This window comes from Paramormyrops kingsleyae, chromosome 15, assembly GCF_048594095.1.
Source record: "Paramormyrops kingsleyae isolate MSU_618 chromosome 15, PKINGS_0.4, whole genome shotgun sequence".
Taxonomy (NCBI): Eukaryota; Metazoa; Chordata; class Actinopteri; order Osteoglossiformes; family Mormyridae; genus Paramormyrops; species Paramormyrops kingsleyae.
In genome coordinates, this window is record NC_132811.1 from 19,379,404 (window position 1) to 19,517,144 (window position 137,741).

At 46.4% G+C, this 137,741-nt stretch overlaps 5 protein-coding genes and 1 non-coding gene across 16 annotated transcripts in view; 2 read left to right on the forward strand and 4 right to left on the reverse strand.

Moving 5' to 3' along the window:
• Positions 1 to 4,616: 4,616 nt before the first annotated feature.
• On the reverse strand, positions 4,617 to 7,087 carry LOC111834927 (transcription factor 24). 4 transcript variants are annotated; one of them, XM_023794778.2, is made up of 4 exons: positions 6,886 to 7,030; positions 6,496 to 6,522; positions 5,913 to 6,363; positions 4,617 to 5,374 (listed from the first exon to the last, which is right to left on the reverse strand). In XM_023794778.2, exons 3-4 carry the CDS (start codon positions 6,330 to 6,332, stop codon positions 5,264 to 5,266), a joined length of 531 nt encoding a protein of 176 aa, XP_023650546.1. In that variant the 5' UTR covers positions 6,333 to 6,363; positions 6,496 to 6,522; positions 6,886 to 7,030; the 3' UTR covers positions 4,617 to 5,263. The 4 variants fall into 4 exon arrangements, with proteins under 4 accessions (XP_023650546.1, XP_023650548.1, XP_023650547.1 ...); XM_023794780.2 differs by lacking the exons at positions 6,496 to 6,522; positions 6,886 to 7,030 and adding an exon at positions 7,065 to 7,087; XM_023794779.2 differs by lacking the exon at positions 6,496 to 6,522 and having other exon boundaries at positions 6,886 to 7,035.
• Positions 7,088 to 27,517: 20,430 nt separating this feature from the next.
• cspp1a (centrosome and spindle pole associated protein 1a) lies at positions 27,518 to 43,982 on the forward strand. Of its 5 annotated transcripts, none has more exons than XM_023794439.2 (34): positions 27,518 to 27,757; positions 28,029 to 28,051; positions 28,398 to 28,494; positions 29,076 to 29,186; positions 31,138 to 31,231; positions 31,317 to 31,444; positions 31,715 to 31,738; positions 32,065 to 32,142; positions 32,425 to 32,502; positions 32,770 to 33,083; positions 33,174 to 33,230; positions 33,387 to 33,485; positions 33,806 to 33,897; positions 34,464 to 34,560; positions 34,839 to 34,896; positions 35,225 to 35,556; positions 35,715 to 35,833; positions 36,079 to 36,169; positions 36,384 to 36,501; positions 37,442 to 37,589; positions 37,940 to 38,083; positions 38,178 to 38,284; positions 38,837 to 38,986; positions 39,222 to 39,365; positions 39,469 to 39,582; positions 39,734 to 39,800; positions 40,078 to 40,207; positions 42,358 to 42,476; positions 42,558 to 42,686; positions 42,767 to 42,807; positions 42,903 to 42,966; positions 43,117 to 43,271; positions 43,449 to 43,590; positions 43,682 to 43,982. In XM_023794439.2, the coding sequence occupies exons 4-34, from the start codon at positions 29,088 to 29,090 to the stop codon at positions 43,870 to 43,872; spliced, it is 3,723 nt and encodes a 1,240-aa protein (XP_023650207.2). In that variant the 5' UTR covers positions 27,518 to 27,757; positions 28,029 to 28,051; positions 28,398 to 28,494; positions 29,076 to 29,087; the 3' UTR covers positions 43,873 to 43,982. The 5 variants fall into 5 exon arrangements, with proteins under 5 accessions (XP_023650207.2, XP_023650210.2, XP_023650208.2 ...); XM_023794442.2 differs by having other exon boundaries at positions 43,452 to 43,590; XM_023794440.2 differs by having other exon boundaries at positions 28,398 to 28,485.
• A 1,103-nt stretch (positions 43,983 to 45,085) lies between these two features.
• Positions 45,086 to 88,732, reverse strand: arfgef1 (ADP-ribosylation factor guanine nucleotide-exchange factor 1 (brefeldin A-inhibited)). 2 transcript variants are annotated; one of them, XM_023794616.2, is made up of 40 exons: positions 88,382 to 88,732; positions 70,693 to 70,723; positions 69,672 to 69,828; positions 69,113 to 69,259; positions 68,718 to 68,897; positions 68,565 to 68,618; positions 64,293 to 64,500; positions 63,002 to 63,118; positions 62,589 to 62,776; positions 62,324 to 62,457; positions 61,466 to 61,700; positions 60,891 to 60,990; positions 60,645 to 60,784; positions 58,559 to 58,667; positions 56,880 to 57,081; positions 56,677 to 56,788; positions 56,358 to 56,563; positions 56,174 to 56,258; positions 55,794 to 55,959; positions 55,426 to 55,577; positions 54,844 to 54,972; positions 54,376 to 54,534; positions 53,899 to 54,043; positions 53,590 to 53,680; positions 53,335 to 53,375; positions 53,026 to 53,195; positions 52,671 to 52,822; positions 51,680 to 51,852; positions 51,288 to 51,448; positions 50,888 to 51,018; positions 50,649 to 50,778; positions 50,404 to 50,539; positions 50,182 to 50,320; positions 50,030 to 50,102; positions 48,789 to 48,948; positions 48,516 to 48,655; positions 47,894 to 48,062; positions 47,657 to 47,795; positions 46,907 to 47,024; positions 45,086 to 46,528 (listed from the first exon to the last, which is right to left on the reverse strand). In XM_023794616.2, exons 1-40 carry the CDS (start codon positions 88,503 to 88,505, stop codon positions 46,364 to 46,366), a joined length of 5,568 nt encoding a protein of 1,855 aa, XP_023650384.1. In that variant the 5' UTR covers positions 88,506 to 88,732; the 3' UTR covers positions 45,086 to 46,363. The 2 variants fall into 2 exon arrangements, with proteins under 2 accessions (XP_023650384.1, XP_023650385.1); XM_023794617.2 differs by lacking the exon at positions 68,565 to 68,618.
• A 6,291-nt stretch (positions 88,733 to 95,023) lies between these two features.
• Positions 95,024 to 123,069, reverse strand: cpa6 (carboxypeptidase A6). Of its 2 annotated transcripts, none has more exons than XM_023794448.2 (11): positions 122,832 to 123,069; positions 111,834 to 111,909; positions 105,496 to 105,620; positions 104,530 to 104,644; positions 103,930 to 104,031; positions 103,585 to 103,689; positions 101,100 to 101,198; positions 100,402 to 100,492; positions 97,065 to 97,267; positions 96,795 to 96,879; positions 95,024 to 96,704 (listed from the first exon to the last, which is right to left on the reverse strand). In XM_023794448.2, the coding sequence occupies exons 1-11, from the start codon at positions 122,945 to 122,947 to the stop codon at positions 96,514 to 96,516; spliced, it is 1,308 nt and encodes a 435-aa protein (XP_023650216.2). In that variant the 5' UTR covers positions 122,948 to 123,069; the 3' UTR covers positions 95,024 to 96,513. The 2 variants fall into 2 exon arrangements, with proteins under 2 accessions (XP_023650216.2, XP_023650217.2); XM_023794449.2 differs by lacking the exon at positions 122,832 to 123,069 and adding an exon at positions 114,127 to 114,232.
• On the reverse strand, positions 116,848 to 116,933 carry trnay-gua (transfer RNA tyrosine (anticodon GUA)). The gene is given in 2 exon segments: positions 116,848 to 116,883; positions 116,897 to 116,933. It is a non-coding gene; the product is annotated as a tRNA-Tyr (tRNA).
• An 11,394-nt stretch (positions 123,070 to 134,463) lies between the features above and the next one.
• Positions 134,464 to 137,741, forward strand: part of prex2 (phosphatidylinositol-3,4,5-trisphosphate-dependent Rac exchange factor 2) — a 66,900-nt gene continuing 63,622 nt past the window's right edge. For both annotated transcript variants that reach the window (XM_072699564.1, XM_072699565.1), the window contains exon 1: positions 134,464 to 134,804. In XM_072699564.1, the coding sequence (XP_072555665.1) occupies positions 134,679 to 134,804 (126 nt within the window). In that variant the 5' untranslated portion in view covers positions 134,464 to 134,678. The remainder of the gene's footprint in view (positions 134,805 to 137,741) is intronic.

Genomic DNA, 137,741 nt, shown 5'->3' on the forward strand with positions numbered 1-137,741 from the left:
GTGTGAGCTCTGGGGCAGGCTCATGCAGACTGGACATGCCAGAAATTGTTAGCTTATATACTCAATTATAGAGTCATAACCCCCCCCCCCCACCCCCCACAATATTTCTCTTGATAGAACTGCTGCCATCGGAATCAGAAAGACCATTATTCCATTATTGGCCAAGTATGTTAAACACAAGAGTACATGGTGGGTGTGACCCGGTATGTCATGCAACACGCAAGACAATGTACAAATATGTAAACGTGACATTTTACAATTTTAACATTAGACTTTCTGCCTACAATCAGAAGCAGAATGGGATGGAATAAAGGGTGTGATTAGATAGATAGATAGATTAGATTAGATAGATAGATAGATAGATAGATAGATAGATAGATAGATAGATAGATAGATAGAGAGTGAGTGAGTGAGTAAAGGGGGTGACGATAGGAAAAGGCTTTTGTGTGGAGTGTGTGTGTGTGTTCTGCCCCCAACCCACCCCCACCCCGTGCTTCCTGGAACAGTAGCACTGGATAAGCATTCAGCCATGGCCGTGACCTTGGCTGTTCTCTGGGATCACAATATTTACAGTGCACCTCTGCAAGCCGGCTGGATCCTGCATAGGAGGGACCATTACTCTTACAGGGGGCCAAATTTATCATTGGCCAATGATATGTTTTGAAGTGGTGAGTGACAGGGGAGGGGCCACTCCCGGGGCCAATCAGCTTTGAGCTGGGGCCAGCTGGCACATATTGAAAAAGGTTCATAACAGTGCAGCATTGTCCCCATCCGGCTATTTGGGTAATGTTAAGCCTTCAGGCCTCTGCAGCCTGGTCAGTACATGTGTCAGTGTGAAAGAATTACTAATGAAAAGCCTTTATTTGTGGATTTTATATTTCTTCTTATACATACCACAATACAACTTAAACACTTATTTTTTCCTGGTTGTACGTTTTTGTTACCCATCACAGGGCACAAGGAAGGGAACAACCCAGGATGGGACACCAACCCATCACAGGGCACACTCACACCTATGGGCTAACTCCAATTAGCTTCAGCATAGTTCTTGACAGTGGGGGAGGGGGGGGGGACAAACCAGAGGAAACCACATGACAACATGGGGAGAACATGCAAACTCCACACAAATGGAACCCAGGCAGAGACTCAAACCCATGTCCCAGAGGTGCAAGGCAACAGTACTAACCCCTGCACATTTTTGTTAATATTATTCTGTGTTATGAAATGTATGGAATCTGCTTTCAGAGAGGGTGGTGACCCACTCCAATCTCTTCCCAGGAAGTCATTCATTGTTAACAATCGCCAGTATTGATTGTCACATTACATAACCACAAAGACAATGGTTGGAATTTACATCCATTTTTGCAGCAGTGGATATTTGGTACAGTCATCTCCTGGCATTGTGGAGATTCCTCTAAAGGGGGCGGTATGCTGCCTGCTTCCTCTCGCAGCAGGAAATGTGCTCACATCCTGTTCAGCCCGCAGCCAGCTCTGGCGGTACTCAGCGCGTGCTTTCGCTCTGCATAGTAGCGCCGTTCAGTAGGAACGTGGCAAGCAGCCAGACCACCTTTCACTGGCCAATATTCGCTGTGCCTCCTCACTGAAGCTTCTGCCCACAAGGTGGCGCATTTCAACCATTTATACCATTAAGAGCCGTTCCTCTTCTACATAAGGCAAACAAAATGAATGGCTTAAGTCGAAAGCTGAGTAAATATTTTTCAAATTCTTTCACTGGAGTGTCAGATGTCATTGAGAAGTCAGTCAGCAGTGTGACTGCGCAGTTTTAAAGAGGAACCTGCAGTGGATTCTTGCATGGCATGGCATTGTCAGAGAAGAGGGGTGAGGATGACTGATACGGCAGGACTTTCAGAGTCCCCAGCAGGACAGCGCTTACACTGCAGTGTGAGATACCAGCCAGAATCAAGCACTTTTATCCAAAGTAACAAGCAATCAGGGTCAGATGGTTCCTGTGGGGGTTAAGGGCCTCGCTCAGGGGCCCAACGGTGACGTCACTCTGCCGATCCTGGGGTTTCAGCCAATCACACACTGCCCCCCAGGTATGTACAAGGCAGAGGTTCAAGTGTGTCTGGTGAAACATACTGCATATATTAATGCATCTATTGGTCAGTGACATAATAAAATCATGATTAGTCAGACACTGGGCAACAACATATAGCACAACACATGTGTAGACAGGATGGTTAGGCACTGTGAGGGCTGCTCCAGTCATTTCACAGCCGTAAGGAAGAAGGGTGTCAAGCACTGAGTTGTCCTGGTTCTGAGGGCTGGTAGTGTTTCCCAGATGAGAGTTTTTGGCAGATACAGTGACCAGGGCTCAGCTGTTTTTCACGCTCGCTTGCATGCCCTCGATATTCCAAGGCTGGAAGACGGCGGCGCCATATAAGTTGTTAATTTCTTTTTCAAGTGCATCAGGTTCTACTAAAAAAAATGAGATGATCTGGGTGCAGATGGCATTTTGACGATGTACTGCAGCAGCACTGCCTACAGTCTGGCTCTCTAGGAAATGCCAATGGCCCCCTTCCCCAGTTAGTGGAGGATGGACCGGATACAGAATTTTGTGCACGATCGCAAGCTGCTCATCAGGCTCCTGTATGGCTTGGCAGGTTCAGACATAGTGTCTCTAATCTGAAGGTTGCTGCTTCAGACCTGATGGTTGGTAGTGGGATTTCACCATTGGGTCCCTGAGCAAAACCCTTAACCCCCAATGGCTTCTCGGACCTGCAGACCCTGCTTTCTCACTTGTGTATTGCTTTGTATAAAAGTGCCCACTGAATGTAATATGTATGTTTTGATGTAGGAAAAAAACACAGGACTCCATCATTACATAAACACAAAATCAACTTTGTTTTGCATTTCTAGCAGAAAATATCCAGCTCAATAAACACAAAGAATAAATTCGGTAGAAAAGGACAAATAGTTAACTCTCTGAAGTCCCTGAGTGACAGTTAGCGTTGACTGGCTAGACTTATGGCTCATTTCTGTGCAGAGTATTGATTGTTTGTCTGCTTTGGTGAGTCGTGCTGAAGGAGAAGCCGATGTGTCCACGGCACGGCTAAGACAGCCGCGATGAGCGATGCGCCGGGGGTCAAAGGGCGTGCGCAGCACAGCTTGGCTACAGGCTCCTGGAAACAGCACTTCAATATTAGCCTTGGTGGTTCAACTCAAGGTCAGGACCTTTATCAAGACTGCCGCAGCTCGGAGAGGGAGAAAGGCCCAAAGTCAGGCTTCCTGCAATGGGGGCCAGGCTCCTGAGCGGTGGCCAGCCCAAGCCAATGGAGGGCTAGAGCGATCCACGGGAACCCAAAGTGCCAAAGAGCCATTCATCAAAGAGCGGACAAGCAGCTGCCAGGATGATTTATGATGACTCTGCCGGCACGTTTCAGCTTATTTTCTGATCAAATTTGTCCTCCTCTTGCGACAGCGAAGGGCGTACAACTTCCTGAATGTCAGAACTGTACTGCCAATTATGGCCACATAAATGTCTCTGAATTCAGATCACATACTTGGGGCAAATGACTCACCAAGATGTACAGATATACTCCAGATGTTTGATGGACTGTCTGTCCTGTTGCAGGTGAAATTGTGGTTTGGGGGGGGGGGGCACTAACGGGCTGTCATTTTGGGATGTTTCAGTCTGGTTAATCTCTATCTATCTATCTATCTATCTATCTGTCTATCTAGCATTTTTAAATTTTCTGCAAGTTTGCAAGTCAGTTAATCAGAACGTTTCTAATGTATACAAATCCCTTCCTTAATTAAAACAGGCGTAATAAATACTGTTTTGCATGAAAATCTTGAGTAATATCCTGGGCTGCTGTAAATTAACCGCTTGGGTGCAGAGTTGCCAACTTCGGTCAGCTGGCCGCCATTTACATACATGTAACAGTTTTATTTCCTTGTAAATAGTCTGTAGGGCTTGCAAAGTACCACAACGCTTTTGATGTAGCTAATTTTAGGTTTATAATGGAATAATATTGATTTGCCGTAAGATTTCTTGCGTGACCGTGAGAGTCTGAAAGCGTGAGTGTCACCGCGGACGCGTGAGTTGGCTGCCACATGAGTTTATGATCTTTGCACGAACTAATAGAAAAATTCTTTGCACCTGTTGATTATAATTTCGGTTGGTGTAAACTGTTCACAGTGTATTCAATTATGTCAATCAGACCCTAAGGGTTAGGGTTAGGGTTAGGGTTAGATATCAGTAATTGCACACATTTCTAAAGGTGTTTGCCGCATATTCAGTGGATATAAGCTTGACTGTGCAAAACATTCAAAGCTGATTTTATACAAGAACGACAATGGCGCAAGGTAAATATCATGCACGGCCTAACTGAAATCTGTGCTTTATTCACGTAATTAAATTTCCAAGAAATTATTTGCTTCTTTTTATTTACAAAACCTCTATGGTAGCATACGACTCTGAATAACAAAAATTCGTGTCTTCACATACAATTAAGTTAAATGTGCACTAATTTCAAACATATAAAGTATTTTTCGTTTGCCAACCCCTACCATTTGAATACACTAGAATACCACTATAGAAAAATACATCAAGAAGAATTTTATTTTCGGTTATGGAGCTTGAGTCTGTTTTCGATTTTTCCTTTCAAATAGCACGCAAGTTTTGCTTCGTTTATTTTTGCGCGCATTGTCTGTGGATGCATTGGCTGTTTATACAGCTATTCGCACGCCGAGAGCCACACAACGAAGAGACCTCTGTCACTGCTGCTGGAACTGACCACTTCGCAAGACAAATGTTAAGTTACACACATGCGTTTAGTGCAAACATTTTAACCGAAAGTGCATCGCTGAAAAATTAAGCGTGACAGCCCGTTTCCAGCTGCAGAGAAATTTCTCAAAGCACTCTTTGGGGAACACCTAGAACGAACAAAACCTAACACGATCAGCTTTACGGCAGAAGACATACATGTACACTTTATTTTTCATGCCAACATACATATTTCTGTTTCACTCCGCCATCATTACTTTAAACTCAAATAACCTATAGTGCGGATTTTCACATGAATTGTGCTGAGTCATAAATTTACAAAGAATTCCTTTAGAAGACATGACACGTATATATTTTATACATAAGTTATTGAAAAATAAGGTAGCTACAAGAAGTAGGCAGAAACGACGGGGTCCGAAGTCGGACTGCAGGCGGCTGTCAAAGGCGCTTTCCGTGTCCGTCTCCACGTCCTGTCCTTCTTTTCACGGACCATCGAAGGGAAATTCGGCAAAGTTATGTCTGAGAGTTAGATGATTTGCTTTGGTTTGAGTTTTCGGTTTGCCCTGAGCTATTCAGAAATTGTCCGGTTGCCCCAACGTAAAGCCTGGATCGCATTGGCCATTTCTAGGGAAAAATACATATACAATTGATAAAATCATGAAAGTAAATGCATTTTCAACTGTGTATTATTTACATATTAGACAACTGTGACTGGACACGACTTGTCTGGACATAAAATTTGTGTACTTCTAAAAAAAATACGACAGATGTTATTTATTAATGGTGTTAATCGTGCTTTTATTTGGAAACTTAGGATCATTGTTGCATAAAATTTATTTTCACATTTTTAGTCCACGCAATATTCCTGCTTAGCATATATGCATCATATTTAATTATGTAATTTTAGAACTAAATTAGGCCTAATTGTATTGGTCATCAATCACAGATTTTCTATGTTTAAATAAGATTTAAATGCATGGTAGGCGCAGTACTCGATCGCCTTCAACATCTATATGAAGATTTTCTCTCACCTTAAATAGTTAAAATAATGCCCATTTGAGAAGCCTTACATGGTTCCTGCTTTTTCATACGAGTCGGACCTGGTACTCCAAGAAGAAGTGGAAGGATTGAGGTTATGACGCCGGTGAAAGCTTACACTTACTTTGACTGGGTGCAGATAGCCCTCGCCCTTTAGGGAGTGTAAGACCTCGCTTTGCCTCGTGCTCTCTCCTTCCTCCATCCCCTCTTCTTGTAAGGTTTTGGTCAGGTGCGCGATGTACGTGGTGGCCAGTATCAGCAGATCGAGTTTGGACAGCTTGGTGTCTGGTGGTACTGACGGCAAAGTCCGCTGCAGCTCCAGGAAGGCGTGCCGCAAGGTCTGCACCCGGCTTCGCTCCCTAGCCGCGTTGGCGGCGGCTGGGCGGCCTCTGCCGGTGAGGCCGACGGTCGGGACCAGCCTGGGCCGCGTCAGCGTCTCGCTGCGACGCCTGTCCGGAGACGGTATTTCAGAGCCGGGACTGCAGCTCGGGCTGGGCGTGGGGCTGTCATCCATTACCGACGCGGGCTTGTTCTCACTCGCCATAGACTTTCAACCATACAGAGTAATTATGACCCTGACAGAGAACAGACATTAAACTTAAACGACAGTCAAAGACTGTATCTGATCATTCAGAATAATTTCGTTATTTGAAATAAACAAACAAACAAATAAATAAAATCAGGGCAATATTAATTCCATTATAAACCTGGTCGTGGTCTTTTAGACGACAGTCCTGCAAACAGAAATACGTGAGATCTTTCTAATTTCATAGTATGCAAAATAACTGGCATGACAACAAAACAGAACATAAAGTGCTCTTCGAATTTCCAGCTTAAAAAATTCGGATTCAAAGCATTATTGTGATCACCATTTTTGGACAGAACTTTTACAAATAATGTATTTAATAGTTTTTTAATCTGAAAATCGGTGTATGGTTGCTATTCAACAACAATTCAAAAAGTCACAAACAGCATGGGTATAGGCTATACTTTGAGGTTTGAGTCCTAATTGTATTTCATGTGGTAAAATATGAAATATAGATCGCCTCGGTGATATCTTGGGTATTTCTTCTAAAAGAGCCAGATAAAGATCTTACCACCACGAAGCCTCTCGGATCTTTCATTGAGCTGCATTTATCCCGTGGATTTAGCTCCCCTCCCTCTCGCTTCGGAGACCACCGGCGATATGCGGACCGGAGTTGCCCAGCTGCGGGTTGTTTTATAAGCCTGCTAACGCGGCGTGGAGGAGAAGGTGCGCGTCCGCGCGCGATCTCACCTGACTGAGGGCGCAAATCTCTGGAGCCCCCAATTTAGCTCGAACACGGAGAGCTGACAGCGCTTTCACTCCAGTGTAATTAATCACAAGTCCTTAAATCTCGCTGGCACAGGGTGAAACACGGGGCTGTTTTCTCTTTCCATGCATTTGTAGCGGACGACAGGAACATACATTTCAGTATTGTTGTATTAATTTGATATAATACCCATAATGGGCGGCAGCTGAACGTTGAATATCAAGTCACGTGCCAAAACCACCAATCAGAATAAAATGGATTCATTCTCATATATTTCTCAAAATATATTGTTTCATTGACATGGACGTAGGCAGTTATTCTCAGGAAACATTTTAATCTATTTAGGCCTAGTATTGAGATGGAGGCCTTTCGTACACATTTGTTTATTTCTACCGAGATGTGTATACATTTGATCCAGAATTATTTTAAATCGAAAGACCTGTAATTTTATCAGGCACCTTATACATCTATTATGTGTGTCAAGCAGTATCCAAGTACACTTAATTTCTTATTAATTTTAATGAGTTTCACAAGTGTAAATTACATATAACTAATTTGTTTGTTTTATGCTAAAAGTAGTATGTTTTTAAATATCATGTGAAAGAGTAAAAACAAACTCTAATGGCTGCAATCAACAGGCATGTATGAGGAAATTCTTGAGGAGCACATAAATTAATCACCCTGACTTACAAATTTCCGCACTGTGATGTCGGCAAACAAATGAATGGAATTATTCATAACGTTTATATTTCAGACATTTCTTAATAAGCATTGTTTTGGTAAGGATGGAGTAACATTGTTCCAAAAGTGTACTAATTGCGCAAAAAAAAAAGAAAACGAAAACTTTAAGCAATTGCCTTTACGTCTTTAGAGGAAATCGCTCGTGCGTGCTTTTAAACAACGCTTTCAAATCAATGTAAGAATATTTAAACTTGAAATGAAACAACGCGTCCGAGTTTACTTATAGCTCTCATCGCGTACCACTGACTTTTGGGTGCAAACGGCCGCACCAAACTCCATCCCAGATAAAATCTATTCATGACTGCGTTCTCGGTGTCCGTGGGAGGCATTAGACGCGTCACAAAACTCACTTTCAGTTACACGTAAATCTTTACTATCGATGCTGTAACTGGCATTATTTATCTATTGAAAGGCATTATGTCAGAATAAAACTATTTAAAAAAATGTTTAGATTTTAAAAAATTGAGATTTTTATAATTCAAATATTTTCTTGTACACTTCTTTAATCTCGTTTCGCATACCTTGCGAACAACGTTAATATCTAGGCCTATATATCTGTTTTAAACTGTACATTTTTAACAACAGAAACACCTATATTTTTGAAAACTTATTCAGTATTATAGCCTAGTATTAGCCTATATTTGATATAAACGTACTAAAATGTTAATTAATTTAATTTAAAAAGGACACAAAATTGCAACTATAAATATCTGATGATTATGTACGTTTTTGGTGACAATGAAATGGAAAACCAAACAGACTCGCGAGGTTAAGGTGGACATTTACTTAACGTAAGTGATGTTATGGAAGCCATCGCACCTTGAGCAGTTCTTTACTTTGCAACCAGGTAACACCGTTCATCATGAGATCTGTTTTGATTTATACCGTTTTCCCGGATTTTAAAACGAGCGTACAGCTGGAATAAATAAAACATAACCGATACCTTGCATATTTCCTGTTAGGTAGGGCTGTGTGAATGCATCTACATGTTATTGTCTAAACAGAGGCTTCGGTGAAATGATTGCCATCAAATAAATAGGCTACTTTTATTCCTCAATTATTACTAAAATTGATTATAACAGAGCTCCGAAAATACGCCATTTCTGACACCAATCCCCTTAGTATCACATATGACCGCATCTGTCGGAAACGTGACAGGGTGAACCCCGATCATACGGGTGTTTTGACTACGTACATATCCTATAGTTAAGTATCTGTCATGTGAGATGGGGAAATGACTGATAGGCTACTGTCCCCACCTTGGACAATATGCGTAATTATCACCGTAAAAAGTTTTGGCCTAATTTCCATGAAGAAACTGCTTCATATTATGGGAAATCAGGTAAGTTCATGTTGTTATATTATGACATTATACACACCGAGGAATTAGAAAATAATCATAAATATATTTTAAAATGTCGATGGAATATATACATTCGACTATTTATAGAGGAAAGCAATTAATTTTAATTAAATTATTATATTTAATGATATATGCCCGCCACATCCGCATAAGCGGTTGGTAGATAGATGACGATACGCGTCTGTTCTAAATAGCATTTATTCAGATATTCTGTTGCAATAATTAGACAGCAGCACAGTGAACAACGAAGTAGGGACGCAGATGGCGGGGGGGAGACACATCCCCCCTAGATATACAGCTACCCTGATCCGTTCCCTCCACTTTTATGGGAAAAACTATAAGAAGTATCATCCCTAAATAGTACTGGATATCTATATGTTTGAACTTATCGAACTGTGTCGAGCTTGTGGTTGCTGCAGGTCGGGGTCCACACGTGCGCGCGCGTTCCTATACTGTCTCCCCTTATCTCTGTTTATATGTAGACATCGTAAACTCAGTAAAGTAGCCTACACGCATTCCTGTCAGCCTACACATAGCTTTAAAATCTCCCGCTTCTACAACAACCTACAGATTTAACAAAGGACAAATAGCTCAAACAGTGATGTCACTTTCTAAAACATTTTATTCAAAAACGTGGTCTGCATACTTACTGCATTTGTTCATCCTGTTTGTATTCCGCCGTTGCGGGTTTTTGGTTGAAAACTGAACCTGGCTAAGTTGTGACGGATGCAGTTTTGTTCTCACTGACCAAAGCTGTATGCAATCCAGAAAACAGCTCTATCACAGCGTTCTTTGAAATACCAAGGAATGTTAGTGGACGTAAATTCTATGGGCTTAATCTATACCAATCCTATGTTGATGCAACTATCAACATAATTTTCCAATATCTCAGGCTAATTTATGTTACTGCAACAAAGCTACCGATTATTTCTAAGTTTGACCTAAAGTGACAAAACAATAAATTTATTAATGTATCGTCACATAAAACGTAACATTAAAGTACATTAGGGATCAGTATTGTTCAGTAGGCCTTTTGTGGGTGATTGGCAACTCCATACCATACAACAATGTATGTCAGCCAGTGACAAACAAAATATTTAGTTTAGTAAACCATTAGCCAAAATCATGCCAAATATCAAGCAAGCAGGATAAGCTTAATAGATGAGACCTTAAGCTCACTGTTTGGTCACCCCCCCCCCCCCCCACACACACACACACACACACACACAGACACACTTCAAAAATATCTCCTGCACCCCTAACCGGTGGTAGATAAAGGAGACTTACACTTTTATGCATGTACAGCTCGACATAATACTGAGGAAATTCAGGTCAACAACACTTTGCAGGGTACAAGGGCCGGTCTCCTGAGACCAAGTCCGCGTCCTTAACCACCATGTCGGCTGCTGCCCTGGGTACACACAGCGATCTGTTATAAGCTCTGAAAAGGGCGCCCTGTATGGAGAGCTGGCAGTGTGACCCGGTGTCTCCGAGTTCCGAGGTTAAGGGCCCGCTTTACACCCATGATTTGTTGGTTATTTAAATAGCAAGGTAAAAAAAAAAAAAAAAAAAAAAAAAACTTGGATGGATGAGTTTATCAAATAACTAACCGTTCATTATGCACAGAAAGGAAGGAAGCCCACTGAAGTGAAATGCGTTCACGTTAAAATCTGCTTCAACCCCCTTTTAAAACTTCATGGATTTTCGTAAGAATGACAGTGTCAAATGGAAAGGCTGGCGTGAATTGCCCGAAATTCCCAAAAATCCCTTCGAGGTGCAAAAACCTTGCCGCTTAAATTTGAAAATCCACAGCACATCAAAAATCACAGCTTTGTTGGTGCCGTTTCAGTGAGCATGCATGTATCTGTGAGATTTCCTATCTTTGGGCTGACAATATCCGTGAGTTGTCCGTATTTATGAGTGTACAAAAGAGTGTTGGTGATAATGTTTGTGCGTCAAACACGTTTCTGAACTTTGACGGTATATGAATGGATAGCATATGTAATAAAATTATGTCATTATCCGCATATTTAAAAGTCTGTATATTCTATAGCTCACAGTCTGCTTTCCCAAAACCTTAATGGTACATCCTATCTAAGTTCTACCTTAAGTTGTCTCTTAACGCTCTAACGTGTTTCCTGAAACATTTTTAGTTAAAGTATATCTTCCATAAGATATTCTTTCGGAAGGTTGGTACGGGCCTCTCTTAGCTGGGCTCTTGTCTCTGTCGTGGGCTCAAATTGCTCATTTAAAATAAGACTAACATCGTTAAGGGTACAGTTGCATAATCATCATCAGTTAACTAAAAAATACCTGATACATATGATAAAATGATTTTGTCTGATACATGACTGCAGTCTTTGTTAGTTTTTGTCCTTGCGCTCTGAATGCGCAGTGAATCGGCCTCAGTAATGTGCAGATTCATAATGAAAGATAAGGAACATGGTGTTGATTATTCATTTATTTACTGGGAAGTGGGGGGGGGGGGGGCGTTCTGTCGATGTTGGGGTGGACGGGTTACCCCAATTCCCGACTCCCCTGGAATGTCCACACCTCTGTTAATGTTACAGTATATCAACACTTTGGTTGATGAGGTTGATAAGAGTCGACACTGCAGGTTCATTTACATGTTAGTCTAATATATTTTCCCTCACAAATCACCCTGGAATAGTCCTTAGTTGTCAATACCTATAAGCACATCATACCTTATCTTATGTTTATACAGTAACACAACTAGACTTTCAGCTATTGTGCCATTGCTCGTCCCAATATCAATGACATGCACACATATTGGTGCAAGCAAGTGTTTTATAAAACAAAATAAAATGGTGATACTACAATCTGGGGTGGCAGGCTCAATTCTCGAGCCATCGATGTCAACCAATCAGGTGTTTTAAGGTCGCACTTAAGAAGCTCTCCCCCTTAAGAGACTGGTCGGGAACATTGGAAAACAAATAACTTTCGGAAGATATATCTTTAGAGTCTTCGTAAGTCACTGTTATCGGGAAACCGGACCCAAAAGAGTACACTGAAATGTAATTTAACCGATATAAGGACCTAGACTTTAGTAATAAGATGGATCTTATGAGTGAGGAAATGTTTCTTTAGGGCTCAGCATCAGTCTTTTGCAAGGAAGGGGGGGGGGATTGCAATACGTCTGTTATGAGCGTCGTTCCTGCTTCTTTACCCTTTTCCTGTTTATTTAAGTAAGCGGGTTTTAAATGGCACTCAACTGGCTCACCAAATGCAACTACCGTGTACAGATGTATATTTACTTAATACTAGTATTGTTATTATTGTTATTATTATTATCATCCCAGTTAATCAATCAGATTATAACATTTTTCACATGGGAATAATCAAGAATGTCATCGCACATTTAAAACGAATTAATTTGCTTAAAGAAACGGCGTTCTGTTCGCTTGCCTTCTCCCTCGGGATTAAATCAGTGACTAATAGATTCAACACCCCGAAAAGCGGGCCTTGAAGGGTATACTGCGACTCTGCCGGACTCGTTGTTTAAACAGAAAACAATTTCTACACTGAACAGTCAAGAACCAAATTCTCCCCCATTTTGTGGGTCATTGAAATAAAGAGAGCGTATTTTGAAATGATATTAGATGATGTGAAAACGTCACGGGCAACCGTAATAGCGCTAATATTTGGCAGCGTGAGAGCACGCAGAGGGCACTGAAAACTGAAATGAATCATGACAGAAGTCACTTAACATTATTCAGTTCATATCCAATCAAAGCAATGTGTGCATTATTATTTCAAATCATATAAATATATGCATGCCACAACTTTACACTTCAGTAAAGTTAGAAAGCTATTATTCAAAGCTCACACCTAATTAACAGATATGAATAATTTCACTTTTTTTATGGATTCTTTAATTAATAAGCATGCCTATCCTGTTATTGGGACTTTCACAGGATCACATTCTGCTAATTACTCTCCCATGAATGTGATGTAGATAGGCCTATGTATCATCGCCATTTGTGATACTCACCCAGCGATTTCAACACAATATTATAAATAATAACATAGCTATATTTAGTCAATTTTAGGAACATAGATCGGAAAATACTATCTTCTAAATATAGGCCTAATTCCATATCAACTATATTGTCTATCCAAAAAGAAATTAAATACCCAGATTTCCATAAAATGATTAAATTAAAACGCCGACTATAACGTATTATTGAAATGGGAAAACATCTAAACAATTTCAGCTTGTTTTAATTAATGCTGTCCCTGGGTATCACGTAACTAACACGCTCCCAAAGAGACTGTCCCGGAGCAATGTGCCCGCAGTGTATGTTTATCCAAAGGCACATTAATCCAGAGTGGAAATATGATTACTCTCTGGATACGCTCTGATTGTTCATCGCCTTCCTGTCTAGGGACGAAGCGCTTCCACTTTTTCGCCAATGTGTAATCAGTTCTGGGGGGACCGGTCCGCGGAGTTGATAAATGACCGTGTCAGGCCCGTCACTCAGGAGCTGGCTCGATTCGGGCTGCCCAGCGCCAAATTAGACCCGGCGCTCCGGCTGAGAGCCGCTCGGGCGCCGCGTCCTCGCCGCGCGAAGGGCGGACGGCAGTGAACCTGCGTTTGACCAGCGCTTCGATCCCCGTCCGTAGCCTCCGCGCCTCGGTTGCGTTCGGCCTCACCGCAGATACTCATTTGTCAGCTGGCTGACTGCCTGTCATAATCTGTTTTAAAAATCCATAATGCTTCCTCTGGATTCTGACCAAATAGCGCAGAGGAAGGGGACGATCCTTAGGGGCGCTGTCTTTGGACAATCGATAATGACCAAGAGGTTGTATAAATTAAGGGACATACCTCCTAAGCATGAAAGGCTTTTGACACACGTACAGCAATTACTCGCAGTGATGCTTGGTGGACTGTCATTTTGACAACATTTCCTGTTCACGCTGCAGCGTTTATTTTGTTGCAAGACAAATGAATTCTGTTGTTGAGATGCCAGTTCTGTTTATATGGACGGAACGGGGGGCGGGCGTGTACCCCTAATATTTAATTTGGCTTCGTTTACCCCTCACCCCAAATAAGTACAGTAGATCTTTGGAAATTAAATTAAGTTGCGTTCCTCCTAATAACAAACTCTAAACCACGCCACTATAGGTACAAGCAAACTTCTAAATGTAGGCCCTACTATCGTTAAAGAGCTATCCTGTTTTAAATGCCAGTGCTTAACGACTGTGTAAAAGTGTAGCAAGGAAACGGGGTTATGTTAACAGCGGTAGAAAGTGGCGCTTTTTGCCGCACCCGAGTGCGCGTTCCCCGTGGGGGAGACGCTGATTAGCGGAATAATTGCCACCCTTTGCGGGGCTCTCAGCTGAACGGGCGCCCTGGCGTTTCCATCAACCACCCCCGCGTCCTTCCTGTGTAAAACCACCGGATTACATGACCTTGAAAAACACTAGTTTTAACAATATCCTCCATGGAGAGAGTATCGCTGAGAACCCGCGGCTAACTCTGAGGCGCAACCAGACACGTAAAATATACACAATGGAGTATACTCATAATGTACTTAATACATAAAATAAAAAAGCCTATACTTATATACACAAGAAATAGTTGACGAATCAGTTAATGCATTCAAATTCAATTAACTTTAAATCGTTTTATTCTTAGGCGGAATATAAAGCTAGTTAAAACCGAAAATATCAGTAGAATTATCAAATATACATAACAGATAATTTAAGCCACTCAGTAAAATATCGAAATTACTCGCACATTACCAGCGAAAAGGTAACATGAAACATTGTTTAGAGGCCGCCATCTTATAATTAATAAGGAATCGAAGGACACAGGCAGCAAAGTCAGCAGAAGCGCGGTCACGGCTGCAGTCCGTCGCCCTGCGCAGAAAACATGCTTGCTTTTGTTTTAAATTTCCTTCCCAAATTAATTTTTTTTTACTAATCTCTACTGTATTCCAGTTATCACACAAATTTGAATTTAAACATGACAGAAAAGCGGAGTTTTATGCAACTATTGGACGAAACAAATTAAAAGTAATATTTTAATAAATACGTTTCACGAGTTTCATGTCGGCAGACCTTCTGGTAAGTAAATTAAACACAGCCGATGACTATTACGTATGGGGATTTTAATGTTTATATATGCTTACTCGGATACATGAATCACAATCAATATAATACTAATGATATAATTTAATACTACTAGTACTACTACTATAATACTAATATAATATAATACTTATATAATACCAGTCATTTATGCAATAAAGTGGTAGTATATCATTTAAATGATATTGTGTAATTCTGCTAGGCCTACTTATTTTCATTAAATCTATTTCTGAATTTCAAAGGAAAATAAACAAAAGTTGTAAATAGTTATTGTTTTTTAAAAAAGTTCTTGTTGTGCTTTTTCTTCTTCGTATTATTATTATTATTATTATTGATAATTTATGTGTTGATCAACGCCAGACAAAAATGGTGGATTGATAGGAAAGTCCGCACTCATGTCACGGCTTAGCCTACTTTTACAAATCTAGAAAAATAAATATTTTCAAAACTGACAACGGTTTGAAAAATGGCCATATTAAAGCTGTTTGCGGTTCAGAAGTATACCGCTCCCTGGGTTTAAATGCCAAGAATTAATTTTCTTTCTCGGGCAGTATTGTCATTTGGGCTGAAGCCGTACCCAAGGGTAACCGAATCCAGAACAAATACAGGAATTCACAAAGGAAACGGCAGACGTATCACGATACTTCGGTGAGGCAGAAATGAAATACTTCACATCAAATACATGCTGCAGTGTTGCTCGTTCAGTTTTTTAAAGATTTAAAACTAACAATGCTGCTGACAATACGTTTGTGAAAATACCTGCCTAATTCTCAAATTAAACTGTGTTTGTGTGTGTGTGTGTGTGTGTGTGTGTGGGGGGGGGGTTCTTCCAGGAAAAACCGACATCAGACTTGGAAAAGAGTCATTCTCGTGACTGTGGTGAAATTTGTCTCGCTAAAAAAAGTTTTGGCAAACAAGTTTTAGTCCACGCCTAAAACTGTAAAACTGGTAAAACTCTCGACTGAGGTTAAATAAATTTTCCAAAAAAAAAGAAATTAATGCTGATTTCACACAATTTTACGATAAAAGGTGTTATCACATATAAAACAGGTTAAATGTATCTTATGTAATATTTAATAATAATTGAAGTAGTCAACGTATGAATCATTTAAGAAACTGGGAGTTACCTTCATCCAAATTTCAAACTTTTTAATCTGTTACAATTTACTTATATACTTTAGCATACAATTGACCAACGTTTCTATAGTAACAACTATTACTTGAATTCTAAGATGGCAATAAACACCTTAATTGATATCTTTAAAAATAAAATCCCGAACAGTACAATCGCTACAATTTAAATCTTTCAAAAATCCTTTAACAGTAAAATCATTAAAAATAAAATGGAACCTTTCACAATAACACCATTAACAATTACATGCCTTCCTCCAGAGCTAAGCAGTCAGGACGCAAGTCTGAAGGAAAACCTTGTCTGGAAAGCAAACTCCCTGTAGGCTCAATGTAAACATGGCTCACAGACACTAAAGGCGCCTATTAAGATGTTACCTCTACCCGTTTTTATCACGGTGGCCTTGCTGTGTAATTTCTGGGACCAGCTCACATTTCTCCCGCGATATTTCACTGCACTGCGCTGCCCCAAGCACTGATATGTCATGTTGCAGAACGATTCTGCTTCTTCCATGCATACATACAGACTGTGTAGCCTACGGGAAATGTAGTAGTGTTTTTTTTTACTGTTTAACGTATTTTCCTTCCGTTTTGTGTATTTAAGACAGACTTTACTATGCTTGCCGAGATTATTTGTAAATGTAAACAGTAATGGAACCAAACATTGTTGAAACGCCGTCATTGGTTTCAGGCGAAGGTCCTCTGGTCACCGTGATAAACAGACATTCATCATTCCGTGGGTCCACACTGTTCTCACTGTTACTTTCTGCTAAGATCATTATTATGATTAAAGAGCTTCTAGGATTCTTTTGTCTTTTCTTTCATTATATACATTCGGTCAACAAAGTACGACCCCGGGGTAATTTTACGTCCTTGCTTTTTAACAGGAGAAATACCCCGTATGTTTTCTGTCATGCATCTATTTTTTTCATATTTATTATGTATTTTTTATATTTTATTTAATGAAGTCTTTGTATGGATAGCCTCTCACAATCCAAAAATACGCTAATAAGTGTAGTGTGTGACAGAATGATCGCGTGCCAAGGACACCCAGGGCATTCTCAGCCTCGTGCTTCCTGCAAACGGCTCGCGACAACCTTGTACTGGATAAAATGAACGAAAATGGAAGGGAATATGGAACAATATAGTCTACCTGAATAGCTTCCAACCACCGGGTCACGGGGGAAATATGGTAATAGCATATGTAACACATATGTGAATTTAACCCTACTGTGTATTGTATAGTGTTTTATTTGGATTTGCAATAAAATAGATTATTCAGTATAGGTTCATTCAGTGCCCAGCTTAAGTGTACAGCGAACCGTAGTTAGAGTGACATGCTTACGGTTTTTTTGAAGTTGTCTCTGGCTGCTAAGCTGGACGTTTCATTATGAATTCGGAGCCTGAAAATGATTTAAAACAGGTAATTATACTAATGTAGTTATGGTAAGTACAGGTATTCCTAATACCCACAGCCAGTGGCGTTGCTAGAGATTTTGGGCCCCATGAAGGCTTATCATATTGGGCCCCCCAGTCCAGACAAATCCAGTTATTTTCCAAATTTTCTAGGCCCCCTGTCACTCATGGGCCCTTGGATTCGTCCTAACTTCCCCCGGCCTTATGACGCCCCTGTCCACTGCAATACGCAGGACAATACCGCTGAACACATCGTCCCCAGCTCTTCCATGCTTTTTCCACGCCACAGTGGGGTAAAATGCAGAGATACTGGGCTTTTTTTGCGTAAAATCTTATATATATTTTTCAGTTATATTTCACATGAAATTCATTCAATTATACATAGGCCCAGTGGCGTGCACAGACATTTTGGGGGGCAAGTGCTCCAGGGGGAAAAAAGGGCACTTTTTGCATATGTGGAAAACCTTTTCTTTTTATAATAAAAAAAACGCACAGGTTAAATGCAATTTGACTTTTATTTCAAAACATTCTCTAAAAATCAAAAATCACACCACAAAAAGATAAAATCTGTATCCAACTCTAAACTATATACATACATATTCTCAAGTGTCCATTAAATGGAGTGTACTGCTCTAAAGAAGCATCCTTCTTGGTGCCATGTCTTTGTAGATGTTGATGACCTCGTTGTAATTGATCTCCACCCCCAACACCGTACCCTTCAAACTACCAATAACAACGTCACTGTTCTGTCACAATCAGGTCACAACACAGTGCGTAAATGTCTGCGAGCATCGCTGAGTCAGTAACAACCAGTTAGGCTAAAGACTGCATCTTTAGACAGTTGGACGGTGTTCTAACTTTCTCACAGGAGACACCTACTAAAGACAGTCAAAGACATTAATTTCAATCTTACCAAAGTAGGACAGTAGTTGACGTTAGTTATGGAAAGGCTAATCCACAAAAACGGAGAAACGTCCATAATTCTATTATTCATAATCATGTCAAGGTTTTAGGTTTTTCTGCAGTTCCATCTCTAAAAAGTGTGATGTCTTCCCGTCACTGACTTCAGTTTGAAAACTTTGTATTTATTCACAGATTTCCGTGAGATCATCCTAAAATTTGTAACGAAAAATGGGCTCAAAAGAGCCCTCTGCCTAACGGCATGTAGCCTATAGCATAACGTGATATTTTCAATAGTGTATGCAAAAAGGTCGGAATTGATGGAGAGTGGGGTTGCCTAAATGGTTTAGGTTACATTTTAAATGTGTCGTTTTTTTGTTTATCCATATGGATGGATGGAGGGGGCAAGCTGGCAAAGTTTGTCATGTGCAGTTTCTGACAGGCTACTTCACAACAAAACAATTGCAGGTTGGTCTTAGAGGGCAAACAGAATAATTTCACTCAATTCATGGGTTACCTGACTGGTTGGGAAGGGAAAGAGCTGCCGTGTTGTCCGCCGTGGCTCCCAGTCGCTATAGTTAGCCTACTATGCCTACTCCAAGTAGTCCTATGTCATGCCGCTGCTACACGCCTCACAACAAATGAACTGCAAGCGTGTTCACGTGACACGGTGACAGTGAAAAAGCGACAGGGTTCGGGTGTCTTTGAAGAAGGGGCACAAATCAAGCCATTATTTTCACACCTTTTTAAATCGCGCAGCTTTAAAAAAAAAAAAAAAATCACGTCTTTCAAAAGGGCACTTTTTTGGACTGAGGGCAAAAGGGCAAGTGCTTCAGCACCACCTCGTCTCTATCTGTGCACGCCAGTGTATAGGCCTGCTATTTAACCTTACCTTCATTGGGACTGTGTGACAATGTATTTTATTTAAAATGCTTACGACACCTGGCAGCCATATAAACACATATGCTCGTGCATTTTTGATCTGCTTCATTTGGTTTAACAATGTACCGGCAAACTTAAAATTATACTGTCCGTTAAAATAATTCTGTTGTTCATTCAGTTAAACTTTTACGATTGACATTCCGTGAGATTGTCATTTACAATCCTTACTAGAGATGAAAGAATATTATACTGGGCCAAACCAAACCAATTATGTTCCAGATTTTTTAGGACCCTTGTGATTCAGGGGCCCTTTGGAATTGTCGTAACTTTCTACCTTTTTACGGCACCCTGTCTACGTTTAACATCTTCGGTCCCTAAACCGTCGCTTTAAACAGTAAGGTATTAAGGGGGCTAAAACGTGCGTTATTTGCGCCCCGATGTTTCAAGCAATACAATTATTTTTGGCTGTAATACACATTTACATCGGTAAATTTGGTGTTCTGTGGGTTTACGATCGACTGGCGGTTAAAATCGAACATTGTCCAGGGGAATATGGCTTCAGCAAGTCGGTGGGAAAATCCGCAAATACAGCCTTGATGAAGGTATTTAGCCATTCGCCAAAATTATTCTGATTCTATATATACACCCAGAGTGCAAATTACCCCCCCATAATTGGGGGGTACTGCCTTCATAACACTTCTATGACCATTACGGTCCGCTACCGCGTCAATACGAATAGCCACCAGGATCAATGTTAAGAGTGCAAGATGCGCTAGGGGTGTTTACTAACATGTATGCAACACACGGTCATGGTCTGGACATGCGACACAATGAGAATCAATACAGAAGATCTCATTATCCTTATCCCTATCCAAAAGAATTTGGCTTTGATAACTCGCAAGAATTATCCTAGAAGAAGTATATTAGTAAAAGTAATAAGCCTATACATTTACAAACAGCCTGGTCTGGTCCAGCAGTCTGGTGTTATTCCTGCCCTCAGCAGAAGCTCCAACAGCCTTCAGAAATACATATTTGCCTATTAGGCTAATATCTGTGTTGATGATACAGTAGATCTTAAAGTACAGCCTAATTTCCAACTCACCTCTTGGTCCTGCGCACTGTCCTCATCCTGCCATCTCCCTGCTGCCTGCTCACTGTCCTCATCCTGCCATCTTCCTGCTGCCTGCTCACTGTCCTCATCCTGCCATCTTCCTGCTGCCTGCACACTGTCCTCATCCTGCCATCTCCCTGCTGCCTGCTCACTGTCCTCATCCTGCCATCTCCCTGCTACCTGCACACTGTCCTCATCCTGCCATCTTCCTGCTGCCTGCACACTGTCCTCATCCTGCCATCTTCCTGCTGCCTGCACACTGTCCTCATCCTGCCATCTCCCTGCTGCCTGCACACTGTCCTCATCCTGCCATCTTCCTGCTGCCTGCACACTGTCCTCATCCTGCCATCTTCCTGCTGCCTGCACACTGTCCTCATCCTGCCATCTTCCTGCTGCCTGCACACTGTCCTCATCCTGCCATCTTCCTGCTGCCTGCACACTGTCCTCATCCTGCCATCTTCCTGCTGCCTGCACACTGTCCTCATCCTGCCATCTCCCTGCTGCCTGCACACTGTCCTCATCCTGCCATCTTCCTGCTGCCTGCACACTGTCCTCATCCTGCCATCTCCCTGCTGCCTGCACACTGTCCTCATCCTGCCATCTCCCTGCTGCCTGCTCACTGTCCTGCACACTGTCCTCATCCTGCCATCTTCCTGCTGCCTGCACACTGTCCTCATCCTGCCATCTTCCTGCTGCCTGCACACTGTCCTCATCCTGCCATCTTCCTGCTGCCTGCACACTGTCCTCATCCTGCCATCTCCCTGCTGCCTGCACACTGTCCTCATCCTGCCATCTCCCTGCTGCCTGCTCACTGTCCTGCACACTGTCCTCATCCTGCCATCTTCCTGCTGCCTGCACACTGTCCTCATCCTGCCATCTTCCTGCTGCCTGCACACTGTCCTCATCCTGCCATCTTCCTGCTGCCTGCTCACTGTCCTCATCCTGCCATCTTCCTGCTGCCTGCACACTGTCCTCATCCTGCCATCTTCCTGCTGCCTGCTCACTGTCCTCATCCTGCCATCTTCCTGCTGCCTGCACACTGTCCTCATCCTGCCATCTTCCTGCTGCCTGCACACTGTCCTCATCCTGCCATCTTCCTGCTGCCTGCTCAGTCCTCATCCTGCCATCTTCCTGCTGCCTGCACACTGTCCTCATCCTGCCATCTCCCTGCTGCCTGCACACTGTCCTCATCCTGCCATCTCCCTGCTGCCTGCTCACTGTCCTCATCCTGCCATCTCCCTGCTGCCTGCACACTGTCCTCATCCTGCCATCTCCCTGCTGCCTGCTCACTGTCCTCATCCTGCCATCTCCCTGCTGCCTGCTCACTGTCCTCATCCTGCCATCTCCCTGCTGCCTGCTCACTGTCCTCATCCTGCCATCTCCCTGCTGCCTGCTCACTGTCCTCATCCTGCCATCTCCCTGCTGCCTGCTCACTGTCCTGCACACTGTCCTCATCCTGCCATCTTCCTGCTGCCTGCACACTGTCCTCATCCTGCCATCTTCCTGCTGCCTGCACACTGTCCTCATCCTGCCATCTTCCTGCTGCCTGCTCACTGTCCTCATCCTGCCATCTTCCTGCTGCCTGCACACTGTCCTCATCCTGCCATCTTCCTGCTGCCTGCTCACTGTCCTCATCCTGCCATCTTCCTGCTGCCTGCACACTGTCCTCATCCTGCCATCTTCCTGCTGCCTGCACACTGTCCTCATCCTGCCATCTTCCTGCTGCCTGCACACTGTCCTCATCCTGCCATCTTCCTGCTGCCTGCACACTGTCCTCATCCTGCCATCTCCCTGCTGCCTGCTCACTGTCCTCATCCTGCCATCTCCCTGCTGCCTGCACACTGTCCTCATCCTGCCATCTCCCTGCTGCCTGCTCACTGTCCTCATCCTGCCATCTCCCTGCTGCCTGCTCACTGTCCTCATCCTGCCATCTCCCTGCTGCCTGCTCACTGTCCTCATCCTGCCATCTCCCTGCTGCCTGCTCACTGTCCTCATCCTGCCATCTTCCTGCTGCCTGCTCACTGTCCTCATCCTGCCATCTCCCTGCTGCCTGCTCACTGTCCTCATCCTGCCATCTTCCTGCTGCCTGCTCACTGTCATCATCCTGCCATCTCCCTGCTGCCTGCACACTGTCCTCATCCTGCCATCTTCCTGCTGCCTGCTCACTGTCATCATCCTGCCATCTCCCTGCTGCCTGCTCACTGTCCTCATCCTGCCATCTTCCTGCTGCCTGCACGCTGTCCTCATCCTGCCATCTTCCTGCTGCCTGCACACTGTCCTCATCCTGCCATCTCCCTGCTGCCTGCTCACTGTCCTCATCCTGCCATCTTCCTGCTGCCTGCACACTGTCCTCATCCTGCCATCTTCCTGCTGCCTGCTCACTGTCCTCATCCTGCCATCTTCCTGCTGCCTGCACACTGTCCTCATCCTGCCATCTCCCTGCTGCCTGCACACTGTCCTCATCCTGCCATCTCCCTGCTGCCTGCTCACTGTCCTCATCCTGCCATCTCCCTGCTGCCTGCTCACTGTCCTCATCCTGCCATCTCCCTGCTGCCTGCACACTGTCCTCATCCTGCCATCTCCCTGCTGCCTGCTCACTGTCCTGATCCTGCCATCTTCTTGCTCCTGTGCCTCTCCTGCCTTCTGCTGACCACCACTTTCCTTCATACACATTGCAAAACTGCACCTATACTTTTAGTGTAATGTTCTGTAGCTCTTCACACTAATATTTCCTACTTACTCTTCTTTTACCACCAAAAAAGTGTCTGATGTCTCCATCTTTCCTTTTCCTCATAGTGTGTCTGTGAATAAAATCTCATCTATATTTAACAAAACAGTATCTGGACTATCAGATGCAGCTTCTAACAATGTCTATAAATATGAAATTGTGGAATGCACAATCAATACCACAAAAATTCAAATAATAGGGCTTATTATTTGCTAGCTAGTTTTTTTATGTTGCCCCTATAGGTTTCACTTATAGTAATGTTTTTTCAGAGCATGTTAGACCTTCTTATGCCTAATAAGAGAGAATTAATTTCAGAAAGGAACAATTTATTCGTGATGAAATGAGAATGAAAACATACGGAGTTCATCTCCTTGGAAAATGACCATGATCGATTTTATCTCACCAAATAAGCCTGGTTTAAATAGAGAACTTAGCTTATCTTTCTAGTTAACGTAACTAACGTTAACTGTACCGGTGTTCTGTCGAGTTGAGCTACTTTGTCGAGGTAAGCTAGCTATGGTTAGGGCTATCAATTAGCACTACGGTAGCTTACCTCAACAAAGTAACTCAACTCGACAGAACACCGGCCTCAGAAGGACAATGGTAAGTAATTCAACTCATAAAGACGACAGCTTGCATTAGTAGATGAAACACTTAAACGAATTAATGAAGGTTGTAAAATAACACATTTTCAACTGGCTAGACTTCTGCTGCCTACTTTTATTTACCAACGCACGACAGACGAACACAACGAACAAGTCAGTCAATGAGAATGAATGGCGCAACCGACTGGCTGCTTCTAGCGCCGAGGTGGTTAGAATGGTACGATCTACATTAGGGGTGTCTGAAATCCTTTTACATAAAATTTTCCTACAAGGTGAGGTTATCTTTTTCTTTAAAAATAAATAAATAATAACGTTAAGACCCCCCCCCCCCAAAACTGCTATTTTTGTCTCTTTGATCGGGGGGTACAGTACCCCCCGTAATTCGAACCATGTACCCGCCGATTTCCCCGGATTTCTGCCATATTCAATATCCACTCCCAATTTACAATTTCTTCCGATAATCTCCGCATCCACACTTTTATGATATAGTGACAACCGATTCCTCGAAGTAGTTTAGAGTTACCCTGTTCAGTTACACACCTAGGTGTGTTAATGTGCAATAAATAAGGTAGGCCTATACAGAACGTTTCATTTTATGCAGTGAGCTTACTAACGATTGCAAGCCGGGAATTTCATGAGTGATATGAACATAAAATGTGAGACTTTGAGCTTGAAATAAAACATCCCTCCTTACAGATGCCTGTACAGTCTTAGGCACTATCACTCTCAGAAAAAAGGGTAAAATGACCTTTTCTTGTCACTGGGGCTGTACCCTGTAATTGTACCTTTAAAGGTACAGAAATGGACTCTGAGGAACATCCCAAAGGTACAAGCAGCATTAATGTGGCATCAATGGTACAGAAATTTCCCTCATAGTCAATTTTCGTATCTTAAAAGCTACATTTACCTTCAGCTAAGGGTACAACTGGCAGACCCTTGAGGGTACAGCCCCAGCGACAAGCAAAGGTACACATTTTTACCCTTTTTCTGAGAGCGTGTAAAGGGCTCCTTCACCCACGGCAGAAGGAAGGTGCTGTCTGAGGCTGCCACCACAAACCCTGGAACTGCTGGTCAGCCATCTGAGTGCTTGACAAGCCATTGGCAGTGCTGGCTGTTTTACCAGCTAGAGGACCAGCTGCATGTACAGAACAAAGGCACCCTGCCTTCATCTGACTGGCAGACAGCACTGTGCAAAACAACGGACAAGTGAAGCAGATAGATGAAGCCTCTCTATCCAAATGCTTCAACCTCTGCTACCGAGTGCTTACGGGTGTGTGTGTGCCTATCTATCTATCTATCTATCTATCTATCTATCTATCTGTCTATCTATCTATCTATCTATCTATCTGTCTATCTGTCTTTCTGTCTGTCTGTCTGTCTATCTATATAAAGATGTCTAGATCCTAAAGATGATTGGGTGAATCTTGCATGTGTTGTATTTAGAAGTAACATTTCCACTCCACAACAAAACATCATCTTCCTTTCTTGAAAACAAATATAATTGAATAAGGAATGGGTTGAAATACCGACCGTTTATACTGGACGGTGATTTATACACAATTAACAAGCCTGACCGTACACTGCAGCAATAACAGAAATGTCTAATCTTGGAATTGGTCGCCATCTGTAGTAGTGCTAGATCTATATTAAAATTATGATGTTTGGGGCATTATAAAAGCATTATGAAGGCCTCCCGTAACAGTCGCTGAGCCCTGAGGGACTTGTAATATTTATAGGACAAGGTCAGACACGCCGCGCAAAATAACGTAAGTAACATTTAGGAAACGCGTCTCGTTAACGGTTTAGATGCAGAAAACTCCTATGTTCTCTGACTCCTCCCGGTCATGCTCCTGAATGGATCCTCTCTCAGGTTTTTAAGCATTTTGTATCCATACAGTACCATGCTTGATTATTGACCTCTAAAGAATCATCCTTGGGGTCAACACGTAAATAACCCGCCATGTAACTCTTCATGTCAACCCAAGAGCCCTTAACCATAAATAGAAGGTGCATAGAGATAGTGACATCTGGTGGCGGATTTCGGAATATCTTTCAAATTCAGAAAATATCATTTACTGACGTTACACAAAGTCCGTCCGCCACTGAGGGGTGTTTCACAGAATTACGACTTCTCAGTTAGCTGGATTAACCATAAGTCCCTATTATACATTATTGTTAAATAAATTAACTGTTCTGGATAAACACAAACAAAAAGACAGAACCACAACAATTATATGATTAAAGAAAATATGGTGTGAATTTTGTGCACTTTGTGCAGTCACTGATGGGCTTTTTAATAACACTTTACACGTGAAAGTAAGAAACTTTGTAGGAAGGTCATTTACCAAGATGGGGTGGGTGGCATTAAAAGCCATGTTAGCTAACTAGCACTGATATATACCGATCAGCCATAACATTAAAACCACTGAGAGGTGAAGTGAATAACACTGATTATTGCATTACAATGGCACCTGTCAAGGGTGGGATTGTATATTAGGCAAGTGTACAGTCAGTTCTTTAAGTTGAGGGTGTTGGCGGGAAAAATGGACACGCGTTAGGATCTGAGCCACTTTGACAAGGGCCAAATTGTGGTGGCTAGATGACTGGGTCAGAGCATCTCCAAAACTGCAGGTCTTGTGGGGTTTTCCCAGTATGCAGTGGTCATCACATAGGCTACCAATAGTGGTCCAAGGAAGGCCAACCTGTGAACCACTGATGGGGTCATGGGTGTCCCAGACTCACTGATGTGTATGGGGAGCGAAGGCTAGCCCGTCAGTTCCGATCACACAGGAGAGCTACTGTAACACAGATTGGTGAAACGATTAATGCTAGCTATGATAGAAAGGTGTCTGAACATACAGTGTATCAAGCCTTACTTGCGTATGGGGCTATGTAGTTGTAGACCGTGCTGACCCCTGTCCACCACTGAAAGCGCTTACAATGGGTATATGAGCGTCAGAACTGGACCATGGAGCAATGGAAGGAGGTCACCTGGTCTGATGAATCATGTTTTCTGTTACATCATGTGGGTGGCCATGTGCGTCATTTACCTGGGGAAGAGATGGCACCAGGGTTCACTGTGGGAAGAAGGCAAGCCAGCAGAGGCAGTGTGATGCTCTGGCAATGTTCTGCTGGGAAATCTTGGGTCCTGACATTCATGTGGATGTTACTTTGACATGTACCACCTACCTAAACATTGTTGCAGACATGTCTTGGTGTCAGATGCCACAGTCCATGCCTCAGGAGCTGATTTGGGGAAGGGGGACCTTCACAATATCAGGCTGGCGGTTTTAATGTCACAGCTGATCCGTGTGTATCTCCGTAAATCCCCGTTAATCGCATACGCCGTTGTAACATCACTCATCCACCAGGTGGCGGCCCGGGGCCTGTGAACTGCAATTATAGCGTCTTTCCCCCACGACTGGGCACCCCGCCTTGTGCGAGCATGATACTTTGTGACGCTTCCTGGCCTGCAGGGGGCTTCGCGGAGCGCCGGGGCTTTGATGTGCTGCAGCTGTTAGTGGTTCAGCGTTACAGACACCTTTATCCATGAAAGCATTTTAAACGGGAAAGGCACGCTGCTTCTGTTCTCCGTAGTCAAGCAGGTTTTGTTCTTTTTTGTCCAGTTTCAGTGTAGTTATTGTTACTCCGACCACAGACTTTAACGCAGTTCGATATTGGGTTTAAAGGTAAGTTAGTGGCTAAGTAGCAGCTTCGGTTACATAAGCGGCGTGTTGTCTTTCATCGGTTTACATCGTTTCTGTCCCGTCTTGCGAATAGATGTTTAACTTCTGCGTTGTGGCTGCTTTTGTCTTTTATGTAGTGTGTAGTGCAGTAAAGCTAACCCGCAACTCTGTGTACAGTGCGGTTGCCTAGTAGCGGGTTTTAAAGAGACAGACCACCATTGCTCTGTAAATTACTAATTTATTTCTCTAACACTTTATTTATTTTCTTTTTCAGGGGAATTCTATTAAACCGACTTGGTAATGTGTATCTGTTTTGTAGTTTGTTATAATTTGCTTAAATGTTGGTTATTGATAGGTTCACTTATTGATTTATAGTTGGTTATAGTTTGGCTAATTTATTATGTTTAAAATGCACAGCTAGATATTGCCTGAGCAAACACCATATTATGTGGGATTTGAACATGTAAAGTCACAAGGTGCTTTTCAAAGGAGCTTTTCATGTTATTGCACTGTTCTCAGCACCCATCTTAGATAACCTAGATAATTTCTGAAGACACTTCTGAGAAAGCAAATTTTCTGTTCTTTAGATTGTGAGAAATGTTGATGGCTGTTTTATTGTATGATTTTCTCATTCTGGGCACAGGTGGTGGCTGTCGGTACAGGATCCTCCAGAGGCTTTTGCTCTACCTGACCTGTTGCCGGTGACCTTTCTTGACCTCACTGTGTATGAGGTGCGGGAGGTAAATCTTCTCTTTCGTGGCTTTGGCTAATTATTTTTTAATAAGTTAGAAATGACTTGAATTTCCAGTTTCCAATTTTAAATGTGTGAGAGGGGATCATACCATTATGCACGTTAAATGATGTGGGTGCAGTTGGCAGTTGGGACAGACTGTGGCACTGAGGCCGTGCACCTCCAGGGCTGTGGGGTCAAATCCCACCTTGGCTGTGTGTGTGTGTGTGTGTGTGTGTGTGTGTGTGTGTGTGTGTTGTGAGGGGTTCCTCCTGCAGTTCAAAGACATGCAGTTACAGTATACTACTTGATGTCTTTTAATTGCCCTCAATGTATAAGAGTGTGTGTTGTGTGCCCTGAGATGGCCTGGCATTCCAGGGTGCGTGCCCCCCCCCCCCCCCCATCTGCCCTGTGCTGGCCCTCCCAGAACCCCCCCACCAGGATGAGTGGTTGGAAGATGGAGGGATTCAGTTGGTTGTTGCTGTTGGAATAATCAAAAAGGGGGTGTCACCCATAGTCGAATGTAATCTGTCTAACAACTGTTTATAGGATCATTGCAAATGTAAATTTTTGCCATGTTTTGGGATGCAGACGTCGAGAAAAATGGCCAACCTCTGTGAGAGCTCTCTTCAAGAACAGAAAGCTAAAGTGGCCAATGAAAGAGCGTGTTTCGGTCAGGATCCACCATATATGGAACTGAGGGTGTGTTCCCCCTTTAATCCCTGTACCATAAATATACAGTCTATTTGCTGATATTACTCACCTGCTTGGAGGTCATTGTGTTTCACTCTTTGAAGTGGGCTTTTCAGTCACTTGTGAACCCTGAACATTTTGATAGGCTGCAATTGAAGTGTAGTTTGTAATATAGTGTGATTAGAAAACTGTAAAGTTTATATACAAAATGTAAATTTTTCCACACACAGAATTATCAACATCCATTTTTTCTAAATTTACCTGAAACTTTGTACACTACATTGTCTTCCCCGGGTTACGACGGTCTTTGGAAATGTTAAATGGTAAATAAATGTTCATCACTTTCAAAATACATTATTCAATAAATTTACATGGGGTACGCAACATTTTATTTATTATAAAATAAGCTTTGTGTTAATGATTTTGCCCAACTGTACGCTAATGTAAGTGTTCTAAGCATTTTTAAGTTAGGTTAGGTGTACTGTATTAAAATACATTTTCGCCTTATGATAGGCTTATCGGAACATAACCCCACCGTAACCTGGGGGAGAGGGTGTGTGTGTGTGTGTGTGTGTACATATGCACATTACAGGGCAGAAGTTTGAGCCCACCCTCAGATTAAAAATAAATAAATAAACGATACACTGCTTTGTCAAATTTATTAAAGGAAAATACTAGAAATACTTAACAAATATAACTGGCTGGCTTTCAGTATTTTATACCTTTTATTAACACATCATTTAGCCACAGAGGCTGAAAATATTGGTTTTGAAGACGACATATCAGGTCTGTCTTCAGTGCATTGACGTTCACTTTGTGTTGGAATTCTGTTTACTAATGTCAGACCTTAATTTACTTTTGGCCTCTCCTGATTGTGTCTTAATAAACTAAATGACAGCCACATGTCTGCCTTGTCTCAGATCAGTTTGTGAGGTTTAATGCACTGTCTGCTCCTCATTTCAATCTTCTGTTGTACTACATCGCAACTGATAAATCAGAATTTTTGATAAATACTTGTTATACTTGTAATGGCTAGAAAGGCACAGCTAACAATTGAACAGGGAGCTCAAATTTTAATTTTGAGTAAAGAAGGGTTCTCTCATCGCCAATTAGCCAGAAAGTTAAATTTCTCTAAGTATGGAGTGACCGACTGTTAACAGAGGAAAAAGGTTGACAGAAAGAAACTGACCAGAAATGGTTTGGGGCAAGAAAAGTGACATCAAAGGCTGAAGATCAACACTCGGTTGTAACATGCAAAAGAAATCGGAAGATGACTGTAGAGGTCTGAGGGCTGCGATTAATGTGAACAGAGGGAAACCGGTGTGTCTTTACTGCATACTGGACTGCATGGTCGAGTTGCTGCCAGAAAACCTTCACTTCATAGTGTTAAGAAAAAGACACTACAGGCTAAACACAGACACTGGAATATTCATCACAGGTAGCAGGTCTTGTGGATGGATGAAAGTCCACCTATAGGACGAGTTGGACCAACAAGTTCAAAGTGAGCGTCTAGCAAATGAGACCGAACTGTTTGCATGTTTGAAAAGGTTTGGGAGGATTTGGATACAAGCTATTTCCTGAAATTGCTGGAAAAGATGCAGTGAATCTGTGCCGCTGTGATAAAGGCAAGGGCTGGTTATTCTGATGAAACTCATTCTTAGACACTCGCATTCATTAAATTGCACTTACAATGCACAGTAAATTGTTACATCACACTTCAAAACCAGTCAATTACACTTGTTTTAAGTTCTTCTAATATTTTCAAAAATTTGAAACAGCAGTGTATCTTTTTTTTTTTTAAACAGAGGGTGGGCCCAAACTTCTGCCCTGTACGGTGTATGATATATATGTATATATGTATGTATTTATATATGTGTGTGTGTATTTTTTTATATATATAGTTTTGTTAATCAGTGTAAAATGTGTTGTGGATGATCCTGAGTGTAATTTCTCCAAATAGGCTTTGAGTGATGATGCGTACAAAGCTTCAGTAAAGGAGAATATTCCCCCCTCCGTGAGGTCCCCCCCTCCGAGTCTGCAAGCTCAGCAAAAAGGTACTGCATCAGGGGGCAGTCTGGGTGCTTGGAGTCTGTCATCATGGGGGACAGAAATGTGTCACTGTGTGTCTTCCTGCCACAGGGACGCCTGGCCCTTCGTTTTCAGGGGACGTCTTTGGGGCCAGTTTGCCTTTGGGGGGGGATTACGAGAGGAAGAAACAGCAGCTGCAGCAGGAGCTGCGGCTGGATTATCGGCGCTACATGGCTCAGGTAACCTCCAGCGAAGGGGCGTCTGAACTGAAAGGGGCCCTTAGCTGAAGTATGTCGTGTTAAATCAGACGAGGGGACATTAAATGATGAAAGACTGAATGTATGACAACTGATGTGGTGACTGAGAATTGTGTGGGAGTCATTTGATGTGACCGAATCAGATTATTGAACAATGAAGTAGTGAAATGAGGCCCCCTGCTGGTGCATTGAAAAATGCTGCTCAGTGACGAAGGAGGTCACAGTGTATCTGTTTCTCTTACCAACCTGCAGGAAACTTCCAGACCGAGGAAGGAGGTAGTGTGTTTATTCTCTATTCCCCTACTAGTTAGTGTTTCCTGCATAATGCTGGGACTGATGATTAAATTAGTCTGGGTTTTATGGATTTTCATGATCAAAGGTCATGTGGACGGTACCCTGGAAGGAGAAGTTTCCTGTCAGTGTCCATAGGGGCATCTGCTGCACCAGAATCATTGGGCTATCGGTCACTGGTCCAGCTGGTGTGCGTACTGTGTTAATGCTCTGGAGCAAGTCTAAATTTAACTGGGTCTGACATCCACATATCTTTTCATTACCTCCACAATTACCATTGAGTTGAAGGACTGTCTCCCTATGCTTTATAGAAAAACAATCAGAGCACGATTGAGCCCAGCCAGCACCTCGGCCTTTCGCTACCCATTGGCGAGAGGAAGTCTGCTAAGGTAGCCATCTGACCACATGGGCATTGACCAAATGGGTTTATAGGGAAAGGCAGGGGGCGCCAACTCTGGCCACCTTCAATGGGCTGGTCATGCCTGCTATCAGAATAGGTCACCTGATGCTTTAAAGGGTGTGCACAGGAATCATCATTAATGCAAGAATAAAAATGTCAGTGCCTGGAACCATTTAACTGAATATTTCATGGATTCTTCATGCACTGTTCAGTTGATGGTGTTTAAGTGTCTGTCAGTACGGTAATGCACTGTTTGTTCTACGTTTCCCAGGAGAAATTAAGAATTGAAAGGAACCATGAGTACAATCAGTTCCTTAGGGGTCTTGGAGAAAAAGTCAGGGCTGTGCAGGTACATTTCCCAGAATGCAACTGCTTGACATGAGATTTGAAGGGCCCTGCATTAGAAATCTGCACTTGAATGTGCAACCTGAAAAGTACAGGTCCTTAAAGTACCCTAATGCTACTTTTAGATGGCAAAAGACATGAATATGAACTGCAAGCACAATAGACATCATGCTAATGCAGTATAATGTAAGAAAATCTTCAGTACAAAAGTACTGTTCAGTTAATTGCTTTTTTTGGCCATTCTGGGTCCAAATGGCTTCCCTTGCTGCAGGTCGGTGATGCTGATCCTCACTCAGCTTCCAGAAACATGCAGATTGTCGGTCTGGGGGCCTCAGAAGTCGACCTGCACCAGCCATCGAGGAGGGATGCCGCCACCTTGACGGAAGCTGAGCGGAGGCCCCGGCCAGGGGGGGGCGGGAGCCGGGGGCCAGACGAGGGGACTCCCCGTGCACCCCGAGAGGAGGACGACTCCGGGATGGACTTCTCGGAGGACGAGTGGGATCATCTGGCCAAGAGACGGCCTCGGTTGGGCCGCCAGCACGGCCGAGTGGAGATGAGGGGGCGGCGGACCCGGGCCCCAGACAGGTCCTGCCCCACGGGTGTCCTGCTGATGTCATACAGTGTGCCCTGTCTCCTGTGCCTCCCTCCAATCCCGCTTCTGGTCTCATTTCACAGAGATGGAACAGAAGACCTGGAGGATTATGCAGAAACACGAGCCTTTGCTCAGACCAGGTGCCCCTCTGACGCCGCCGCAGAGGATGAGGCAGTGGGTGTGTGGGCAGCATGCCCTCAGTGCCCACTCACCCCCAGCTGTTAGATCTGTGGTCCCTCACTTTTACCGATGGTGAGGAAACAGTCGTCAAAAATATTTACTTATTAATTTCCCAGAATTCCTCAGGGGAGGAGAAGGCATCAGCCCCCCGATGCTCCTGATGGGGAGAATACAGAGGACACCCGGAAGATGGCACCTGTGACACCCAAACATGCGTACGTGTCCCGCCTTCAGATAACTAAAAAAAAATAAATCACCAGGTGAAATGAGAAGTTGGCCAATAAGGCCGTTTCTTAAACCAGAAGATTGGGGCTTTATTGACTCAATGTGATGGTCAGTTATTGGACGATGCTGCTTTCTTTGAGAGGTTACTCACAGGGAAGCGACAGCTTGATTAACACTAATGGGCCAGATGCAGTCAGCAATCCTGTCGGTGGGATCGTATCGATCCGGCACGCCTGACTCAGAGGCTGAGGAGTGAGTCTCCTTCTTGGAAACATCGCCGCGGTAACCTGCGGATGCGCTTGTGTGTCAGGCTGCGGGTGCCTGTGGAGGCGAAGGGCACGGAGAGGTCCGGGTCAGCCGGCGGCAGGGACCGGATGCAGTTTGCCACCGGACTGATGATCGGTAAGAGCGCCGGGGTCTCGACGTGCCGTGGCTTCTTCCCTCATGCTGTGTGAGCGCCGCCATTTTTCCGCCGGACATCTTAAACATCTTCTGTCTTGCTTCAAGCATCATCTGTCCTGCAGAAGTGCCGCAGCGACGATGCCTGCTTATAAGGCCTGCCTTCCATCTTCTTTCATTTTCTGTTTCGTTAATCCTTTCATGCCATCGTGTCTTTTAGCCGCCCTGTAATTATAGCAAAACATACTTGCAGCATTTAAAGCTTGGAGCATGTCAAGCTAGTTCAGGCTGGAGATGTGTACAGACTCACTGCTGAGGTCCATCCAGGCCATGTCTCTTTTGCATGGATGGCTTGTGTGTGATAGCATATGCTGGTGGCTTTTAAATGCAAGAATACCGTCGGGCTTAATATCGAAGCTCCACTGTCTGAAGGGGCTGGACCGGGGTCCCGTGGTAAGCATGCGGTTCTTTGACCCCGTTTCTGTCACAAAGTCGAGCCTTGAGCTCTCCGACGCCGGGTGTTATTGGGGTAGGCTCCCGCAGTAAGGCTGTGGCGATCTGCATGGCAGGGGCTGCTGAGGGACAAATGACCATGCAGAAGAAGAAGGAGCGATACAGACAGGAGCTGCTGGAGCAGATCGCGGAGCAGCAGAGGAACAGGAAGAGGTACGCACTCCCGGACTGGAGCCGGGCTTGTGTCGGGCTCATAGGCTCACGTTCTGTCACCATGTGCGGTTTCTGCTAGATTTGGCCTGGAATCGAGAGCGCAGACAGGGGTGGTAAACCTCACAGAGACGGACAGATGGTGTCTTTGGGCCGATGAGCTCTCGGGGTTGTGCGACGGGCGTCTTGAGCAAAGAAGCGTGTTACTGTGAACAGGATCAGGGGTCCCTTTGTGCTGTGAGCTTGATCCTTTTTAAGCCTCATGCTGCTTTCTTTGACAGAGAGAAGGAGCTGGAGCTCAAGGTTGCTGCCACAGGAGCTGTCGACCCAGAAAAGCAGGTGAATCTGCTGTGGGTTTGACTCGCAGAAAAGAGTGCAGAGATGCAGTCCCTGATTCTGATTCTATGCTTCCTGTATCATTAAATCAGTTTTTCTTAACCCAGTCCTCAGGGACTCCCACATTTTGTCCACATTTTTGCTCCCTCCCAGCTCACAGCCAATGAAGAACATCGAATACCTGGTACAGGTGTGTGTTCAGAGTTGAGAGGGAGCAAAAATGTGGACTGTCTGGGGGTCTCCGAGGATTTGGTTGGAAAACGCTATATTAAATCATTAGGCCACGTCAAGTGGCTGACTCTGTATTTTCGGTAAATGTTTTACCCCACAGCCTGACCGCATCAAGCATTTCGGGGCAGTGAGCCATGAGCAGGACAGCACACGTGATGTCCCAAGCAGACCAGGACTGGGAATAAGAAGTAGTAATACTGCTGTGAGGCCCCCCAAGGAGAAGCCCCCTCTGGACACAAAGGAGAAAGCCCCCCCAGCCAGGCCACTCCTAGCCTTCCAGTCTCCCCTGCTGGACTACAGTGCTGCCCTAGAGGCACTGGCGGGCACTAGAGCCACAGCGGGCCTGATGGGCAATGGGCTCATTCCGCTGGCTCAGTCCGAAGACCTCCACAAGAACCTGTCTAGCACTCTGGGAGAAATTGCTGCCTCTCAGTATGTCAACATGTCTTTCTCTGCATATGAATGTACAGAGTGTGAATGGGAATTACAGTATTTTGCTTTCGGGGGGTGCTGTATGGTGAGCAGTGCCCCCATGGGGCTACCAGGCGTTTCTACAATACCACATACACAGTGTTTGTTCTGTTCTTCAGAATCCACAGTGTTCCCCCTCCTGCTCCTCCCACGGTCACTGAGGCGTACAGAACTCCTTTTGACCAGGCCTACTTTTACTATGGAGTACGGAACCCCCTGGACCTGAGTTCGGCCATTGGTGAGCACTGAGCACCTGGCTTTGTGGAGGGGCGGGGGCAGTTTCCGCTGTGCTTCATAACGTGAGTTCTGATAGGCTGGCTTCCAACAGGCTGGCCTCCAATAGGTTGGCCTCTTCCGCCAATCATCTGCTTGACTATATTCTTTTCCAATCAACACCCTTATAACTTTATAGCAGAAACTTGCTGGGGTGAGTCTGACTATGTGGTCCGTCTCTTAACTCGTTGCTGTTTGATCCTCCAATAGGCGGGCCAGCTGGAGGCGGAGCCCGTGCTGGGACCTTCTTTGCACCCGAGCATCCTCAGGGTCAGCTGGGCCATGCGGAATCCGTGCCACAGTAAGACTTTATCAGCACAATAAGAACGGCATAGTGCATCACACACTGACAATGGACATGTGCCTTCTGAATGCACACACTCCCTGTGTTCCTGTGGCGAGAATATTATCAGTCAGTCTGTCACTGCCATCCTGTTGGGTGATTAACTGTTCAGTGACAGTGACATGGAAAGTACACATGGAATTTGTTAACCAAACAAGTGTCTTTGCGACAGAGCCGCTTGGCAGTCCGGGCCGGTGTCGGGTGACAGTGGCATCGCTGCCATGCCAGGGCGGTTGCGCAGGCGGTCGAAGGAAAGTGTGATCAGCTACCAGGACGCGCTCAGGCAGCAGGTAACCCAACCCTAACCCAACATCCCACAGCAGGACAGGCTGTTTGGGATGGCTGTCGCGTAACGGGTGATGGGTGCCCCCTACAGGCTGTCTGTTAACATTAACAACGAATAACGATAAATAATGGCAGCATCACACCACGAGCATGCTTTGCCTCCTGTCTCCTGAATACCACAACTCTCTCCCTGGTCTTGTTGATGTTGACAGAGAAGGTATTCTTGCACCACTCTGCAGACTGACTTGTTGTCAGTGATCAGACCCACAATGGTGGTATCGTCTGTGAACTGGAGCTGTGAATGGCTGGATGTTCATGTTCCAGGCAGAGTTCAGCAAGGGGGCCCAGCACACTGCCATGAGTGTAACTGCAAAGCACTGCATAAATAATTTTTCGGTTTCCAAAATTGGCTTTTGCTTAATGCTGACAAGCTATGTAATCCTTGGAGGACATTAAGGTCAAATGCATCTGCCCCCTATAACAGAACAACTGGTTCCAGTCTGGCCCCCCAGTTGAAATGGTCTAGAACAGCCAATGCCTGCTTTGTTTTCTGGAGAGCATCTTGAGTGAATGAAGAGTCCAGACAGTCCTGTCAACTCTCCTCTGATCACAATCTTAATATCAACCCTAAAGACTGACCTCATGCGTAATAACTATCTGTACCCCACATCCGAGAATCTAGAACAAGGGTCTCCAACTCCGGTCCTGGAGAGCTACTATCCAGTCGGTTTTCAATCATACCCGGCTTCTGATGAGCCACACCTGTTCTCAGGTAAATACCAGGGCCAGGTCAGGCTCATCAGAAGCCGGGTACGATAGAAAACCTACTGGATAGTAGCTCTCCAGAACCGGAGTTTGAGACCCCTGATCTAGAACAATGTTCTGACCGTGTTCTTACTCTGACGCCCGTTAAGCAGCAGACTCCCATGCTGTGACTCTCTGCAGATCCAGGAGAGGGAGGAGCGCCGTAGGCAGGAGGAGGCGGAGAGGGAGCGCTACGAGACCCGGCTGCAAGCTGAGATGAAGGCCTACAACCCCTGGGGGAAGGGAGGGGGCGGAGCACCCCTCAAAGACCATCAGGGGAACCTCCTCAGTACGGGAGCACCGTCCTCCTCGTGACTCCACACTGCCTGCGCAGGAGTAATACTGCCTTAGTGGGGGCTGTTGTGTTTGGGTATTCCTTATCTGCCAGTTCCATGCTCCTATGTGATTAATCTATTCATATTTTACTGATACGGTTAAAACTATAAGATACCGTTGTTTTCATAAATAGGCCTGCTTATTTCAAAGCAATATAATATTTAAATGGATACCAAGATACCATAGTCAATTTTGGTATCAATCCAGTTCTATAGTGGGCTATCCAACCAGCTTGAGGTAGCTCACATTAATGGTACACGTGGTGAAAGCTGGAAGAAGCAGTACTGACTTGTGTGTACCCAGCTGACCTGAAGCAGATGAACCGGTCCAACAAGGAGGCGTATGTGACCCCAGGCGCTCAGGACCAGGGGGCAGCTGGTCAGGCGGACGCCAAGGTGTCGGCTCCTCGAGGGCAGGATGCCGCTCCCTCGGGAAATGGGATGTCAGGTGGGAGGGGTCGGAAAGGCCCACGCTCTGCTCACACTCTGGGAGATGTTTCTCTGAAGGTAACAGCCTGCTGAAGCTCCTTTTCATTCACCAGGCTGCTCCCATGCATCGCCCTTCGCCAGGGGCAACGTCTTTGTGGACCTACCTACTCCGCAGCAACTTCAGGAACAAGAGAGGTACAAGGACATCCTGAGACAGCAGGTTTGTGACATTCTGCTCCCTTAAGAGTGGTATAAGGACAGCCTGCCCCTTTAAGAGAAGTACGAGGACAACCTGAGATGGCAGGCTTGTGACATTCTGCCCTTTTAAGTGCTCAGATTGGGTAACTAAACAGGAAGTGCTTCATGCCACGTAAGACTTGAAAAGCTTGTAAAGCTGGAATTGTGATCTCTGCTTCTGAACCTGGAGAACCAGCCAAACAGATTTTGAACATCACACCAATCACAACTCCTGTGTATGTCCATTTTTACTGGAATGATTTACAAAGATCAGGCAGCCTTTATTTGTATCCATTGGTGACTTTTAAGCATTTAACTCTAATATTCACAGCTTTCCTGCTACTCCTGCATTGACCCTTCTGTTGAAGAAAGCAGTGCAAATATCAGCTGCAGTCCGCTCCTCATGAATACAACTGCATCTCCCAGTGTCTCCTGGAAGCTCCTTTCTGAACAATGTCTGAGGAATGTGAGGGACTGTTGGGTCATGAGGCATCTGCACTGAGCACGTGCGTCCTGTGTGGGGCGGGGTTCACAGATTGAGGAGAAGAGGCGCAGGGAGGCGGAGGAACAAGATCGTCTCCGGCTGGAAGATGAGAAGGAGGAAAGGCGGCTGGCTGAGCAGAGAGCTCGCATCCAGTGGGAGTATGAGGAGGAGCAGGAGAAGAGGAAGCGCAAGGAGCAGGAGGTGTGTGGCTCCGCTTGGTGATGCCTGACTAATCACTGTCACAGTGACTCCTGGCTGATTAAACGCTCCAGGAGTCGTGTTCATGGCCTCCTTGCGTCCCAGGCTACAGGGCTACACTGGGGTTACTGGGAATGATTCACAGGTACAGGGAGGAAGAGGGGGATAGTGTGGCCAGTGTAATGGTCTGCTGGTGAAAAGCATTTCTCTTTAATCCTACCCCCCCCCCCCCCCCCAGCAAATGGCCAAAAATGACGAGCTGGTCAGGCAGGCGGAGCAGCGACGCAGAGAGGCCGAGAGGAAGACGCGTGAGGAGGAGGAGCGGCTGAGTGCCACACTGAAGGAGCAGTATGAGCGGGAGAGGCAGGCGCGGTTGGAGGAGGTGTGGCTCAGACTTTTCACTGCAGGCCTTTGCTTGAGAGCTCTGAGTCTCTCCATCGTGGATCTCGCACGGTCCTGACATCTGCCCTGTTTTTTCCCCACAGAAGGTTCACAGGGAGCCATCGCCACCCATACCAACTCTGCAGAAGAAGCTGACTGGTCAGCGCACAGTGCCCCCGCCCTCCTCAGACACCCCCCACTCCGCGTCTGTACTTTCTGTGAGTGATGCAGTCTGTAGGCTGATACGTCACAATGAGAAGCCGTAGCCGGCATGGGGTCGCGTGATACGGCCACATCTTGATGCTCGGATCACTCGCTGAGGCTTATGGGATGAGGGTCACTCTGGCTGCATGTGCAATTCCTCCCCAGGAGAGCTCTGTCCCTGCCCCGCCCTCGCCACCGGTGCCTGCTCACAGGAACCAGCAGAGGGCAAAAGGTATTGTACCCCCACCTTCACTACCCTGCACACCACTGGTTGCCCTGCGTAACCATAAGTAAGCGGCCGCTTAAGGCCCAGCAGCCACCAGGGGGCACCACATCTTATCATTATCAGAATGGGAAGGGACATGACAACTACGTTATTCAAACTTTAAGGCCCCAAAAAGGCTTGGGCAGAGATGAGAACCCACTGATTACAGTTTTATTAACCCTGCATCCAGTGAGCAGCTCTATTGTGCTGCACAGTACTGAGATCCACCATCTGCCCCTGTCAGAGGAAGACTCCGGTGTCGTCAGGGAACTGTCAGCCCTGCGCAGACAACTGCGCAGCAAGCAGAGGGTGTTGGAGGAGCAGCTGCAGCAGCGTGTGCGGACAGAGGATCTGGAGAGTCCCGGGAGCCTGCGGTACGCTGGGGCACCAGGCAGGGTCATGTAGTGAGGGTCCGGCATGGGTGATGGATGGAGCTTCATGTGAGGCCATCAGCAGCTAATGGTCCTCCTTCGATAGCTCACATGGTAGAGCAGAGGACTGCAGAGGTGAGAAGGGTTTGATGCAAGAAAAGAGCAGTAATTCATTTAAAATTAATAGATAAATGAAATGTATATTGGGGCTGGCAGTCAGTTTAATTTTTGTAATCACGATTAACCACATAAACAGCGATTAATCGCATGTTCAGTCATATTTGTTAAAAATACATTGTGACTGTTCACCTACAGGAAAAAATGTATTGTTGATCAGATACATCATTACGTTATCGAACAATAAGTCAGCATCTTACTACTGTTAAAACAGTTGTTCAAGTACAGGACTTCTCTGGTAGACAATCCTGTAACAGGCTTGACTTTGTATATGCCTTAAATAAATAAATGGCAAAATGTGATGACACAAAATTTACTATGAATCACTACTATAACTGTTTAAAGGAAAGGAAAGAAATAGGTTGGGCAAGATACAGTACAAAGAAAGTGACAAGGGAAATGGCAGGAAAATAGACCTTGATTATATTAGAACTATAGACAGATATTATATTACATTACTAGTGAGAGTGACTTCTGCACGGAACTTACATTTTTAAAAATGAATTAAAGTGCAAGAAGAGACAATGTTTCTATGTATGTATGTTTTGCACATCTACTTATGGATACCTTTTAAGAAGGAAATTTTGAAGGAGTCAAATTCACCATTTAAAAGATATATGTAATGAGCGATAAAAAGCAAAGGACTTTATTTTGTTATTAAAGGATTTGGCATTTTCTTCGTTTTCTCACTTTAAGCAATGTATATCAACTGAATAAAACGAGGGTTACTTATCCAAATCGGGCTTCTGCTCAGAAAGTGACTACAGTAACCTGAAACGCCCAAAAATATGATGGGAGCAGATGAACAATGTGGTACAGAAAACTCAATAAATGCATTTCTGGGGCTGTATGGTATGCTGTGCGAGGTTTTCTTTTTTTTTTTTTTTTAAATTAATCGCACACGTTAAAGTGCTAACTGTGACCACCTGAATTATTTATACACACAATATAAGGACAAAAGTATTGGAACAGCTGGTCATTATACCTACAGGACCCTTTATGGCATCCCATTCTAAATCCATAGGCATCAATATGGAGCTGGTTCCCCCTTTGCAGCTATAACAGCTTCCTCTCTTCTGGGAAGGCTTTCCTCAAGACTTTGGAGTATGTCTGTGGGAGTTTTTGCTCATTCATCCCGAAGAGCATTTGTGAGGTCAGGCACTGATGTTGGACATGAAGGTCTGGCTCACAATCTCCATCTAGTTCATCCCAAAGGTGTTTGATGGGGGTTGAGGTCTGTGTGGGCCAGTCAAGTTCTTCCATACCAAACTCACTTGACCATGGGTGAGTTTCCCGAAACCTTCTTAACACTACGTCGTTCCTAAGTTCTATGTTAAAAGATGGAACTTACGAATAACTTAGCATTAAGAAAGCTTCGGGAAACTCACCCCGTGTCATTATGGACCTTGCTTTGTGCACTGGGGCACAGTCATGCTGGAACGGACAAGGGTCTTCCAAAACTGTTCCTATAAAATAAATATATAAAACATATAATTTTAAATGTAGTTATAATGCAGTTCATTAGATTAGATTAGAGGTATGACAGAGGAAAGACTGAAAAGTGAATCACAATAATCTTTATTTTGAAATCCTGTTGGAACCAGCACTGAGATCCTTAGGTCGCTGGTTCGAATGTGGCTCAGACAAGCATGATTGTTTTTGGGGAAGTGTGTAGCTCAGCAGGTTAGGACACCATACCTGTGATCGGAAGGTTGCTGACAGAGTGATGTCACCATTGAGCCCCTGAGCAAGGCCGTTAACCCTCCAGGGACCATCTGACCCCGAGTTCTCAAAAAATCTATGTTGCTTGGGTAGAAGCATTTGCGAAGTAAAATGGAATGGTTGGTTGGCTCTGGCTACCCTATCTCTATGTGCAATTTCTGAACTCTCCTGCCCCCCCCCCATACCCATCCTGCTGATCAATGGTCATGCTATATCCCAACTACATGCAGTGATCTTTGCTTGTGGCCCTTTAGGTTAAGGGAGCGCCCCCCTGTGGACGTGTTTGACATGGCCCGCATGCGCCAGCAGGCTCCTGTCAAGAGGCCCATGAACCTGCAGAACATCCATGACTTCAACCAGCTTAAGTACAGAGGCGCGTTTCCCAGTGACCAGAGTGGAGGGGTGAGTCTGTGGAGTCAGAGCGGCGTCCCTAACATCGCGTGTGTCGGTACAGACGGTGAGAGTCGGGAGGAGGTGCAGCACAGGTACCCAGACCCCCCCACCGACGAGCAGAGCCTGGAGATACAGCAGCAGGCCTTACTGAGGGGGCAACAGCGCAGGGTGAGGAGGGCAGATGCTGCAGGTAAGCTGGATCCCTGGAGACCCAGCAGGGGGCGCTCTCCCATCACAGCTGCTGTAATCCCCCTCCATGTACCTCCCCAGGTCCCCACGTTCCCCTGACTCAGCGGTCTGCCCCTCCCCCAGTAAGTCTTACTGAACACGCTCTCTGCGGCTCAGCTCTCACCACGCAGCAGTGTTTAAACCCTTTTGTTTTTCATTCTTTGTATCTCCATCTCAGATGATGGGTGTTGTCGCCGATGCCATGCGGAGCTCTCCTTTGCAGTCACACAGCATGTTTCTCAGTGAGTCCTGGGAGGGGGGGTTTCGGGGGCGAACCTGGAGCCATCGACAAGCGAGCATGTGATTGGGTGGTTTGGGACAGGAGGCTAGGATTGGTTGTCCGGTTACCTGCATTCACTGTGCCTCGTCACTCACTGTGCCTCTGACTGTAGAGCCCAATGAGGGCATAATGCCAGTTCCGTACGAATGGGAACAGAACGCCTCCAGCAGGCCAGGAGAGGAGATGCACCTGGTGAGGAGAAGAGGGAGTGACCCCAGGAGGCCCGGACAAGAGGCAAACCGGCAAGACTTTGCTTCTTTCCGGCAGGTGGGGAGTTCGACTGAGCCACAAGGTTGTCAGATCCATACTTGCTGGAAGAAGTGGCCATTTTGATGTCCTCAGTTGTATTCAGCCTTCATCCTCCCTGTTGGGTGGACAAAACAGCCATTGAATGCTACAGAAGTTATTCCCAACATTACCTGTGGTGTGGGCGCTTGTCTCCAGCAGCCACGGACCTCTGGCCGGGCAGCTGGCCATCGGGACACTGGCTCTCCGCGCTCTGGGACCAGCCTCAACATAGAGCAACTCAACGAGCAGAACCGGCAGAGGATGAGGGACCTGGAGGATCTGTACCGCTGGGAGCTTGGTGGGTCTCCTGGCTGTGCTTCAAATCGGGGGGGGGGGGGTGTTGAGCTGTCCACATAGCCACAGCACAGTGACGAGCCAGTCCTTCCCAGGTCTGAACACGCTGGCTGACGAAGGGGCGGACCCAGCCCTGCGTGTCTTGCAGTCCCCACTGGACAGGCGCTTCTCCATGGATACGGTCGCCACGGAGCCCTGGCTGAGACCGGGCACCTCGGACACGGTGAAACGTCGTGCCCAGAGCAGCTTGCCCAGCTGGGAAGGTCCGTCCACCTACCATGGCTGAGGCCATACTGCACTCAGTTTGAGTAACAGACAGACATTTAGTGAGTAAAATGTATTTATTTGTATGTATTGTGTGCTGCCGTAAAAATTAAATGGTATTTTTAAATTCTGTACCTTTTGTCAGTGCTCTAAGGCTAAGGTCTAATTTCGAGCTCGATGGGCCGAATGGCCTCCTCTCATTTGTATAGTTTTTATGTTAATTTAGCACAAAATTCAGTCATTACAAAAAAAAAATCATAAAAATGAGGTTAAAATATCTACAGATAAGTGGGAAAAATGCCATTTTTACACAGATGATCTGGGAAGTGGCGTATTAACAGAAAATCAATGGCAATGTTAATGGCTATTCCTATTTACAACTATCAAAATATGAATTTGAGGCAGCACAGTTTGAACAGGGCCTCTCTCAGAGTTACGGATAGCGATGGAGATTTAAGTGAAGCATCTCCTTTTGCAGGGCCCCTACATGCTGGCTGGTATAAACCTCTTTTCCAGATGTTTTTAAAACAGGATTCCTTTTAGCAGAGATGTGCAGAATAAAGACCTTTCAGGATTTTATGTGAATCGGGCACTTAGAGGTAAACAGTGCGCTCTGATAGCCACACCCCGCCCCCCCCCCCCACGACGAGCCACCTCAGGAATGTGAACCCGAGTGCAGCCGTGCGGCCGGTGATACCTCAGCACCACACTACTTCAAATGGAGTGGAACCATGTGGAATTTCCCCTGTGAGTTGGAGGACCTGCTTGCAGGGCTGGATGCAGATTAGCGTCATACCCAGGATGGAGCAGTTGCAGATTTAGGGCCTTACTCAAGGGCCCAGTGGAGTAGAATCATTCCTGAGTTTCAAAGGCATGATTTTAAGACATTTCCCCCCCCCCCCCCATTTTCATCCAGCAGGTGAATCTGATCGCTTTTTACATCCTGGGGTCCTTTCTCAGTTGATTTAAAAATACTTACTTAGTGCATCTCAGAAATTAACATCCTATAGGCATTAAAAGATGTATTTTAATATAACATTTTACAGGACACAGGACCCTGATTAAATATCCAGTTTTAAGTCCACAGTCCTGCATTAGTCAACTGATTCGAGTTTGAGAGCAGAACACGGTTTAAGTTTGAAACATGGTTCCCATGAACCTAGTTTTGTTTAATCATCAGTAAGATTACATGGATCAGTAAAGGTACAGAGGATGCCAGACCAAAATGAACAAAATCCGGAGTTCAAAAACTTTATTGACCTGTTACCTGATTAGACCGTTGGATGATAACCAGTATTGTACAGAAAGGTTTTCTGCTCCGCATAAAAAACTTTACATCGCTGTACCGTATACATGTTGCCATTGGTCTCCGCTGAGACCAGGAATGCTTGGGACTGATCCGACACGTCACCACAGAGACCGGAGCACACGAACATCCGTAACATCTACACGTCCACCACCCTCAAGCCAGAAACTGGTCAGCTCGTAACATCTCATACACAGACGGTAAAACCAAGACTGAACACGTCGGTAACGGTTTAGATGCAGTTTCCATTAATCTGCAGTGTTTATTTTAGTTCCAGTTTCAAGAGGATCAGTCATTGGCTCCATCCCCATTTAAATAAAAGCCTGTACATATAAAACGGAATAAATTTTACTATTTCTTCATCAGTTAGCATCTTATAAACCGATCGCATGGCCCAGTGGATATCCCAGCTGGCCTAGAGTTAAGTTAAGCATTCTCACAAAGTCCCCAGTGCATCCTGTAAATAAACCAAGTGCAGCAAATTCAGTGGGAGAAAACAGAACAAAAAAAACAAACAAAATTATTGCAGGAACAATGTCTAGTGTTAGAAGATAATATGTACATTACAAAGCTGCATTTCCATAACTAGTTATCTGAAGGGCTGTTGATTACATTACATTAGCCTTCGGCTGTGCAAAAAAAATCAAGTCACAAACATTACTTTCTATTGTATTACTTTGCTCTTTTCTGAATTTTTTTTCTTTGAATCCATATCATTCTTCAGACAGCTGTAATGCCAGGAGGTGAGAAGGATGATTCAGTCTTTCCAAACACCAGGCATCTGAACATTCAGAAAGTTAGAAAGTAAATGTAATAATTATAACCATCAGTACAATCCTGTGGAGTTTCGTTATCCTGTACAAGGCGAGGCCCAAATTCCAGTGATAGACTGTGGTCAGCTGGCCACGCTGGGGGGGGGGGGGGGATCAGCAGCAGATATGTGCAGAACAGACGACCCCCAAATACCTTCCAGTACCATTAGTGGGGTCTGCTGTGGAACTGCTGCCTGAATGGTGGTGGTGGGGGGGGGGGGGTGGTTCACATCAATTCAAAACATCCCTGACATCCTAGAGGACGGGGACATGACAGACCATTATGGACGGGGGATGAGGGACAGGGCGGCGGGGGTCAGACCGGAGCCCCGCCCCTCACACACACCCACTCTCTCCTGTGCCCTGCCCCGTGCGCCGCCTTTAGGGAGGGGCCCTCACAGGCTGCCCACCGCCGGCTCCTGCGTGGACGGCTGCGAGATGTTGAAGACGATGCCGATCCGCAAGTAGAACTTGCGCAGCGCAGCCCGCAGCTCCGGGATCAGGTCAAACTGCATGATCTCGCAGAGCAGCGGGTAGTACCTGGAGGCGTGGGCCCGGAACTGCAGTGGGGAGAGCAACAGCATGTCTGTCCCCGGGCTGAACGTCATGGGGGGGGCACTGCTCCGCAGTGAGCAGCAGTGGGGTTACCGAACCGACGGCTGTCAGCAATGTAACAGTGTTTCCCAACCCGGGCCTTGGGGAGACGGTCCATGGTTTTGTTCCATCCCAGCTCTCTGCCAGACAGTCCACCTTTTTGCTTCCTCCCAGCTTCTCAGGAGCACGGAGGGAGCAAAAGGTTGGACTGTCTGCAGGTCCCCAAGGACTGGATTGGGAAACAATGACATGACATCAAATACCATGAGCTCAAATGCCAGGTCCCAGAGCAGGACAGCAAACATTGTCAGGTGTGGAGCAGACCAAATGGCCAGCATACTCACCCTGTCATCGCTGATCTTCAGCACCTTGGTGAGGAAGAGGAGTAGCAGGTTGGTCCAGGCCTCGCGGTGGCTCTCCGACGTCAGGCTCAGGAAGTAGCCAATAGCCTCACTGCACACGCTGCAAGACAGCAGAGACAGCATCCCTAAGAGTGACGGAGTGCATCCACACTGATGAAGTCAAACTCCTAGTGAAAGCTGAGGACGCCAAACGGCACCTCCTCATGGATATACAGACGCTCCTCTACTTACGAACGAGATACGAACATTTCAAGTTACGAACGGCCATTCAGAACGTAAGTCGTTATTCAACATCATTTTAAGGGTATACGCAAGTACAAAGAACTAGGATGCTGGGAGTATGCATGCTACGCTGCTTCCGCTAGGCGGAATTGGTGCACAGAAAAAAAACATTGATGTTGCGGACAGGAAACTGGAGCCCAATGAACACAATTTGGACTTACAGTCCTCTTCGTATGTCTGAAAGTTCGTAAGTAGAGGAGCATTTGTACTGCAAAAAACACTGAAAAATCGGTACCCCATGTGCCAGAGAATATTACGGGAATCTCATTAAAGAGTCCAAATGACGACTAAAAATAGTGGTCGAAAAACTAAATATTTAACACGGGTTCATAAGAGGGTGTGGGTGCGCGTCACTGACAACAGGGGGACAGTGGGTCAGAGGTTGGGGACAGGGATGCAGGCCCATGAGTGGGGGGCCAGGCCCGGGACCTAGGGGCCCGTTTCCCTTACTTCAGCAGCCTCCTTTGCACCTCCTCCCAAGCGGGCCTCCGGCTCTCGTCTGTATACATGCGGAACAAGATGCGCAGGCTGCAGGCCAGGCTGCTGGTCTCCTGCTTCAGCAGGTTGGGCTTCGACTTCCCCTTGAAGCCTGCAATACAGCGACACACGCGCGGGTACACGTCACAGCCTGTAGAGGGCGACGTCGGTCACACGCGTGACGCTCTGTCACAGGCTGCCGCAACCCACCCGCCTTCCACAGAGCCGTCCGCTGCTCGTGGCTGGAGTTGAAGGCCTTGGCGAAGCGGTGAGACTCCAGCAGGCAGTCCAACAGCTTAAAGAGCTGATCTGAGGTCAGATAGCGGTACACACCCTGGTCCTGCGTGTCCACGTGAACGTCAGTGTCCAGCGAATCTCTCTAAGGAGGAAAAGACATGAGCAATGCAGGTTGGGAGCCATTTTAGGAAAACAGCAAATTGTGAAGCTCACAGGGATTAGAGTGGGCTACATCATAGCATGTTAGCACTGGGCGTGTGGCTCAGTGGGCTAAGCCTCTGCGCCTGTGATCAGAAGGTTGCCAGTTCAATCCTGCCTTCAGCAGAACAGTCACATGTCTACTGGCCCTTGAGCAAGGCCCTCAACCCCCATCTCCATGGGGACCACTGCAGGTGGCTGCCCTTCACTGCCAAGTTTGTGCTCACCTACATATGTATCTGTGTATCATGAAGAGCAAGATGGGGTAGTTGAAAAGAGAATTTCCCCACAGGGAACAATAAGAGCGTCATTAATATTATCGAAAACCCTACATGGCCCGTAACCGGTTCCGATCCAGGAGTGAGTCTGATCCTGTAGGGGTCGTGAGGATCATCACCTGGGCCGCTGCAAAGTTCTCCGCATCCTCCTTCTTGCTGGTGGCAGGGAAGAAGATGATGTTGTCGATGGTCTGGATGAGCTCAAGCTGCACCACGCACTTGATGAGGAGCGAGGAGAACAGCTTCTGCTCCTGGAACTCTGTCAGAGGTGGTGCACAGAACAGAGGGCATGAAGCCGGCAGAGCCTCGCCCAGAGCCCGACCTCGGCGCCCCCCGCCCAGGGCCCGACCTCGGCGCCCCCCGCCCTGCTGCAAGTGCCTCCAGCTACTCACTTGTCGGGGTCCTGGCTCTGGGGCCGTCTTCATAAGGGCCTGAGCCCACACTGAATTGACTTTGCCGCCGGGTGTCCAAGGACATCTTCTCCATGCTACCAATGGACTGTTGGTCCTCAGCACGAGCCTGGATGTCCAGGGACTTCTGGGATATGGAATCCTGAGGGCACAGGATACAGGCCACAGGCTTTAGTCACATTCAACTCAGCTTTTGTTACCATGGAACTGCTTCTACCACTGCAACATGTGACTGGAACTGGCAGAAATAAATGAAGCATAATTAGGATACTTCATGCGGCAGTGCAGTGAGTAGCACTGTCAGGGTTGGGGGTTCGAGTCCCAGCCCTGCTGTCCGTGTGCAGTTTGCTCATTTTCCTTGCGTTGTGTGGGTTTCCTCCCACATTCCAAAGTTTACTAATAAGCCAAATGGCACCTCTCAACTGCGTCCCATCCATGGTGTCCCGTGCTACTAGGGACTCCATCCCAACTGCGTCCCATCCATGGTGTCCCGTGCTACTAGGGACTCCATCCCAACTGCGTCCCATCCATGGTGTCCCGTGCTACTAGGGACTCCATCCCAACTGCGTCCCATCCATGGTGTCCCGTGCTACTAGGAACTCCATCCCAACTGCGTCCCATCCATGGTGTCCCGTGCTACTAGGGACTCCATCCCAACTGCGTCCCATCCATGGTGTCCCGTGCTACTAGGGACTCCATCCCAACTGCGTCCCATCCATGGTGTCCCGTGCTACTAGGGACTCCATCCCAACTGCGTCCTATCCATGGTGTCCCATGCTACTAGGGACTCCATACTTGATAAGTGGTGGGATGATGTATGGAAATATACAAGACAAATGACTAAAAACAGAGCTGAAAATTATTTAAGTTTCTAGATTTCAATTTACAAATCATCCTGGATAAACTTCAGGATGCGGGATGCAGCTACTGAAGACATTTAATAGGCTTCAGAGGTTTACAGGGTAAGTCTGAAAGCTTAAAAACAACAAACAACACTAAGAAGGAGTAACAGGTCCTTAAATCCTCCAAAAATATGAAACTCGTGCTTCACTTTCTAGAAAGACATTTTTTGATGGCTTTCACCTTCTTACTGCTTGATTTAAAACTGCCCATGGAAATTTCTGGGACGGTACGACCTGTGCAGGGGACACTGGCAGAGCATCCTGAGCGTGGAAACGGACTAAATGCAAACAAGCCAGACAGAAATGGGACACTTTACACACCAGCTGCTTCTCGTTCCCTTCCAGCTGTAAGACTGCTTCACCGTCGCCCCCTGCTGGTCTCCAGGTGAGCAGTCTGAAAGCAGACGTGCAGTGAACACAGAGCCCAAGCAGAAAGAACCGAACTCAAACTTATTAAGGAAAAGCCATCTTACGTGCTTGGAATGGTGGTCTTGAAGATATCCAGCATGCAGTTACAGGTTTTGTCCCAGGTCTCAGGTGAGAACTTCTCCCCGTTTAGAATGACCACGTTCTCTAGGCAGTTGGTGCCTGATCGTGCCAGCTGCTCATTATCTAATGAGAGGGAGGGATATCAGGGGATTCTGAACTCTCCTATTGGACAGGAGAGCTGTGCCTCAGGCTTGCTGCCCACTCACCTTGCTGCACACACCAGTACAGCTGAGAAAGGATGTCGTCCAGGAGGACATCATTGAGTGACTCAAAGTACTGAGTGAAGACATCACATATTGCGTAGAGGGCGTGGTTACAGGTGGTGGTCATCCATTCAGCTTTCTGTGATCACACAAAAACATGGGGCCCACAATGGCATCTCTAAACCAAACTTCCTGTCCTAGAAACTCAGACCTCTGTGGTTTTCTTTAACCCCCACAGTCAATTTCACCTCAGTCTGCTGCTCTGGCAGCTTCATGTTGTCAAAGATCCTGAAGACAATCCGGAAGAGGTCCTGCCACCAGTGCTTCTCGAAGGTGTGACCGTAGGTCTTCATGACCTCAAACATCACCGTCAGGCCCCTATGATGCAGCCAGAGAACTTGTACCATTTGCCCGTTCTTACTACTATCCATCCGAATGGGCAGGTTGTCACTATGACACCTGAGCACAGACGTGACGGGGAACTCACCTGGTCCGTACATCCAGCTTGCACCTGTTGATGATGCAGGAGAGCTCAAACAGGATGGGAAACCAGCCCCGCACCCATACACGGTCCTCTGGAGCCACGTTCATGTCATCACTGGTATAGTCTTTGAAGGCCTGTCAGTGGTAAGATGGAAAAGGGCACAGAAAGTGCCGGAAAGACCATAAGCACCGGCAGTGTCGTGGCCCACGGCTGCTCATTGACGAGCCCGTGGCTGAACAGAACCGCCTCACTTTATGGGCCTCATGCTCCCTCATTCTAGGTGTATCTGAGTTGATTGTTGTATTCTGAAGGCTAACTACAGGCTCACTGGATGGCCGCTGTGTCTTTAGCTGTTGTGACAAAGGCAACAATGGCAACCGAAGAAGCACAGAGGGGTGCTGACCTGCGGCCGCTCGGACACGTATTTGGCGCAGTGCCGGATCAGCCGGATGGCCTCCATGCTGGTGTCAGGGAAGGAGGCGTTGCACGCAAATTCCGACAGACACTTCACTGCATCCTGGAAAGAGTCTATGGTGGCTGGGAAGTGCTTCTCAAAGACATTCGCTAGAAGAAACGACACACAGAACAGACAAGTTAGAGCCACTATGATTAATGGAGTGCTGGAGAGTAACAGAGGAGAACCTCAGGTCATTCAGCTAAGGAAACTACATCCAACAACACCCTGTGAACTATCATCCTTCACTGAGCGACGAACACTGCCACAGCTCGATGGTGACGTCTGTCTGGGCTTGAAGCCATCGCCGCTGATACAGACGCCCTGCCGCAGGGACTCACTGACGATGTGGCCGGTGGTCTGGAAGGCCAGCTCCACTATGCTCTCGTCCTGATCGGAGGCAGCCAGGTGGAACACGGAGAAGATGTTCTTCCAGCCGGAGCGGATATTGCCCGCCTGGGAGTTCACCATCTGGGCGATGCACCTCACCACCATGTCCCGGATAGTGGGCGACCTGTGTAAATGACACCGGGCTCCCGTTGGTACGGCTCTGCTTTTGAGTCTGCTTGCCTTCAGCCTCAAAGTGTGACGAGGCCTGGGCCCAGAAGTCATTTCTACTGCTCGGTTGGTGCCGCCTCCTTGTTGAGGTTCACAGGGAAAGGCTGAAGGCTAAAAGCAGGTCCATCCTCCATAATAACTAAGCATGAAGCCCAAGTATGTGGGAGAGGCAAACCCATCTTTTTAAGCGGTTCTGAAATACTGGGCGTCACATGGCACCTATTAATTAACTTCAGTACAACTGCTTTACAGAGACGGGCCTGTGCTTTGGATGGTAACGTCTATAAAATGAGCACGTGGTGAACATGGATGTGACCTGAACCGGCCAAGAATGCTCAGGTTCTCACTCTGCACTGAACACTTCAGCGCTCCTCTGAATGTACCATTTCCAAAACTAATTTAGACAACTCCCTCAGCTGAAAAAGATTTAAAGCCTTGGTAACAGAGTGGAAGAGGGCCCCCCCTTAGGGTGGCTCAAGCATCAGCTCCAATTCCTCCAGGCAGTGTTTCCTCTAGAACCCAGTCCTCTGGAACCCCACAGACAGTACGCATTTTTGCTCCCTCCCAGCTACCAGAGCACCTGTACCAGGTGTTCGGTGTTCATGATTGACTGGGAGCTGAGTGGGAGCAAAAATGAGGACTGGGTTCTGAAACACTGGCCTACTGAGATCTGAGGGATTTGGCAAAAACAGTGCTATCCTTATACTACTGTTCTCATTAGACAAACAAGACTAAACCCTGTACAAATGGCAGTACAATGGGCTTTACTCTGACCTGTTCTTCTTCATGATGTGTTCGAACGGCCTCAGAAAGTCCTTCTGGAATCTGAAGTTGGCCAATTCTCCCTTCTCTAAAAACTTCATCGACAGCTGCCGCAGTGAATCCACAGCGAAGATGGCCACGTCCTCATTGGTACTGCACCCCACCTGAGGAGTAAACACGTAGATTACACCTTACCCTCTCTCCAAACTGCGACCACACCTTTTATCCAAAACAGAAGGGCAACTGGACTTCTTCACTGATGACAAATCAAGTCACACACACCAAGAGAGCCCCTATTCGGGCGTAAAAATCCAGCCTTTGACCCCTGGGTAATCTGCTGGCCTTCCAGTGGGAGACAAACACTCACCTTGTTGAAATGATCTCCTATGACCTCCCATATCCTGGACCACTGCAGTCTAATACGGCCCATGTTGTAGTAGGAGATCTCCACGATCTTCTGAAGGCTAAACATGCGAGGGTGCGTCGGGGACGCCAGCTCATCCATGGACACGGCGCACAGCCATCTGACAAAGTCCACTGCGGAGCAGCATTTCACACATCCCGGGTCAGTCGACGTGTTCTGGCCTTGAACTCAGAGCGCAGCTTTACACTGCACGCAGAATACGGCTCCCAGGGGCAACTTAGCCATGAGACACAGACATGCTAGAGTACTTACCCACTGCATTGCCATCCAAACGGGTGGAACCGGTGAAGATTCTGAAGAGAAAAAAAGCCCCACAGATGGTCAGTGGATGTAGAACCAAAAATGGAGTCAAGATACAGCTTGGTAATAACGATTCAGACAGATCTCTGTGGATAATGACCCACTGCTTCCATACAACAGTGACTGGCTGTAAGAGACCTGCTGAATCCATTCCCAGTATACCAGAGGGGCTTCACAGGTCTCAGGGGATCTTTGGCAGTACCCTACCTGTCCACGGCCACCACCACGCTCTGTGAGCTGGTCTCCCCGATGGACTCTTGAATGCTGGCTATCTGCTTGCGGTCCACAGTGCCACTGACTGCATGGTGAAGAGCAGAAAGTGAGAACATGAGCGTGCTGCCATCATCAGTCAGCCATCCAGCAGCCAATCACAGCCAGCGGAGTTGGTAATTATGGGTTTGAAGTGGTCACTTTAGCAAACACAGGAGTACCCTTGAAACGCTCTTGGTCTGTAAAATTAGGAAAGCAGTTTATGGAGAGTAAAACAGCATGTTTCGTGGTGTCCAACAGACTCACCCAGGCCCAGGTACTCGTCGGACGTCTGCTCCTTGGTGCCGGTGACGATGCCCTCTTTACCCCTGACCGTCCCTGAGATGTAGCGTGCTTTCACACCTGTGCCAATGAGTTGGGCCAGTTCCAGCTGGCTGATGCACTTGAGGATCTGTGAGGGGTGGGGGGGTGCACAGCAGAAGGAATCTCACAGACTGTCACACCCTTCTGCGCACTCTTACCTTTTCAGGGACGTTTCTGTTCTTAAAGATCATCCTATCCTATATCCTAAATTATGTTTCAAACTTCCATTACTATTATCTTGGTATCTAATGGAAACAGATATAAACCGGAGAAGCAGCGAGCTACAGCTACAGGGCACCCTGTGAGCTTCACACACCAGCAAACTCACCTCAGCTACTGGGCACCCTGTGAGCTTCACACACCAGCAAACTCACCTCAGCTATAGGGTGCCCTGTGAGCTTCACACACCAGCAAACTCACCTCATGCCAGGAGTTGCCCAAGTAGTTGCCATCCGTCTGTGCCACGGTGATAAGGGTCTTGATGGTGTCGATGTTCTTCTGCTTCATCTCGGTGATGCCCGAGCTGGCTGTCAGCAGGGTGAACCGTGCCAGGGCCTGGACATAGGCATCACGCTCCAGCTACCAGTCAGTCAGGAAAGTGAGTCAGGGATGGGCTTCCCAAATCGGATGTTTCAAATACACCAATGGCTCAAACATGCCTTCACTATGTTAATTTACCACACAATGAGGGTCAAGGTTACCGAGGTCAATATAAACAGTTAATACAAATTAAAGTTGAAGTCTTTTAGAATGTTAACACACTGACTGCATAACAGTCATGTGCTAATGCAATTTACTACGATGTAACAACCCTTAGATTACATTAAGCTTGGAATAAGTCTTTCTTTTCCGATTTGCCTGGACGATGGATATTCAGGGCCTCCTTACTTGGATGGCAAAGATGCAGGCTATCCGGATAGCACAGCGGATTCCCTCCAGGCACAGGGACGCCACCTCGTTGTCGTCACAGTCCTGCAGCCCCACGCTAAATGCAGCCAGGAACGGCGTCCATGCCAGCTGCAGGGAGAACGAACGCGAGTCGGCTTCTGTTCGGGACTATGTGGGGAAATATACTGTGGCATGTGCTGAGAGCAGGTTCCAATGCAGATATAATTAGGTGCTGTGAGCGGCAGATAAATATGACTCGCGTGATGCAATACGCTTTTAATTTTACATATTAAAACATTCAATTAAAAGACGACAAACAGTATCAGTACTAGTTTTGAAACTTAACCACAAGATCAGATACAGGCTAATGCTCTCCAGGCATGAGGAGGAGTCTGGCCTTGAATACAAACATAAGATGACCCAGAAGCAGGGCCCTGCCTTAAATATGGAAGTGGAGCCTACTTTAAACATGGATCTCGACTGATCTGGGGTACGCAGCCTCCCTTTAAACATGGATCCATGGATCCTGGGGGCGGGGCCTTAACTTTAAACATGGGCCTGATCTGGAGGATGGGGCCTTACCTTAAACATTGGCCTGACATGCTCCAAGTGGGTGGCGCAGGTGAAGGGTGCCTGCACATGGCTCACAGCCTCCATCAGGGCCTTGGCCGTCTTGGCCATCTGCTCCATCTCCAGATTGTAGAGGAGCCGCCTCTGCTTTTCACTAGCCACGCCTACGGGGGAGAAGAGCCAATGACAGGGTAATGCCACACGCAGACGAGCCAATCACAGGGTGACACCACACACAGACACACACACCCCACACCGCACCTGTACACAAACACACGGCCATTCAGATAAGAATAAAACACTACAAAAACACAGTAAATGATAGTGAAAAAGCTTGAGGGTCATTTTAAGAACTGGCTCACTGGAGGCGATGCACTTACTCTGCTTATTAGATTTAATAGTTAACTCCTTCGTCTCCTTCATGGAAATCTTCTTGCCAGCGATTTCATCGTAAATGGCAGAGAGGTATTCCTCAGGTAAATCCTTGCTGTCGTTGATGCCCCTGTTCATCTTGATGTACTGCTCTTTAGTCATCTTATTTTTCACCTGCAAGCCAAAGAGGAAAAACACATCCTGATCTCCCTGTCCAAGTTTTGATCTCCGTCAGAATTTTGGACGCCTGTCTCGAGGCCCGAATGATTTGCACTGCTGCAGCAGTGAACTCAGGGTTAGACTGTTTACAATGTCTGTACCGCAGGTGAACAATCACACCGATACACAGTCCCATTCCAGGAACTCAATGACACTTCCACCGACCCACCTGTGGACTGTGAAGATCTGTCGTCAACATGATGATGGAGTATGCCAGGACGTAGGCCGTGTCCGCGCTGGCGAACAGAGTTTGCCTGACGGGAAAGAGACATAGTTGAGCTCTACAGACATCAACCGAGAAACTAACAAAACGCCAGTTGAGAAACGGCCCTTGGACCGGACAGGACACCCACCCCTGGTTGCACTCCAAATATCTAGCAGCAAATTTCTCCATGAGACGGTCGATCTTCTGTGCTTCCCCAGGGAGGCGAAAGCCCTCCAGGAACATGCGCAGGGCCGAGACGAAATCCTTGCCTTGGAAGTCCATTTGGTCGACGTACGCGTACATCACCTCTTTGTTAAAGCGGTCGTTGTCCCCTAGGAACTCGCCTACCTGAGTCTGAAAGCCAGGAGAGTTTCAAGTCAGAGATCTGACACAAGTTATGTGGAAAACTAGTACATTAAGTAAAAGTAAACAAAAGTTAAGGATTTTCAGTGGTCTGAAGGTCTTACAGAATCCAGCCGTTCCTCCTGATGCAGAAACTGGGCGATGTCCTCTGAAGTGCTTCCCAGCATGCCCTGCTCCTGCAGGTACTGAATGCCCCTCTTTGGTTTCTTGTTGAACCTGTGTGAGGTGGAGAAGAGGAAGGCTCAGCTATCAGAATGTTTATGGCAAATCCCCCCCCCCCCTGCTGGGGGTGAGACGCGGGACTCACAGGTCAATGCCCTGCTCAATGATCTCCTTCTGCTGCTTGAGGACCTCGAACTGCTCGGGGTTGTCCGTGCCAGACATCTGCGTGCTGTAGCTGCCAATCCCCGAGGAGGCCGTCGAGTCTAGGGAGTTGATGCTCCCGTAGCGGTGCATGGTCTCCGAGGGCTTAGTCTCTGTGCTGTCCTGCTCCGATGGCCTCTCCTGGCCTGGCGGTGCAAACCGACGGACAGCAGACAAAGGGGGTAGGCTGTGTCAAACCTCCCGTGCTGGCTCAAGTAGTGCCCCCCCCCTCCACAGTATCTGATCAAAAATGGCACTTAGCACCATAGGGTCACATGGCGCTGGGCCAGTCTACCCCACGGGCCGTTCCATTTTAAAGAAACAAAGGGGGAGGTCAGCAAGTTTGCCCACTACCTGAATAACATGTTAACAGTAGACAGCGTGGTACTTTTACAAGGTGCTGAAGGGACACAGAGGTACAATATCTAGGAAGCCACAAATATAAAACATCAAAAAGCAAAAAAAGAGGCACTGACAGCTCCTGCAACACAGCATCGGCCAAGAGCCATCTCAGACCCATCACCAAGCAAAACTCTATGGTAACTGGCCTCTACCCACAGCATATTACCTGCTTTTCCTGCAGAAGTCAGGCCAGGAAGCAAGTGGACAGTGGAACGGGGAGCAGAATTAAAGGCAGTAGGAGGCTGGCTAACCCCGGAAGAGAGGCTCTAATGGCACAGCCGCTAGTAACACCTGTCAGTACTGAAGGAGGGTTCTGCAGTCAGCAGTGAGAGAGCACAGTCAGTACCGAAGGAGGGTTCTGCAGTCAGCAGTGAGAGAGCACAGTCAGTACCGAAGGAGGGTTCTGCAGTCAGCAGTGAGAGAGCACAGTCAGTACCGAAGGAGGGTTCTGCAGTCAGCAGTGAGAGAGCACAGTCAGTACCGAAGGAGGGTTCTGCAGTCAGCAGTGAGAGAGCACAGTCAGTACTGAAGGAAGGTTCTGCAGTGAGCAGTGAGAGAGCTCAGTCAGTACTGAAGGAAGGTTCTGCAGTCAGCAGTGAGAGAGCACAGTCAGTACTGAAGGAAGGTTCTGCAGTGAGCAGTGAGAGAGCACAGTCAGTACTGCAGGAATGTTCTGCAGTCAGCAGTGAGAGAGCACACTCAGTACTGAAGGAAGGTTCTGCAGTGAGCAGTGAGAGAGCTCAGTCAGTACTGAAGGAGGGTTCTGCAGTCAGCAGTGAGAGAGCACAGTCAGTACTGCAGGAATGTTCTGCAGTCAGCAGTGAGAGAGCACACTCAGTACTGAAGGAAGGTTCTGCAGTGAGCAGTGAAAGAGCTGTCAGTACTGAAGGAGGGTTCTGCAGTCAGCAATGAGAGAGCACAGTCAGTACCAAAGGAGGGTTCTAGTCTAGCTGACTAGCTCCTCTGAAGCTTCATGTAAATTAGCCCAGACATCCTGGAGCTTAGAGTTCTGCCGATGAACATAGAGGTTCGGCGAATGTACTGCGGCCTTTCGGGACAGGAAGGGTTCTTTTCAATGAACAAACATAAAAGGTGCCCAGGCTTTGCTTTAAAAAATTCCATTTGACTCTGACGTGGAGGGAGCATGCAGTGTCTGATCGGGCGGACAGGCTGCCATCCCGGGCTGTACCAGGACACACGAAGGGTGCAGGGGAGCCTTACCGAGGCTGGTCTGGGAGTTGGGGTTGACGTACTGGTCCTTACTCCACTCCACCATGCACTTGAGGATGGACACCAGGCACTCCAGGCCCTTCTTCCGCAGACTGAGCTCCTGCGACACATGGTGGCGCTCTCGTTCACACATACTGACAGCTGGGGGTTCATTACTGTAGACCCTTCCTATGACATTTAATTTGTCTCAAAACTCATACATAAAAAGCACACAAAAGCGCTTGCGGGACCCCATCTACTCGCCCGCGTCTGCACAGCACTCGCTCGCTCGACAGGTTGAGTTTTGAGATTTTGGATGCGGGAACAGTGGCTGATTCCTCCACTTTGTTGACTGGTCACTTTGAATCCTGTGATTGGCTGTTTGCTTTGGAAGATGATCACTGACCAGTGGATGAGAAAACAGCCAGTTTCATGCTCTGTCATGATGTCAGAGCAAGGAAGTCTTACACTAAGTTAACATCTTTGAGAGATCCAATTTTAATATTGCACATTAGAGGTGGTAATCGGAATCAGACGTGTGTGTGTACTTAATTCCAGCGCAGGATTGCTGGAATTTCCCGCTTTGTCTTACTGTATATACAAGTCAGAATGGGTCACTGTACAGCAAATTGCATTGTGAACAATAAGGCATTTTTCTTCCTGCAATATCAATGAACCAGTTTAAATCCTGGGAGCAGAGCTCCCCTGATGCCAGTTATATCTCAGGCTAGTGTTAGAACCAACAATAAGTTGTGTTAATATTGCACTTTCAGGGCACATTCACATGGTAATTCTGTCAAAGTGCACAGCATTAATACATATCATTTTTTGTCTGGAGTATAGAGCATTATGTGCAGAATGTGCAAATGGAATATTTATAGGAATAAGCATGTTGTAACATGCAAAGTATTCATAGGTTCCCAGCGCTTTTCGTTTCCCCTTGTACGGTTCTCTGTCGCAGACCTGATGACTTCTATTACTCTAATAATTGAAATCATAATTGAAATTGAAATCAAGTTGTTTACTGTGTATGCAGTGACAACAAAATGAAATTCTTAGCTTGTTTACATCTGAATGTTGAAGATATACTTAGAGACAGTAACTAGAAGTATAAAAATGCAAAATATACACGCACGTAACAGTACACACATATAGCATATATTATCATACACATATTACATTATTAAAGTATATAATTATTATATGCTATGAATTAATAGGTTGGTAAATGGTTGTCCCTTTGAGTCAATAAATTTATGTTGTGAACATCAGTAATATCTCCTAATGTTTGTGTTTTGTGAAATTGTGAGGTGCCCATTTTGAAAGCCTATTTATTTATTAAAATGTGCACTTAAATGTGATGGGGGAAAAATAGCACTGGTACCCCCCCTTATTCACGTGGGTGTATTTATCAGCCGTTATCAAAAAATCATTAAGTATTACATTCTCAATAATTTATGTATGATTCCGATTACCACCTTAACTTAGTGTAAGACTTTCTTGCTCTGACATCATGACAGAGCATGAAACTGGCTGTTCTCTCATCCACTGGTCAGTGATCATCTTCTTCCAAAGCAAACAGCCAATCACAGGATTCAAAGTGACCAATCAACAAAGTGGAGCAATCAGCTGTTCCCGCATCTGAAGTCTCAAACTCAACCTGTCGAGCGAGCGGGTGCTGTGCAGACGGTGAGCGCATAGAGAGGGTTCAGCGAGCACCAGCACATAGACAGGATGGCTTTTCTGCTCATAGTCCGGGTTTTTGAGACTAATTTATCGCCGAGTAAGCGAGCGCTGTGCAGATGGGAGCACATAATGAGGATGGCTTTTCTGCCCGCGAGAGCATACGCATGAGTGGTTTTTTTATGCGTGAGTTTTGAGGCTAATTTAACGCCATACCTTCCTAACTATACAAACCACGGTGAAAACCAGGACAGGTTAAACCACCTCCAACTATCTATACGGTATATTACCTAAAAGACATGTATTTGAATCCATAGGGAGTTATTCTTATAGCAGTTAACAGACACTGCTGAGTATGACCTCGATGTAGACACTGCATGTCCCTCACACTGGAGATTGCATGCAGAAGTCTCACCTGGACGGGGGTCATCCCCAGCTCGTGTCCGGCCCTGCCCTGCGCAATCTTCGAGAGGTCGTTCACCAGCCTTTCAAATATGTTAGCAGCATTCAAGTCACAGTCGTAGTTCACATAAATGTCGACCACGCTCTGGGCGTCTACCAAAAGAGACAGACAGACAGACACCGACAGAAAACCCAGGCTGAGAGATGGAGAGAGCAGGGCAGTTTGCAGTGAGATCTCGAAGACGCCCGTCTCACATACCAGCACATATTCTGGTCAGGGTCTGAATGACCATCCACTTGTGGTCGAAGGAGCTAGTAGAGGTCTCCAGAATGTAGAGAAAAATCTCCTTGAAAAACACCTACATTAATACAAAGTAAATGAGCAGAAACAGAGAATTACTATCATCACATATACAAGCAATGGGACATCACAAATCCTCAAACCAGACTACAAACAATGACTGCTATTATAAGGTATTATCTTCCGATGAAATGCAGTGTCACATTCACATTTTATTAATTTATGACGCTTTTATCTAAAGCGACTTACAGAAAAGTGGTTTAAATTTTATATGTACTCCCGGGGATTTGAACCCGTGGCCTTTGCATTGTCAGCCCAACACTCTACTTGTTTAGCAACAGAGATTTATGACTTTATAGTGAAATGTGACTGACATTACAAATGTTTAAAATATGCAGATAAATGAGGCCAAAGCTGAGAGTAGCAGTGACCACAGCTGCTAATGCAGAAGGTAAGGATCCATGAGGAAATGTGAAACTACATTTCGGTACCGAAACTAAAAACACAGGTCTAGCCACAAAGAGCAGGACCACCTCAATCTGCATCTTCAGGTGGGTCTTGAAGTTGGACAGCAGCGTAAGGAAGATGGAGAGCGAGAGCTCAAAGACCTCCGGGACGGAAGAGACGCCGTTCTTGGACAACGCCACGCACAGGTACTGCTTGATGGCGTTGATGAACATCTCATTGGTCTTGAAGATGGGGCCTGCATTCTGCAGGATGGACAGGAGCAGCTGAAGGGACAGGACCTTCGAGCGGAGCTCGTGAGACCTGGAGGAGAGGAGGATGCAGAAGGTGTCACCATCATCAGAAAGGAAAAACCACCTGCCACCCACACTATCATGACCTCTGACACTGTCTGATGGAGGAAGTAGTTAGTCAGTGAGTGAGTGAAGGCTGCTATAAGTCAATAAGCAAAATCTAGGAAGACACAGCCCGCAAATTAGCTCATATAAGCTCATGAGCAGTTTGGCCTGCACAGCAAGAGTGTGTGTGTGTGTGTTTGTGTGTGTGTGTGCGTGTCTCTGGTTGAGGGCCGCAAAGTCCAGAAGCAGTGTCTGAAGGAGCTCGGTGAGGCTCCTCCCAACACCGGGCGCCGGGTTCGAACGGGGACAGGCACGAGAGCCTGGCATATAAAAAATCCAAACAGAAAGGTGGCCCATTTCATGACCTCAATGAAGGACACATCACAATATTTAAAAAATGGGCAACCGAAAATACGCAGGAGGACACCTTCTGAGAGACCCGTGCATAGTTAATGTCACGCGGCACATCAGAGCCTTTGACTGAAGCGCGCTGCACATTTTTAGGGTAAGAGGTTAAGCAGCTGCCCGGAGACCGGGTTTGGCGTCGGGACGGCGGTGCCCCAGAGACCCCGAGGGAACGCTGTTTACTTTGGATCAGGCGGACCATCTGAGAGAGGTTTCATGGACAGCTTGCAGAGAGACCGGAAAACCAGGAAGGCGTCCTTCTGCAGGATGTGGGAGAACTTAGCACCAGGGGAGGGGCCGCTGGCAGCGCCAGATTCCTGCGGACCAGACGCGCGGTTCGTTAAGTACGAACCAGAATTAATCCACCAGAATTAATTAATGAAATAATGACTCCCACCCAATGAGAGGGCCAGAACTGTATGGAGAGCGACAGTGCAGAGCAGCGTACCTGAGTGTCAGTGGAGGAGACAGACAGCCTGTCGTCAGCCAGGGATGGCGTGAAGCTGGCTGAGATAGGCGTGCCGGGGATGCCGTTGGCGTGGACGATATCGCCGTCGCTCCCCAGCCCCGTCTCCTCCTCCAGGGAGTTGGGCGTCCCCTCCACGCTCTCCGTGCCGTCTGCATTCTCCCTGGAGTCTGCCAGTGGGGAGATGCCTCCGTTCAACAAAAAGATCTTCCTCATCGCCATCATCATCAGTTTGCCACACCTCACGAGAAATGCAACTCGGAGGACTCAGAGTGCAGCAGGGTGAGACGATAGGAAATCCCAGCTTAGCCTTCCTGTCTCACGGCTCTGCCTTGTTAATTTCACCGCCGCTCACCGGCCTGGCGGGATGGGATATCCGAACCGTGGGGACGTACCTGCGGTGACGGTGCTGACGACCTCCTGCAGGATGCTCTGCACGATCTCCTGGGCTTTCTCCTCATAGCTGGCCGCCTCGTCTTCATCTACGCCATCTGCGTCTCGCTTTGACAGGCCTGCATGTCATGGGACCGGGGTAAAAGGCGTTACTGTCAAGCCGGTCAGCTAGGCGAGTCCGGAGGGTGTGGCCTGTGAATCAGCACTGGCTTGTGGAGGTGCATCCAGCCCACAGAAATCATGAGCTTTCCACTTTCTAGCAGAGCTCTCTGCCATGACATGCCGCGCCCATCTGCATCGCTCCGTAAGGATTACCGGCGCAGGCGGGAGCCGACAGCTACGCGTGAGACGTGCTTCACCACTTGTCAGCACTGATCCCCCAGTGACGGTTAGCACATGCACAACAGACCCTCCTACAGCAGACGGTGACAGTCACTCTGGCCTCCACTGTGGGAGAAAGACCATCTGTGTGCAGGATGCGAGGACAAACAGTGCAAATGAATGGAGGGGGAGGGGCCAGTGAGGGCCCAGGGCGTGGCTCTACCACTTACATTCACTGAGCAGACAATTCTGTCCAAAGCGATGTCAGGCAATGTGGGGCAAAGGGTGTGGCCTGAGATCCATGGGTGGGGCAATACAAGATAGAGGGGTTGTGGCCTGGCGGCTGTGTGTGGGGCAGTGAAAGTTTGGGGGTGTGGCCTGGCAGCAGTGTGAGTTTGGGGATGTGGCCTGGCAGCTGTGTGTGGGGCAGTATGAGTTTGGGGATGTGGCCTGGCGGCTGTGGGGGGCAGTGTGAGTTTGGGGATGTGGCCTGGCGGCTGTGGGGGGCAGTGTGAGTTTGGGGATGTGGCCTGGTGGCTGTGGGGGGCAGTATGAGTTTGGGGATGTGGCCTGGCGGCTGTGGGTGGGGCAGTGTGAATTTTGGGGGTGTGGCCTATCAGCTGTGGGTGGAGCAGTGTGAGTTTGGGGGTGTGGCCTGGCGGCTGTGGGGGGGCAGTGTGAGTTTGGGGATGTGGCCTGGCGGCTGTGGGTGAGGCAGTGTGAATATTGGGGGTGTGGACTATCAGCTGTGGGTGGAGCAGTGTGAGTTTGGGGGTGTGGCCTATCAGCTGTGGGTGGAGCAGTGTGAATATTGGGGGTGTGGCCTATCAGCTGTGGGTGGAGCAGTGTGAGTTTGGGGGTGTGGCCTATCAGCTGTGGGTGGAGCAGTGAGTTTGGGGGTGTGGTCTATGGAGCCATGTAATAAAGCGAGACTGGGAAGCACTCAGATGGAGGTGTAGCAGCCAAACTCACTCTCTGCAGCAGCGGTGGCTTGGTCGGCCTCAGTCTGCTCATTCTCCTCGCCACAAAACTCAGCCCCATTCTCGGCGTCCTCGTGAGCGGGGACCTCGTCTGCCTTGTCGGCAGGCCCGAGGCCGGGCTGCTCCTTATGGCCGATGGGAGACTGCTGCAGGTGCTGCTGCCGGTGGCGCTCCTTCTCCAGGTGCTTGGCCTCCTGGAGCTGAGATGCGGACACACACACAAGACCGACACAGAGTCATGCTGGCCCGCATGCATGTCAGAGCAGACACTGCGCTGGCGGCGGCCTGGGGCACAGGCAGGCCGTCTGGGCGACACGTCAGGCCTATGCTCCCTCCCGGCACGTGACATCAGGCATCAGCGTTAGCACTGAGCTAAACAGTCAATGTCACAACATGCTTCAGGCAGCAGCTTTGCACAGGCTAGGAAGCGGACAGCCCATGCCTCGCTCCCGCTAAGGACACCTCAGGCCCCGCTGGGCCTTCCCATCGACTCGGCTCGGCCTGGTTCAGAGGCGTCCGAGACATCAGCTACAAGAGTTTCAGATTATGCCAAAAGGGTCACGCAGCCATTCAGTGAATGTGTATGCTGTAAGAAATTGGTTTTAAACTTTTAAACACATTTATCCCGAGAAAATGTAAAATAAACAGAGCTTCAGGCTAAGGTACCACCTTAACAAGCATGGGGATGCATTTGATTAAAATTTCAGTTACTAGAAATGTCTCCTCTGTCAACTAATGTTGGAATTTGTAATTATCAGAAGAAAAGATGCCCCCCACCCCCCCCCCCCCACCTCAATCCCCATGGTAATGTACTGGCCACCTGTGGAAAGGTCCACAGAACACTCTGCAGCGACACTGACTGATCATCAGCGGAACTGCAGCTGGAATAGCGCTATACTCCAAGCGTAAGGCACCAGCAAATAAATCTGGCAGGCTGTAGAAGGAAAGGTGGAGCGAGTGTGTCCCAGCCACACCACCCCCTGCTGGCCGGGGTGCTGCGTAGTGAGGAGACACAGAAGAGGAAGGGTAACTAGGAGAAAAGAATTTAGAAACGGAGAAGGAACAGAGATCACAGGGCAAAGCGTCTCCGTCAGCCTCTCCTGGGGATTCCCAGGCTTAAGGTCGGGTCGGGGGTTGGGGGGGTTAAGACCAGTCGAAATGGAAATGGTACGAAGATTTGATACAAAAACATGCATGCAGTGGAGCTGGAGAGCAAAGCTCAGGAAACAAGCCTCAATGTGGCAACCGCCTTAAAGGCTTCTTATGCACATCGCACACGTATGTGTCAGGTACATGTGAGGAAAAGAGCGAGAGAGACAGCGCAGGGCGGAGCGGAGAGAGACGCAGAGCAACACGTAAGCATAATAGGCGTCACACATACATACACACGTCACACACACCGTGCAGAATATGTCACTATGGCAGATACACCAAACAGGCTAAAGCAGGACTAGGGGAAAAGGGCGAGCAAGTAAAAACGGAAAAATAAAGAGGAGAGGGAGCGAGCAGGCAAGGGCCAAAGCATAAGCCACAGTCACTGAGAGGGGAGGGCTCACACACACACACACACACACACACACACACACACACACACACACACACACCACAGTCACTGAGAGGGGAGGGCTCACACACACACACACACACACACACACACACACACCACAGTCACTGAGAGGGGAGGGCTCACACACACACACACACACACACACACACACACACACACACACACACCACAGTCACTGAGAGGGGAGGGCTGACACACACACACACACACACACACACACCACAGTCACTGAGAGGGGAGGGCTCACACACACACACACACACACACACACACACACACACACACACCACAGTCACTGAGAGGGGAGGGCTCACACACACACACACACACACACACACACACACACACACACCACAGTCACTGAGAGGGGAGGGCTCACACACACACACACACACACACACACACACACCACAGTCACTGAGAGGGGAGGGCTCACACACACACACACACACACACACACACACACACACACACACACACACCACAGTCACTGAGAGGGGAGGGCTGACACACACACACACACACACACACACACACCACAGTCACTGAGAGGGGAGGGCTCACACACACACACACACACACACACACACACACACACACACACACACCACAGTCACTGAGAGGGGAGGGCTCACACACACACACACACACACACACACACACCACAGTCACTGAGAGGGGAGGGCTGACACACACACACACACACACACACACACACACACACCACAGTCACTGAGAGGGGAGGGCTGACACACACACACACACACACACACACACACCACAGTCACTGAGAGGGGAGGGCTGACACACACACACACACACACACACACACACACACACACACACCACAGTCACTGAGAGGGGAGGGCTCTCACACACACACACACACACACACACACACACACACACACACACACACACCACAGTCACTGAGAGGGAAGGGCTCACACACACACACACACACACACACACACACCACAGTCACTGAGAGGGGAGGGCTCACACACACACACACACACACACACACACACACCACAGTCACTGAGAGGGGAGGGCTCACATACACACACACACACACACACACACACCACAGTCACTGAGAGGGGAGGGCTCTCACACACACACACACACACACACACACACACCACAGTCACTGAGAGGGAAGGGCTCACATACACACACACACACACACACACACACCACAGTCACTGAGAGGGGAGGGCTCTCACACACACACACACACACACACACCACAGTCACTGAGAGGGGAGGGCTCTCACACACACACACACACACACACACACACACACACACACACACACACACACCACAGTCACTGAGAGGGAAGGGCTCACATACACACACACACACACACACACACACACACACACACACACACACACACACACACACCACAGTCACTGAGAGGGAAGGGCTCTCACATACACACACACACACACACCACAGTCACTGAGAGGGAAGGGCTCACATACACACACACACACACACACACACACACACACACACACCACAGTCACTGAGAGGGGAGGGCTCTCACACACACACACACACACACACACACACACACCACAGTCACTGAGAGGGGAGGGCTCTCACACACACACACACACACACACACACACACACACACACACACCACAGTCACTGAGAGGGGAGGGCTCACATACACACACACACACACACACACACACACACCACAGTCACTGAGAGGGAAGGGCTCACATACACACACACACACACACACACACACACACACACACCACAGTCACTGAGAGGGAAGGGCTCACATACACACACACACACACACACACACACACCACAGTCACTGAGAGGGGAGGGCTCTCACACACACACACACACACACACACACACCACAGTCACTGAGAGGGGAGGGCTCTCACACACACACACACACACACACACACACACCACAGTCACTGAGAGGGGAGGGCTCACATACACACACACACACACACACACACCACAGTCACTGAGAGGGAAGGGCTCACATACACACACACACACACACACACACCACAGTCACTGAGAGGGAAGGGCTCACATACACACACACACACACACACACACACACACCACAGTCACTGAGAGGGAAGGGCTCACATACACATACACACACACACACACACACACACACACCACAGTCACTGAGAGGGGAGGGCTCACATACACACACACACACACACACACACACCACAGTCACTGAGAGGGAAGGGCTCACATACACACACACACACACACACACACACACCACAGTCACTGAGAGGGGAGGGCTCTCACACACACACACACACACACACACACACACCACAGTCACTGAGAGGGAAGGGCTCACATACACACACACACACACACACACACACCACAGTCACTGAGAGGGGAGGGCTCTCACACACACACACACACACCACAGTCACTGAGAGGGGAGGGCTCTCACACACACACACACACACACACACACACACCACAGTCACTGAGAGGGAAGGGCTCACATACACACACACACACACACACACACACCACAGTCACTGAGAGGGGAGGGCTCTCACACACACACACACACACACACACACACACACACACACAGCGATGCTGAAGCCAAGCTGCACATTGAGGATTTCGGGACAAGCAGTTCAGAGCCCAGCCTGCTCACTTTACCTGCCGTTCTCGCTTTCTGGAGGCCAAAGACCAACTTATCTTGTGATTTGTAAGCTATATTTCAGGGAGGGGGGAGAAGTGGCAATTAAAAAAATGCCTGACACTCCGCTGCGTGTCCACGGCCGCCGTGCTGCCGGTGCCACCTGCACTCACCGCCTGGTTCTCCATGCGGGCGAAGATGACGTTCAGCATCTGCGTGAGGGTCGCTTTGGCTGTTGTCTGGTTGATGAGGTTCTTGCTAGCCAGGTAGATGTTGTAGCACGTCCGCACCGCCTGCAGAACCGTGCCCTCGTGGATCTCGATCTGCTGTGAGGTCACGGCGGTGAGCAGGGCCTAGGGGAGAGGACAAGGGGAGTAAATCAGCCCAACTGCTTCCGGAATGTGTTCAACTTGAGACTGGATGTCCGGAAAACAAAATCAAGCTGTTTTCTGTTTTTGCATTACTGTTCAATATTACTGTAACACCCTGTCACGTTTTAAACATTTAAATCTGCTCCCACTTTTACATGACAGCTAGAAAGGTCCAGAAGCCAGAAGTAGAGGCCTACCTTGATGATCTGCAGCTGGACGCCCTCGTCGGTCTGGGGGCCCTGGAAGCAGCCACAGATGGTCTCGATGATGCGGTCGATGAGCTTCTTCCCGGGCGCGGTGCTGTCCGGCGTGCTGCCCGTCAGGTGTCCGTAGGCGATGAGTTTCTGTAAGCAGGCAGCACAACGGGAGGAGATATCTCAGGTTAGTGCCCGGGTCCAGAAGGTAGTTGGTTTGCAACCGGCAGAAGCAAGGCCCTTAACCCCAAAAACTGGCCCAGGCGTTCAGGATACATGCCTGACCCTGTGCTAACCCCAAGCTATTCTGCCACCCGTATGTGTGCTCATGTGTCTAATACGAGAGCACGCCCGGATATGGAGTCTGAATTTCATTGTACTTTATTCCTGTATAATGACAGTAAAGACAATCTACTCTTTTATATACGGGTCAAGCTCTTCATATGAGAGACACGAGACGCGGGTGTGTGGAACGGCTCATCTCTGCACCCTCTGAAAGCCCCGGGCCATCCCAGCATCCGGGCGGGGGGGGGAGCAGAGAGGAGGCGGAAGAGCGGCTGACCTGTAGACAGTCCAGGGAGGTGCTGACGATGCGTGGGCATTTCGACTGGCACGCCAACTCAAACGGCAGGAAGTACTTATCCGCTTCAATGAAGTTGGCCTTGGATTTGACAGGAGGCAAGGTGCTGGAGCCGGCTTTGCTGTCCCCTGGGGGCGGGCTGTGTGGGTAAGCAGACAGACAGACAGACAGATCCTCCAATAAGCACGGAGAGATACACGCTGGCTGGCAGAGCAAGAGGCCACATTCATCTACATGAAGGACAAGTGGGAGGTAATGGGGAAAGTGGGGAGCGGAGTGATGATTTCACACACATACACACACACACACGTACGCACGCACGCACACACACACATACGCACGCACGCACGCACGCACGCACGCACGCACGCACACACACACACGCACACACACACACGCACGCACACACATGCACGCACGCACACACATGCACGCACGCACGCACATACACAGCTGGTCATGGAGTGAGCGAGACCGGGGACTGCCCTCCTCCCCAGCGCTATAATGAAATCAGACGGCTGAGGGATTAGGCTGGTCAGGCAGTACTGCGGTTACTCCAGGGCAGTTGTTACAGTGTGTGGAGGGCAGGGGGGGTTGGCGTAATGTTGGGAGTATCACATCTAAAGGAAATTAAAATAGGGAGAGACGGTAGGGGCTCAGGTTGGGGAGGACGACGCACAGGCACCACAGTACTGGGTGGCTTGGCGCGATGCCTCTCTTTGCTCTGAAACTGGACCTGAATCGATCTCCTCTTTTCTCTCTTTTTCAGATGGGCCATCATCAAATAATACTTGAATATAAGCAGGAGAGTGATGTGAAATATGAAGAATGTGGGGTTTTGGGTAGTTGGTAGGTGGCCTGGAAGGTAGTAGGGGACGGGTGGGGACGAGTTAAAATGGAGACCCCATGAGAGGGGTGATCCTAGAGGAGGTCAGAGGGTCCGCTGGAGACAGCCATGAGCACAGACCATGCCCAGGCCCCGAGACACAGGTACGAGACTCACCTTAGCTTCTCTGTCTCTTCTTTGATTTCCTCTGAAAAACAAAAGAGGACAGAATGTGAAGTAAGTAAGTGCCAGACAAGGAAACAGGAAGAGCCACAGGCGGCAAGGAGATCTCCAGTATCCCCATGCATTTTTAGCCCTCTGTAACACGCAGCTTGGCCTCTAGTGAAGCTCTTGGTAACAGGCTCTCCCATTTCAGGCCTGCACCACCGTGTTTACAAGTCTGGTCAGTCTTGTTTACAATAACGAGAAGATGCTGCTAACTGACATTAACAGCAAAAAGAGCACAGTGTACAGGCAACCTGTTTAAGTCACTCAAATACAAGGCGGAAGCGAGTCCAGCTCAGGTATACAAACACGTGGAGATGCAGAGACAGAGAGGCAGGAGTGGAGGCAGAGAGAGAGGCACAGACAGAGGCAGAGAGAGAACAGCATGGGTGGAGGCAGACAGAGAGATAAGGACACAGAAAATGACAGAGAGAGGCACAGACAGAGGCAGACAGAGAGGGATGGGCAGAAGCAGACAAAGAGGCATGGGCACAGGAAATGAAAGAGGGACACAGACAGAGGCATAGCGAGGCAACTGCAGAAGCAGAGAAATAGAGGCAGACAAATAGAGCTTCTTGCTCTGTGAAAAATCAAGCAGAGAGCGGAAGTGTAAATTAATAAAGCAAAGCCAGCAGGGGGCCATGAAGGAGCAGAAGAGAGTTTAATCAAAAGTGTGAACTGCTGAACAAGGTCACTGGCAAGAAGTCACTCCCATCAGAAACCACCTTAGCGACCAGAGGGGCGACAGCTCAGCATGGCCACGCCCCTGAACTGCACCTCCACCCCCCCCATTAGAGATCACAACCCCCTGAGCTTGAGGTGACCACACCTTTACAGCAAAGACCTGCCCCACTTCTTCGGTAATGAATGACGATGAGTTTGATATGGTTCAAGCACTGGCGACTAACAGAATTTTTTGTAACGCAGACAGGCAGAACTGAGACACCGCGCAGCTGAGCCTGCCTACCGGCTACCAGGCCTGACAGACAGGTACCGGGTGCCATGGCAACACCAGCATTCCATTCCTGCTCCCCTGACTGCTCGGTGTGGTACTTCCGCATGATTGCTGCGCCTTGCGTGGGAGCCAGGGGTCTGCAAAAGCATTTCACAGAGCTGGGCATCAGGGGCTCTTAAATGCCTCATTTAAAACCGACTCCTCTGATAAAGAGCGTGCTGTACACTACCAGGTATATACAATCTTATCCGCGGTCTCTCTCCTTAACCGGGTTTGCAGTTAATCACGATACACACTCTGTACTTCTACTCTAGGTACAGCGCACACACCACACACACCCCAGGAGTGAATCTGAATGGGATCAGGTACCACTGAGTCAGGCTACCTTGGCACGACATGGGCCGGTAAAGTGCACAGGTGAACGCAGTGACAGCTGAGTAAACCCGTCCTTACAGGTGTTGAGGTACTAACTCGAGGCAGCCAGAAACCCTAAGCAGAGCCACAGAGATGCAAGTGAAACCATCCCAAAAGGGTGAAGTGAGGCCTGATTGCTGAAATACTGGCCATCCCAATTTGGGTTGGTACAAGAGCCTTTCCCACTGTACTTAAGTTACTGGTACACCTCCACTTATCGACCATGAACCAAACAATGACTAAACACCAAAAGATGGCAAGACAAAAGGGTGAAAAATCCAGCCACCAAATCCAAGTCACTAAGTCAAAGTCAAGAAAAAGTAGCATGTCAGCTCTGTGATGCTAGGGCCATACGCATCAGCACACAGGAGATGCTTTAGGGGCACATACAAAACTGTAAAGTGTGACATCTTATCTCCACAGAATAAATGTGAAGAAACCGGACGTTAGCTTCACAAGCACGCCCTACACTCAAGCTCTCTGCTCTCCTTCGCCTGCAGAGACCAGCTCAGTAGGGCTTGCGTCAGATCAAACCTCAGATCTGGAGAAGCCTCAACTTCCTAAAGACCATTAGGGCTGATTCCTAAAAATATCATGGCCTGTGCTTGTTTTCGGCCCAAAAATGTGGAGCATGTAGAAAACGCACCGCCGGTGGAGGACAGGAGTGCTTTGAAGAGGAAACCCATAGCAGGAACCAACAGTAGAACAAACAACAAAGCAAGGCAGTTCAAATGCAGAGCAGTATTCACGACTCCTGACAGTGGTGTTTGGTTACTATTATAAATGATAAAACGAAAACTCAGCAACCCAACAGAGAAGTGCAGAGGACACAGCCACCAACGTCAACTCATGAATTAATCAGCTTCCCAAGTTTGACATGACATAAAAGGAGAGAATAGCACAGAACTCAACTCAACAACACCACACAACACAAGGGGATGGGAGAAACAGGACCTTGGAAACAGGCGGTGTCTTGCACAGTGGGTTAGGACACTATGCCTGTGATCGGAAGGTCACCGGATCAAATCCCAGTGTTGGCAGAGTGATGTCACCGTTGGCCCCCTGAGCAAGATCATTAACCCCCAATTGCCCCAGGGACTGACTAAGCCTACTTTCTCAGTTTTACATTGCTGTGGATTTATGTACCTTCTGCTAAATAAATAAAACAGCCAGTACTGGATCCTGGCAGGAAAAGAGGAAATAAGGGGGTAATCATCTTACAAAGTAAATAATTATTACATGACAGTTTTAGCACGCTCCCTGATAAAACTCCTACTGATCCTACAGGCCAAATTCAAGCCAAGAGCGTGGCCATATTTACAGTATAAGTGGCATAGTCAGTCTTCACTGCCATGCACTGCTGCACCACAAGACTGATCAGATCAGCATTTTCTGATGTTATTCTAAATGTTTTCTGACCTGACCAATCACAAATCCCATTGCATAGCATAGAAGAGGGCCTACTGGGTATTCTTAGAGAGACAATGTCACTCAGAAGAAAAAGCGCATCCAAAACCACTGTCTGTGAGTAATATTCTGATATGATTTCAGTGATGTGTAAAACACAAACGGTTAAGATGAGAAGGTACGAGTTAAGCTCTAATGTCTGAGTATGTGCCATGGATGTGACACCCCCTGACTGAACCGCAAAGTATCCAGGTTCCTCACTGGGCCTCCACTGCTAACTGAAGTCTAATAAACATTACCTAGTTACCTGCACTGCCACCATTGCCAGCCTCATAACAGCTAAATGAACACTGGCCTGTGAATTCCCGTGGGTGACTTGCCTATAAACTCACAGCACACCTAAACAAAGGTCTGCCTGAAGCTGAACAGCAGCCTTTTCCCTGCAGCAGGAAGCATCACACATGCATCACAAGACAAGAGAAGATGCACATCACGTGAGTAACCGGTCTTAAATATGAACATACAGGAGCCATTTTAGCACCAGGGTGACCCAAACCCTACAAGGATCCTGATGACATACAGCCAGGTTCAGGCACCCCCCCCCCCAACCCCCCCCGAAATGCCAGTCACATGGAACATGCCATCCTCAATGTCAAAATGCTGCCACCGGTCACACGGGGCCTCCAGGGGGCAGGCTTCACCAAACCAGATGACAATCACCACAGGCTACTATGCATCACCAAGCCAATCAGAGGGTAGCATCTCATATGAGGTTGCTATTTTTCAGTTCAGATGAGGAAAAAAACAATTGAATTACAACAAGGCAAGCTTACCCAGCAACAAATCAATCAGATATTTATAGTGGCACAGAACAGATGTGTTAGACTGTATAAAAAGGCTAAATCCAGACAGCATAATGAAGCAGAGAGCATTCAAGAGGCAGGACACAGAAGCCATCTCCAGATCAGCCAAGGAGGAGCTGCACGAGACACAGCCCCAGCATGGAAATGTGGGCCCTCCTGACGTAATCCCTGCACCTGCCCATCCTGCCATACTTCCTGCCACAGGGGTCTGACACAGCAGCAGTGGCTCAGCGGGTTTGGACACGGTGCCTATGAGTGGAAGGTCATTGGTTCAAATGGTGAATTCACCATAAGGGAGGGACCCTGCTTTCTCAAAATTGTATGGATTTTAATAAAAGCACCCACTAAATAAATTAAATGTTCTGAAAACTACCTTTGAGGGGGGTAGGGTTGACCGCCACCCAAGCCACTTAGTCAGGAGTAGCCCCCCTGGCTCCATGAGCTTTATGCCCAAGATTACTGCCTAACAAACCAGTTTAGCCGGCCACAGGCCAAAAGGAGCTTCCACACTGCGGATCTGTCCAGGACACGGTCTTTATGGACCAACAGAGCTGCCCTGGACCTCCGCAGGTACCAGGTACTAGGCAGCCTAGCAACCAGGCCAATGCTGGCTCCGAGGCTGCAGCCTTCCTGCAGCACTTGGACTCATCCCAAACCCACCGAAAAGTAAGACCTGCTCAATGTGAAATCCATCTGAAGAGCAGATCACATGAGGAATGCGAGAAGGGCCCCCCCAAGGCCGAACCACAGCAGGACAAGGAAGGGCCCACCGCAAATCTGAGATAACATTATGGTCAAACTCAGAGCCTGTCAGGGTTTACATCGAAAGGGAAACATGGCAAGGGTCAACCTGCATCACAACACTACCCCCTTGCTGTGCCACGGCCCCACCGCTGATGTCAGAGTGTGCTTCAGATTGTAAATTCAGGTGGTAAGCTACATGGGAAGTCTGTGGCAGTTGGGAGGTGTGCCAAGCTCAATGACATCGTGTGTGTCACCTGTCAGCTGACCTGTTAGCTGCTCTTTGTGTAACTGGGCCATGATGAACCAGTAAAGAGTAAAATGGTGTGAAATGCTGGGCCTAGATTTTTGGAACATAATATTTCTCAAGTAGGGCATGAGACCTATGTGCGTACAGTTTACTAGGCATATAGTGGGCGTGGTGCAGTTGCAAGGTCCAACACGAGCAGCATAAGCATGGTTTGGCTGAAGAAAGAGGTTTTGGAGAAGCACGGCTTGCAGCTGGTCTGCTGGCAACGAGTTCAGGAGAACTTCACAAGCAGCTGCCCTGTGCACAAAATTTCACACAAACAGTCTCGGCTCTCTCGCACTGGCTGGTCTACGCGGGCCTCATACGACACACCTCGATAGAGAGGAGAATGCTCAAAAAAGCAAGACAGACCCTAGGTGAACGCCATGGAGGAGAGGAATACTCCAGCCAGAGAAGGACACATGTATTCATCCCCAGTTTCATTCAGTTTTTGAATTACTGCATTAAGAAATTAAGGTTTTACTTTGATCTCACTTTCCCTACATAACCAGTCAGGCGGCATCATGTGCATCGGCCCGAGTGGGTGAAGGGCACAAACTCCGCCCCCTAACGCAGAGGAATCCAGCCGGACATGCGAGTCCTGCTTTTTATCCTCCTTTTCATGCAGAAAGTTACAGACGATTAAAGGAGAACTCGTCAGGCAAGAGGGGAACCGTCTATTTGAGTGCAAAGATCACAAACATCAAACACATTCACCTGAATATTTAACATGAACTGGCTGTTGGGACCAGAAAGATTTCGTATTTAATCCCTTTGGACTGATTTGACATTCAGGTCAAATCAGGGAAAAAAAAAATTAAAATAGGGCTGCACAATATCACATCACGATTAGATGGTGGGCAAAATATTTGTCTGGACACTGGCTTTTCGGTACTATACAGACGTTACTTATGTCCACAATTTGGTAAGCAAGTTAGAAGTATAATATTTTAGGCAATGAGATGTGTACTGTGACACCCAAAAGTGAGTAAGCTGTATAAATTTGGCGTACCCTTCTACTAATTAAATTTGCTTAGTGGAGCACGCTGCATGCTACTGTTTTGGCATGTCACGGCAGTGATGAACACTTAAGCGGCGGTGAAGACAGTGACAGCTCAGCAGAAACAATATCTTCTGAGAGAGGAGATATCTTGGACAAACAAGTAAAGATATTGGTGGTGTGGTGGTACTTTTTGCAGATTAAAGTCCAACACATTTATTAAACATAAGGATATGCCGAGTTTATACAGATTCCCAATATTCCTAATTAGGCACAATACTAATCTGCTGGTGATTATTTGGCACGTGCCATATAAGCGCAAGTACACAGTGATGTGATATCGTGGGTACCAAGTCCAAACCCACAGAGCCGCACACCGTCCAATCTACTATGATACAGACGAAGATCATGTCACATTTAAGGAGATGTTCAGCCAGAAATCAAACAAAAGTGTAATACAAAGTTATGTAAAGGTCACTGTCAGATGCCAAGAATGTCAATATAGAAAATGCTGGCCACAATTCAGCACTTGGAGAGTTTGGATCCAACTCCCTTCACACCCAAAGCAAGGAATCCAGTGAAGATTGTAAGGCGCTCACTTAGTGCTGGGCGATAAAACGATCTCGAATTTTTTATCGATAAAAAATGAGGACGATCACGATGATACACACAGACTATAAAACTCGATCAACCAGGTTTTCTCCGTTTTAGAGAATGCGCTGAGACAGACAACTCGATGGCCTATCGAGCAGAGGTTTACTAAACGCCAGCACAACAGCCAATCACCGACGACGTTGTTATTTTTCCCATCCTCCCTTAAAGAAGCAATGGGTGCGTTCGACTTGGGCTTAGGTCTGTCTGCAGCTCACGTGACGTGGAGCGCGATCTGGCTGCGGCTGCAGGGGTGGAGTATAAACTGACTGCAGCCAAGTCGGGCAACTTCTACTCCTCATAGTGTGCGAGACCTGACTGCTATGGCAGCACTGCCAGAAGGGTGTAGATAAATCTATACAAATATCACCTGCAAGCACATTACTTCTTTTACAATAACAAACTCCTGATCCAAACTGTTAGCAGTGAAAAAAATAAACTATTGTGTATAGTGGCTCTGTGTAAAAAGATAGCTGCCAGGAAAAAGATCAAATGCATGTATTTCAAGGATTCAAAGTTTTTATTGTCATGTACAGAGTACAATGCAATTCTTACTTGAATGCCTTCTTCACAGACTGGACGATTAAACAAATAAAGCAGCGCAACATTATAGTAACTAACAATAAATAAACCACTAACTTACGTGTACTGTTAGAGCATTTATGTAATTTATTTAAACTTTATTTTACCAGATAAATGAACTGAAAACCAGTTCTCACTGTTTTACGTGATATTCGGGAGAAATAGCAGATTACGCATCAGAACTTCCTGGGATACAAATGTCATGCGTGTGCCTAAAATCTTCAGCCAATAAGGGCGAAGTTGTGTCGTCACGGAGGCGGTTCCAGTTTGTGCTGCACGGTCTGTCTCAGGTCATCTTGCTCTCGCGAGGATTTTGTACCATGTGACATGGTGACGTGTGGTGACGTTTTGCAGCGCCGCACAAAAAAATCTAACCATGATTTGGCATTTTTTTTAATAAGTGTTTGTTGTTTGGTTTAGATACTTTTCTACCTCAGAATTTTAAAAGGTTTTTAAGAGACCAAGTGGAGGAAGATACTTGTTGCAGTCAGTTCTGTCCTGCTTTATTTTATGTTTGCCCTTTAACATATTTGCAATATTATACAGTTTTGCATATTGCTACATTATTATATGGTTTTGTTCATTTGAGCTATGTTTCTTTGAATACTTGAAAATCAATAACCTTTTATAATTTTAAGGGAATTTTGTAAGTAAACAGTAAAATTTGTTGGAAAATAAGTATTTGTTTACTAATATTGTTTATTTCAATGTATTCATTTTATTTGTCAGAACAGGGTTATTTTTATTATTATTTTGATTATTACATTATTACATGGAACAGCATTGTGAAAGTACAATATTGATAATTATCGATATCGGTCAATACAGGAAAAAATATTGTGATAATTTTTTTTTGCCATAACGCCCAGCTCAACGCTCACTACATTTATTCAGTCAGTGTTATGTGCAAATTAGGAAACACTCAACACCATATCAGAAGGGGAAGTGTAAAGAGTGTTCTGGGTGTGCTACAGTCAACATGATAACCCAACATATTACAGTGACAGCAGCAGAAACTCAGCATCACTGCCTAATTACTTCATTAAATCAGTGCTCCTTTTATTTCTCCTCAGTTACTAAGGACAGATTCTCAATACTTGAACCACTGAATGACATGATTCTATGATGGTGCATATTTTGACGCAAGGCCATTACTGCAGATCTCCATGTCTCCATGGTGCTGCTACTGAGATCACATCCCAATGGTTGGGCTACACGTGGTCTCCCTTGTGATCCTCAATAGAGGCTTTCCCTAAAAAGAGAGAGTACACAGCCCCTCCCCCTCCCCCCATCTCCACAAGGTGACCCACAACCCCACATCAAAACGACAGTGACAAAGCGACGACTCGTGAAGCTTTCTTGTTGATGCTCGCGTGGCAAATCAAAGCTAACTTTCCACTGATAACTGCTGAGTGACAGCACATTGAAAGGAGGAGAGAAGAGAGATAAACCGAGGCCAGAAGAAACGGCAGCAAACAAAGCAACAGACAGCGAGGGCCATTTAAAGACACAGGCGAGCTGTGGGTGGACATGAGCTTCCCCGGATCACAGCACCGTCCCTCATTTCTGAGGAGAGCGACCCAAACAAACAGCAGGGATGCAGAGTGAGCGAAAGCGCAGTGCGGCCACACTGGCTGTAAGAGCGCCCGGAGTGCCCGGCTGCAGCATCAGCACTGCATACGGCGACCAGACGGGCGGCACAAGGACAGCCGGCAGCGAGCCCAGCCGGCAGAGGCCCATCCAAACACCACCTCGCATCTCATTACTGTGCTGAAATGAAGCCATGGTGACCATCTTTCAGTGACGATCCGCAGAGCCGTCCAGCTTCATCACAATATTAAAACCAATATACGGGTCAATTTCGCACAGCCTTGACTTCTCCTAACCAGTATCAGATTTTTTATGTCATCTATTATTTTCTTGGACACACTCTGTTAGGTGACCCTCTGATCATCTACCCTGGGGAAGAAGCTCACTTCTGCTTCTAGGTGACATGTGTGGTTGTTTGGATTCAGCAGGCAGAATGCCCAATCCCCCCCAGGTGTCATTCTATTGAGATTCCATTCTATAACCCTATAGAATGGAGTCTATAGAGCACTGGCTGATGAGTGGTTAAGGCTGAAGAATATTTACTCTCTCTACAGGACTAACATGACCACTTATTTACACTTCATTCTGGATAGCACAAGCACGGGACTTGTCTAAAGGCCCGAACTGAAATAGGAGTGCCTTTAGAGCTTTTTCATTTTGTGAAGGTGGTAGGACTTGCCCAGCCAGGGTCCCGAGGACAGCAAACCATGATAAACCTCCAGGGCTGGTCTGGCTCCTTTACGGCCCGGGGTCCGACTGCATGCAGGGAGTTGCCCGGGCTACGCCATTGCCGAGCCACATTGGGCATTGTGTCACCACATCACCATAACAACCTAAAGTGCTGAACCTTTTACAATCGGACCGTGACAAAACCCCAGTACGGAAGAGAATACCACGGTACCGTAATAGAATCAATAATTCAGGGACGCTAAAGAAACCAGCGCCTTGTTCCGTAAACTAATCTCACTCTACACGGCCCGACCGCTGCGAATCCTCCACGGATAAAGACCTCCTTCCTTGGACGCACATAAAAAGTCAAGATTTACACCATAACAGGACCGTGCACAATCTGCCTGCTCGCCCTGGCTCTGGGCCTGCAAACCGCCGGTGCTGGCTTTGCAGAAGACACCATTTGGCAAGCAGTCAGCATGACTAGCACACACAGAGAGGTCCTACTTCAGACAGGACCATGAAGCGCCATCACAGTCAAAAGCCTCAAACCCCCTAAGGCTTGTGTAACGGGACCGATCCTGGCAGACTGCCCGTTTCCTGCGTAAGGGCTGATGGGACACAGAGAGACACAAGTAAACACCCAAGAGGCAGTCACACATGACACACCCTCGATAAAAAATGGCCTCAAATTAACAGGAAGAACGCCTTCACTGCTATTGTAGAAACAAAAGACAAGAACCATGAAATTCTATCTTTGCACATACACGTCCACAGGTGAGAGTGAAGCCCAGGGCCATTTATCCGGTAACCCTGGAGTGGTTTTTGGGGTTAGGAACCTTGCTCAAGGGCCCAATAGTGATATGATCATTCTGCCGACCACGGGATTCAAACCACTGACCTTTGGGACACGGGCATGGACCCACAGAGCCATACACTGTACTGGTAATACATATTTATGAGAATACAATAAAGGAAGAGTTCCTGAGAACAGACAGGAGCATCAGGAAGTGGATGAACATGCTGCTTCACTTCTAGGGTGGCCTTATCTCTGGTATCAATCCCTTTTTTAAGTTAGACTTTACTTTCCCCATTGGGGGAAATTATTTTCCACAGCACTGTACATCCCACAGGAATCCACATCGCATTTTACACCTGTTATTACACAATGACTACAGAAAATATAGCAGAAATACTACTGTCACACAACAATAGTGCAGGGTACAGCACAGATGGCACGCGACAGCAGGCAAAAGAAATCCTAAGAGAGAAACTAGACTCCTATACCCTGTGTCCACCAACATGGTGCTGGAGCCGGGTTCCACACGTTTTCACCACAAAAAATTGGCCCTGGGCTAGCAAAAATGGCTGCAGTACGGCACCACAGAAAAGCTGGTCTCAGAATATGGAATGATACCTTCAGCGAAAGTGGAGCTGGTTATCGCATCCGAGCCAGATAAATTTGATTGTTAACCAATGCAGTTCTGTCTAATACAACTTACTAGCTTATTAGTGGAATAATGTTAAATATTTTTTTTTATTCGGTGGAAAACGAAAGATCAATTGCTGGTCAGATTTAATAATGAATTATAAAAATTGCAGGTCAAATAAATGAAATGGTTGAGTAGCAAAGACTTCATGAGGCAGACAGCAAAGCTTGATTTTTAGCAGGCAGTTTTATCATGCAATCCTTAAAAGGACAGTGGTAAAAGGGCAACCAAGAATAAACTCACTCACACAAACAGACTGAGGTGAAACACTACCTTTAAGGAGACAAAAGTGGATACAAACCACAGATGTAGAGCACAATGAGTCATACTTAGAAAACTATGAAACTTGTCACTTAAAGGCTTTTTTTGATTCAGCAGCTTATAAAAAATGTACAATCCAAAACAGTACCAAAATGATCAAATATCAAAATTAATCCAAAACAACGGAATTCATGTACCCTTTTACTTTTCTCTCAATTCTGCCTAAGTAACATTTCCGTTCTGTTCTTTTTTGAAACCAGTGGAAACAAGAGCAGGTTCTCAAAAGGCACCAAGCGAGAACTAGCCCAGTACCAGCAACGGCTCTGTGTTGGTGGATACAATGTACTAGTTCCCTCAGTGAGTCATCCTGTTTAGGGCAACTATATGGCTCTGAATACCAGGCTTTTGCTAAAGTAAGCACCTCATGGACCTGTACCCGTACCCAGAGGACAGTACAGTGAAGTAGCGGTTTAGTGAATGTGTGCTGTCCTGTGCTATTGTTAATGCAATGTGTTTGACGGCCTACAGTTAAACTCAGTGAGGTTTAGTGTGGGAGACCCATTATCTTGGTAGCAGTAGAGCAGGATGAGTTGGACAATAGAGTATTGTAAAAGAGTAGGACAAGACAGGGGGCGACAGAGTGCTTTAAGTTTCAATATAATAAACAATCCCAGATGGCTCCTTTTTTGAATTTCCTTTATATGCCAGTTGAAGCTGGGTTTATTGTCCAGTGGAATTCCAAGGTATTTAAAGCTGTCACCCATTTCAACTGCTGGAAACATCAGTGTTACTGACAAATCACTCTCTCTTAAGACAATCCACTTTCAGGAAAAGATCATCAAAAAAATGTCCTGCCACTGTGTCCACGTCAAAGAACGTGCGAGTTCAAAAGTTTAAAAAGCGCTGACCAGCGCACAGTGAGCTGAAAGCCACACTGTAGCCATCTCTTGCATGGGAGTCTCGACAGGCTACAATAGAATAGTGATACTCTATTCATTGCCAGCGGGAAATTGTATTTTCATCTGTCCCATCTAGCTCTCCATGAGACACACAGACACATATAGAGGTGAGAGCGAAGCTTGGGGGTCACAGCGCAAAAAGTCCAAAAAGGCATCAGTCTGATAGCCCTGGGATTTCAACCAGCGATCTACAATAGTGGGCATGGAGTCCTAACTTGCTGAGTCACACACCACCAGCCCCCCGTGCCCTCAGCTGGCCTCACTGCCAACACGTTACAGCCTGGGGCATGAAGCACAACTTCCACGAGTCACGGAGCCGTTCCGGGCGAGCGCGTGTGCCCGCCACCCAGCATCGCAGGTGAGCCATGATTAATTGATGCCGAGACGGATCGGGTGAGAGGCGCGATGCCATGGATAATAGATGGCATGAGCGTAATGAAATCCCTCCCATTGCATGAGGCTTTATCTCCCTGTTTCCGATGGCTCTGCTTACAGACAGTTTCTAGAGTGGAATTTCAAGTCCCAGGGCCCATCTGCCCCAGGCCAACGTGGTTACCTGGGCAGCAGGGGGCGTAGTGCTTCCCAAATGAAGCATCCCTAGAGCTGAAGCCATGGTGGCACTGGGATTACATGAGCTTTACGTGTGTCACTGCATATATGGTGGGCAGGGCAGTCCAACAACTCCATAGAAAAAGTTAGGGGCCACATTCAAGTCCCTAACACCTTCACACTTCATCGGCCGTAGCCCATTAGCCCAATCGTTAGCATTGCGGGCATGTCATGCCGCCGTTCCCGTCACACAGACGCAGGTCGGGCTGCTCGTATAACTGCAGCCAGCTGCCAGACCCTCCCACCCGAGATGCACACTGTGCTTCACAAGGGAACTAAACCATGACTGTAATCATCACCAGTGCAGTGCACCCCCCATTCCCCCAACCACACTTATGACACCTGTAGCCATTTACAACCGTTATGTACATATTTAGAAATACTAGTACTTAATGTAAACCGTACATTTTACAACTTTGTAAATATATTACAGCTATTTTATACATGTTTATACTTTCAGAGCTGTCAGAGTATTCACTGCATTATGAATGCACAAAGGCCCCCCAGTTGTATGCGGCCCCACTGATCGTGCCCAGACACTTCCGACCGCACGCAGGCCCTCCACACCACACACGGTTCTCCTGATGGTGCATTAAACTGCAGTCACCCCCCCAGTCTTGACCTTGGACCAAACTGAACCTACAGGCCAGAAGCGTGACCTAAGACATCCCCACGGTTGGTGACATTTAATACATGCTCTCCTAGTGGCTTCTTTGGGACTCTGTGTGCTCAAAGCAGGGTGGCACAGTGGGCAGAGTTGTAGCCTCACACCTCCAGAGATGGTAGTTCAATTATTGCCCCTGGCCTTGTGTTTGGAGTTTGCGTGTTCTAACTATGCTAGGTTAGGTGTCCTCCTGGCATTCTGTGTTCTTCTGAAGTCAAGCAATGTGGCTAGTTCTTATAACCTGCCCACACTGTGTGATCGCGTGGACTGGCATGGACTGGCATGGACTGGCATTCCGTGCCCAGAGCCCAGTGCTTCCTGGGATAGGCTCCAGACTCTCTGTGACCCCGTCCTGGATAAGTGGTTCAGGAACACTGATGGATGATCTCAGATTGTCATACCAAGTACCTTTGGTTTTTATGTGACTCGGAACAGCTTTCTGCAAATTCAATAAACCAGCTAAATTCCACATCCCAGCTCAAACCATTATGATCCATTTCATTCGTTATTACCATTTTCAGCATTTTAGAATAGAATTTCAGCAGGAAACAAACACAATAATTATGTGACTTTATGGTAAAATTGAACGTGACACATGTAATCACTGCTGTGACAGAGACACACAGGAGCACATTCCAACCCTGGAAGTAACAGGTCTATGAATTGTTCAGCACTGACCACTGCTCTGGGGTCTCATAGAGGCTCCGCCTTCTTCTCCATTAATCCAGCACAGGTCATCTTATCCTGCCAGGAATTGTCCCAACGCGAGCCCCACATTCCCTAGTGTGTAAAATGCTCAAGCAGCCAATGTGCCCTATGCTATATTTTCCTGGGAAATGTTACATATTTGCCAAAAATGTAAATTATAATTACTTTGTTTCATGCAGTGACAGAACAATAAAAAACAAGGCTGATTAATTTTAATTTGCTATGCCCTAATCCCTTTAACCCTGACCAGGATAAGCAGTTAGAAGATGAATGGATGGATGGATGGATGGATGGATGGATGTAACAAGTCCTCATGTGACTGTATAACACTGTTAAACTGAAGAAATGTATCACTCATCCAGCGCTCAGTGGATGCTTGACCCCCCTGCACTCTTGGCTACCCTGATGTGGGGTGTCTGTCAGGCAGAGCACATGTGTTTGGGTCTCTGCATTCACACAGCATGAAGCTCTCAGCATTACAGAGATCTCAGGGATGCACAGCAATGGTGAACGGCACGGGGAGCCCGTCCCCAGCGCTGACACAGCAGTGGAGAAGCCCGTCCTACAAGCCCGGCCGCAGGATACCCCTATGCTTCCAGGACTATGGAAAATAACCTCTGTTATCTGAAAGATCCTTATGGCTTCTGGAGACGCACACTGCGCCCAGCCCTCGTAATCCTGCTATAAATCTATGCTGGCATACTGTTGTGAAATGAAAAGTGAAAGATGACGATACAATGATAAGAAGCAAGGCGCTCTGCCGCTCCACGACTCCTGCGACCACCCCCGTGACGAAAACCAGGGGGAATTCAATTATTAACATGAACTGCCACCTTCAAGGAAACTCCTGCCTGAAAGAGATTATTAGCCAGGGGCGGGGCTTTCGTCCACCTCTGCTTGTCATCTAGGTTTAATCTGCCGTATTCCACAGGTACGGCAAACAGTCAGGCTCAAAAAGGCTGAAGAAAAGAGGTGGAGGATATAAAGGCAGCAACACAGCAGTTAAAAACAGGGCAGCACGGTGGAATACAGTCATGTTGATCAAGTCCAAAAAGGTCTTGCTCTTGTACCCTTAAATAGGGAACCTCACAACCTGCATTAAAACATCCAGCTGGGTAAACAGGTGTAAATATGGTAAAAAGGTCACATAAGCAAGAGAACAGCATGAATATAACACGTCACAAACGGAAACGGACAGCATCCGCCATGTTTGATTATGACTGTGGCTCGTGTTACTTTCCCAAGCTTCATTCATGGAGGTTATGAGGTCGACATGGGCTTCACAAGACACCGGTGTTTTCTGGGGCTCTGTGACATACCCCTCCCAGTCTGAGCCCCACTCTGGCTCCTATTTTCACATCCCATCATTTAACGGAAAGGAAACTGAGATGCCTGCAATATCTGGGGCCGGAAGAACACGCTCGCATGGTTGACTGAAATGCATGAATATTAAATATGCAAAATGACACAACTGACTGCATTTTTTTTTTAGAGAGTCCAATTTAAATATTTAGGACAACAGCAAAAAGTAATGCTGTAAATTACGATATGTGTGGTATAATTTAAAATCCCTTATAAATTGCTAAATGAAAAAACAGCCTACTCCTCTCCAGTTCAGACCTGACAGCCTAATTTAATTCCTTGAACAAACAACAGCACCCTTTTAGGAGAACAGTGCTCTGTGTTATGCTACAGAACTACAGAAATAGCTCTGAACGCAGGATGGGCGAAGCTTTTTAAGGACGAATATGGACAGGGGGACGTGCTACTCACAGAGGACAACATCAAGCTGGACAATTTATTTTTGCAGATCTCTTTTTGCCCAATGGTCAGAGAAACTGAGAGAACCAAAACATCAGTAAGTATAACACTAATAAAACAGAAATGTATTACATTCCAGTGTACGAATTCAAAAAACTTTTTCATTATTTATAAAAACAAAATGTTTTGGCAACTCACTGCACTGAAGGCAATATTATTGTCTGTAAATCCATTCTGAGTTAGAAAGACGAGGATGAAATACTCTTGCGAAGAAAAACTTGAGTTTAACATTTATTATAAGGAAACATACACGATACAGTCAGTGAATGATGCACTGCTTCAGCAGCCAACGCTAACTTAACTGTTACAGCCTCAGAGGAACAATCTTTCACCTCCTCCATCACGTAACACACAAAGATACTTCAGGGTAGGTTGCCAAAATAAAGCACACTTCTGCTGGAACCTGTATGGACCAATGTTCACTCTCAACCTCAGGAGAACCCTTATGGTAACCAAAATAAACAACAGGACTTCCGTAGAAGAAACCAGAAACTTAAAAAAGGTCTATATACATAAGCCAAATGTCAGAACAAGGTGTGTCTGAGGAGACTAACTATAACTGTGGTTATGCAAGATTGTGCAAAGATAAGAACTGTTTCCTACAAAAATGACGGCTCCGGGGGCAGGCCCTCTATGCCGAATCACTGGTGTGGGTCCTGCTCTCCAAAGCCTCATTGTTCAATCACTGAGATCAGATTACAGCTGATTCTAGCATTGAGTGAAATGTTCACCAGCTGAGGCACACTGTGGGTAAGTAACAAAATCCAAGGACATAAATGTGCCCACAAACACCTCAGAAGCATCTGTTAGCGAGATAAACATTGCCTTAATTGCAGCATGCTTCCAAGTCTGCGAGCAAAACTAAAAATGTGATACGTCTCGACTAGGGATTCGAACTACGGCTGAGATGAACTTCTGTCTAGCAGTTTCGTAAGAGACACACAGTGGGACCAGACCGCAATGGCGCTCTCGGCGGAGGTCTGGCCATTGGTACACACAGCCTGATCGTATACACTCTTACCACCGAGTGACAGTGTGTGTCACAGACCCAGACCTCAGCATTGCCACGTAACTCCAGTGTGTCAAGAAAGGGAAACCACTATTAGGCCATTTGGAGAAGTCACCGTTGTGGATGAATATGGCACAGGTTACAAAGTGACTTCAGAGAGAGCCCTTCAAACACAGGTATGGATACTGATAAACTTACACCCAGGTGGGGGCGACCCGGGAAGGTGGGTTGCAGCACAAAGCTGCCGCTGTTCACCTGCACGACGAAAACGATCGTGACCATGATGTGACACGGGACCACCGGGCTTAGTTTACCGTGACAGGTGCGTCAATAATAGGAACCATCGGGGTTACGGAGCCGAAACACGGATACATCAAACAGACTAGCTAAGAGACACCACCAGGTAACCAGCTGACCCCACTGCCAGATAACCAGGAACTGGTTTTCCAGGTGGCCCCACTCGGCCCACCTAACCGGTCTTATGGGCGCATCCTGCACTGGGCCGGGCCGGACCTAGCTGCCTGCAGACATCCACGCCGAATACGGGACAACGGAAGGGTAGCCCGGCCCCAGCGGGACGATAGCCGGAGGACGGAGCGACAGAACCCAACCCTTTAGCCCGGCCCCGCAGCCACTGTCCCACATTTCTCCAGTCATTATTAATAAACAACCCCCACCCTGCACCGAGCAGGATGAAGAGGGGCTCTGGCGTTACCTTGCTGGACACTAACCGGGCTGACAGGAGGGTGGAGCGGAGCTACCGCACCCCGCTGCGCCTAAGCCTAGGCTGCTAGCCGCGAACCGAAAGCCGCTTAGCCTGCTAGCCGGCAGCCGCCTAACCGCTCAGCTACCTAACCTGCTAGCCTGTTAGCCTGCTCGCGCCTGTTAGCCTGCTAGCCTGCTGAAATGGCATGACGTGTGCCGGAGTATGACAGCCCCCAGCCGGGACCCCGACTCACCCAGTGCCACCTCGCAGGCTTTGCGCAGCTGGGAGTGATGCGCCTTCTTCACCTCCTTGTCGGCCAAGATCTTCTCCAGAGCTCGAGTTAAAAACATGTTTTTGGTCTTTTTCCCTTCATACATGACGCGCTGGAAGTGTCTGGGGCGAGGAGGACCTGTCCCAAGCCAAGGCGGACTGCGGCTCTCACTTAGCGCTCGTTTTTAAATTCAGTGTCGACGTGGACCAAATATACAGACATAAATAAATAGAGAGGTCTGGATAAATGTACACGGAAATCCCTCAGTCTTCCATCAGCAAGCTGCCTGCGCCATGTTGGAAGGAAGCGACGTCATGCACGTCAAAAATGGGGCCGCAGTGAGGCGGGGTGAATCGGGAGAGAGAGACAGGGAAGGAGAATGAGAGAGAGAGAGAGAGAGAGAGAGAGAGAGAAAGAGAGGTGGTGGGGGGGCAGAGAGGGGGAAAAAAGAGATGGAGGGAGAGCTGGGGAAAGGAGGGGGGAAGAGATGAAGTAGAGAGGGAGAGAAAAAGAGGCAAGGTGCATCCTGAATGAGAAATGGCGAGAGAGAAATTGAGAGAGAGAGAGAAGAGAGAGTGAGAGAGAGATGCATGCATAGACACCTGGTGTGTGCAAATGAGCTGCTGTTTACAATGTGCTAGATGTCCTCTATCATGTAGTTTTACACTTCAATGTGTTAGTTGGTTTTCAAAGCTTGAAACACTCAACTTAGTTTGAAGAGTTTACCTTACAGGACTGGATCATGCCATCGGACCTGAAACCTGTGGACAATTAATTCCCAAATTCCATATAATTTTTAGTATTAGAATAATAATAATAATTTAATAATAGTCCTCTTGGTGAACTGAATAACTCCTGTAGTTCATAAATCACGAGCTCAGATGACTTTCTCTGTCTAAACTGCCCATAGTGTGTGTGTGTGTGTGTATGATGGACTGGCATCCACGCCAGAGTGTTCCTTACCTCCATCACTGCCCTTCCTGGGATCGGCTGTAGGCCTTCCATGACCTGGATATGGAAGAAGGATGAGTTGATCACTGTTTATTTTCACATCATGTGATAAAGTTGTTAATTTTTTTTCCTCTACTTGTCCTGTCTGTCTCTGCACTCTATGTGTGTATATGGCACCGTGGTCTGGGGAATGATATTTGGTGTCACCATATGCAGCATACTGAATATGGCTGGTCAGACAATCATGGGTGTTCTTAGGTGCGAAGTATTTTAGTCCCGCTGTCAGTCTCCCTTAGAAGACAAAAAAAGTCAAGCCCCAGGTAAACTTGACTTAACCCCTGATCTTTTCAATAGCTAGAAACTCCCCTGGTGTCAATAAAGCCCCACTTGACTTGACTTGGATAATGATTTGACTGACTTCAATAAAACTCTGAAATCCTAGTGAATTTAATGAGCCATTTTTTTTAAATAAGACTTCCCCAGATCCAGTTTTATTTGGACTGTCACAAGTGAGTAATGCTTTCATATCGAAGTCAAAGGTTATCAGGTGTGCTGCTCTGGTGCTGGAGAACTTCAAAAACATAGCGCTCTTTTCTCCTGACACGAGATGTGAAGTCTTGGAGCTTTAGCTGTCACAGTATAATGCATGTCTCTGTGATGTTTGTTCTGAAGTCTGCGTGTCGGCAGGAGAACGTGGCTGTTTCGCAACAGGATGAATGGACTGAAGTGAGCCAAGTGGTGCGTTGCTATTTCTTGGCTTAGCTACCAAAACAGTTTTTTCTGGTCATCATGAAGCAGTGCTTGTGTGTATAAAGTCACTGCGTACAGTGATGTCTTCTGACATCTTTCATGAGCTCTGTCCGAAAGGTGCACCTCCATCGCCATAGCTGCAATGGCGCCGCGCTGATGTCACAATAGTGACGGAGGTCACTGCAGTAATTTCCCATCTACTCTTCTCATGCAGGCCAGTCTGTTTGAATTACACAACTGCTTTGATCTTCCGGTGGGCTGCACAAACAAGAGCTTGTTCTTGTCATAGTTGCACAGGGACTCTGCGTGGCGTCCCCCCCCCCCCCCCTCCCCGTGCTGAATGGGACCCACTTCTGCCTGTGATGTTCAGGCGACATCACTCAGAGCAGCAGAAACAAAGGAAACACACAGAAAAAAATGTCATCTGCTTTGTTTTAAAAGACTTAATTAGAGGATTAAATACAATTACATTAACAATTACATAATGAATCATTGTGAAAAAAATGCAGTAAAGGAACATGATGCTGATGTGATAAAGAATTCCACGTCAGTAAAATATTCTCCATGTATTCTTTGTGCACAGTGGCCCAGTGGTTAGCACTGCTGCCTCATAGTTCTGGGGTTGGGGTTCTTTGCCAGGGTTCCATGTGTGTGGAGTTTGCATGTTCTCCTCGTGTCATTGTGGAGTTTGCATGTTCTCCCCGTGTCATTGTGGGGATTCCTCTGGGTACTCTAGTTTTCCCTCACAGTCCAAAAACATGCAGATGCTAACTGGAGTTACCAAGTTGCCTGTATGAGTGCATGGTGTGTGAGTGATTGGTGTGTGACTGTGCCCTGCAATGGGTTGATGACCCATCCTGGGTTGTTCCCTGCCTTGTGTCCGTACCCTGCAGGATAGGCTCTGGACTGCTCGTGACCCTGAATAGGTTCAGTGGTTACAGAAAATGAATGGATGTTCTTTGTGGAGGAGACAGAAATGAGCTTCAGATTGGTGAGGTGAGGGTTCTAGTATTAAGGTCTGTACTCTGATTCAGAAAGAGAAAATGAAACAATCCTATATATCAACTGGGAACAGGAGAAAGGAATGAATGTGATAGTTGGCTGACTCTGACCTGGGAAATCCACACATCCCCCCCCCCCCCCCTCCTACCACACACACACACACCTATTTCTCACACCGATTCATCAAGCAGAAAGATGCATTAGTCGAGCGAATTGCTGCAAGTTCAAAGCGGAGTGTCTGCTGACGGCTGCACACCCACGTTGGGTGTGGCTGGGGACGCGAGCAGCGCCGTCTCTCTGCACCTGGCCACACGCAGAGCTTCCTGCCTGCCACAGCGGCTCAGCATGTTCACAGAAGGATGCCTGCCCTAGCGGTCCAAGTAAGTGGTGGTGTCACATAAAGCCCTCAGACCAATGAAATCATGATCGAATTGTATTTATTATTAACACAAAGTGCTTTCATTTTATGGAGAAAATAGAAGAGAAAACCAAAAGCCCTTAGGGAGAAACTACAGGGGGGGTCCTGATTCCTCAGGGAAGGAGGGGGGAAAGTGATTGAACAACATGCATAATGTCATGAAACAATGAGATGCCATCTCACCCCAAGGCTGATTATCTGAACAAGCATCTTTACAAACTGCGGCCGACTTTATTCTACACATAATCCGCACGTACCCTCCTGATCCACGTTGCACATGAAGTAGATAATTCCTGGTCATTTTCCCCAGACACTTCAATCTCCTTATTTATCATTGCCGGTTCAGTGATTGCTCATGGCAACAAGAGGCATCACTGGGAGTAATCTGTTCTCTAGGGATTTTGGGGCCATTTCAGAGTGTCATGGCTGACAGACACGGTCGTGGTTATGGTTTTGATAGAAACACTGTTATCACGTCTTGCTGTCTGATGAGAGCTTGAATGAGCCACTCATGGAGGAAATGTGCACTTTGTAAAAGATGGATGGGGGAGGCAGTATTGTTGGCTTTAACCGGACTGCCAACCTGAATACGGCAGTAGGGGTTTCATTTCAATGTATGTTCTTCTCATAATTACAGATCTAGCTGTCCATCCTACATTCATCTTGGCAGATACAGGTCACATATGGGAAATGCACTGTTAACCTATCAACCTCAATTAGTGAGCTTCTGTCTCTTTTATGAGTTTATAACTTTGACAAACAATTCAAATATTTATATGTGTGTGTGTGTATGTGTGTGTGTGTGTCAGAGAGAGAGAGAGAAAGAGAGAGAGAGAGTGCATATGCATAACTGCTGTTTTTGATGATATTCCTATAGGGCTTAGAAGCGAATTAGTTATACAAGCTGCTTTGGATGCGCTGTTTTTTTTTTTTTTTTTTAAATTTGAGTAGCATCGTTTAAAAGACTTTGTTGTTGTTCTGTAGATGCGAGAAAAGACCAGCTGCATTACCAGCAGGAAGAGGGCATGCCACTTGTTCAGAGTCTGTTTTTACTCAGTGGAGGAAATTTACAAGCAGAGACAGAGCTTTCATTTTCCTCCAGAGATAATAAAAGCCTGCCTGTTTCAGACGAACCCCAGGGTACAAATGTCAGTTAAAAGCAAACATAGACAATACTGCTATATACCAAAACTAATTACTTGACATTTGCTGTAGTTTATGATGCAGGAAAATACGGTTTCCATTCTCTTTCAATACTGAAGTTATTGGCAGTTGAGTGAGAGAGGAAATTGTGAATTTACACTTAATGTGTACTTCCTATACTGTATAGTGTCAGTTACATCATAATCCCTGCAGGTGGGAGCGTGTTAATGTTCCCAGGGTCCTATACTCCCTTAGTCTGCTTTCCCTTGTGATATATCTGAAGTCATGGGGTCTAATTGCGACTCTGGGAACAGAGGAATATAGTTGTTTGGGAAATTACATTGAGTAAACAGTAGACTGACGGGACACAGGGCCCTGGAAACGTAGTAATCTGGGAGCATTAGGTGGGCCCCCTCCTGGCAGCCGAGGTCATTGTAATACTTCTCTGTTTCTTGGGTTTAGGATTTGTTTTTTTCACCTCAGTCATGTTTAGCATGACCTAAATGTTTAGCATGACCGAGCTAACATAACCAGTGTTTACCTGTCAGAACAAACATAACAAGAATATTTAGCATGACCAAGCTAACATGACCAGGGTGTTTAGCATGATCTGATTTTATTAGACTAAACAAACAACCTCCTGGAGTCCAAAATGGACACACATGGAAAAGATGGTCTTTTTATGTTTTCACCTGGGTTAGCTTACTGTGATGGGAATCTTTCTCATCCCGACATTCAAGGATTGTTCTGGACACTGCTGGTTTGGTGAGATAAGGGGGATATATTGCTGACTGCTCCATGGCTTCTCAGATAAACCCTACCGGACAATCCGATTTACTGCCTGGTCTCCAGTTTCCCATCTGAATGAGAAGATTCATGTTTGGTGCTTTTAGTAAAACCTGTGTGTCCTCCACATGTGTGGGGCTCGTAGCTATAAATTCAGGATGTACAACCTATTTTTCACCTGATTATCCCATATTAAACCACAACCAGGAAGCCCTGGACATGTGGTCACAACTCATGTGTAGCCTGAAAGTTGTCATAGCGACTGAAAATACCTAGAAAATTCCATTTGTGGCTATGACTACAGACTCAATGCCGCAAACGTGATTTAGTGATAAACTAATGTGTGTATTTTGAAAGCATTTTCTAAACTGAGCAGTAGGGAAAATTCTTTTTCAAGTGCATGGTTGTGTTTTTGAGACATCGATGCTTGTTCCTCAGAAATCCCATACGGTTAATCAAACACTCCACACTAAAATGGATTCCTGAGACACCCGCATCCTAAAAGGGACAGTATGATTATTTTAGATTAGGAGTGGTACATTATTAATCCCTGTAGGGAAATTCTCCCATCTTGCTCTCCATGAAATACAAATGCAGGCGAGAGCGAGCTTGGGGGTCCCCGCAAAGGGACAGCCACCTTGTGGAACCTGGGGAATTAGGGGTTAAGGGCCTGGCTCAAGGGCTAGCAGACATGTGACAATTCTGGCCAGGCCCAATCCAGTGACCCTCCAGTCACATGAATAGAAGCTTAGCCCACTGAGTCACACACCACCCCAAAGAAGAAAACGTCTGGAAAAAGTTTGGCACTAAGTTAGAGTCTATGAAGAGTTTGTCAAGAGTGGTAATTAAAAAGAATGCCGTTGACAATCACTTCAAGCCATATGCTGCAATCAATCGAAGTTATATATATATATATATATATGGTCTGTTCTCAGCTCTGCACTGTTTGCCTCTGTCATAATAACATTGAGTGCTTAAATAATTAAGAATCCAATTTGGTGAAAACTCATAGTATTTATATCAAATTGGCAATGCTGCATTCATAAGCAAATTTTGCACATCAAATGTAATGTTCGCGGTATTTTTCCTTGGTTCACTTGGCACTGGGGAAAGGGAAGTTTCAAGACTAAATCATCACTTTTATTGTGCGGAGAACATAATGTAGATAAAAGCTGCTCCAATCATGGCTATGAATTATTTACAGTTAACATGGTTCCTGTCATGTGTAGATTTTCTAATTTCAACAGCCGGAAACCATTCCTGTGATGTTGGTGGGTGAGTGGTTTCGCACAGGTGTTTTATTCTGGCCAATAGGGTGGTCTGAAGTTAGGCTCCGCCCCCTTCAAAAATGATTGGAGTCATTGTTGCTAGGTGGCAGTCACCATAAGAATAATTAGCACTGGACCATGTTGGGGCATCTATGCTGAGAGGCTGAGCCCCGGCCTACGTTAGATAGCCATTGTTAGGTAGAGAAACACAGGGTGACTAGTGTTGTTACAGGAGACCAATATTCTTTCGATGAATTAATTGACAGAGACGGTTACAGGTGATTTATTTCCTCTAAGAGACACTGAAAAAGTCACATGGTTCATGAGGATTCTTCTCTGAACAACAGTCAGACGGTGGCACATATTACTAAGAGCCACGTGGCATGCAAACTGAGTCTAGCAGTTTAAATCTTCCATGAGAAAATAAATGATGAGCCATATGTTATTTATAGAAGCGAGTACAGTAAATATGAGTGACCGTCACAGTCAGTGTTTTTACTTTGAAATAAATCAGGGGGTGATGTGCGTATTCATACGTTTAATAGTCCTCTGCTTGTACAAAAATGAAGAGTAAAAAACATAACAGAAATAATAGCTCCAAACTGATGCAAGAAAAAAGCATATAGAGCTCAAACATATTCAAAGCCAAAACGTACATTTACAACTAGCCAGCTTTTTATAAAACAATAGACACACAATCATCCTTTATTTATAATTAAATACCGCAAATATTTCATTTTAATCGTAATATAAAATCCTGCTTATGTAAAACGTAACAGTACGACCTGAAGAGGAGAGGTTACTGTCAGGACGGGAGGTATCCTGAGGATTGTGTGTTGATGGCTGTCTCTCTGAGCTGCAGCTTCCCAGTGCGGCTTCCCAGTGCGGTTTCGCAGTGCGGCTTCCCAGTGCGGCTGCCTGGCAGCCCCTGTTCCCAGGGACATTCTGCCCCCACACTGGATCAAATGTACGTATGAGATTAACGTCTCCAGGGTATTTGTTTAGGAGTCTCATGACTTCAGCTCACATCTATGTCACACTATATTATAGCTTTCAGCTTAGGCCACTATAGTCATTAAGCTATTATTAACATTATTATCGTTAACAGGGAAGTGTAATCTATGCTTTCACAGGGTCAGATACACCCTGGAGTTCAACTGCTAGCCATTTACAATCACGGTTCCCTGAAAGAGCAGGTCTTCAGACCATGGGAAGCCAACAGAGGACCTATAAGGAGAACCTGCATACAGTAAGAAGGGGCAGGCTGTCCCCCCAACCAACCCCCCGCCCCAGAGCAGGTGGGGGCGAGTGCAATAGTGCTATCCAATCAGCCACAGTTTTGGTGTTTGGTTAGTTTAGTGTTAGAACATCAACCTGAATGGAAATGTACCTCGACGTTTAGCACATCTGAGGAACAGCATGTGAGACCTGAGCTTCCTAATCCACATGTCAAGTGCTTCGGTTTGTTGCTATCGCCGTCACCTAGCAACTCAGGCCATCCTTTCTAAGTCCCGCCCCCCGCCTCCATCTTGCATGACACTTCTCTTTGGACGTTCCTCACAGGAAACAGCATCCCGATTGGCCAGAAACAGGAATGATGTTTTCCTGCTCTCTGGGTAACTGAGGATGTCTCGGAGCTCATGGTGAGGCAGGGCTGCATGGAATCCTTCGGGGTTCTAGGATTGCAGGGCTGTTGGCGTCAAGCTGACCGGAGTCCAAGACGCTGGTGATGGGGGGGAGGGGGTTGCGGGATGAGGCCCGGCACCCTGAGCGTTGTGGGGGGGGGGGGGTGCTTCTTAGTGAGGGCACTTCCGCAGGAGTCTGGAAGCGATAGTGTTCACGGCACGCATGGTCTCGGTGCAGGTGGGCCTGATCAGGGACTCGGGCAGCAGGAAGCCGTAATGCCCCGTGTCCCGCAGCTCAAAGGCGAAGGCGTATGGGATTCCGTTCCTGTAGGCCCAGTCCATGGAGCTCCCCGAGCTCACGTCTGTGAGGGACACATCATGCCTCGGTCAGTCACCACGGAGCAAAACGCCCAACACTGCAATGGAATGTGAGGTCTGTACATGGGACTTACAGAGGGTGGTGGACGCAGGACCGTATCTGTACCTCTCCCTGTAGGCCGAGTACAGGGCCATGACGGCCTTGTGAGCGGTGTCTTCCTGTAACACACATTTACACACGTTACGGGGGACGCGTCAGAAGCCGGGCGGGTTAAGGCAGGGTGTTAGGGGGCGGACTGGAAGCTGGGCAGGTTATAGTGGTGGGTTTACACAGGGTTTTATGGGAGCAGCCTTGGCATTAAGCCGACTGGTTGTTACATGCAGCTCCACGGAGGAGGTCTCACCACGCAGCTGAAATTGGGGATGGTGGCGTATTTGTAGGAATACGGGTAGAGCAGCATCTGCGCATATGCATGGATGGAGATGTAGGCCTTGATCCGCTTCCTATGCTTGCGCAGAAACTTGGCGACGGCCTTCACCTCGGGCTCCGACTCCGGGTAGGGCCCACAGTAGGTGTCGTCACATGGGTGTGATGAAGCCCCCTCATCTGCAGGGGGCAGCAGAGAGTAGAACATTTGTGCCTGGGAACCTCTGTGTGAGCTGCTGTAGGTAAATGGGTCAAGGACAAATATCACACATGGTACATTTCCTATCAGTTCAATTTTTAATGGTTAAAATTGAATCACTCACACCATAATCCTGGCAATAAAAACAAAAATATATACAAAATCCCTATATCAGAGTTAAAGATGTCAACGTGTCACTAAATCCCAATAAATGGGGATAAACAACTATATTTTATTTTATTTGTTTGCATTTCATTTCATGTGCACTGTGATGGATTGGCATGCTATCCAAGTTGCATTCCAGCATGGGATAGGGTGAAGTCTCCCTGCCAGCAGCGAAAAGATAGATAGATAGATAGATAGATAGATAGATAGATAGATAGATAGATAGATGGACGAGAATATAAATTACATTTGTAATACACAGTCCGTGGTCCATGGCTACAGGTACATTATAAAGAATGAATGTGCATCAGTCTAAGGATTAAGCAGGGTGTGCAGATTCAGGGTGTGCAGATTCAGGGTGTGCAGATTCAGGGTGTGCAGTAGGGTGGGGTGAAAAAAAAATTAAAATTTCCATTAGCATTTTCCAATAGTGTGGAAAAGTTGTCACTAGACCTCGTTATTAAACGTGCAAAATATCTTTGAAATAGGTTAATATTTTCTTTTTTTTTCTTCCTTTTTTTCTCTTTTTTTATTGCCCACCACCACCCCCCCTCTTCGGAGGACAACTTTATTTTACATTTAATTAAAGGTACAGTGTAAAGAGTGTGGCCGCTCCGAACTCACCCGTCCTAGTACCGTGATTATAAAAAAAAAGAATAAGGGGGGGGGGGGGGGCACAGGAACAACAATCGTAACAATAACAGACATTAATCACCATGGGGAGAGGGGGAGAGAAAGAACAAAGGTATACAGAAATAATAATAAGAATAATACTAAAGGTGGGATGGAGAAAACAAAGTGTAGGGGAATACAGAATACAAACAACCATAAGAAACATAGCACATCAAACAACAAAAATGATAACAACAACAATATCAACAACAACAACAATATCAATAATAATAATAATGTTGCAAATAGGTATTATATATATGTAGCATACACATACGTGATCCTACACATATACATGTATATTTCAATTCCTATATCTATAACATACGCTAAAAATAAATAATAATAATGTTACTGATCGCTCAACCTCCTATGCGCCCATTCTTGTATGTGCAAGTGTAGGTGTGAACTCATTTGTCATTGTATGTGCTGGCATTTGATGCCGTCAGGGGACGTGACAGAGCCCCCACCCCTGGGCCCAAGGCGAAGGCAGGGGGAACCAGGCAACCAAGGCCACCCCACCGCCCCCACGGCATAAGGGCCCATGGCCACGCGTCCCCAAGACAACCACCCGCCCAACCTGAGAGGAAGCCCGCGAGGGACTAAGGGGGCACCAACCCCCGTACAGGGAGGCCCGCAGAGGGGGATGGGCGGCAAGCCTCCCAGTACCACCCGCAACCCCCCCACCGAGGAAAGCGGGTCCAGGGCCGAAGGGCCCCATCAACTGGGATTTTTATTCACCCCACCCTAACGTGCAGCGTGCATGTATGATGAAGGATGCGTACTGTGAGCCCGTGCAGCATGCATATATGACAAAGGATGCGTACTGTGAGCCCGTGCAGCGTGCATGTATGACGAAGGATGCGTACTGTGAACCCATGCAGCGGGCATGTATGACGAAGGATGTGTACTGTGAGCCCATGCAACGTGCATGTATGACAAAGGATGTGTGCTGTGAGCCCATGCAGCGGGCATGTATGACAAAGGATGTGTGCTGTGAGCCCATGAAGCGTGCATGTATGACGAAGGATGTGTACTGTGAGCCCATGCAGCGGGCATGTATGACGAAGGATGTGTGCTGTGAGCCCATGCAACGTGCATGTATGACAAAGGATGTGTGCTGTGAGCCCATGCAGCGTGCATGTATGACGAAGGATGTGTGCTGTGAGCCCATGCAGCGGGCATGTATGACGAAGGATGTGTGCTGTGAGCCCATGAAGCGTGCATGTATGACGAAGGATGTGTACTGTGAGCCCATGAAGCGTGCATGTATGACGAAGGATGTGTACTGTGAGCCTATGCAGCGTACATGTATGACGAAGGATGTGTACTGTGAGCCCATGCAGAGTGCATGTATGACAAAGGATGTGTACTGTGAGCCTATGCAGCGTACATGTATGACGAAGGATGTGTACTGTGAGCCTATGCAGCGTACATGTATGACGAAGGATGTGTACTGTGAGCCTATGCAGCGTACATGTATGACGAAGGATGTGTACTGTGAGCCTATGCAGCGTACATGTATGACGAAGGATGTGTACTGTGAGCCTATGCAGCGGGCATGTATGACGAAGGATGTGTACTGTGAGCCCAGCATCTGCAGCTTCTAAGCACAGGACCCTTGAGCAGGACCGCAAGCTGATAAAACGTGATTATAAAAAGCTATCACGCTCATTAATGATCGGCAACAGCAGTGATAATCTTCGCAGTAATTACCGAAACGATTCTTTGTCAATGTGCTGCAGTGTGTGGTGTCAGTGTACGGGTCACAGTTACGTGCTTATCACCAGTAATTAGTGTTGGCCGCTAACACGGGTGCTGAGCTCCAGAACAATCCCCCTGGGGGGTCCCACAGCGGCCCAGACCAAGTAACATATCCAAGTAACATATCCCCCCCCCACCCCGCTTCCCCCCCAGAGGGGTGGGCTTATTGCTGTTTACATTGGACTGGACGTGTGGAATGAGAGAGCCACAGAGAGCCTGCAGGCTGGCTTCACAAAGCTGTTGGTGATGCACAGAGTCCAGGCAAGAAACCACACGCCTGTCGACAAATCTGAGGAATCAGTAACTGAGGTCATGCTGCTGACTTTGTGTTTCTGCACTGATTTAAGGAACCATCACATGACCAAAAATTACTTAGGCTGGACAGCACACAGAAATAAGGAATCAGTGCCCCGGGAATCTCTCTCAGCAAGATGGACAGTCCTCACAACCCCGGGAAAATCTCTCAGCATGATGGACAGTGTTCACACCCCCCGGGAATCTCTCTCATACCTACCACACCACTTGACTCTCCAGTTCCGGTTGATGTCCACACCCCGGCACTTGAACCTGCCATTTTTTGACCGTGTTTTCCTCCAAAAGCGGTCCTGGCAGGCAAAAAGAGGAAAACACAGGCAGCAAAATGAATTATTGAGAGCCAGGTAATTACGAAAGTGTGTGTCTATTACCTTCTCAAAAACGTTGGGTTAATTCGGATAAAAAAAAAAAAAAAAAAAAAAAAAAAACTCCACATCCAGTGCAGGATTGTGTATCTGCAGTGCTGGCCATTTTCTTTACACAGTGAAGGTCACATGACACCATGTTACAGCTGCAGCCAATCAGATGGGCACTAGGGCAGTAACACAACAGTAAGCTGAGGTCACCTTAATATCTGCTCACACTGCCCACAAAACAGCTTACAGATCCCTACATGTGAATGCAAGTAGTATATTCTACAGACAGAAAAGAGACCCTTAGAATATGGACCTTGGGAATCAGGAAAGCAAAATGGCTGACATAACCAGGAGACACCATGTGAAGCCGTGAGAACCAGGTTTGCCTCTCTGACACATTCATACTCCCAATGCAGTAAATGACGGGCAGATTGACAAGCTCCACCCCCAAGCCTGACCCCCCCGGCACATCCATGCCACCACCACCCCCCCCCATTCCTATGGACTAAGGAAGGAAGATTGGGGCGTGAGGAAACTTCACTGTTGTCCAGCTGAAGACGTATCCATCCACGTTGAAGACAGGCATCACGTAGAAGCTCAGCTGGGTCAGCAGCCTTCGCATGTGGTAAGAGGTCAGGGCCTGAAACCAGACGATTCATGTTCAGAAATCACTGCTGAAATTGACACAACTGCATTGGCTGAAGCTGCTCTGTAGGCGCCATTACCTGTGTGATGCTGACCAGGCATCAAAATCACGGTCATTACGGTTATACCCTTTTCGAATACAGGTGGCTCTCGAGTTACGTAAGACCAACTTAATATCCATAATATCCGAGACACACACGAGTTTACAATGCAAAAAGTTGGCATATACCTGTTAGTAAATTTACACTTCTCATTTATTTAATGTGTGTTCTTTAATTTGTTTTATATGTTTTTGCTATAAGGTGTTTTCAGTGGTATGGGCAGCTAAATCTAACACGTAAAATTTCACAAACGGAAGGATATGTGGATCGGATCACTTGCCCCTGTCTGCTTATGTATAACGTCAGTTAGTAAATATCTGCCCAGGAGCACAGTGGTACTGTCTGTTTAAGTGTGTCCCGAACGCACAGACTAAAAAGGGCTTGCAGAGTGTCCCAAACGCAGGAGCAAACACAGGGACAGCGGGCACGCCTGAGAGCTCATTAAGGCCTTTTTATAAAAAAAGTGGCACTCATGTGAGCAGACACCCCCCCACCCCCCGGGATGCCCTGAATGACACAGCTGAGAAGCAAGCTCGCTGAAGTGTGACTGAGACAGTGTCCCCCGCTTCCGCCTCACACGGAGGGGGCGCCACGCTGAGGATTACACTCCACGCTTCACAGCCTAATATGCAGCAGCGGTCAAGGCGAGACGCTCATAGGCTTCTGTTCAGTTTGCGACAAAGCCGCAGACAATAAGGACAACAGCTAGCGTTTGCTCTTATGAAAGGCGAAATCCGGCCGGGCTGCAGCACATTTAATCAACTGTGACACTGAATTTCCATTCCTGTGGGATATTAATTAACATCTATGCTATGCAGTGCCAAAGAATAGGATTAGAGAAAAGCAGATTTTACTGTAGTAAGACCCGGCCTCTAACTAGACTCGACGGTAATCTGCCTTTCAAAAGTGTTGGTGTTCCACCACACTGTGGTGGGTCTGGGGTACTGCACCTTTCAGAACTGACCTTAGTTTACAGGGAGCTTCACCTATATGTGTTTGTTTGGTGCAGCAACAGAAAACCTTTTAAGACATGATATATTTGACAGGTGATTTGTGTGCTAGACCAGTGATTGTCAACCAGGGGGCTGCGATCCACTAGGGGGCCCCAGCGAGGACCGAAGAGGGCCACTCAATTTGACCACTCAAAAAAGCGTAGAGAAAAGTACAACATTGCTATCATTATATATTATTAAAACGAGATATAGGATTACACAATACCATTTATATTGATGTACATTTAATATGCATTAAAATTTATGACAGATAGATAGATAGATAGATAGATAGATGGATGGATGGATGGATGTACGAGAATATTAATTACATTTGTAATACATAGTCCGTGGTCCACGGCTCCAGGTATATTATAAAGAATAAATGTGCATCAGTCTAATAATTAAGCAGATTAAACAAAAAAAAACTAGTATTCCTTCTGGGTTGTAAACAGCGCGAGAGAATCAGTCGTCACACAGAATCCCAGAATCCACAGCAAAAAAATCAAACCATTCGATTAGCAGCCTCTGACAACAATCATTGTTACTTGGTTCATTTTGTTTTAATACATTGTTAAAAATATTGTAATTTGCAATACTTGATTTATTTTGTTAAAGGCTAACATCTTAAAATGATTATTAAGCACAAAGTTAATGGCTGTGATGTTCTGATGTTCAGACTTCTGATGTTAGAGCCATTTGCCAAATAGGTTTTAGATTTAGTTTTTTTGTTCGTAAAAAATTCACCTTCTGGATTAAGAACGATGGCATTAAGTAAGAAAAAAGAAGAGCGTTGTTGGACATAGTGAAGTGAAACATTATTTGAATCATGCTGAAAAGAAATTACATTGTTTAGCAGTGTAAACAAATTAAAATATGTTTATATTAATAAACATTAGCAAGTTTTGTCATCATTGCAGAACGCATGCAAGAGAAACAACATCATAACCTGTGTAAAGGCGCACAAATGTTTTCATTGGGTAAAAAAAGGCAGAGAACCATTGTGTTAGATGATGGTTTGTATGAATTTACAGAGGAACCGGGCTGGGATGTGACGACTTTGTCGGACCACATATCCTCTGGGGGGCTTTTAACCTGGATTTAACATTATTTCACAGCTTCACCGATGGTCGTATCTAGAGCGGATCATACCCATGAATTCACCTCCTCCATCATGCCCCTTGCAAAAGCAGGTTCCCTGGACGCTGAGTCCCTGTATGGAAGCAGCAGTTCTGACCCGGCTGCTCAAAGCCAATCTGATGGCCAACGCAGCAGGAGAGGCACCTACTTCTCGCACGAACCACTGGCAGAACGCGGGTCCGATCCACTCCCGGGCGTGAGCGCCGCAGTCGATCCACACCGCCTTCTTGCGAGGCTGCGCTCTCTTCCCCAGCTGCCGCGGGACACATCTTTCCTTTATTTACTTCATTATTTCCCTTATGTTCCACAGCAGGCATTTCATTAGCTCGCTATGCTACACTGTTCATTTCTAAAATAATTTTACGTGCCATACCTCACTGTAAAGAGGTTACTCAAAGCCCTGTGGGAATAAGATGCATTCTTACTGTTGTACTTGTATCTATCAATCTACTGACAGTGAATCAGGTGCCCCCGCCCCCCCTTCACCCCATACCTGGAGAACATAGAGAGGCCTCCCCTCAAATGACCTTCCGATGGAAAACATGTGCACCAGATGTGGGTGTGTCCTGTTCATCTCAAACATCCAGTTCTGAATCTGCGGGGAGAAGAGTCACAGCTTACAGACACTCCACTGGGTCAGTTGCCTGTTTAGACACTTACAGGCCAGTTCTGTCTGCAATGTGACATATAAGTACTCAGAAATCAGTACTGTACTCTGAAATAAGAGGTATGAATACTGTACTCTAAAATATGGGTTGTAAGTACTCTATTCTAAAACATGGCCTGTGAGTACTCCACTCTGAAATATGAGTAGTTTACTCTGAATATGGGCTATGAGTACTACATTTTGAAATATGTGCACTGAAATATGAGATATGTGTGCTTTACTCAAAAAAATGAGATGCGAGTACTTTACTCTGAAATATGCGCAGTGAGCAAACACAGCTGACCTACAAAAACACGACGGTGACAATGGCTTTAATGGTTGTTTGTGAAAAGTGCAGAGACAACCCTTTCTAACCCTTCTGATTTAAGTTCTGTAACTGCACTCATGGCCCAGCAAGGGTCAGCAGATGAAAAGTGGCATGGATACCTCCTCCAGGGGATGATACACCTCATAATTGTGCTGGAATTCTGATCTGCGTGACCTTGAAGACCGTGATCCTGATTGGTTTTCAACTTCCATCTGGAGATTAGAGATGAGGACCCTGGAATAGAACAAGAAAAGGCCGATACCCAGCAGTCTGTGGTAGATTAAGAGCGCCCCCCTCCTGTCCCATGGGGCCATCAGTTGGGGGCTTGTCTGATTGCAGGCCTGGAGACCTCAGGCGCTGGGTGATATTCCATACATACCTGAAACCTGTCTATTCAGATCCAAGGATAGAGAACCTTTAAGAACCCTTAAGAGGTTCTGTGTGCATTCTTTATTTTATTACTGCCTGTCATTACTGAGCATTCCTCCATGCTTACTGCGGGCCGGTGGCTGTGAGTGTGACAGAGCTCACCTTGAGACGATTCTGAAGATTCAGGGGACGTAAAGACAGTGATGTTTTATGACTCGTGGGTTAGCGTACAATTCTTTGCAAGGAGTGAATTATCCTGCTGCTTTTCGACCCTCTGCATGTCTCACTTCGTGACCTCGGTGTGGAGCAGCCTGACAGCATGTCACAGACACCCCCCCCCCACACACACACACACACAGGCATCCTGTAATCACACCCTCCTTCTAACTATAACCTCTGTGACCGTTCAATGCCCCAGCCTCCTTAATAATAACCACCCTCACTGACAGCACCTGTACTCTGAGCAGCCCCGAGCTGCCCCCCCCCCCCCCCCCCCCCGGGTAAGTCTCAGCCACCGAGTGCTGTGAGCTTTACCCCCGTGTGGTTTACACTTTTACTAGCATGTAAATCACAGGGATTAAACTTGAAGCTGAAGCAGAAAAACAGAGCAGAAACACCCAGAAGCTGGTGTCTTCCCCCATTACTCAGTAACGACAGTGAAAGATGAGACAGTCCTGCATGTACCGGGGTGGGGGATGGGGTGCAGTTTGGGGTACCTGTGGCCGATGTGCGCCCCCCGCAGACGGCCCTTCAGCTCCTGTGCTGCACCTCGACCCACATGCACATCCACGGCGCCGTCCTGGCGAATGAGAGACGCGGCGTTGGGCTGCCAGAGGTCTGCCTGTCGGCAAAGGAAGACCGGGCAATGCAGGGACACCTTACAGACCTGCCTTTTTGCAGAGAAGATGTGTCAACTGCATTTAAGGCTTTGTCGATACTACACTGCACCCTACAGAAGCATGCAGAAGATGGATGTATAGAGAAAGGTATACATGAACTGAAAGTGTGCTTGTTGCTTTGTAGATATCATAGGCCTGGAGCATCTTGGGGGGGGGGGGTGTTGCCCGAAAATCAATTGGTGCTGTAAGCATGGGATTCAAACCAATAACCTTCTGATCACAGGTACAGAAGCCTAACCTGCAGAACCACACACCATCACGTAGATGCTCCTACCGCTATTAATAAGCGTAGTGAACACATGGAGGTCCTCCATGGCTTCTGATAATCAGCCGCCTTAAATCACATAAAGCTATTCGCCTTCTACATGCACACCATGGCATGACTGGTACGAGAAGGTAATCACTATTCTGCCCACCATGTGACCTGCCTTTCCCAGGTGCTGTTTGTTTAGGCTCTCAGCCAGCAGTGCTGGCTCAGCTTCTGCCCTTTTTGGCGCCTCTGATTGGAGGGGATGTGGCCTGGCAGGACCCCCGCTGCCGCGGTGGGTAACTGCTGAGTATACAGCCACTGCTAATGGCCCACAAATCAGAGCCTGGCCAGCAGCTTACCCAGAATGCTCGCAGTTCGCTGCACCGTGCAGAGCTGCCCCTTTCACGCCCACCACGGCTCTGCCGAGGTTCAGGTCCCTGCGTCTCATTTACAGAAGCACAATGGACCAGTTGCTTTATGTATTTTTCTGATGAATGACCTGAAATGGGTCTTATGCAGTTGGGGATCCCAGCTGTTGACTATTCCACCAGTCGTGCTACAGTGCGTTCCTGAAAAACCTCACGTTCACTAAAATATATATATCCAGTGGGAAAAATAGGGCAGGGGGAATGTAATTCCAAAACTTAGGCCAAAGAAAATTAATTAGGTAATAAAAACAGTCATATAAGTGGCCAATAAGTTAATTATGCATTTTAAATAAGAAATAATAATAATACATTAATAAATTGCATCATATTTCCTATGGGCAAAATAAAAAGTAACTCCCAAACTTTGTAAGGTACGCACAATGACAATGTAATAAAAATTTAAACGGTGATAACAGGGGACAATAATAAATGTAATAATAATAATAATAATAATAATAATAAACTAGCTTTGTGCTTTTAAGTTAATTTGTCAAATATTTTTAGATTTTTTAGAATATAAGACTTTGACCTGTGCAGTGCATGGGTGTACAGAAAGTTCGATTCTTTTAGATTTGAAACTGGTTCGACTGATTCACTGAAAAGAACTGGTTCAAAAGAACGGTTCATTCACAAATCGTACATCATTCACTTCAATAGCTGTTTTTGTATAAATAGTGTTTCTCTCTAAGACCTTATTGCATAAAATGTGAAATGCAGTTTGCGCAGTGCTTTTCTCTCCAGCTGAAAATTGCCAAAAATGCAAATGTGATTCTGAATTGGACTTCTGTAGTAATATATCAATCGCATTAGAACAGATTCACAGTGTGATATCATGTGTTCCAGCTGGACTAACTGTACATACTTTCAAGCCGTGCCTGTTTTTTGAAAAAAAGGTTAAACGTATTAAATTTAAATAGATTTGTCAAAATGGACAAATTTTACAGTTATCAAAGGATTGGGAACACCTATTATACAGAATACCTTTACTGCGCAATTCTGTTCAGATCCAGCTTAGTTGTGCGTGCTCAGGTTCTGTTCAGATCCAGCTTAGGTGTGCGTGCTCAGGTTCTGTTCAGATCCAGCTTAGTTGTGCGTGCTCAGGTTCTGTTCAGATCCAGCTTAGGTGTGCGTGCTCAGGTTCTGATCAGATCCAGCTTAGTTGTGCGTGCTCAGGTCCTTTGATGCTAGCAGCTACCTGTGTGTGATGCCCCGTTTCACAGGGTGATATCGTGATGTTTTCACGCAAGACAGAGCATAGCTCAGAGAGAGGTGAGCACGTTCTTTCAGCATGGGGCACTGACGCTCTCCAGAAGAATCAGGCAGGAACCGTTTACTTGGGTGATAAATGATCTTCAGACGGAACCATTTTCAAAGCTAGATGTGATATACTGAACAAATGCAGAGGGAAGTCATTCTCAAAACACATCTGTTTCTGTCACAAAAAGAAAAAAAACAGACACGAAAGGAGAATTGGTGCATTTAAAGGGATCAGTGTGCAGATGACGACCAGCCCTTTGAAGGTCCATTTAACAGGCTGCTGAGGGTTATAAACACGCAAGAGTCCATTTGGCTCCATTCCAGTCCTAATGTAACCAGAGTACCGGGAAGCCAGCATGGTAACTGCTGCATTCTCATGTTGGAAAAGCCTCACGGTCTGACAGAAATATGTGAGAGGCTTTGAAGACCCTATAATGTATGGAGCGATGGACCAGCAGCATTCCTCCAGAGCATTACGGCTACACTGGGCCGAAAGGCAAGACCTGACAAGAGAAACTAGGAAATCCAGTGAACTTATGCTTGCACCATCATGCTCGATCATCTGGCTCATCTGCTCGGGGTTTCCTCTACAGGTGTCCAAAATGTTTGTCGAAAAGTAAACCATTTTCTGCTTATTAAGTTTCTTTTGCTCCTGATTTCCCCTGTTTTTCTGAAATGGCTGGGTAATATTGTCTAGGGAAAGGCAGGTCCAGGAAGCTCTGCTGGTCTGCAAAGCTGGAACATAGCAAGCCATCCAGGGTAGGAGACAGTCATGCTTCAGTAATCAGGCAGGTCACATGACCATCACTCCACAAGCCTGACCTGGCAGGAAGGGCATCTCCGCAACGTGGGCCGGTTATCATGGTGGAAAACCTGCTTCCTTTAGTGGCACATAAACACAGCTCACGTTAATGATGAAATGAATTAATAAAGGAACCTTTATTTGCACAAGTACATTGGAATGCTTCTCTTCACATACCCAATCATGCTCTTCTTTGACATACACATACATTTGAGAAGAAAGCTTGGGGTCTGAATATATATCTGATGTCCCTAGAACTTTCTGTGAGGCTAACAGCCTTGCTAATGGGCCAAACAGAGAAGTAACTATTCTTGTGAGTCTCGAACCAGCAACTTGCTGATGATAGATATGGAGGTGCACACCGCTGCCCGATGGTTGGCACAGGGAATGTAACATGTCTGAGCAGAGACATGGAGCTGATCTGAAGACAGCTTTCAGCAGTAGGAGGGTGAGCAGATAGCAGGAGCAAAAGCTCGCTCACGTGTTCCTGCTTGTAACTCCTCGGTGGAGTCTTGCAGACTGTGACCCTGTCAGAGCACGTGGTCTGGGGCCGACGCCACTGGCTCCGGGGTTTGGAACCAGCCACAGCTGCTCCTCATCACACAGGAGTAACCTGCAAACTGGCCGACATGCCCGTGACAAGGAGAACGGGGCTAAGGCCTCACAGAGGATCATGTGGAGATCTGAGAGAGGCGCCATCTGGATGGGGTCTCACTGGACCCTTCAGGGATGGGGACCCAGTCAGAACGGAGGGAGTACCGGGTCAGGCCAGGTCTGCACCTCCAGGTCGCTGAGTCCCGTTTTACAGAAGTTCACCGAACAACATGGGAACAAATAAAGAAAAACGCCATAACCACTAAATGGAAAGAGAAAAGCATATCCCGCTCAAATGGCATCACATAATAGAACAGGCACAGACAGCGGTGGGGGTGTGTGATCAGTGGGTTAGGATCCTACGTATATGATCAGAAGGTCACTGGTTCAAATCCCTTTGTTGGCAGTGTGTTTTCACCATTGGGCTTTTCTTCAAGGCCCTTAACCCCCATTTCTTCCAGGACTGACTGATGAAATGAGATCCTCCTTTGGAGCTTTGTGTGCGAGGGGTGGTGCCCAGCATAGTCCCCTGTTTACAATGTCAACATTGCTGGTTTGCGTCCCAGCCGGGCCGTCCGGCTAAACTCTAGCAGCTGGAGCAGAATATCCCGTATGAAACCTTAGCTCTAATAAAATGAGAATGGACTCCCAGCCCCGATCCTGCAGAGCTCTGCAAGCTCCTTACATTCAGGCACTGATCCAGGGGCCGTCTGAAGCTGCTTGTAAGGTCTCTGACAGTCTGTGCTTTACACAGTGATGGAAAACCTGTAAAATGGTTGAGCGGAGTGGAATAAAGCTGCTTGGATATAGCATTTCACATGCTGTAGAAATCCTGGAGCATACACTGGAATATCTTGAGTGCAGTGCTTGCCCTCTCTGCTATTGGAGAGATAACATCCTGTCACAGTGGCACGTCATTAAGCAGGCAGTGATCTCACAGTGGCACGTCATTAAGCAGGCAGTGATCTCACAGTGGCAAGTCATTAAGCAGGCAGTGAAATCTCACAGTGGCACGTCATTAAGCAGGCAGTGATCTCACAGTGGCACGTCATTAAGCAGGCAGTGATCTCACAGTGGCACATCATTAAGCAGGCAGTGATCTCACAGTGGCACGTCATTAAGCAGGCAGTGATCTCACAGTGGCACGTCATTAAGCAGGCAGTGATCTCACAGTGGCACGTCATTAAGCAGGCAGTGATCTCACAGTGGCAAGTCATTAAGCAGGCAGTGAAATCTCACAGTGGCACGTCATTAAGCAGGCAGTGATCTCACAGTGGCACGTCATTAAGCAGGCAGTGATCTCACAGTGGCACATCATTAAGCAGGCAGTGATCTCACAGTGGCACGTCATTAAGCAGGCAGTGATCTCACAGTGGCACGTCATTAAGCAGGCAGTGATCTCACAGTGGCACGTCATTAAGCAGGCAGTGATCTCACAGTGGCACGTCATTAAGCAGGCAGTGATCTCACAGTGGCACGTCATTAAGCAGGCAGTGATCTCACAGTGGCACGTCATTAAGCAGGCAGTGATCTCACAGTGGCACGTCATTAAGCAGGCAGTGGTGTCACAGTGGCACGTCATTAAGCAGGCAGTGATCTCACAGTGGCACGTCATTAAGCAGGCAGTGATCTCACAGTGGCACGTCATTAAGCAGGCAGTGATCTCACAGTGGCACGTCATTAAGCAGGCAGTGATCTCACAGTGGCACGTCATTAAGCAGGCAGTGATCTCAGAATGGCATGTCATTAAGCAGGCAGTGATCTCAGAATGGCATGTCATTAAGCAGGCAGTCTGTAACCTGTGGTATCTTTGATTGAATTGAATTAAATTTATTTTTATATAGCGTCATTCACAACAGAGTTGCCCCAAGGCGCTTGACAAGGGCGTGTTGAAATCCATCATAATATCATTTATACAAATGGGAAGAAAGACTGGATGGTCTCTAGAAGGGATCACTGTATGGTATCATTATATGATATCTAACAGGCATCACTCTATTATTTCACTGGAGATTCCCTTAGAGATGTTGCTGTATGGTTTCACTATATGGTAGCTATGGAAGTAAAGCTTTATTTTCCATTTGTAATAGTACATTGGAGTCCGGGGTCTGAGCACAGGGTCAGCCAGGGTACAGTGACCCTGGAGCAATCGCTCAAGGGCCCAACGGCTGCATCAGTCCGACATCCAGGGGATTCAAACCGACGCCTTTGACGGGCACAGAGTCCGGAGCCTCCGAGCCACACCCCAAGGCAGTGTTCTGACCTCTCACACCTCCAAGGCGCCTCTGTGAATATGAGTCACTGAGCTCCCGCACACTCAGCTTCCAAAATCCACCTTGGAACGGTTTTCTCTACAGACGTTATTATGAATTGGAAATGAAATATATAACCGCCAAATGGCTCCCAAGCAGGACATAAATCACATTTATCTGTCAGGTCTATAAATTTCCAGCAGAGTCAAAAGTTGAAAGAGTCACTTGATCTGTGTTAGATTAATATCTGGAGGACACGCATCAATCTGCATGAGTCATTTCTCATCTTGTGCTTCCTGCGGTTTCTTACCTACATATGAGCTACCAGAGGCCTGCAGAATCCCCCTCACCCAGCTCAGCTACCGCTCTGTCCTACAGAACAAGCTACGGTACCAGGGCACGCCGAAGCACCATGCCGTACACGTGTGTGTGCCTGCCCTCACTCTGCCAACTCTGCAGTTGACTGGATCCCATATCCAGCTGGACTTCACTAAATATTGACAGTAGCTCAGCAGAAGCTCAGTGCTCTGAGGATGAAGAGCGTTAAACACGACTGTATGCAGGAAACTTACCCTCAGGTTTTCGAAAAGCCTCCTGAGAAACTGCACCTCCTCATAGCTGTGGGGGATCATTCTGATCACCTGGTCACTGCAGAGGAAAGACAGACTTCAGTTAAGGAGAAGTGTAAAGTGAATACATGAATGGAAGCATGACTTGCATAGAGTGAGCCTGCAGAAAGTGACCCTACAGAGAGTGACTCTGCGGAGAGGGAGCCTGCAGAGAGTGACTCTGCGGAGAGTGACCCTGTAGAAAGTGACTCTCACGGTTGCACAGAGAATCTGGCCTCCACACCACAGAGGACATAATCGAGCCCTTGAAAGAGGAGCTTAAAACCTGAGCTTGGGTGAGACGCAGCTCACTGCTTTAGTCAAGAAGGCAACAGTAAATGATGGTGATTATGTGAACCATTAGCAGCCCACTGAAATGGCAGTTTACTTACCCCTAGATACCATTAGAAAACTAAAACAGCCTTTACAAAGAAACTCTATTTATTTCCAGCAGGGTAATATTTCTTGCTAAACTTTCATTATTCTTTTGTTATATACCCATCTTTTGACAGAGTATGCAGACAGATTTCTGGAGTGGAAAAGAATATATTTAAGCCAGCTGGGAGACTTGGCCAAGAGAATAAGACGCGCAGTGACCCTTTTTGACGTAACAGCTGTTACTATAGTTAAATTTAACAGCAGTTGCTATGATTAAATTAAAGTCAGCAGTTTCAGAATACTAAATAAAGATGATGCCGCAAATCAAAAATCTACAGCTGGTTTAATTGTCATCATTTTTCTGTATGCACCTTCATCCAAATGGATTTTTAAAAGTAAAGTTTGCTCATTTATACAACTTGCAACTTGCAGAAGCAATTAAAGACACCAATTAGGGGAACAGTGACGGTTTATCTGTGGATTAAGTTCCCCATTTAGTGGAATAGAGACACTTTATCCGTAAGACACATTGACAGACTGGCAGACAGACTTCATGAATCCCCACAGGGAAGGTAAAACTGCCTTCTGTGTTGAAGTGACCGCTTTTATGTCTTTCAGGATAATTAGCCTACTTCGTTTATGAAGGCTATTCAGGACAGCGGCTCCTGGCTACCTGCATTCCCCCTTTGTGAGCTGCATGGGCGGCTGTGGCTGCACACACTGTGCGTACCCTTCTTTTATTTTATGGCCAATGTTATGTTAATATAATTTTATTTATTTAATTTTTTTGCCCCGTTATGTCTGCAACTGAAGTGTAAAAAGAGCAGCGGGGCTGCACGATTCTGGGGAAAATATTGTAACGAACCTAAAATAGCGTTGGAGGGTGTAAGGGAGGAATAGACCACCACAAGATTTCTACTATAATTAGAACAAGTTTTATTCAATACAATTCATACAGCGACCGATCAGGTCGGATCTGGGTTCACAAAAGGGTCCGGATGCGCTATCTCCCCGTAGCAAACCAGTCTTTCCAAATGGGTGTTAATCCACGTTACCACACACACACACCACATCCCTGTCAGGGCACGGCACACCAATAGCACTGCAATACTCAGTGATCCCCACACTTCAGGCACAGGCAAGCGTCACGGAACCGGTACCCCGTCTATGGTCCCGCCCCGACTCCTAGCGGCTACGCTGCTTACTTTAAAACACAAACAAACATACACGGACAAGATTAAAACATAGCGTTCCCCCCGAGGCTCAAGACCCTCCCACGGGGAAAGAACATTAATTCGCACAGGTCCACAATCGAAGACCCTACGCGGAAAGGGAATTCCCCAGCCGCTACGTCACATGGGGATGCCGCGATTCACCTCGACCCAACACTCTAAACTCAGCAGCGAACATGCACTCCTAACTCCCCCGTCCTAACTCTCCTCTCCCTACCACACCGGAACCTATCCCTGCAACCCGCTATCTGGCTTCACCGCCGGCAGCCCTACACGGCATACGAACGGCACCTCCCTCCCAGAACCAACTCGTGCTGTGTCTAACACGCAATCTCTTATTCAGCGCGGCTCCCGAACCCTGTATTCTCCCTCTTTTAATCCCACACCCTAACTACCCAGGTGTGGCCACTTAACTTGCCATGCCAATCCCTCCCCCCTCCACACACACACCTATCATTACAATATGAATAGCGATGTTATTCACTCAAAATCAAGATCGCGATTTTCTCTCACAATTCCTATTTTTAATTCCTATTTGTCCTTTTGTTATAATTTTTCATTACTGTCTTTACTAAAACAAACAAAATGTAGAGATGCACGATATATCAGTTAACACACGAGAATTGCTGGCCGATATTTAAACTTACCAAATATTATAGGGTGACCATATATTGCTTTGCAAAAAAAGGAGACAGGACGCAAAGAGAGGCGTCAAAGCAATATAAGCGCACATTAAGTGTGCTGACTGTAGGAAGTAAATGGTAGCGTTCTGTCATAACATCCAACCTATCGAGACGCGCTATCGAGCCTTTCTGCGCATGTGCAGTTCCACCGTCTTCGGATTAGGGTTAGGTTAGGGGTTCAGTGTTGGAGATATTAGATAAAAATATATCAATTACTGGTTAAAATGTCCACATCAGTGCACCACTAACAATATGATCGTTACTAAAATACTGCAATATATCAACTTTGCAAAACAGGTAGGGCAACACTCCTGATGTTTGACAAACACCTCATTTCCAAATGCAAGAAACACTAAAGAAATGCTCTTTATTATAGCACCTGTTTCTCTAAGGTTGAATGGAGAGTCCCCACAAAGATATAATTACAAACCTGTGTGTGTCGGGTGGGGGGTGCTACAAATGGAAATGTAGAAGACGCTTGACTTTCTCATTAGATGAAAGACGGCTATCATACCACAGGTCGAGATGTCAGCAGTGCGTCACCCCATAGGTAGGGCTGGGTTTAGGGGTGAGATTCCTGTGTGCCATTGGATGCAGTCAGGGCTTCTGTGGTGGGTAGTTTCACATCTGCCTCTCCGAAATATAGGCTCGTAAATGTGGATGGAGTGTTTTTTACGTGCTCTTAGAAACCACGTTAGCAATTAAATGTAAGCAGCCTTGGACTGGCAGGGGAGTTTATAAAGGGAGGTCATCTGTAAACCATATGGACAGGGGGCTGCAGGGGAACTGCACAGAGAAACCCACCACCGTCTGCAGGGGTACTGCACAGCAAAGCCCACCACCATCTGCAGGGGAACTGCACAGAGAAACCCACCACCTTCTGCAGAGGAACTGCACAGAGAAACCTACCACCGTCTGCAGGGGAACTGCATAGAGAAACCCACCACCTTCTGCAGAGGAAATGCACAGAGAAACCTACCACCATCTGCAGGGGAACTGCACAGAGAAACCCACCACCGTCTGCAGGGGAACTGCGCAGAGAAACCCACCACCGTCTGCAGGGGAACTGCACAGAGAAACCCACCACCATCTGCAGGGGAACTGCACAGCAAAGCCCACCACCATCTGCAGGGGAACTGCACAGCAAAGCCCACCACCATCAGCAGGCGAACTGCATAGAGAAACCCACCACCATCTGCAGGGGAACTGCACAGAGAAACCCACCACCTTCTGCAGAGGAACTGCACAGAGAAACCTACCACCGTCTGCAGGGGAACTGCATAGAGAAACCCACCACCTTCTGCAGAGGAAATGCACAGAGAAACCTACCACCTTCTGCAGAGGAACTGCACAGAGAAACCTACCACCGTCTGCAGGGGAACTGCATAGAGAAACCCACCACCTTCTGCAGAGGAAATGCACAGAGAAACCTACCACCATCTGCAGGGGAACTGCACAGAGAAACCCACCACCGTCTGCAGGGGAACTGCGCAGAGAAACCCACCACCGTCTGCAGGGGAACTGCACAGAGAAACCCACCACCATCTGCAGGGGAACTGCACAGAGAAACCCACCACCATCTGCAGGGGAACTTCACAGAGAAACCTACCACTGTCTGCAGGGGAACTGCACAGAGGAACCCACCACCATCTGCAGGGGAACTGCACAGCAAAGCCCACCACCATCTGCAGGGGAACTGCACAGCAAAGCCCACCACCGTCAGCAGGCGAACTGCATAGAGAAACCCACCACCATCTGCAGGGGAACTGAACAGAGAAACCCACCACCGTCTGCAGGGGAACTTCACAGAGAAACCCACCACCATCTGCAGGGGAACTGCACAGGGGAACCCACCACCGTCTGCAGGGGAACTGAACAGAGAAACCTACCACTGTCTGCAGGGGAACTGCATAGAGAAGCCCACCACCGGCTGCAGGGTTACTGCACTGTAAAGTCTGCACACTGGCTGCAGGGGGACAGCACTGAGGAGCCTGCACACTGGCTACAGGGGAAATGCACACAGAAGCACACCACCGGCTGCAGGGGAACTGCACTGTAAAGCCTGTGCACTGGCTTCAGGGGAAATGCACGGAGAAACCCACCACCATCTTTTCTTACTGGATAGTTAGTAATGCGCATTAGGGTACACACCTAGTTCAAAAGCAGCAGCAGCAGCTTCCTTTAAGCTGCACAGAAAAAGACCAGGTCCAGCATGTTCCTGCATGGCTGTGTGTGCTGTGCTGTGTGTGCTGTGCTGTGATGTTGCCAGCAGTGACCTCCAGCTGCAGCCCAGCTAGTTCCTGCGGTCGTGCTCCTGGGAGGTGATGCGTGGAGAGTGAGGGACATCAGCTTCTCAGGTTCACAGATAATGGGGCTCCAGCATCTTGAAGTGACATGGTGTATGTAATTACAGCATCACCGTGGCTGCATCTCCCAGCAGCTCATATCAGTCACCTTCACTTGCACCATCTCATGATAAATTGTGGTTTCAATGTTAAATTTATCAAAATGTAAAGAGTACTTAGTCAGCTATGTTATTTGTAAGAGCTGACATTTCGCAAATATCTCACCTGAGTTATTTACATTAAGTTTTATTTAGCAGATGCTTTACCGAAAGTGAGGCAAACAGCACATTAAGAAGATAAACCTAGTGATTCTGGAAAGAAGTTCATTAAAGACTCGCACTCCTTCGAGCTGGATTCGAACCAGCAACCTAAGGATCACAATGCAGCCACTACAGTCCTCCGCTCTACCAACTGAGCTATCGAAGGGAGGTAGATAACAAAGCAATATGTAACTCTGAGAGGGTTTTAACCTAAAAGGAACCCATAGTAATGGCATCTGAAAGCTCATGGGAGTTTTACTTACACAAAAATGTTCTGAGAGCAGAATGAAATATGATTGGTTCAGGGATATAACCAATACCGGATTGTAGAGAAGTTTGGTCCACATAAGGAGGTGGGGTGAATCAATCAGATGTCTTGGTCCTGCCTCCTCTAGTTCCTTGGACCAGCCGCCTATAAAATCTGATCATTTTTCCTTCTGCCCTTAGAACATTTTTGCATAAGTAAAACTCCTACAAGCCACCTGACACAGCTAAATGGGGTTCAGGCTCCTCACCCTCCATCACTCGTCCTCCTCCTGTTCCCATTGTTTGGAGACACTACAGGTTCTGCTATAATTCTCTCTGACAATTTGCTCAGGAAACAGTATCATTCGAGAGCAACCATGATTATGCTACTTAAAAATTCATTTTAAGTCATTATGAGAGGAAACCAATCTGTAGCTGAATATTTCCCCGCTGGTTGAGGTGAATCACAACACTTCCGTCCATCAAGCAAAACCTCACAAACACACTCGGGAAACTCCCTTGGTCTTAAACAGCCCGATCTATCGGAAGCTTTTATTTTACCTTTTACTGGAAGAAAAGCTCAGCGGGTGGAGAAAAGGGAGATACAGTGGACAAGCTTAGAGGAAGCATAGACTGGAAGGCAGACCGTGCCTGAGTACAAGCACAGCAGTAATTCAATTCAATTCAATTAATTTTTATATAGCGCCTTTCACAACAGAGTCGTCCCAAAGCACTTAGTAATCAGGCACACAGGCCCATGGGTCCAATGCATTCCTCGCAAGATTTGACACTTATGCGGCAGTTCACACCCCCCCCCCCCCCCCATGCCACAGAGGACACAACCCCGAGATATCAACCCCTGCAGCAGAGGAACCATATGGCAAATCCTGTGCACAGGCTGCAGAGGAACTGCACTGCAAAGCCTGCACTCCGGCTGCAGGGGAACCACACTGCAAAGCCCCCCCCCCGACTGCAGACCAAGTACAGACAGAGCGAGGGAATCCCCGCATGGTGGAGGTGGGCCCGGCTGTGATTAGTGCTCAAAGCTGATGTTCACCAGCTGTGTGGAAGTTCACGCCTTTCTTTGAGTTTGCAGGAGGTGCTACGCTGTGGAGAACATCCTCCAAAACACCAGTGGTGACCCAGTGCCTCCCTACGGATTACAGTCTGGCATCTTTAACGTTACACATCATGAAGACCTTAGAAAAGCTGTTACTTAAGAAGCTCAGATCTTCAGTTAAGAAGCACTCTGGCACAGGTAGGGATACACAAAATTATTGGGAGACACCCCTTAATAACTGAATTCAGATGTTTCATTCAGATTCATGATCACAGGTGTATAAAATCAAGCACCTGGCCATGCAGTCAGGTTTACAAACATTTGTGAAAGAATGGGTCATTATGAAGAGCTCAGGATGCCACCTTTGCAATAAGTCAGCTTGTGAAATTTCGTCCCTGCTAGATATTACACGGTCAACTGTAAGTGGTATTACTGCAATGTGAAGTGTCAGAGCATGTAAAGTAGCAGAGTGGGGTCATCGAGTGCTGAGGCGCATAGTATGTAAAAGTCGCCAACGCTCTGTTGATTCAATAACTGCCAAGTTCTAAACTTCCTCTGACATTAACCCCAGCCCACAATCTGTGCACCAGGAGCTTCCATGGCCGAGCAGCTGCATAAAAGCCTCGCTTCACCAAGTGCAATGCCACGTGTCAGATGCAGTGGTGTAAATCACACTGCCACTGGACTCTGGAGCAGTGGAAACGTGTTCTGTGGAGTGACGAATTATGCTTCGCTGTCTGGCAGTCAGATGGACAAGTCTGGGTTTGGCGGATGCTAGGAGAACATTACATGCCTGGCTGCATTGTGTCAACTGTAAAGTTTGGTGGAGGAGGGATAATGGTTGTTTTTCAGGGTTTGGTCTACGCCCCTTAGATCCAGTGAAGGGAAATCTTAATGCTTCAGCATACCAAGACATCTTGGACAATTCTATGCTTCTACCTTTGTGGGAACAGTTTGGGGAAGACCCTTTTCAGTTCCAGCATGACTGTGCCCCAGTGCACAAAGCAAGGTCCATAAAGACATGGTTGGATGAGTTTGGTGTGGAAGAATTTGACTGGCCCCCACAGAGCCTTGACCTCAACCCCATCGAACACCTTTGGGATGAAATCGAATGGAGTCAGAGTTGGTGCCTGTTTGATCCAGTCCTATATGTCTTGTAGCCCCTCAATCCATAGTGTATCTGCTTGCTCCCTGGGCTGCTACATAGAGCAATGGTTTGTATATGAAGCTCTGATGCTGAACCTCTTCAATCATGAGTTCAAGGCTGGCCAGAAACTAGCTACACCTCTCATTTGACACATTTTTTATTTTATCCTTAGCTTCCACTAATGTTTTTCTTGGTCTTCACTTTGTGTCCCTGTTTATAGTCTTCCCTACCCGTGCTTTGGTTTATCTTTTGTTTATACTTGTTTCTAGTCTTTCCTTGTGTAGTTAGCTCCAGTGTTGGTTAATGTTCCCTAGTTTATTGTGCTTGTTAATTGTAATGTATTCCACCCGTTGCTTGTTGTTCTGCGCCTTTAGTGATTGGTGGTTTTTGGTTTAGTTCCACATCTGCCCCTTTTTAGCCCTTGTCATCTGTGTAGATTTAAGTGCCCGTCCTCATTCTGCTCTTTAGTCAGTCATTGTGTGTGTTCTGTGTGTTAGTAGCTGTGTTGGTTCCCCAGGTTTTGCTCTGTTCCCTAGTGTTACTTTGTGGTTCTTTTAGTTTAGTTCTTATTTTCCCTGCTTGTTCTTGACCCTTGATGTCCCTTTATTTTCTGGATTCTACTTTGTGTGTCGTTCTGGTTTGTTAAAAAAAAATACAGATAATCCCTTTTAAGCTGCTCCATGGATCGTCCCTCTTTTTCTGCCTGTGCCATTCACTGCTGTAATGGAATGGAGATTGTGAGCCAGGCCTTCATGTCCAACATCAGTGCCTGACCTCACAAATGCTCTTCTGGATGAATGAGCAAAAATCCCACAGCACACTCCAAAGTCTTGAGGAAAGCCTTCCCAGAAGAGTGGCAGCTGTTATAGCTGCAAAGGGGGGACCAACTCCATATTGATGCCTATGGATTTAGAATGGGATGCCATAAAGGGTCCTGCAGGTATAATGGGCAGCAAATTCCCTGAACTGTCCCAATACTTTTGTCCATATAGTGAGACTTGGAGTTTAATTTCACAGATGTATCAGTGGATGAGAGTGTCTGTGTTTTTGCCCTGGGTTTTGGCCCATTCTGACACCGATGTCTGAGTCCACAAGCCGAGAGAGACCCTGGCATCTGGCACCTGTATGTGAGTAGAACCATTGCCCAGCCTGGGAGGGACATGCCCCAAGACACACAGACAGGTGGTCACCCACAGACAGGTGGTCATTTCCCCTCCGCTGCCTTTTCTCTTATCATCCAGCTCTAGCACATTATTCTGGGGCCACTGTGACGTACCATGTGTATCTGCATGTAAGTCCCTGCATGTTTAATCTCCAAGCCCCCAGGACACAGAGCAATTTTCAAGATCGACTTACAAATATATTTATAAAAATACTCAGTGACTGAATGACTTAATGAATACTTTCCTGTAAGCAAGATGTTCTAAATGTGATGACACAGCAGATTTTAATACCATAATAATTATGGTTCAGATCATTCTTAAACTCCATTATACAGGATGAATGTGACAGTGTCACATGTCAGTATACATACAGTGGCTTTGCACTGCACCCCGAAATACCATCTGTGTATCATTACATTTACAGGGTGTCATCTGTGCCCCTTTGCTCCCCAGTTCTTATGTTCCTTTGGTCACTGTGGTGTTTTGTACATGTGCTCTGGATGCAAGAGCCCCCTACTGGCAAAGGAGAGAATGGACTACAAATGGTGGAGGGTCATGTGAGGAACAAAAGGGAGTCACACCCAGCTCAGGGGCCCCAGGGCTTGTTTCTGATGGACCTCAGGCATAGGGGGGCAGAAATCTCACTGCCTCTTGTGTGAGGGATGGTGAGGGGGTGGGTGATGGCTTCAAGGGTGTCATTGAAGGTGACATTTGGCATTAGAGTCCCAGAACGGCAAGTGTGGCCCTGGGGAACAAATGGCTGTCACAGAGCTATACCCCAGACACCCGCTGGATGACAAAACACCCATTACAGGCATCGCATCTGGATGGAACAATCCGGAATGTTTTAAACGCTTCCTGTGTTTGAGAAGCCTAGGGTGAGCGATTAGCAAGATTACGGAAGTTGCCAGCCAGACTGTAAGGTTATAAATCAGCCCCAGGCCCCTGGGGCAGTGGGCCGACCCAGGCGGAACCAAGATGGCAGTACACTGCGGCTTCTGGTGAACCTCAAAGCAGAGATGCCGTTCCAAAGCCTCACTGGTGACAAGTGCTTGCATCATGGGCTTCAGGACGTCATACCAGGATTTTTCTCAGTATTTCATGCCACCCTTTGCCAAAAGGCCTGGTACATCTGCCATATTCCATTTCTGGATCGTAGATTTCCCCTGCTATGGGAATGCGACAGCTGAATCGACCTCCAATACCCCCCATGAACAAACTACAGGCAGATTAGCTTCAACAACATTCTTCAACTAAACACACTTAAATATACCCTAAATAAATTCACCAGTTTAACACATGGATTATATCAATACGGCTTCTACTAATAAGCATTATTTATTATTTAAAAAGTCACAGCTTCGTTTGTTGGGATATATCCAATTTAATAGTTTTTAAAAATCATGATACACAACTCCTTAAAACAGAAATTTTAATAATAATGGTTTTCCATAGCCTTAAGTGAGCTTTTTTTTTTTGGTGGGGGGGGGGGGGGGGCATGCTTAGTTGGTCCTTGTGGTGGGTGGGGGTCATGGTCCCCAAGGGTGAAATGACACTGTGGCTCACTTGTTGACCCAGAAAACCAACAACCTTCTGATCACAGGCACAGTGTACTAACCACCTGAGCCACCCAACTCTTAATATTCAGTGGCATCACCGCGGGTACCACAGGAATGTACCTCAACTTCAACCCAAGTGGAAATGATTACAGAAACAAACAATTAATTCATCTCAGCCAAGGGGGTTTAATTTTCTGAGCTTGTAAATGCAGGGCAGGGCTTAGGGAGGAATTTTGGAGTTGTCCCAAACTCTATGGGGTCTCTCCTCTCTGTGCCCCCTGCAACCGCCCTGAGGGAAGCATGGCGTACCTGCTCAGTCGGGCCGGTGAAAAGCCGGCATCAGCGCGAACCTCAGCAAAGACGGACGTTCGCGATGTACCCGACTGTCTGACGAACTGCCGAGACCGGGCTGTGACAGAAAACCCGCCCAGCTCTCAAATACACACATTACACATCTTTCTAAACGACGATACAAAAACACTAAATTCAGTTTCTCATAACCACGTGCCACGATTATCAGAAGCACCTCACTGGATATCGATCACGTATTTTATGATTAAACAAGTATGTTTGCAAAGTATTGTGTTTTATGTGCTTTTTGGATACATATTATACTGGATTCTTATGGTTCAACGAACTTAAGATTAGAACAGGTTACAAAAAGTAATTCAAAGTTTTTCCCAGAAAAGTTTGCATTAAATGAATTTGTACGTTTAAGAACTGACCCGTCTCGTGGTATGTCACATTTTATGGGAAACATTATTATTATTATTATTACAACAAACGTTATTATTATTATTATTATTATTATTATTATTATTATTATTATTATAGGTATTAGTTATTGCTCATGGTTATTCTAAATGGAGACGTAAGCTGCATCACTCACCCGGCATAGCGGCCGTCGTATAGACCCGCGCTGGCTGGACCCAGAAAGCTGCCGCAAATCATCGCGCATCGCAGTATATGCGCCGGGCGGACGGCGCGTCTGCCGCTCGCTGTCATAATAGGTGAGTACTGGCTCACGGTCCTGATCCAGAGCAGATCAGCGGGATCAACTGGACCAAGAGGATCAACAGGTCTGCGAAAGAGGCTGCGCGGCGTGGACTGACAAAGTGCAGCCGCAAGAGCCGGGCAGATGGAAACGCGGGGCAGGGGGGCGGCGGCGGCTGTCACGTGACCGGGGGCCGTAGCTCTGGGCGGAGCTACGGACTCTAGTCTCCATTCTTTATAACTTTTTTTATTACTTTGGCAAACCCGTCCCAACATATGGACAGTGTTTATTCATTTAAAATTTTCACATAAATGCGCACATTCTCGTGATTTTTTTTTTTGGTTAGTTGAACTTTTTCGTATTCATTATGAACACTAATTATTCTCTATTACTATCAGTACTATCAAACATTCAAAATTAAATGTAAACAGAAAATATGCACACTATGAAACATTTAAATACCCCGAAGAAGCGTAAATGAGGTCGGTGTTCACGGCCCTATGTCCCTTTCTCCCCTGTGTTTTCAGTAACTGAATCAATTCGTCTTAGGCTTTTCAAGTAGGCATTAAATTGGGATAAGTATTATTTTACGAAAGTAAAACATGTTAAGTGCAATAAAGAAAAACTGCCGCACTTTTAGTGTCGCCATTGATCAAAGGCTTAAAATACACTGATTAGTATTTTAATGTTGTGTTTCCAAACAGAATAGAACAGACTGTGTGTGAATGGGACCCCTTTTTTTGCTTTATTCGAATGCCACAGTCAAGCCTGTCCTTCTAAGAGACCACCAACACCTGACATCTATAGAGCTTCAAAGTAGGGAGCCGCATGGGCATGATATCAATCTATCCCCATCTGCGTCCGCGAACATCTAACATCTTTTCCCCCAAAGTATCTGTGGTGTCGTATTGTACTCGAAACCGGTCTTTTTTGCGATCTTGGTCTCGTCTCAGAATCGACTTTATTTTGTCTCGGTCTTGTCTCGTTTTCGGACATATAGAGGACTCGAGGTTTTATTTCAAGAATGGTCAAGACCACTCATAAAAACGCCTCCATATTTATCACAATGGCTTAATATTAACCTGTTTGTTAACCCTGAGAACCTGACAAATTTTCGCAACAATTTATCTCAGGCTCCTCACTTTGGATATAGGTATAACGCTCAGATATGAATTGCATATCACTGGTATCGAGAGAACTTACAAGTTGCAGCATAGTGTGCTAAAATATTACAGAGTATTCCCTTCGCATAATGAATTATATATTTTAAACATCATTCCACGAAAAAAAAATCACCCCCAACATAAAACATCAATATTATTTACATTAGACGGAAAACAAAGCGCATATTCGCTTCCGCAATTATCCACGCACCCTTTTGATAAAAAAAATTATTGGTAACTTTTTACGTAAAGCAGTCGTCATATTGCATTACACATACCTTCATAATGCACTATAATACATTCATAAAGCATTATAATGAAGGCTATAACTATTCATAAAAAGGCATAACACATTATAGTCATGCGTAATATGAATGCTCTATGAAGGTTTCATGTATAACACACTATAAATAGGCTAACTTCATAATGCAGCACAAAACATCCTTAATTGTTATGCTGACCATTATTATGCATTATGAAGGTATTCAAAGTGCATCCCAGCTAACAAGCGACGTCACCGTGACGTTTTTGGACGTCCGATTTTGGTCCGCTAGGTAACGTTTCATTCACAACGTTAGGCGGACGTCCGATTTTATTGATAAGCTTTGCTTACATATTTTCCATTTTCGAGAGCAGTGCACATAGTAGTGCGTTTCTCGTTTATTTAGACAAATTGTTCTTCTGCAGCCCTGTACAGCCTAGTCTATAGTCATGGCCAAAGTTTTGAGAATGACACAAGTATTGGTTTTCAAAAAATTTGCTGCTTCAGTGCTTGTAGATCTTTTTGTCAGATGTTTCTATGGTATACTGAAGTATAATTACAAGTATTTCATTAGTGTCAAAGTCTTTTATTAACAATTACATTAAGTTTATGCAAAGAGTCAATATTTGCAGTGTTGGCCCTTCTTTTTCAAGACCTCTGCAATTCGCCGTGGCATGCTGTCAATCAACTTCTGGGCCAAATCCTGACTGATGGCAGCCAATTCTTGCATAATCAGTGCTTGGAGTTTGTCAGAATTTGTGGGTTTTTGTTTGTCCATCCGCCTCCTGAGGATGGACCACAAGTTCTCAGTGGGATTAATGGGGAGTTTCCTGCCCATCCATGTTATCACTTTTGCCTTATGGCACAGTGCTCTGTCGTGCTGGAAAAGGCATTGTCATCAAACTGTTTTTTTGTGGTTGGTAGAAGTTGCTCTCAGATGATGTTTTGGTACCATTCTTTATTCCTGGCTGTGGAAGGCAAAATTTAGGCATAATTGTGAGTGAGCCCACACCCTTAGCAGGAGAAGCAACCCCACACATGAATGGTCTCAGGATGCTTTACTGTTGGCATGACACAGGACTGACACTGGCATAGCATTACTGATGGCAGTGTTCAGCTTTTCTTCTCTGAACAATTTCCCCAAACAATTGGAAAGGGGATTCATAAGAGAAAATGACTTTACCCCAGTCCTCAGCAGTCCAATCCCTGTACCTTTTGCAGAATATCAGTCTGTCCCTGGTGTTTTTCTTGGAGAGAAGTGGCTTCTTTGCTGCCCTTCTTGATACCAGGACATCCATATCAGCAGGTGCTTTTGTGGCAGGGCTGAATGCAGTGGAAATGCGTTTTTTGGGATTAAGTTCATTTCATTTTCATATTTGTGTCATTTTCAAAACTTTTGGCCATGGCTGTACACTGCCACCAGAATAAAAGAACAGAAGGATTTATAATTAATAAATTAAATTCAATTCAATTAAATTCAATTCAATTAACTTTAATATAGTGCCTTTCACAACAGAATCCCCTCAAGGAGCTTTACATGGGTGTGTTGATACATTACAACATCATTAGAGAGAGTAATACAAAACAGGGAAAAGAAAAGACAAAGAAATTAAAGAAAGAAAGCAGATGGCAACAGAAGAGAGGAACCAAAAATTCCCAAATAGGGAGAAAAAAACTTCTGGGGAACCACAGTCAACTAGCTGTCCAACCCCCCCCCCCCCAGACCCCCCCCCCCCGGGCATGCTAACATTATTGAAAACAGAAAAGAATGGACTTGCTTGCTAAAGGCTAGGTATAAGCTGTGACTAAGACCAAGCCAAAGTCCATCGATGGGTCTAATATAGCACTGCACCCAGACTGCAGATGCTTATTCGATGGGATGCCATTTCCATGACAGCATCACATGACTCATCACAGTTACTCTGTTATAACGTCTTTCATTCGGTGACATTGTCATTCAAAGAAATCGACATTTCTGACCTGCACTGTTTTCCTGAAGACCCTTGTGCAGCTTGTCCTTCTGCTCTGCTGAAGCTGGATAAGCCTGTTTGCTTAGCCACCACGCTACGTTCAGGTGCTGCACAGCCTGTTAAAGTCCAGCACCAAGGTCTGTCTGAACTGGAAACCTTCCCAAGCAATCCATGACTCCACATAAGTGAGTGTGACACAGAAAATCATCTACTCTTTTAACTCCATGTTCAGGAGTCCTGTAGGACAATGCAGTCCTATACTGTACATACCGTCATTATCATAATATTACAGCTAATGAGCAATTTATTTGTCTGGCTTTGGCCTTATATGCATGAATTTATTAATGATTCATTTTTATGATATTCTACATTTATTAGCCACAGACTTTCTGTCTGCCGACCCCCCCCCCCCCCCCCCCCCCCCTCCCAGAATGTGTTGACCTTGATCTTAGCATCGAAATGGTCTTAACATCGTGCACAGACTAATAACAAAAGCTGTCCCCGATTCGTCATTTGGGGTATGGGCTTGCTCAAGTAAACCCTTCTGTTGTCTGCGTGTTATTGGTCAGTATACTTCTTTAAAGTAAACAGCCAGTGTCATTCTCAGTAGTACAGACAAGGTAGGGCTGTTCAGTAACGTGGGTCTTTGCTGAATCAAAAATCTAAGGGTTAAACCCTTAAGCAATGATTTGAATTAAGTTACTTTAGTAAATATGCAGATAAATTTGAATTTCCATAAAAATGCTATGTGCTGAGTAATAAATAATAATACTGTGCAATATACATGTACCAATACATATACCATGAATAGACCAATTCAGCAGTGATTAACTAGCAATAGAAAAACACTGACATCAAAGTAACCAGGAACAGCAGTCTGGGTAAAAAAAATACTTTACCGTAATGAATGTAATACTGTACCAAAGATTTACGTTCAAATTTCGGGCAGGGTCATTTCTTGTGTGCTTATGTACAGAAACAGCCAAATGATTAATTCTCAGAACCCTGACTACACCCCCCACCCCCAAACACCTTCACATCGCTTATCCTGGGGGGGGGGGGAAGCAGCATAGGGCACAGGGCTGGGTTACACCCAGGACAGGATGCCAGTAGCACTGAATACAGCATTTCAAGACTTATCTGACAGAAAGACATTATATCAGAGTGCGAAACAAGACCCTCCGGGGCGTCCCTGCTCTCCTGCACTCGGGGAACATAGCAGACATTCATGCTGCCTTGATTCCTGCCCATTCCCAGTTTGCGGAGAAGTGAAAATTTCCTTCATAAACACAGTCCCCGGTTGCCAGGACAGCCTGGACGATGGCTGTGAACTGAAGCTGTCTTGTTGGATGGCCAACATGGACTAAGAAGAACCTGGCTGGGATGCCAGTGTGCCAGTGCTGCTCCCAACACTGGAGAAATAGTCAGAGCACTGGTGGGGCCTAATCGGAAGACCCTGGCAATCATTTCAGGTTTCTGTGGGTCTGGTCTTCTGCAAGATGATCTCTAATGCATCCCTATAGAGAAGGCTTTAGTCGGAGTGTGTAATGTGTGTAGTTAATGTTCTGAGAAATGTAAGTGTGCCCAATAGCATCTGTATTCCACAGGATCTGTACCCCTGTGTCTGTACTCCGCAGTGTCTGTACCCCTGTGTCTGTACTCCACAGTGTCTGTACCCCTGTGTCTGTACTCCACAGGATCTGTACCCCTGTGTCTGTACTCCTGTGTCTGTACTCCGCAGTATCTGTACCCCTGTGTCTGTACTCCGCAGTGTCTGTACCCCTGTGTCTGTACTCCACAGGATCTGTACCCCTGTGTCTGTACTCCACGGTGTCTGTACCACACAGTGTCTGTACTCCACAGTGTCTTTACCCCACAGTGTCTGTACCCCTGTGTCTGTACTCCACAGTGTCTGTACCACACAGTGTCTGTACTCCACAGTGTCTGTACCCCTGTGACTGTAGCCGTCATGGTCTGTACTCCACAGAGTCTGTATCCCACAGTGTCTGTACCCCACAGTATCTGTCCCTCTGTGTCTGTAGCCCTCAGTGTCAATACCCTGCTCTGTCTGTACCACATAGTGTCCATAACCTGCAGTGTCTGTACCCAGATGCTTCTCCGGAATCTCTATAGCTGCTGTAGTCGGTCTTTCATCAGAGCAGATTTCTGAATTACTAACAAATCAAAGCAAGTAGAAAAGCTCCAGTTCATCTTGCTGCAGCATCATTAAGGACATTCCTCCTGAAGCAGTCTGACAAATAAAGGTTTTTACAGGGTTACAGAGAGCCAGACAGGACAGTTCGGGGTCACATGTCACGGCATGACCTCACAGGGCTCACTGCTATCAATTAGCAGATTAAAGCCACTGGAAGGGATGATGGATGAAGGAGTCTGGCTCCAAACACCAGGGAACAAACACATGGAGCGAGATGTTTCTAATTCAGAGGAGCAGACAGCCCCATCCTCTGGTGGCCCCCCCGGGATGTTGATTAAACAGGCTTGTCAGACCATAGCAAATATTTATTGTAGTGTTTTTCTGAGAAGTTTCTTTTTGGTTTTATAAATGTAGAGTCCATCTTGAAGGCAGGAGGTGCCTGAGTATAGCTGTTAGTTGCTTTCTCACTTAAGATGCGTTTTAACCCTTTTTTTCTGTGCAGTAACTCACACATCTGCTCAGATTTGAGCTTTTTTGATCTGAGCCCATGTCCTTCTGAAATCAGGTTCTCAGGCAGCATGCCGCACCTTTGCATTGACACCTTTGAAGGTTCGAGCCAGTGGGTCTCTCATCTGACAGCATGGTTTTAGTGTAAATGTTTACTCAAGCAAGGTCATATGAGCAGAATCATTGTCTTACTAGTCCTGTTTTTCTGCAACACGGAGAGAACCATGTATGTTATTAAAGGTAAGTGTTTGTTTAGAACTATTTTCTGTTGTTCAGAATAATTATTTATTTTTATGGTAAAACAATAGAGCAATAGACAATATTATATTAATTACTAATTAATTAATTATTTTGGTCAGAAATGTGTTAGTAGGTAAGAAAGACATTTAGTAATGCTTAATCTTGTATTCATTGTATTCATGACTTCATGGGGTGTTAAGGTGCATGCTTCAAGACTTCCTGATGTGTACATTGTTAATAAATGCATTAACTCATGGTTACTGTGGCATTAGTTCATTTATTAATATATGCTTATTTGTTGACCAGTATTATAAAATGTTACCATCATTTTATCCTCCTTCTTTTGAACTTCATGTAATTTATTTTTAATTTATGATGATTGAAAGAGAATATAAAGCTGAAAACCAGGCCCTTTCTGGCTTCATGCAGTTATTCTCTGGGTCGGAGGCGGCTTTCAAACTGCACCCATATTCCTGCTACACCACCCATTAGAACCTACATATAGATTTTACACACGGAGGCACATGAACCGAACCGAACACTTTAAAAAGCCGCTTGCTGATGTAGGGCTATGTGGTGTGTATTAATTGGCTTGACTTCTCTTCAGATCGATAACAATTTCCGTACAGTTAGAGTCAGCTCGTACAGGTGGTCTACACCGGCAGAGCAGAGGTCTAACACAAAGACCAGCAATCTAAAAGCTCTATCTGGGGGGCAGGGGCGCCGCTAGAGATTTTGGGCCCCATGAAAGCATATCATATTAGGCCCCCCAGTCCAAACCAATCCAGTTATTTTCCTAATTTTTTAGGGCCCCTGTCACTCAGGGGCCCTTGGAATCGTCCTAGCTTTCCTCCCCCTTACGGCGCCCCTGCCGGGGGGATACAGGGGGTTTTACCCGTTAGACTATGCCGAAGGGCCACAAAGCTCCAGTCTCCAGCTGACAATGAGAATTCTGACTGTGTCACGTCTTTATTTTTTCAAAATTGAGTGAACTGTAAATTTAATTCATTACACTTTTGATTTAATTCATTTTAGCAACACGTAAAAAGATGGGCTGTTGTCATGTGAGATTAAGTGTGATTTTGCAGTGTCAGATTATTGTTGACATCTGATGGATAATTTCAAAAATGTTTTTGCTGAAATCAAATCGTTATTATGCTTGATATTGCACAAGTCTGATGTGAATCTGATTACAGATGTTTAAACACTTGTGCCAAGATTGTACACAGATCCAGTTTCACCCAAATAAAACGATTTAAATTAGCAATAATCCATCCCTGATGAATTTACCGCACACTCATTCATTAAGTAATTGCTAAACGACCCATGACTGATTTCAAGTGTCTGTAAACAAAACTAACTTGTTCATTTAGAAGCCATTAGGCTCAGTGCCTGAAGCACATGGACCTTTTATATCTCAAACACCTACATTAAATATCGTCTTCATTCTCTGCATCTGATCATCGTGAGGCATTACGGCGGGCAAAACCCTCAGGAGCGGTGGGTCTCAGCTGAAGTCCTGGGGGGCTGCAATCCCCACCACGGTCTGAAGAGAAGTCAAGCAAATTAATACACACCACATAGCTCTGAATCAGCAAGCGATTTTTTAAAGTGTTCTGCTCGGTTCACGTGTCTGTATGTGATTTATCAATACGTAGGTGCTAACGGGTGCTGTAGTAGGAATATGGGTGCAGCGAATACGCGACTGAGTGAGTGAATACGCGAGTAGGTTTAACTAGCTCAGCAACACTGCCACCTATTGCCAAAGAATGTCCTCGCAGGTAGTGCGGCGCGCTTACCTGCCTGTTCGCTTACCAACCTTCCAGCCGCACGTGCAGTGCAGCGTCATGGGGCGCTGTAAGCTAGACATGTTTCTTGTCTTTTAGTTCTTTTAAATTCCATTTCTGACTGATCAACGGCAGGTGGAGAAAACCAGTCCGCTAGTCACTACGCTAGTGTTTTTTTGTTTGTTTGTTTGTTTTATTATATTCCGTTGTGGACTTCTGTGTATTTTACTGTTTTTAAAAATGCTTTTTACTTTTATTCTTGTATTCATCTTTAATTTCTGTAAAGCACGTTGAATGACCTCTGTGTATGATAATGTGCTATATAAATTAACTTGCCTTTCCTTACACACAAGGCTGTAGCCAGTTAGGTCACTATTAAGATCTCGGTAATTTTTTTAAGAGCTAAAAATATAATTTGAACTCAGTCTCACTTTTGAATATTTTTGTTGAGGCAGTTATCTGAGGAATAAGGGCTATTGAAGACCACCCTGATGCTTGATGTGAACATGCTGAGACCAGGAACCTTACTGCAGATTGTCTGAAATACGATTCTAATGAAGTGTCTGATTGTTCCAGGTGACCCTGTACTAGAAATGCGAGGAGAAGATAGATGCTGTTTCCGGATTCATTTGCGTAATTAGTGTGGAGACAGAGAGAGGCAGTAGCACAGTGACCTTAAACACAGCTGGAGCACCGATGTATTTATGTGGTGCTGGTCCTGAGAGGCTGCATCATGCAGACAAACTCTGGTACAAATTTATTTGGCCAGCAGCTCCTCTGGGGAATCACAGCGGGCTGTGGAGGTAATGATCCATAGTGACTGAATGGGGCTGGCTTCCGCACTGGCTTCCGACTTATACATTACGCTACTTCCGGCTTACTCGCCTTATTGTAATGGAGTGCATTTACATTTAGTTATTTGTTAGATGCTTTTTAAGGGTGAGGCAGATATAGATATAAGTGTATGTCTGTCAAGGAGCCAGTTTTGGTACAAGTGTGACTAGGCTGAGCTTTCACTGATTGGCCAGACACAAGTCAAGTTAGCCGTGTTAGAAAAGGCAACACAAAATGAAACGGTGCTTTGTTAGCATGGGTTAATTGGAATTGCTCCGTTTGTCCCTCATTCTCTTCTTTTTAAGACTCTCTCTCACACACAGACACACACACATACACAGACGTACCTGTACTCATATCTTGGTGGGGACCATCCATACATTTCTGTGGGCAAAACCTTAATCCCAACAATGACAATGTTAACCACTACCCAGCCCTAACCTTAACCGGAATGAACCAAACAAAACACGAGACTTTTGGCATTTTTAGTTTTTTGATTTCATTCACAGATCTTCGTGGGTACCTGAGATATCGTACCCTCAACATCAACATAGCTGGTTTTTATTACATTGTGGAGAATATTTGGTCCCCACAATGTAATATAGACATAATCCACACAAACACAGACAGATACACACATACGCGCACGCGCATGTAAGGTAAACATATCCTTATGGGGACCACTCATTCATTTCAATGGGAAAAATGCTAACGCTAACTATGACAACCTTAACCCCTACCCTGCCCTAACCATAACCATAAGTAACCTATCAAAATACAAGAATTTTTGCATTTTTAGTCACCGATTTTTATAAAAAAAAATGGATATTTATCACGTTCTGGGGACATTGTGTCCCCATAAGGATAGGTATACCCGCTCGCACACACACACGCACACACACGTACAGTTGAGAATGACGTTCGGGGTCTGAGTGCAAGCTCAGCCACTGCAGCCCCGGAGCATTTCAGGTGTCACTATTCTGCTGAGGCCAGGGCTTCAGCCAGAGGCCCTCCAAGCGCAGGCAGAGGTCAGATCTACCAAGCCACACACCACTCCGCGCAATAGCCTCACATTTAAAATGGGAAATGCTTTACAGTTATCCATAAGTGGGCAAACTTAGATACAACGTGCACAAACAATCAATACATGTTCCCACTGGATATTCAGTGCACTGGACTCCATCCCAGGAAGTTCAGGGTACAAAGTTGGGACACCCAGGACACCGTGACAGTCCATTTCTGAGCACAAACACACGATCCTGCACAATACAGAGAGAACGTGCAGATTCTGAGGTTACAGTGCCGTACAGTGGTTCTACTCTGTCTGAATTAATCAGTCAAACTGATTCAAATCAGCTAGATTTATTAGATTTTTTTATGCCATTCAATAGATAGTCCCGTCCTTAGAGTAATATAATGATAATTTTGCTACCGGAGTAGACACGCTGATTTCTGGCCACTGAAGGAGGTCCCTGCTTTCTATGATGGAGATCGTCACTAGCAGTAGGAGTTCGCTACAGGTAATGTTCTGACACAGCTGACTGTAATGTTAAGATTGAACACTAGAGGGCACTATTTATCACGAAATTCACGCTATATCATAATGTAGAATTTTTGATGACTGAAAATGAACGGTGTTATTCTGATCAAATTTCTCACATTCAATTTGATATAGGGGGCGTGAAACAATTAACATTTCACCCAGTGGTCACCTTCTAAGGGACCCCTATGTAGTATCAGATGCATTTTATCTCCAGAACCACAAGGAGACGAGTTGTGTGTTCAGAGATGCCTTACCACACACTACTGTAGTTCTGAGCAGTTATTTTTGGCCTTCCTGTTAGCTGTAACGAGTCTGACCATTCTCATATGACCTCTCTCATTAACAAGGTGTTTCCGGCCACAGAAATGCCATTGACTGGATGTTTTTTGTTCCACACACCATTCTATGTAAACTCTAGATACTGTAGTGCATGAAAATCCCATGAAGGTGGCTGTATACCTAATGAAGTGAGCACTGAGCGCATATTATAGGCCTATGTAATGTAACACAATTCATTTATACAGGACATGAGTCTCTGTGATTCTGGATGCGGCGATGGATACATATGGATGTATTCTTCATGTAGAAAAATGTTAATTCCGATATGAAGTCAGCTTGTCTAAGTTAGTTTTCTTGATCACCGATCAGTGTCTACTGGTATTACCCCTGCATTACGAATTAATTTACAACCGAAATATATTTCTATAGCGTAGGCCTATAGTAAAAAGACATATTTAAATCACCCAAAACCTGAAACAGACTTTGAAAAGAAATTTCGAAAAATCAAAAAAGTGAACACAAATTGTATATAAAATATGTATATACAAATACAGTATGTTTATAATTGCGGTATAAACTGATATTATAAAGATAAAATATAATCGTCGTTTAAACTGAAACGCACAGCAACAGCAATCATTTAGTGCATTGGAACTCTGTTTATATGTATGTAACTTAGTAGGATGCTTTTTGTTGGGAGGAAGCTGTGAGCGGATGCCCCCCCGTCCCATTCCATGTCCTGAGTGGGGCGGCGGGGGGCCGGACCAGGGCTCCTGTCCGTCACATGGACTCAGCGTCCCGGCTCCAGTCCCCTTCACTCTCCAAGTCGCGGGCTGGTCGCCGCTGCGCTTTATACTCGGCGTATTTAACGATTTTATTTCACTTTTGCGGTTTTCTCTGTGCAATTTCTGACCTGGGGAACCTGCCATGTAGTTTGCCCGGATTTGCGCCGCTTTGCTCACTCTGGGAAGTTTAAGGGAGCAGCAGAGAGGAGCACGGAGGATGACGGAGGAGGAGCGCGCGGACGGCGGCCGGGACACCGACAGGCAGCTGCGCCTGCGGGTCTGCGTACTGCGGGAGCTGCTCGGTACCGAACGAGACTACGTGGGCACGCTGGAGTTCCTCTCGGTAAGTCTCAGCTGGGCTTCGATCGTCACACATCGGCACATAACATTAACTCTAATGATCACTGACAGGGCAGGTAGAATCATCGTGCCGATACTGCGGATCCGTGCCCAAGCGGCTTTCACGGTTAAATCAGACAGATTAACGCGAAAACGTCATAAAAACAAAAGCATTATAAATGCTTGGAGGGAGCTGATGGTTGAATGAAACGAGCGTCCTCGGTTAAAACTGACGCGCCAGGAATGCGTAAAGGTCCATCATACGGTCCTGGATCCGGATGGGGCTGCTCAGCTCGGGCGCCTTTCTCTGCTGACCCCCGGCTTTTGCAGATTGGAAAAGCGCTCTTCAGCTTCTCACTCATGCATTTGCGTTGATAGAAACATCGCTTTAGGAAAGTTAAAAACATTTGCTGGTCATAGACTCTGTTACTTAGGTCTCCCTGCATCCAGAAGAGAGTGGGCGCTGCTGTTGGTTAGTGAGGTTAGTTAACACAAAGACGGTTATCACTAATGACAACGATGATGATCCGGCTTGACAGAAGAGAAGCTTCTGTAGCTCGAGAAGTAGGGTGTTGTGCTAACAATAAAAGGGTTATGGGCTCAAATCCCGCATACCTTATGACCCTTCCCTCTAATGTGAATGACTCTAGCTAAATGAATGTTTAATGTTGGGTTCCACATTGTGCAGGCAGGAGCAAAACTAAGACTGTTTGACCTGGCATTCAGGTCCCTTAAATGTCAGGCTTTAGAGAAGCAGTCATGAAAACTTCATAGTATAACACAGTATTTAATGGGCTGGTGACAAAATGGTGGGCAAGTGAGGAATTATCAGTCTGTAACCAGAACTACAGGTAATGTAATTAGTTTACACTATTATATTAATGGCCATCTCTGATTTGATTGTTTCACTTTGTTGTATATATGAAATGAATGTCCCATGTCCCAGCAAGGGGGTTTCTCCTTTTGACGGTGCCCATACAGAGCCACATAGAGGTGGCCCCAGAGGATTTTGCCAGTAAGCAGATGGCTGCGATAGCCTTTGTGTACTTTAAATGGCTTCCCCTGTGCTTTCCGAATACTATGGGAACGTCGGTGGGAAGTCAGATCGAGCGAGCCGAGTTACATGTCGTTTGGGAGCTAAATTCCCAAAGCCCTTGTGTGGCTGCATTCCATTCCCCTCCATCCCGGTATTCCTGACCACAGACACTTATAATGGTGACATTGTTGTGCTTTAGAGACGTGTCCATATTCAGATGAATGGCTCGTTAACACTTGGACCTCATTTGTGGGTCCGGCTTTTGCAGCTTCGCCTCCCGCCTGAGGTTGTCTGCAGAACAATAAGTCTCCTGCCAGATAAATATGGAAATCAATAACAAGTGTGTTTAATTTTCATTAAATTAAAGATGGCAGAGAATTTGGCATAACCTGCTTAGGTTATTCTGTATTTATGGTTGGAAGGCTCATTGTCAAGTTTACACGTCTCAGAGTTGGTTAGAGACTTTCTCTCTGAGTTTGCTGTTCCTTTTGACACCTCAGATTTGATTAGAGAATCTCTATTTACTGTTCTGCTTGACATCTCAGAGTTGGTTATAGACTCTCAGAGTTTGCTGTTCCTTTTGATGTCTCAAAGTTAGTTAGAGACTCTCAGAGTTTGCTGTTCCTCTTGATGTCTCAGAGTTAGTTATAGACTCTCAGAGTTTGTTGTTCCTTTTGATGTCTCAGAGTTGGTTATAGACTCTCAGAGTTTGCTGTTCCTTTTGATGTCTCAGAGTTAGTTAGAGACTCTCAGAGTTTGCTGTTCCTTTTGATGTCTCAGAGTTAGTTAGAGACTCTCAGAGTTTGCTGTTCCTTTTGATGTCTCAGAGTTAGTTAGAGACTCAGAGTTTGCTGTTCCTCTTGATGTCTCAGAGTTAGTTATAGACTCTCAGAGTTTACTGTTCCTCTTGATGTCTCAGAGTTAGTTATAGACTCTCAGAGTTTGCTGTTCCTCTTGATGTCTCAGAGTTGGTTATAGACTCTCAGAGTTTGCTGTTCCTCTTGATGTCTCAGAGTTGGTTATAGACTCTCAGAGTTTGCTGTTCCTTTTGATGTCTCAGAGTTAGTTAGAGACTCTCAGAGTTTGCTGTTCCTCTTGATGTCTCAGAGTTAGTTATAGACTCTCAGAGTTTGCTGTTCCTTTTGATGTCTCAGAGTTGGTTAGAGACTCTCAGAGTTTGCTGTTCCTTTTGATGTCTCAGAGTTAGTTAGAGACTCTCAGAGTTTGCTGTTCCTCTTGATGTCTCACAGTTGGGGTTAGACTTTCAGCCAGAATTTTCTGTTCCTCTTGACACCGTGCACTGTGAAGGTTAGTAGGCTTTGTGCTCTGGTGTAACCCCACACGTTCATCTGCTTAATCGTACCGCCATTGACACCCACAATGGGACCTGTACATTTGTGTCGCTCTTGGGTGTGATGGGACCTGGATGGGCCAGAAGCAGAAGGCTAAGGGGCTCTGAGGTGAAGGACATTGGGCATCTTGGATGATGGACATTGTATTTCCTGTTGGGTGAATTCCTTAGGGGTTAGGAAGAAAGGGAACAATGGTATCCCAGTAGGTACTGTCTGAATGGGTGCAGAGGTTTCACTCCTCCCGTTGTGCAGGGGGTGGGGTTACAGTGGGTTAGAGAAGCTGGTCTGTCAGACTGTTAAACTCCACTATGGCGTGAGAACATCTGGATCCTTGCTCTGTTGGCTTGTCCAGCCCTGTGGTCTGTGACATCTTATGCAATCTTTTACATTGTGCTGGTAGGTGGTCGGAAATTCATATTTCACATTAATATCTCAGTTGTATCGTAGAATCCGGGAGAATGTTGTAATATTTCCTAAACGGCTCCTTGTGGGAAATATATCTTGGCTGCTGTTTTCAGCACTGAACTGAACTGGGTGTGGTGTCATGCTCTGC

Coding starts and splice junctions, on each gene's coding strand:
- arfgef1 (XM_023794616.2), bottom strand. CDS start 88,505: ATGTATGAAGGGAAAAAGACCAAAAACATGTTTTTAACTCGAGCTCTG. Junction 64,501..68,564: donor CCAGAAAGCGAGAACGGCAG/GTAAAGTGAGCA, acceptor TCCGCATCTCAG/CTCCAGGAGGCCAAGCACCT. Junction 56,789..56,879: donor ATTGAGCAGGGCATTGACCT/GTGAGTCCCGCG, acceptor CACCTCACACAG/GTTCAACAAGAAACCAAAGA.
- LOC111834927 (XM_023794780.2), bottom strand. CDS start 6,332: ATGGCGAGTGAGAACAAGCCCGCGTCGGTAATGGATGACAGCCCCACG. Junction 5,375..5,912: donor GCTATCTGCACCCAGTCAAA/GTAAGTGTAAGC, acceptor ATTTTTCCCTAG/AAATGGCCAATGCGATCCAG.
- cspp1a (XM_023794439.2), top strand. CDS start 29,088: ATGGCCAACCTCTGTGAGAGCTCTCTTCAAGAACAGAAAGCTAAAGTG. Junction 36,170..36,383: donor CATGCGGAATCCGTGCCACA/GTAAGACTTTAT, acceptor TCTTTGCGACAG/AGCCGCTTGGCAGTCCGGGC. Junction 42,808..42,902: donor AGCGGTCTGCCCCTCCCCCA/GTAAGTCTTACT, acceptor TCTCCATCTCAG/ATGATGGGTGTTGTCGCCGA.
- cpa6 (XM_023794448.2), bottom strand. CDS start 122,947: ATGACAGCGAGCGGCAGACGCGCCGTCCGCCCGGCGCATATACTGCGA. Junction 104,032..104,529: donor TGTATCATCCCCTGGAGGAG/GTATCCATGCCA, acceptor TTCTCCCCGCAG/ATTCAGAACTGGATGTTTGA. Junction 96,880..97,064: donor TCCCCAATTTCAGCTGCGTG/GTGAGACCTCCT, acceptor TGTGTGTTACAG/GAAGACACCGCTCACAAGGC.